Source organism: Pan troglodytes, chromosome 1 (assembly GCF_028858775.2).
Source record: "Pan troglodytes isolate AG18354 chromosome 1, NHGRI_mPanTro3-v2.0_pri, whole genome shotgun sequence".
NCBI lineage: Eukaryota > Metazoa > Chordata > Mammalia > Primates > Hominidae > Pan > Pan troglodytes.
In genome coordinates, this window is record NC_072398.2 from 52206936 (window position 1) to 52310998 (window position 104063).

A 104063-nucleotide genomic window follows, 5' to 3' on the forward strand; every position below is an offset into this window, starting at 1 on the left:
CCAAACCATTTTAGAAATATATGTCTCATAGCAGAATTGTGCAGTTTACTAAAAATGCTCTCAGATGTTTTATATCATGTTTGGTGCCCTGAAAGTAATTTATGAATGGTTGCTAATGGAAAACACCTTCATTTCCTTCTACAGCCTTTTTTCAACTCAATCAGGATAACTTTTTGTTCCCAAAACAGTCAAGCTTTACACTTCAGTATCTTTCTTGTTTGTCTGTCAACCACTCTCAAGGATTTTCTATTTTCTTGCATATTTGTGGATAGTTTTAAAATCATTTAAGAACAGTATAGAGATTTTACATTTCATATTTAAAACCATTAATATGATTTTGTTTATTTTAATGTAAGCTTAAATATTTACAACTCCTGTCATATAATTTAATATTTCTTTTTGGGTAATAAGAGAGCTCTCAGTTTTTCTGGTTATAGTGAAGTTGCAGAAAAATTGCTTGTAAATAATATTTTAAAAAGTTATTTACATAAATTTTGAGTAGTGGGAAGGAAAAGACAAAATATTGGTGCATTTTTTAGGTTCTGGTTAAACCCTAGCATGTTGTTTATAAACCTACACATATCTGTTTATGCTGACTCAAACTATGTATATGTAAACTGTTTCTACCATAACTGTATAGGCTTAAATATTTAATCTTACTAATTTTATAATAAAACATTCTACTGTTTTTTACAAAAGTATTTACATTTTTTGAACACTTTCCATTTACTTGTTTACTATTTTGCTTTAACTGTATGAATTATTTATGCCTGTACCTTTCTACTGGAACATCACTGATTTTCTCAGTAAATTGAATCAGTTTTGAATATTATAATTTTTTATTGTACATGATTTGCATGGAATTTCCAATTAATTTTCTTCTTGAATTTGATGTTTATTGGGGCTACAAATGCCCATTTTTGTATTCTCAAATATTTTAGTATTTCACCTTTATGAAGTAAGAAACCTGATACTTAAAAAAAGTATTTCTTATGTCTCAATAAATGTCAAATTCATTTTGCATAGATATTGTACTGGATATTACAAATCACACACGGTAGAAACTGATGTCTCAAATAGTGCTGCTCCTATCTCAACATTCTATATTGTTAACTCCTGACTTCCTGACTGTAATTCAGTCTCCACGCTCATGAAACCGTGGTCCGTCTGTCTATGCATCTCACTTGCTTAAAATCCATCAATGGCTCCCTGATCACTCTCTGAGTAAAGTTCAGTCTCCTTGTCAGGTCTATAAAATCTTAAAATCTTTTCTGATTCCATACCTCACATCACTCATCACAGTGAATACCCTGAGTTTTAGTCATGCTAACTTTCTGAAACTTCCCAATTATGCTTTTTCTTTATCTTGTTGTTGGTCTTTCACATTCTGTTTCTCCTAAGTATTGATTTTCTCCGCATCTACCTACCAAAATTATATGCAAGTTTGAACCTCACATGAAATATCATCTCCTTTCAGATCTATTTCCTGGCCTCCAAGAGGGTGTTTATTTTTTGTCTAAATTCTTGTAGTGTCTTTCATCTTTTTCTATTAATGTGCTTATTATATTGTTATAGTTTTTATATGTGGGATTTTGTATCTGTTTTATCTATAAGCTGCCTTTAACTCACTGCTGCTGACCTGTTTGATCAAGTTGCAGGAGAAAAAATTTCTTGTTACATACGCTGATGCAAAAAGAAAAAGTAGGTTTCTACTGACCAACTCTGTTTTCCTTTGAGTAATATAAATGATAACAGTAGCTTCGATTTATTGAATACTTACTATATGGTTATAAGTATTGTTAAATGCCCAGTATACTGAAACCTATTTACATACATTTGTGAATTAAATTCTGATTTCAAAAATGTCATCTCCATTTTGCAGATGAAACTCAGAGATGCAGATGTACTCCTACAAATATACATTATTTAATGACTGAAGCAGTATTTAATGAAAGACATAGACATTTATTGGGTTAGTTTTCATGTAAAAGTATTTTATTTGCTTTTATATATATTAAGTTGTTTAGTCTTACCAGGTGGTAAGAATGTTGGTGTTGGATTGCTGAAGGAATTCACAGGACTCAAACAGCTTATGCTCACAAACAGGCTGTATCACACGCAAAGGGCACAGCAGCAGTAGGAGAGGGTTGTTCGTTGAGGGATCCATCCATAGAACTCACAAACGCAGACTTCTTTGTCCTACCACCACTGGGTCATACAGGATGCATTTTGTCTACAGATACAAACCACATCAGCATGTGTGTGTGAGAAACCTGAATTTCCTTTGTTTCACTGAAGTATATGCTATGCATCACTCCAGTAATGATGTTGCTCAAGCCTGCTGCTTCCCAGATCCATGGCATTTTGTTTTGATAATGGTAGTGTGTCTGGAATTAGTGGGTTCTTGGTCTCACTGACTTCAAGAATGAAGCCGCGGACCCTCGCGGTGAGTGTTACAGTTCTTAAAGGTGATGCGTCTGGAGTTTGTTCCTTCTGATGTTCACACGTTTGGAGCTTCTTCCTTCTGGTGGGTTCGTGGTCTCACTGGCTTCAGGAGTGAAGCTGCAGACCTTCACAGTGAGTGTCACAGCTCTTAAGGTGGGATGTCTGGTGTTGTTCGTTCCTCCCATCTGAAGTTGTTCGTTCCTCCCATCTGGAGTTGTTCATTCCTCTCAGTGGGTTCGTGGTCTCACTAGCTGGCCTCAAGAGTGAAGCTGCAGACCTTTGCAGTGAGTGTTACAGCTCATAAATGCAGTGTGGAACCAAAGAGTGAGCAGCAGCAAGATTTATTGCAAAGAGGGAAAGAACAGTGTAGAATGGGACCCCAGAGGGTTGCCACTGCTGGCTGGGGCAGCCTGCGTTTATTCCTTATCTGGCCCCATGCACATCCTGCTGATTGGTCCATTTTACAGAAAGCTGATTGGTCTGTTTTACAGAGAGCTGATTGGTCTGTTTTGACAGGGTGCTGATTGGTGCGTTTACAAACCTTGAGCTAGACACAGAGTGCTGATTGGTGTATTTACAATCCCTTAGCTAGACATAAAGGTTCTCCAAGTCCCCACCAGATTAGCCACATACAGAGTGCTGATTGGTGCATTCACAAATCTGGAGCCAGACACAGAGTGCTGCTTGGTGCATTTACAAACCTTGAGCTGGACACACAGTGCTGATTGGTGTATCTACAATCCCTTAGCCAGAAATAAAGGTTCGCCAAGTCCCCACTAGACTCAGGAGCCCAGCTGGCTTCACCTAGTGGATCCCACACCTGGCTGCAGGCGGAGCTGCCTGCCAGTCCTGCACCCTGCACCCGCACTCCTCAGCCCTTGGGCGGTTAATGGGAATGGGCGCTGCGGAGCAGGGGGCGGTGCTCGTCAGGGAGGCTCTGGCTGCACAGGAGCCCACGGCAGCGGGGTGGCTCAGGCATGGCTGGCTGCAGGTCCCAAGCCCTGCCCCACAGGGAGGCAGCTGAGGCCTGGCGAGAGTTCGAGCTCTGCACTGGCCTGCTGGCACTGCTGGGGGACCCGGAACACCCTCTGCAGCTGCTGGCCCGAGTGCTAAGCCCCTCACTGCCCGGGCTGGCTGTGCTGGCCGGCCATTCCAAGTGTGGTCCTGCAGATCCCACGCCCACCTGGAAGTCCTCCTGGCCCACAAGCTCTGCGGGCAGCCCGGGTTCCCGCCCACGTCTCTCCCTCCGGGCCTGTCACTCCACACCTCCCTGCAAGCTGAGGGAGCCAGCTCCGGCCTCAGACAGCCCAGAAAGGGGCTCCCACAGTGCAGCAGGCTGAAGGGCTCCTCAATAGCGGCCAGAGTGGGCGCCGAGGCCGAGGAGGCGCCAAAAGCGAGCGAGGGCTGCGAGGGCTGCCAGCACACTGTCGCCTCTCAGTAGGGTCTTTGTGAGACAAGGTATTTCACTCTAACAGACATCAGACTAAAAGGTAAGAGAGAAAATTATTTTTTTGCTCTAAGACTGTCTAGAAGCAAAGTTATGTTTGATTTTTCCCTTTAAATAGTATATTTGTTAGATCTCTTATTTAGGCAATTATGTCACCTTCTTTTTATCTATCACTTATTTTAACCCAAACTTTCCTCTCCAAAAAGAAATATCAGGTTTGACCATGGAGTTAACCTATTCACTGGAAATAACAATCTTGCTAAGGCTTCTTTCTTGGTTTATTTTCATTCACATGGGATAGGATTAGAAATGTACAAACTTACTGGCCTGTTTCCTCTACTTGGTAACAAAGCATTTCCACCTGAAGGCCCAGTTAGGCCAGGTGAGAGGACGGGACATTCTAGCTTCCGTGATCTCTGTTGCAACTACTCTGTTGGCCCTGATAGTGTAAAAACAGCCATGGGGAATACGTAAACTAGTGAACATGGTTGTGTTCCAATAAAACTTTAAGGACACAAATATGTAAATTTCATATAAGTTTTATGAATATTTTAATTATCAAATGATTTTTCTTACTTTAATTTTAAAAAGATGTCAAAATGTAAAAACCATTGTAGTCAGAGCCCTACAAAAATAGGCAGCAGGCCACAGTTCCCCATGACTGTCATTTGCCAGTCCTTCATCTGGCCCACCAATCCCTTCTGAATTCATTTAAATTAAAAACTATAGGCAGTAACTCCTGTTCAAATATGAGTGATGCGTCAAGAACTGTTCATTTTAAACTGGACTCAGAAATTATGGGGTAAGGCAGAAAAGAAGAAAATTGTGCTGTGTTTGAAAAGACTTGTAGATAAGTGCCGGTTTCATCCCCAAATCGTTCTTACTTCTACCACTCTATCTAGGAAATTTATCTAATAGTAAATCATCTTTGGTTTCTCCCATGTTTAACTTTTTATTTTAATTTTATGTTTTACTTTTATTTTAGATTCGGGAGCACATGTGCAGGTTTGCTACATAGGTAAATGGCATGTCAGAGGGGTTTGGTGTGCAAATTATTTTGTCACTTAGGTAATAAGCATAGTACTCAAAAGGTGGCTTGTTAAATCTTCACTCTCCTCCCATCCTCCACCCTCAAGTATCTGTTGTTCTCTTCTTTGTATCCATATGTACCCAGTGTTTAGCTTTCACTTATAAGTGACAACATACGGTATTTGGTTTTGTGTTCCTGTTTTAGTTTGCTTAGATAACGGCCTCCAGCTCCATCTCTGTTCATGCAAAGGACATTATCTCACTATATTTTACGGCTGCACAGTATTCCATGGTAAATGTGTACCACATTTTAAAAATCCAATCTACCATTGATGGACATTTAGATTCAATCTCCAAGCCAAGCAAAAATGAGTTCCAAAATTGAATCAGTAATTAAAAGCCTACCAACCAGCAAAAGCCCAGGACCAGACGGATTCACAGGCAAATTCTACCAGATATGAAAGGAAGAGCTGGTATCATTCCTACTGAAACTATTCCAAAAAATTGAGGAGGAGGGACTCCTTCCTAAATCATTCTATGAGGCCAGCATCACCTAATGCCAAAACCTGGCAGAGACACAGCTGAAAAGGAAAACTTCTGGTCAATATCCTTGATGAACACAGATGCAAAAATAGTCAACAAAATCTGATCAAACTGAATCTGGCAGCATATCAAAATGCTAATACACCACAATCAAGTAGGCTTTATTCCTGTGGTGCAAGGTTGGCTCAACAAACATGAATCAATAAATGTTATTCATCACATAAACCAGAACTAAAAACAAAACCACATGATTATCTCATGTTTAATTTTAATGCACAACTTGAAAACAAGTAAACCAGCTCTTTCATCCTTTATTACTGACCTATCTACCCCAGTCTTTTTTTTTTTGGCAGGTATTTCAATTAATGATTTCAAATATTTCCACTACCCTGCAGAAGATAAAGGATATGATATATATATTCGATGTGGTGTTTATTTGCCCATTGTTGTATATCACGTGCTGTAAAATAGCTTCCTTGATCAGAAGAATGTAACTTGGTGGGCAAAAACAATTCAGATTATTTAATTTCCGTACGTTAGATTTAACTTCCATGAAAAAAACCAAGTCTCAAATACGTTTCAGTGGCCTTCAAAGCTTGCTTAAATCTTCCTGGTGTTAAGAACGAACATCAAATATAATCTATTTACTAGCTGTATGCTGGGCCATTACCCCAGTGGATATGTCCTAATGAATTTTTAAATCTTACCTATCTTGCTAAGAAACTGGACCATTATGGTAAACAATTTATACCTTTTCTGGTGCTTCTGTTGGTTTAGGTCCTTCTGTGACCATTCCTTTCATGTATATAAGTAGTTACTTCTAGGTAAGGAACCGAAATACCTATTTGTTGACTCCAGTCGCTTTCCAATCCTGGTAGAGTTTTTATTTTGGTGGACATCAGCTTGTCCCAGTTTGATTTGTCTTTTTAATTCCCATAAAGGTAGTATCTCAGGCAACAAGTACTTGAATCAACTATTTTTGCATTAATTAATCACTGGTCATGAATTGGTATCAACTCATGTGATCTGGCCTTTTATGTCCTCAATGTCTTCCATAATAGCTGAGAAAACACATTGAAGTTTACCCTATTGAATTCCTTTAGTCTTATATTTTCCCATGAGGATCTGCCACAACTTTCCAGGTAGAGTAGTAACCATTCATTTATGAACTGCCATCAGAAAGACAGGATAATCATCTAGCCTCTGGCAGCAGGTGTTCTAATGGAGAATCCCTTTAAACTCTTCCTTCAGTAGCCTAAGACAGAGCTTCAGCAGTCTCTAGAGTGAGTCCCAGAAAAAGAGGAGGTATTTACTCATGAATATGACCAAGGCCATTGCTGTACCTTCTTGTAGAATTTTCCTTCATATAAAATTTCCATTTAATAATGGAACTCTTTTGGGTATTCTCTTTTTTTTTGGTGTGTTTTTCAGAAAAAACCCTGACACTTTGGACATTTCAAAAGTTAAAATAATTGTATACCCTTCAATTATTGGAACCATTTCAATCAATGCCCTATACTATGCCAAATGACAGGTAATTTGTTTCTTCTTTTTTTCTTCATTGTTCTTGCTAGAAATATATCATTTATTCTTCTCTAAGAACTAATTTTGATTGGTTTTATTCATTCTTTGAGAAGATTAAGAAAACAGTTTTTTCTATATTGCACTTGCTTCATTGATTTATACACTAATATTCATGATTTCCTACCTTCTTAAGTTGGAAGTTAGGTTAGTGTTTTGAGATATTTCTTCTTTTCTAATATACCATTTAATGACATCTCACAATTCTATGGGGCATAGAATTTTTGTGGGGTTCAAATGGATAAATCTTTTGTTTTCTGTGTATTAATGGAGACATTCATTGTTATTCATCTGGTTAATATTCTGCGGCGGAGGGTTCAATATGTCTTCAGTCACATATTTGGTGCTTTGCCAGCAACAAGTGAAATTTGGGGTTCAGGTGACTCCTGTCACTCTCAGGGCCTCTCTACAGGGTACCCAGAATTCTCTCATGCTGATTAGAAGCTACAAGACACCAAGGCAGAAGCTGCTATTTTTTTAAAGCTTATATCCATAGCTGGCGTAGAGATACTTATACCATACCCTATTGGTCAGAAAAGTCATGGGTTAGCACAAGTTCAAGATGATGGGGAAATAGGTCACTTAATCAGAGGATCTTCAAATTATTTGTGGACATCTTTAATCTGCAAAACATAGTAACTATGATACATTACATACTAATATTTTAATTTATCTCCACTCTTAGGTACGTATGTGTCATAAAAATAATTGCATTTAAGAATGTACTCCATTATGATTACTTACCTAGTTCATCTTTATTGATGTCATCAAATGTAACCAAGTCTTAACTATTTTAGAAATTATATTTAAATTTAAGTTTTCAAAGTTTAATTGTATTTCTAATGAAAGAGTAATGTTTTATTTCTCTACCTAGGTAGCGCTCACCCATGTTTTTGACAGTTTTCTGCATGTTTCTGTAAGAAAAGTTTTAAAAACAAGTCTGTGATATTTTCTGTAATTTCATAGAAGACTGATAATTTGACCCTTGTTAAAATTCTTGCAAGAGAATCTTTAGGTGTACACCAGATTGAAGATAAATAAGAATCTGAGTTAAGTGCTCAAATCACATTTTTTAGGTTGTTCATCTAAAATAAGCATAATAAATAACTGGATTTCATAAGATGCAGCTGAGGGAGCTCATCAACTAATAAAGGAAAGGAGATGGAAGAACTTCAGAGGTCACAGACACTCATTGAGTCATCTCCCTTAAACATATGAATTCAAGGTGAAGATTAGGATAATCACACACTACACATGAGTCACAATTCTTACTATGCTGTTGACATTAATGCTGTGTTAAATAATTTTCAACAGTTAACATAATGATAGGTAAAAATGTGAATTGCTAGTTCTGAAAGCAAGATCACTGCTGTTAGCTTAGCAGTGTAGGAGTGGCAGAGTGGTATCAGAAGTGGACACTGAGCTTCTTTCCTTCTTCATGATATGGCAAAGGCACCATGAAATTTAAGGAGGATAGGATGAAGGGTCTGACAAACGTTTATTGCCAGGGTGTTACCAATCCACTCTTTGTCTGAAGGGAAAATCCTCAGAGGAAGATTATCTGGAATGAATCGTAGGAGTGTAGTTTGGAGTATATGACTTTGACTCAAGAGTTTGTAATATATATATATATAAATATATATATTTAGAATATGATACAAAATGATGGAGAAATTACTGGAAATACATTTTCTTGGTTGCTGCTAGCAAGTTCGGTGATATTAAAACATCTCATGGTGGAAAGTAAAGCAAATGAACAATCAACCGCAGCAATATTGAGATAAATATCTGAACCAAATATAATTGGCTTCATGTGTGACAAAGGTTTTGATGGAGACTTGGGGAGATACAGGTTAAATCATGGCACTCCTTCACTCTGACCCTTCATCAACAGATCCTACCTTCCAAGCGCCAGGATTTAAAGACCAGATGACCATCAATACTAGAGAAATAACATTAAATATGTGGTCTGTTTTGCAAAACAGAAAAGTATTGGTGCCTGCCGGGTTAATCTTTCCACAGAGTCCTTGAAATAAATGGTTTGTAATTTGGTAGTGAATTCAATTACCGGCTTATAGTCAGACTTTGGAAAAGGGCTCTCTTCACCTGGTCTTAGTGGTTCTTGTTAAATGGGAATTTTATAATCAGTCAAACCAGCCTCTCTAGTGAATATTAAGTAATACCAAATCCTGGGAAGATAGTGAGAGATTTTAATTGCTTAAAAATGTGAAGTGGTAAGATGATGTATTAGTGTTTTCCAGAGAAACAGAATGTATAGTGTGAGGTGTGTATAGATAGATGAGATAGAGAGAGATTTGTTTTATGCAATTGGTTTACTTGATTTGTGAGTATAAGCAAGTCCAAAATTCATAGGGCAGGTTAATAGAGGAGAAACTCAGACAAGGGTTGATGTTACAGTCTTGTGGTAGAATTTCTTCTTTGGGAAGCTGAAATTTTGACTCTTACTGCTTCAATTGATTGAATGTGACCCACCCATATTATCAAGGGTAATATTTACTTAAAGGCAACTTATTGTAGATGTTATTAACTCCATCTATAAAATACCTTGTTCACAGCAACACTTAGATTAATATTTGATTAAATAACTTGGATTGATAGCCTAGCTAAGCTGACACATAAAACTCACCATTGCAGATGCTAATTCTCACCAAAACACTAATGATTTTGATTAATTATGTGGATATGCATAGTTGCAAGAAGGCTAACTAACATGAACTCTCAGGCTATGACTGTTAGGAGTTGGCATTTCAAGATACCTGGGGTTAACACTTAGATGTAATTTTTTTTCAGTTACCAAGAATATACTATATAGTACGAAATAGCTGGAAGCAGAATATTCAGTGTTCCCAACAGAAAGAAATGATCAATGTTTGAGATAATGGAGATGCTAATTACTCTGACTACTATACATTATATATATATATGTCTATATATATATGTATATATATGTGTGTGTATATATGTGTGTGTGTGTATATATATATATACACTCACACACACACACATTACTATGCACCCCATAAATATATATGGTTATTATTTGTGAATTTTTTAAAGGGGGATTAAAAGACAATTCCTTGTTCATTACTGAGCTTTGATGAAGATAGCCCTCACCATTGTGGTTAATAACTCTAAAATTCAAAATGCCTATTATTTCATAGGTAATATCAGACAGACATTCCAATTAGCATGGAACAGTTTAGAAAAACTAATAATATGGAAATGACACATGCAGCAGCCCTCCACTGGTGGTGGTTCTTGGTGTATGTTACATTCAGAAGCAGTTGGCAGCCAGCATTTTTGACCAATGATATAATCCACAAAAGAACTTCTAGCTCCTTTTTTGAAATGGTCTAAACTCTGTGATTCTTTTTCTCCTTGTGCAAAGCAATCTGCCCATTTTTCTGATAGCACGTCCCAATTTGAGTGAAGCAATCACCTTGTAGATAATAAAATCTAGATTACAAGGCAAGATTCGTGGTAAATAAGATTGAAAGCAATATATCTGGAAGTTCTGAAAGAATTGAGTGGTTATCCCAAAGGCAATGCATAGATATGTACAGACACATGGATTATGGCAAATGCCATGAATGGTCAGATCGTACATATTTCCAACCCCGTAAACTGTTTCTGTTTTGCCAGATCCATTTTTACCAATTTAGAATTACAGCTGTAGATTTTACCACAAGAAGTCATTGCAGCTGAAAACATTACTTCAAGTCCTCTGAATTTAAGTGTACATTACTAAAGGGACAATGGGCTGAGGAATGAGTATTTCTCTCACTAATCTAAGACTGCCTAGATGCTGCCCCCTGACTAGTGGTAGAGATACACCTGCCATATTTTATATTTGTGAGTCTACTTTTTCTTATTGGGAATGTTCATAGAGGGAAGTTCTGGAAAGGCTATTGATGCAAGGGGCTATTGCTGCACTCTATGGATGGGTATTATAGCTCACCTGTGGACTTCCATCCACAGATGATAAGCTTGGTTAAGATAGATAGTAAACAGAAAATGGCAAAAAGTGTGACCAATGATGAGGGAATGCATGTATGTGAGAGAACATCCCAGAGAAACAGAATAATGCTCTAGGCTCCTTCTTTCTGATATGGTACTGAGGTATGGCAGATGCTGGGGTAATATATGGGGCCAGTATTACCCTGATGCCAAAATTAGACAAAGACACACCCAAAAAAGAGAAAGAAAATTACAGGTTAAAATCTCTAATAAATATCGATACAAAAATCCTCAACAAAATACTAGCAAACTGAATTCAGCAATACATTCATCATGACCAAATGGGGTTTACCTGTGGGATGCAAGGATGGTGCAATATACACAAGTCAATCAATGTGATACATCATATTAACAGAATGAAGGATAAAAACCATACGATCATTTCAGTTGATGCTGTTAAAGCATTCGATAAAATTCAATATCCTTCATGATGAAAACCCTCAAATACTGGGGATGGAAGGAACACACCTCAAAGTAACAAAAGCTGTATTCAACAGATACACAGTATCATACTGAATGGAGAAAAACTGAAATCCTTTCCTCAAAGGACTGGAACATGACAAGGATGCCCACTGTTACATAGTTATTCAACATAATACAGGAAGTCCTAGCTACAGCAATCAGGCAAGAGAAGAATACAAAGGGCATCCAAGTTGGGAAGGAAGAAACCAAGTTATCCTTGTTTGCAGATGATATGATCTTATATTTGGAAAAACCTAAAGACTCAACCAGAAAACTATTAGAACTGATAAATTTGATAAATTTTCTGGGTATGAAATCAACATACAGAAATCAGTAGCATTTCTATACGTCAACAGTGAACAATGTGAAAAAGAAATCAAGAAAGTAGTCCCATTTACAGTAGCCACACATAAAGTGAAATACTTAGGAATTAAATAAAGAAGTTAAAGAGCTCTGTAATGAAAACTATAAAAGACTGATGAAAGAAATTGAAAAGGATACAAAAAGATGGAAAGATATTTTATGTTTATGGATTGGAAGAATAAACATTGTTAAAATGTCCATACTACCTAAAGCAATCTACAGATTCAGTGCAATCACTGTCAAAATACCGATAACATTCTTCACAGACGTAGGAAAAAACAATTCTAAAATGTATATGGAACCACAAAAGACCCAGAATAGCCAAAGCTATCCCAAGCAATAAGAACAAAACTAGAGGAATCTTATTACCTGACTTCAAATTATACTACACAACTATAGTAATCAAAACAGCATAATAGTGGCATAAAAACAGACACATAGACCAATGGAACAGAATAGAGAACACAGAAGTAAATCCACACACCTACAGTGAACTCATTTCTGACAAGAGTGCCAAGAATGTACAGTGGGGAAAAGACTGTCTTTCAATAAATGGTGCTGGGAAAACAGGATGTTCATAAGCAGAAGAATGTAACCAGACCCCTATGGCTCACCATATAAAAAAAAAATCAAAGTGGATTACAGACTTAAATCTAAGACCTCAAACTATGAAACTACTATAAGAAAACATTGCAGAGAATCTCCAGGATATAGATCTGTTCAAAAATTTTGGGGGCAATATCCCATAAGCACAGGAAACCTAAACAAAAATGAACAAATGGGATTACATAAAGTTAAAAATCTTCTTCTGCACAGTAAAAGAAACAACAAAGAGAAGCGACAACCCACAGAACGGGAGAAAATATTTGTGAAGTACCCATCTGACAGGGCATGAATAAACCGCAATATATAAGGAGCTCAAACAACTCTATAGGAAAGATTCTAATAATCCAATTAAAAACGTGCAAAAGATTTGAATAGACATTTCTTAAAGAAAGACATGTAAATGGCAAACAAGCATATGAAAAGGTACTCAACATCATTGATTATCAGAGAAATGCAAATCAAAACTACAAGGTGATGTCATCTAACTCCAATTAATATGGCTTATATCCAAAAATCAGTAATAAATGCTTAGGAGGATGTGGAGAAAACAGAACACTTGCACACTGTTGGTGGACATGCAAGTTAGCATAACCACTATGGAGAACAGTTTGGAGGTTCCTCAGAAAACTAAACATTGAGCTACCGTATGATCCAGCAATCCCACTGCAGGGCATATACCCAAAAGAAAGGAAATCAGTATATGGAAGAGACATCTGCATCCCTATGTTTGTTGCTGCACTGTTTACAATAGCTAAGGTTTGTAAGCAGCCTAAGTGTCCATCAACAGATGAATGGATCAAGAAAATGTGGTATGTATATACAATGGAGTAGTATTCTGCCATAAAAAAGAATGAGATCTAGTTATTTATAACAACATGGATGGAACTGGAGATCATTATGTTAAGTGAAATAAGCAAGGCACAGAAAGAAAAACATCACATATTCTCACATATTTGTGGGATCTAAAAATAAGAACAATTGAACTCATGGACATAGACAGTAGATGAATGGTTACCAGACACAAGGGGCTAGTGGTGGGAGGCAGTGGTTGGGAGTGTCAGGGAGGAGGTGGGTACCTATTTTCAATAGGTACAAATAAATAATTAGAAGAATGAATAAGACCTACTAATTGATAGCACAATAAGGCTACTATAGTCAACAATAATTTAATAGTATACCTTAAATATAACTTAAATAGTGTAATTGGGTTGTTTGTAACTCAAAGGATAAATGCTTGAGGGGATGGATACCCTATTCTCCATGATGTGCTTATCTCACATTGCATGCCTGTATCAAAATATCTCATACACCCCATAAATATATATACCTACTGTGTACCCACAAAATTAAAAATAAATAAATAAATAAAATAACTGTAAAATAGAAGAAACCTCAAAGTGATAAAGTCGAAATGTCTTGTTTTTCCTGCCAATCTCCCCGCTGTATTTTCTTCCCTCATTGTTAACAACATACTGTCTACATATTTTTGTATTCTGAATTTTGTGTTTGCATTGTATCTTCAAAGAAGTTATAATTAACTTGATATCAAGCAATAGTATTTTCAAATTCAAAATGTGCTTCCTATCTAGATAAAAGGCTTGGCATATAATGATTCTTAATGGGTGTGTTAAAACAATTGATTTCTAGGCACAAATTAATGAACTAATAAATGGGGGGGGTTGTTTTATTTTCTTTTTGAGACAGGGACTGGCTCTGCCGCTGGGTTGGAGTGCAGTGGCACAATTGTCCCACCTCATCCTCCTCTAGTAGCTGGGACTACAGGCATGCACCACCACACCCAGCTAATTAGTTTTCTTTGTTTTTATAAACAGGATCTTGCTATGATTCCCAGGCTGATCACAAACTCCTGACCTCAAGCAACCCTTTCACCTCAGCATCCCAAAGTGCTGGGATTACAGGATGATCCACTATGTCTGGCCCATAAATAGGTATTTTGCTTGATAAATATCACACCAATATATTTACATTTTAATATAACAACGATTCTATTTTCCCTAAGATTTCATTTTCAGTCATTTTTATTTTCCTGCCTAAAGATTTGTAAGATTTGTTAGTCTTATAATTAAAAAACAATTGGCTAGATTATGTTTCTAGTGATCTTATCTAGTGATTTATTCTAGAGATTTTATCTCTCACTTTGCCTGGAACCACATTAAGCTATACACTAGGAATAATTGTTTAGAAAGAAATGTAAGAACATTTTGATGATTGTACTTATTGCAATTGTTCTGGTTTCTTCCCTAGACTTAGATTTCTGTGGTTTATTCTCCAGATTAATAATCTCTGTAATCATTCATTTCTCTATGGTTTCCCTTTGAAAACCCACTACACCAAATTTCTTATCTATCACACCAATTCACTTTGCTAGGTGCATACTCTACTCTTTAATAACCCCACTGATGCTTTTATATCACATTTTATTTTCCTCTTCCTGATCATATTGCTTGTTGCTCCTACAGTTGTGGTTTCCTGCCATTTATTTTTGTACCATTTTAGGAAACTAAGGCAATCATATTAGTCTGTTCTCATGCTGCTAATAAAGACATACCTGAGACTAGGTAATTTATTAAAACAAGAGGTTTAATTGACTCACAGTTCCACATGGCTGGGGAGGCCTCACAATCATGGTGGAAGGTAAATGAGGAGCAAAGTCACATCTTACATGGTGACATGCAAGAGGGCTTGTGCAGGGGAACTCCCATTTATAAAACCATCAGATCTTGTGAGACTTACTCACTACCATGAGAGCAATATGGGGAAATAGTCCCCATGATTCAATTATCTCCACATGGCCCTGCCCTTAACATGGGGTAAGATTTGAGCAGAGACACAGAGTCAAACTATATCATTCCACCCTGGCCCCTCCCAAATATCATGTCCTCACATTTCAGAACCAATTATGCCTTCCCAAAAGCCTCTCAAAGTCTTAACTCATTTCAGCATTAACTCAAAAGTCCACAGTCTCAAGTCTCATCTGAGACAAGGCAAGTCCCTTTGTAAAATCAAAAGCAAATTAGTTATTTCCTAGATACAATGGTACAGACAATGGTGCAGACAATGGGTAAGTAAACCTGTTCCAAATGGGAGAAATTGGCCAAAACAAAGGGGCTACAGGTCTCATGCAAGTACAAAATCCAGCAGGGCAGTCAAATCTTAAAGCTCAAAAATGATCTCATTTGACTCCATGTCTCACATCCAGGTCACGCTGATGCAACAGGTGGGTTCCCATGGTCTTAGGCAACTCCACCCCTGTGGCTTTGCAGGGTACAACTTCCCTCCTGACTGCTTCCATGGGATGGCATTGAGTGTCTGCATCTTTTCCAGGTGCACGATGCTAACTGTCGGTGGAACTACCATTCTGGGGTCTGGAGTACAGTGGGCCTCTTCTCACAGCTCCGCTAAGCAGTGCCCCAGTGGGGACTCTGTGTGGGGGCTCCCACCCCACATTTTCCTTCTGCACTGCCATAGCAGAGGTTCTCCATGAGGATCCCACCCCTGCAGCAAACATTTGCTGGACATCCAGGCATTTCCATACATCTTCTGAAATCTAAGCAGAGGTTCCCAAACCTTAATTCTTGACTTCTGTGCACCACAATCTCAACATCACATGGGAGCTACCAAGGCTTGGGGCTTGCACCATCCAAAGCAATGGTCTGAGCTCTATGTTGACCCCTTTTAGCCCCTGCTGGGATGCAGGGCACCAACTCCTGAAACTGCAAAAAGCAGCATGGTCCTGGGCCCTACTCACAAAACCATTTTTTTCTCCTAGGCCTCTGGGCCTGTGATGGGTGGGGTTGCCCTGAAGACCTCTGACATGCCCTGGAGACCTCTGACATGCCCTGGAGACATTTTCCCCATTGTCTTGGTGATTAACATTTGGCTTCTCATTACTTGTGCAAATTTCTGCAGCCAGCTTAAATTGCTCCCCAGAAAATGGGTTTTTCTTTTCTATCAAATCATCAGGCTGCAAATTTTCTGAACTTTTATGCTCTGCTTCCCTTTGAACATAATTTCCAATTCCAAACCATATATTTGTGAATATATAAAATTGAATGCTTTTAACAGCACCCAAGTCATCTCTTGAACGCTTTGCTGCTCAGAAATTTTTTCCGCCAGATGCCTTAAATCATCTCTCTCAAGTTCAAAGTTCCGCATCTCTAGGGAAGTGGCAAAATGCCACCAGTCTCTGAGCTATACCATAGTGACAATCACCTTGTTCCTGTTCCCAACAAGTTTCTCATCTCTAGCTGAGACCACCTCAGCCTAGATTGCATTTTCCAAATCACTATCAGCATTTTGGTCAAAGCCATTTCACAAGTCTCTCTAAGAAGTTCCAAACTTCCCCACATCTTCCTGCCTTCTTCTGAGTCCTCCAAACTGTTCCAACCTCTGTCTGTTCCCCAGTTCCAAAGTCACTCTACATTTTGGGTTATCTTTACAGCAGCACCCCACTCTACTGTGTAATACCAATTTACTGTATTAGTTGATTCTCACACTGCTAATAAAAACATACTTGAGACTAGGTAATTTATAAAGGAAAGAGGTTTAATGGACTCACAGTTCCACATTGCTGGGAAGGCCTCACCATCATGGCAGAAGGTGAATGAGTAGCAAAGGTACATCTTACATGGTGGCAGGCAAGAGAACTTGTCCAGGGGAACTTACATTTATAAAACCATTAGATCTCATGAGACGTATTTACTACCATGAGTGGGGTATGGGGAAACTGCTCCCATGATTCCATTATCTCCACCTGGCTTGCACCTTTGATGCATGGGGATTATATAATTCAAGGTGAGAATTGGGTGGGGACGCAGTCAAACCATATCAGCAATTATTTTTGAAATTTTATTTATGATATATGTTGATGAAGTAGAATTAGTCACTGGAATTAATAAAACAATTTTTTACTTTTTATTCTCCAGTCTCTGCAAACCTGTTATTTGAAAACTGAGTTAGATTTGATAGCTTATATCATTCTTCAGTCTTAAAAAGTTATTCCTAGCTTTAGTCACCAAAACATTCTCAGTCTAGCAATTAATATTTCTCATTCTGTACAGGACTAGATCATTATACAAGTTCATGCTTTTTTCTCTATAATCAGGAAAAGTGTTGGGAAAGGGAACATTGTTTTCTTCTTACCCTGCAACTTCTCACTAACCATATGCTAACTGGGGGTAAAAATCTATTAAAGTGAATAGGGATTTCAATTTGTTAACAGGGATATACAATCTTTTCAAAAACTCCTTATATACAAAGAAAAGTACAGAACAGAGAGTGAAGGCAATTAACAGGAGAAAAGACCAAAAAAAATCTGAAGCAAAACTTAATAAGAAATGCAAAAACCATATATGAAGAAACTTTCAAAATATTTGTATTAAGAAAATACAAATGTAGCCTTAAACAAATCAGAAAAAGAATTATTTCCTTAAATAGGAATTTTCAGCATCCTATTTATTTCTTTTTAAGACAGAGTCTCAGTCTGTTGCCCAGGCTGGAGTGCAGTGGCACTATCTTGGCTCAGTTCAACCTCTGCCCCACTGGTTAAAGTGATTCTCCCACCTCAGCCTCCTGAGTGGCTGGGACTACAGGTGCATGCCATCATGCCCAGCTAGTTTTTCTGTTTTTAGTAGAGACAGGGTTTCACCGTGTTGACCAGGCTGGTCTTGAACTTTTGACCTCTGATGATTCCCAGCTTGGCCTCTCAAAGTGCTGGGATTACAGGCGTGTGCCACTGCACCTGGCTTCAGCATCCTAAAGTGTCAACATTGCCCAAGTTAATATATACATTTAATGCACTTCTGGCTGTGTTCCCAATGCTCTGAAAGGGTTAGCAAAACCTCTTTTCTTTTTTCACAGGAAAATGATAATAATTCACCTTCTTTAGTACTATTTCCTTTAAATCATGATAATGATGTAATGTCAGTGTTTGGCAGGAAACACTACTTTTAATAAAAATGACCCTATTTGGTTAACTGCATCTAGAGGACCATGGCTACAATAAGGGAATACTATAGTGTGTTTATTTTCACTTATAATTTTAATATCTAATTTTATGGTATTATTACTTCCCCAAATAAAATCTAAAGTCATTTTGTTTCTATGTCTAGGTATACTATACAATATGCAGAAAGCCATTCAGCTGTCTGTCTCTATACTTACTAATTCATTGATAAGAAGTCCAATATAAGAGTAGTTTTTATTATTTTAGTACAAGCATAAGCAATAATTTAGTTTGTTTTAATATATTTTTGAGAACATATTAAGTTGCAAATTGAAACTCTTATATTAATTTTCTTTGAAATAAAGTAGAAATTACAACAATATCAGAAGCTATCTTTGCAAGCTTTGAGACCATAAGACTGAGAAGTGGAAGAAGTGGAAGTTGGACATACATTTAGGGTACCAATGTTGCCTTATTCGCATCTGGGGTATTCCACTATCCCTTCCCGACACACTGCTTGAAATGATAGAATTGATGTATTTGCATTATATCCCAATTTACACATAAATTCAATGGTATCCCCTGTTTTTGCATAATATTTTCTGTCATTTCTTCCTTTTAACTTTATGTTATTTTTATTCATGTTTTTTTCAGTTATTATACATGGATCTGAAAGCAGAAAAAAACAATTAACAATCATAATCTTCTCTTTCATGAGCAAATAAAATGCATCCTAATGAGTAGTTTAGGATAAAATAAAATTATAAAATAATCCAAATAGTTAATAGTTATTAACTTGTGCTACATACTGACTTTAGCATTTCACAAATATAATAAGTTCAGTTGCACTTCCCCAACGTCACAGCAGAGATCATCAGGTGAGGTGATAAACGTGAACCCTGGCAGTCTTTCTCTAGAGGCTGAACTCTTCTTCCCTAAAACATGTTGTGTCCACCCTAGTGACTTCATATCAAAAAGGATTATGCTAACATGTTCCATTGGAGTCATGGTTACCTATCCTCCTTTCCCCCATTCGACAAGCCGTGACTACAAGCACTCCAAATGTACTCACATTTTGCTAATTTAATTCTATGTTTATATTTTTCTCTTATGCCCACAATGTAGAAACAGAACTGTAGAAAGGTATAATCTTTCTAATAGTCATCTATTAAAATGAAACTATATATACATACATACATACATACATAAATATACCTCAATATCTATCAGTTATCTCTCTCTCTATCACCATCATCTATCCCTGTCATCTTCATTTTCTATTTTAAAGAGAGGCAAGGATAAGCACACAGAGTAAATATGAATCCCTACATGATTATGGACAAATTACTCTATCTCACTATGCCTTCATCTGTAAAATCAGTAAGATAATGTTACTTCCACATATGGGTTTTCTTTTATAAAATTCTTTTGTAAAAAAATTTATAATTTTTTTTTAAGTTCCAGGGTACATGTGCGGGATATGCAGGTTTGTTCCATAGGTAAATGTGTGCCATGGTGGTTTGCTGTACCTATCAACCCATACCCTAGGTATTAAGCCTAATTCTTACATGATAAAAGTGTCAGTTCTTACATAGCAAGCTTTTCATTTTTGATGATATCATTCACTCACCTATCTCTTCTTTTGACTCAAGTATTCTGCATTCTCGTTTAGCCCTTATTAGCATTAGCATTTCTTTAGAAATTTCCCCAATCATATTTTAATACATCTTTCAAGTACTTACTTAAATAAATTTCTTAACATAGTACATATCACTTTTGAAATCCAAAAATTTTTAAGAGCTCTTCAATACATTCAGGGGCTGTTTACAATTCAAAAATAAATATTATTTGAACTCTAAATACTTCTCCAAACATATTTTCCAAAACTTTCTAAAGTTTCCTGCTGCCTGGGAAAGTTTTCCTCATTGCTTTAATATGCCATATGTATATGTAATCTTTTCCATAAGGTTGCCTTTTTCCCTAGAATTCTGTGCTTGAATGCTCTTTGCTTCTTTAGTTTTGAAGACTGAAAGTCTTGCTTGTATCATGGAACTGATCTTGTATCTTCAGATAATTATAATCCTTTCCTGTTCTTGATTGTGAGAAGAGGTAATGCTTTTGCTGTGAAACCCATCTTAGGAGTGTCCATCTCCTCAGTCAATCAAATTTGAGACTCAGAATTTATCTCTGAAACCTAACACTTTTCTATGAAATCAAGTTTGAAGATACTTGTAAACTATTTTGATTTGAGGATACTAATTTCTTCTTCAGTCTTGCCACTTGCATAGTTTGGAGCTCAAACTTGGACATGATCATCTACAGAAGTGGATACTTAAGTAGGGGACAGTAATTAAGGTTTAGCCCATTGTAAGATCAGCCAAAATATCAGCGTCATCAGTCAATATGAAAGGTAAAAGGTAGCATAGCATCAAAATAAAGGAAATGAGTCACATCACAGAAAAGAACGGCTTGTATCATCCTTTACTTAGGAACTTGAGCACTTGAAAAACTCATGAACTTATAGTTTAAGAACTGTGATAGGAATAGGTTATCTGACATGCAAGGCCTGATGGGTATCCCAGGGCTCTACCTCATAGGCTAGTAGAAACTTGTGGCAAGTTTTCTTTTAGGTTTTCTTGTTGTTGCTATAATTATTGTGGCTTATATTTTTTTGAATTGTGTTGCTTCAAGTTCATAGTACTTGGGGGACAAAATTCTAGAAGTATACCTATATTACTGGCTTGAGGGGTTTTTAGGGTATTCATTTTGATTCTGGTATAAGGGAAGAGGAGAATAAGGTAAAAATGGAAAAGCAATGGGTTGTGGAAATGGCTGAAGTTTCGTTAATTTCTTTGTTGCTTGCTAGGAATACTGATAAAATATAAGTAAGAATAATAATCAGAGAAAGAACTTCTCAGTGTTAACCAGCTTTGCATTCTATCAGGAAAAATTTCATGTTTTCAAGGAGGATTTAATAGTTCGTGGTTTTTTGAAACAGTGTTTTCATAACTGTTTGAAAACTCTACCTCAGTGTTAATAATGTGAAAATGATTACTGGTGTTAAGCTGAGATGCCATATTTCATATGTGCGCAATAAATGGATGTCATTCTAGAAGACTCATTGTATCCATTAACAAATTGAAGACTCTGAACATTCTTGGTTTTTTCTTTTTCTCTTTTTCTTTTCTTCTTCTTCTGTTTTATTTATTTATTTTTTATTTTTTATTTTTTTATTTTTGGAGACGGAGTCTCCCTCTGTCGCCCAGGCTGGAGGGCAATGGTGCAATCTCCGCTCACTGCAACCTCTGCCTCCCGGGTTCAGATGATTCTCCTGCCTCACCCTCCTGAGTAGCTAGGATTACAGGCATATGCCAGCATGCCTGGCTAATTTTTGTATTTTTTGTAGAGACAGGGTTCACCATGTTGGTCAGGCTGATCTCGAACTCCTGACCTCGTGATCTGCCTGCCTCGGCCTTCCAAAGTGCTGGGGCTACAGGCATGAGCCACCACCCCAGGCCGACATTCCTGTTTTAAAAAAGAAACTTGGTCATTGTTTAGATGGAATTTTCCAAGCTTATACACTTATATATTAAGATCTGAAAGGCAAATATTCAGCAGAATAGCTGTTTGTTAACACAGTTCTAGGGTAATAACCCATAAAAATTCTAGTATAAAAAAGCAAATATCAAACTTATTACTCTGATTTTCTCAGGATCTAGAATTTTAAGAACTTACGTATGCATCTTGGTGGTTCTGACCACTCTCCATTACTACATGTTACATAATTAGAACCCTGAAGTTCATAGTAGGGCTGGCATTGGTACTCGACTCTTGACTGTGGCACATACAATTTTAGTAGAAAGGAGGTGGTACCTCCATTGCTAATAGGTGGAGGAGGCCCACACTTTTCTGAAGAATCTGAAAAAATATATATATATGTGGGGAAAAATCAACAGTTTTATTGGAAACTTTCTAAATAAAGCTTTTTATATACTCTTAACTGTATCTTATTTGATTTCTTAGGAAGACATTTGCATTTTCGATCTTGTTTTTTTTTAAAGTCTCAAGATAATTCACACTCATAGGAGGACTACATATATATACATATATGTACACACATATATGTGAACATATACATATGTAGGTGTCTATTATTTTATTTAATTCTAATAAAAAATACTTGAATAAAATACTTACTATAACATGTTGGCAAATGGGACCACCCATCTTCACCACACACTATGGAACCTGTGGTGTTTCCATAACTGATTTCATATCCATCGTAACATTCGTAGTCCAATGTGTCATGGAGCTTAAACAGCACGCCATTACTCTTGGCTCTGGAATTCTCAAAAACAGGCATATCACAAAATTCTGAAACAAAATAAAATTGAGGATTGCTTTTCTATGCCATACGATGCACAACTCAACTAAGAAAGTCCCATTGTAGGGATAAAATTTACCAATCAGTGTGTGCTAATAAATTGAGTACTATTAAAAACAGTCTGACAATCAGTGCTTTTTGTGCTATAATAATTACAATAGCTAAATATATTTCTCTCTGTATATTCTTTCTTATCATTCAAATCCTGTGAAAATATATTAGAAACATTTGGTAAGACCTATTTTTATTTGTGAAAAATCTCATTGGCTGTTATTAAATTCTGCTACTATGATGTTACAATATATTATTTTAAAGACGATAAAATTTTGTGAATTTAAAAGTTAATGTAACCATTTATGTAGTTATGTAACGATTTACTAACAGTAAGGGTGTATATATTAGATAAAAATTATATTAATTGGATATAAGTTCTATAAAATTTATGAAGCATCCTGTCTTTTATTTCACAAGTTTTAAAGTAGATCATTTATCAAAGCTGAGTAAAATTGAAGTATACACCTTTTTATTTACACAGAGCCCGTGATAAGTATAGAAATTGAAAACAGTATTCTAGAAATGTAGGAATTCATATAAACCCCAAAACTCATGATAACATTGAGATAATCACTTTGTAAGTGTATCTTTTTTCTCACTTAGCTTAATATTTTTGAGAGTCTTCCATGTTGTATTATGTATCAAGGTTCCATATTATCTCATGACTAAAAATAGTTGAATTGTACCCTTGAAAATGAAGTGGATTTGGGAGTATGTAAATTATACAACAGTATCTGGGTTAAAAATACATTCAGCAATTTATCTTTAAAATTCTTTGTGAATATATAAAGAGGAAAGAAAAAAAATCAACTTTTGCCACTGAAAGATTTCCTTTGTTCATTATGCATTCTCTTTATCATACTAAGTAAAGGTCGAGCATGTTCAGAGAACTTTACATGTAAAGAATCCATTGGCAGGTAGGAGGTTTGTAAACATTCAGCCCACCCACCTACCCTTTTCCTTTACTTGTTTTCTCTGTAGTAAACAATAGGGTGGAGATAATTTTTTGATTGGATATCCTCAGTAGCATCATTGATACAAATTATTAAGGTCTGATTCTCCTGATGCTAGCAGAAATTCAGAATTAAGCACTCATTTCTCCCCCGACATGTACAACTTTTCTGAGTATGAGCAAGGAATGCAATACAAGCAGTTGATAATTTTGAAATACAAAGAAAGGGAAAACAACGAAGTTTTTAATGGCAACTAACACATTTTGCTGTTATTCTCATGCAGCTCCCAAACTAGTCTGTACATGATAAGATTGCTTTTATGTAAAGGCAGATTGAGTTGTAAGAGATGAAATGATCATCTTCCCAAGTAGCCATTACTCTAAACATGCAAAAGACTTAATTTGGCACAGAGTGTTGAATGGTTTTAGAAGTATTTGTATCTCTTTACTCCTAAAATTGTTTTCTATATTTTTAAGTAAAACACTATCATCTCAAAGAGAGGAACGAAGTTGACAGAAACTGAGTGGGAATATGTAAATCACTTACTAATGCAAATTGGTTGTGTTGACCATCCATTTTGCAAACATGTAATTGATCCTGAAGAATTTCCATCTGCTGTTGCATATCCTGGTTTACATTTATATTGTATTTCTTTATTTAAAATATAAATAGAGGAATATTCAGAAATGAATCCATTTTCAATTTCTATATCTGATTTTGAGCATGTTCCTAAAATAGAAAAAGTAGAGAAAAAAGTAAATATTTGTTGAGTAGTTCTTTTATAGGAGGGAACAAGTAAAAACATGGCAATATGGCAAAACAATGAAACATTTGTTAATGAGTTGAAAACAGCAAAACTGGAAGTTTCCTAGACATCTGTGTTCTTAAAGGAAACCACGAATTTCTGAAGGAAATGTTGAACACAGGGAAGGGCAAAATGAAAGCAAAGAATCCTTGAGACTGTCAACAGAGCTCTGGCAGGCCTTGAGGAATGCAGATCTAGGAGACTCTCAAGTCCCTAATGAAATTTTGGAAGTTTCTGGCTACTTTGCAACAACCTGAGTATTTTTGGTACTATTAAGGGGTCTTAAACCTCCTTAGGTCAAATGCCATTTCCCAGGCAAAAGATACGGTACACACTGCTACCACAGGCAAGAAAGTAATTTTGTAAATCTTTTGTCTCCAAGAATTTAAAGTGGTTGTCATCTTAAGTGGGTGCTTAAACCCATATAGACGTGGTGTTTGAGAGGCATGTGGAAATGTAAGCAGAAAAAAGAAAGCAAACAAGATAGCAAAAATAAGTTCTAATATATTAGCAATGTATTTGTTCTTTATTATTAGTAATGTATGTGTTCTATACATTACTAATGGGTATATGTATAAGGTAGTAATTATTTTAGTAATGTATATGTTTTAAGATATTAGTAATGTATACGTTCTTTTCTAATTAGTAATTAGAAAACAAATGTAAATGGACTAATTTTACTATCTGAAAGAAAAATCATGTTTAAAGATGATGCATATTTATAATATAGCATTTGTCATAATCATGAGTTTTCTGATCTATTCTTGCCTACTTTCCTATTAATCTCCTCCAGCCTCTAAACTACAGTGTTCAGTTTCTATTGTAAACAGTTTTATTTTCAATACCTATAAAGTGCTTGACACACAACAATATTTATTAGGTGGATTAATGATAGAGTTGGTGCTTATGGCAGGAGAAAAAGGGACTTTTCTTTCAGGGGCCTAGGCTATTGTTGAAGACAGTTGCTCCTATAATGTTGTAGGAAGATTCCCATTATCTTACGTCTCAATTATTCCATAATTATCATGCGGTTTCTATAATGGAATGTTTGGTAAATTGCAAGCAATACACACAAACAACTTTCAGAGTCCCCTTTACTTAAAAAGTGAAAGTCAGCTGTAACTGAAGATCAGTCTTAATTTAAAGCAACAGAGCATTAACTATAAAAATAGATATGATATAATTGTGAGAGATGTAGCAGTGACCTGTGGGCAAGCGTTATATTTATTTTTTAATTAATGCTATAATTTTATAATCTACTTAAATCAATGCATTTAGCATGATTTCAATATAAATACCGAAGCAATGTTACTTTAATCCGTAGTCTATTTATTTTGTGCTATTCATGATTTATATTTCTATTGTTACTTGACTATTAAGTGACAGAATCCACTCATTATCCAGAAATTATAAATGTATTCAGACACATTTGGAACTGAAAACTAGCTAGGCTTCTATTTAAAAATAAAAAAGACATATATTCAGCTTGAGAGTTGATATACAAAATTTTCCAGTTAAAGGTGTAGATCTTAGACAGTTAAGGACATACTGGGGTCTCAAACAAGTGGACTAACTGCCACGAATGCATCTGGGAGGAGGAGACCATTCATCCTCTGTACATGGAACTGTGGTCTGCACATTTGAAAGACTGTAGCCAGGATATCCTCAACTTTTACAGATTGACTCTGTAAAGATATTCCTTCATATTTTGTGTTATATCCATTCTCCAAATAACTGAGAATACATTGTCCTAAAGACCATAAAATGATTAAAAGGTAAATTAGAAACATGAATTTGATCAAAATAGTATATTAAAATAATTTTTTGAATATTTAAATAAGACTGCATCAGTACACAAAAATGACGTATCACTGAAGGAAAACTAAAGCTACTACTAAATGTTTGTACAAAAAGGTCAGTATTCAATGTTACTTATCTTTAGTTTTTATGATAAAATATGTTTAAATTATATAGGTATTCTCATAAGGTTCCTATATTTATTTCTCATGTGATTTTCATGAAGGTCTCATAACAGAAAAGATCTAGTTTGGTTTTTTTGCATGAACAACTCTTCCTTTGGTACCATTTCTGTCATATAAGACAATGTAATCATTTGTTTGCTCTTCTCTCTCCATTCTTTGCAAGTTTTATGCACATATTGTTGTAAAGAGGTTTGCTTACTGAGGCATGGGACTGTTGGCGACCACCCATCTTGTGTGCAGTGAATGTAATCCCAGTAACTTCCTGAAGGAGTCACAAAATTTTTGTCACAGTAATAGGAGTAAGATTGTCCTGTAGCTACTGGAAAGTATAGTCTACGCATATTCTCATAATATAGATGTCCATGTTGAATTTCTGGAAACTCACAAGGTTTCATTGCTTGTAACAAAAAACAAAAATAGTATAAATAATGTTTCACTGTAACAGACAATGATATAAGAGATGACTGTTTTGATTATGTTACCTTCCACATAATGTTTTTTTTTTTTTCTTTCCTTTTTTTTTTTTTTTTTAGACGAAATTTCACTCTGTCTCCCAGGCTGGAGTGCAGTGGTGCAATCACTGCTCACTGTGACCTCCGTCTCCCAGGTTCAAGTGATTCTCCTGCCTCAGTCTCCTGAGTGGCCAGCACTATGGGCACACACCACCACGCCCATCTAATTTTTGTAATTTTAGTAGACACAGAGTTTTACCATATTGGTCAGGCTGGTCTCAAACTCCTGACCTCAGGTGATCCACCTGCTTTGGCTTCCCAAAGTCCTGGGATTACAGGTGTGAGCCACCACGCCTGGCTGGTTTTCTTTTAGATTTTTTTTTAAATTTTATAATTATTTTTTAAGTTCCCTGGATACATGTGTAGGATGTGAAGGTTTGTTACATAGGTAAATGTGTGCCATGGTGGTTAGCTCCACCTATCAACCCATACCCTAGGTATTAAACCCAATTCTTCCATGGTAAGCTTTTCATTTTTGATGATATCATTCACTCCTCTTCTCTCCTTTTGATGCAAGTATTCTGCACTCAAGTCTAGCCCTTATTAACATTAGTATTTCTTTAGAAATTTCCCCAAATCATATTTTAATCCATCTTTCAAGCACTTACTTAAATAAATTCCTTAACATAGTACATATCACTTTTGAAATCCAAAAATTTTTAAGATCTCTTCAATACATTCAGGGGCTGTTTACAATTCAAAAATAAATATTATTTGAGCACTACATACTTCTCCAAACATATTTTTCAAAAGTTTCTAAAGTTTCCTGCTGTTCTGGAATGTTTTCCTTATTACTTTAATATGCCATATGTATATGTAATATTTTTCATAAGGTTGCCTTTTTCCCTAGAATTCCCACTTGAATGCTCTTTGCTTCTTTAGATTTTAAGACTGAAAGTCTTGCTTGTATCATGGAACTGATCTTATGTCCTCAGATAATTATAATCCTTTCCTGTTCTTGATTATGAGAAGACGTAATGATTTTGCTGTGAAATCCATCTTAGGAGTGTCCATCTCCTCAGTCAGTCAAATTTAAGACTCAGAATTTATCTCTGAAACCTAATACTTAATTTTTCCTATGAAATCATGTTCAAAGATACTTGTAAACTATTTTGATTTGAGGATACGAATTTTCCTCTGCAGTCTTGCCACTTGCATGGTTTGGAGCCCAGACTTACACATGATCATCTACAGAAGTGGATACATAAATAGGGACAATAATTAAGGTTTAACCCATCATAGGATCAGCCAAAATATCAGCATCATCCGTCACTATAAAAGGTAAAAGGTAGCATAGCATCAAAATAAAAGAAATGAGTCATATCACAGAAAAGAACTGCTTGTATCATCCTGTACTTAGGAACTTGAGCATTTGGAAAACTTGTGAGTTTACAGTTTAAGAGCTGTGACAGGAATAAGTTATCTGATATGCAAGGCCTGATGGGTATCTCAGTTCTGTACCTCATAGGCTAGTAGAAATTTGCGGCAAATTTTCTTTTAGGTTTTCTTTTTGCTGCCATAATTATTTTGACTCATATTTTTTGAATTGTGTTGCTTCAAGTTCATAGGATTTGTGGGACAAAATTCTAAGAGTATACCTATATTACAGACTTGAGGGCTTTTTAGTGTATTCATTTTCATTCTGGGACGAGGGGAGAGGAGATGAAGGTGAAAACAGAAAGCATTGGGATTTGGAAATGGCTGAGCTTTCTGTTAATTTCTTTCTTGCTTGCTAGAAATACTGGTAAAGTGTAAGAAAAAAACAATAATCAGAGAAAGAACTTCTCAGTGTTAACTAGCTATGTGCTCTATCAGGAAGCATTTCAGGTTTTCAAGTAGGATTTTGGTTAATAGTGCATGGTTTTTATTATACTTTAAGTTCGGGGTACATGTGCAGGACATGCAGTTTTTTACATAGGAATACATGTGCCATGGTGGTTTGCTGCACCCATCAACCCATCACCTACATTAGGTGTTTCTCTTAATGCTATCCCTCCCCTAGCTCCCCATCCTGTGACAGACCCTGGTGTGTGATGTTCCCCTCCCTGAGTCCACCTGTTCTCCTTGTTCAGTTCCCACATCTGAGTGAGAACATGTGGTGCTAGGTTTTCTGTTCTTGTGATAGTTTGCTGAGAAGGATGGTTTCCAGCTTCCTCCATGTCACTTTTGACATGGACATGAACGTATCCATTTTTATGGCTGCATAGTATTCCATGGTGTACATGTGCCACATTTTCTTTATCTAGTCTATCATTTGGGTCTGGACATTTGGGTTGGTTCCACATCCATGGTTTTTAAAACAGTGTTTTCAAAACTCTTTGAAAACTGTTTACCTAAGTATTAATAATGTGAAAATGGTTATTGATGTTAAGGTGAGATGCTATATTTCATATGTGTGCAATAAATGGATATCATTCTTGAAGACTCATTGTGTCCATTAACAAATTGAGGTCTCTGAACATTCCTGTTTTTAAAAGGAAGCTTTGTCATTGTTTACATAAAATTTTCCAAGCTTATACACTTATATATTAAGATCTGAAAGGCAAATATTCAGCAGAATAGCTGTTTGTGAACACAGTTCTAGGGTAATAACCCATAAAAATTTTAGTATAAATAAACAAGGATCAAAGTTATTACTCTAATTTTCTCAGATCCAGAATATTAAGAACTTACATATGCATCTTGGTGGTTCTGACCACTCTCCATTACTACATGTTACATATTTAGAACCCTGAAGTTCATAGTAGGACTGGCACTGGTACTCGACTCTTGACCATGGCAGATACACTTTTTGCGGGAAGGACGTGGTATCTCCATTGCTAATAGGTGGAGGAGGCCCACAGTTTTCTGAAGAATCTGAAAAAAAATACTTTACATTAGGGAAAAATCAACAGTTTTATTGGAAACTTTCTGAATAAAGCTTTTTATATACTCTTAAATGTATCTTATTTGATTTCTTAGGAAGACATTTGTATTTTCAACCTTTTTTTTTTAAGTTTCAAGGTAATTCACACTCAAATGAGGACAACATGTATATGTACACATATGTATTCATACACATATGTGTACATATACATATGTATGTTTCTATTTGTTTAATTCTAGTAAAAAGAAATACTTGAATAAAATACTTACTATAGCATGTTGGCAAATGGGACCAGCCATCTTCACCACACACTATGGAATCTGTGGTGTTTCCATAACTGCTTTCATATCCATCATAGCATTCATAGTCCAATGTGTCATGGAGCTTAAACCACATGCCATTACTCTTGGCTCTGGAATTCTCAAAAACAGGCATATCACAAAATTCTGAAACAAAATAAAATTGAGGATTGCTTTTCTATGCCATATGATGTACAACTCGACTAAGAAAGTCCCATTGTAGGAATAAAATTTACCAATCAGTGTGTGCTAATAAATTGAGTACTATTAAAAATAGTCCGACAATCAGTGTTTTTTTTGTGCTATAACAGTTAATTACAAGAGAAAAATACATTTCCCTATAATGATCCTTCTCATTATTCAAACCCTATGAAAAACATATTAAGACTATTTAGTCAGATCTATTTTTATTTGTGAACACCTCATTGACTGTTATTACAGTCTACCTTTATCACTATAATGTATTATTTTAAAGAAGATAAAATTTTGTGAATTTAAAAGTTAATGTACATATTTATGTACTCAGTTTACTGACAGTAAGGGTTTATAAATTGGATTAAAATTATATTCATTGGATATACATTCTATAAAAATTTTAAAGCATCCTCTTTTATTTTACAAATCTTAGATCATTTATCAAAACTGGTCAAATCAGATTGAAGTGTACAGCTTTGTCTTTTGCAGAGCCCATGATACGCATAGAAATTGAAAACAGTATTCTAGAAATGTACGAATTGATATTTTATAGCTCCCAAATCTCAGAGTAACTTTGAGATAATCACTTTCTAAGTGTAGCATTTTCTTTTTTCTCACTTAGATTAATATTTTTGAGATTCATCCATGTTCAATTACATATCAGTAGTCCTTTCCATTTCGTCTCATGGCTAAAGATAGTTGAATTGTACCCTTGAAAATGAAGTGGATTTTGCAGTATGTAAATTATATATCAATATGTGTGTTAAAAATACATCAAATGATTTATCTTTACAAATCTTGGTGAATGCCTAAAGAGGAAAGACAAAAAAGATAAACTTTTGCCACTGCAAGGTTTCCATTGTTCATTATGCAATCTCTTTATTAATAAGTAATTACAAGTTGGGAATGTTTTAGAGAACTTTAGTTGTAAGGAATCCATTGCCAAGTATGAGGTTTGTAAACATTCAGCCCACCCACTTACCCTTTTTCTTTACTTGTTTTCTCTGTACTAGACAATAAGCTGGAAATAATTTTTTGAGTTGGTTCTCCTCAGTTGCATCATTGATACAAATTATTGAAGTCTCATTTTCCTGATGCTAGCAGAAACTCAGAATTAAGCACTCATCCCTTCCCTGACATGTACATCTTTTCTGAGTGTGAGCAAGGAATACAATACAAGCAGTTGATAATTTTGAAATACAAAGAAAAGGAAAAGAACAAAGTTTTTATTGACAAGTAATCCATTGTGCTGATATTCCCATGCAGCTCCCTAACTAGTCTGTACCTGATGGGATTGCTTTTACGTAAAGGCAAATTGAATTGAGAGAGATGGAATGATCATCTTCCCAAGTAGCCATTACTCTAAAAAGGCAAAAAAGACTTAGTTTGGCACAGAATGTTAGATGATGTTAGAAGTATTTATATCTCTTTACTCCTAAAAGTGTTTTCTATCTTTTTCTGTAAAACACTATCACCTCAAAGAGAGGAAAGAAGTTGACAGAAACTGAGTGGGAATATGTAAATCACTTACTAATGCAAATTGGTTGTGTTGACCATCCATTTTGCAAACATGTAATTGATCCTGAAGAATTTCCATCTGCTGTTGCATATCCTGGTTTACAATTATATTGTGTTTCTTCATTTAAAATATAAATAGAGGAAGATTCAGAAATGAATCCATTTTCAATTTCTACATCTGATTTTGAGCATGTTCCTAAAATAGAAAAAGTAGAGAAAAAAGTAAATATTTGTTGAATACTTCTTTTATAGAAGGGAACAAGTAAAAACATGGCAGTATGGTGAAACAATGAAACATCTGTTAATGAATTGAAAACAGCAAAACTGGAAGTTTCCTAGACATCCATGAATTTTGAAAGAAAATAGTGAAAACACAGGGAAGGGCAGAATAAAAGCAAAGAATCCTTGAGACTGTCAACAGAGCTCTGGCGGGCCTTAAGGAATGCAGATCTAGCAGACTCTCAAGTCCCTAATGATATTTTGGAAGAGTTTCTGGCTACTTTGCAACAACCTGAGTATTTTTGGTACTATTAAGGGGTCTTAAACCTCCTTAAGTCAAATGCCATTTCCCAGGCAAAAGATACGGTACACACTGCTACCACAGGCAAGAAAGTAATTTTGTAAATCTTTTGTCTCCAAGAATTTAAAGTGGTTGTCATCTTAAGTGGGTGCTTAAACCCATATAGACGTGGTGTTTGAGAGGCATGTGGAAATGTAAGCAGAAAAAAGAAAGCAAACAAGATAGCAAAAATAAGTTCTAATATATTAGCAATGTATTTGTTCTTTATTATTAGTAATGTATGTGTTCTATACATTACTAATGGGTATATGTATAAGGTAGTAATTATTTTAGTAATGTATATGTTTTAAGATATTAGTAATGTATACGTTCTTTTCTAATTAGTAATTAGAAAACAAATGTAAATGGACTAATTTTACTATCTGAAAGAAAAATCATGTTTAAAGATGATGCATATTTATAATATAGCATTTGTCATAATCATGAGTTTTCTGATCTATTCTTGCCTACTTTCCTATTAATCTTCTCCAGCCTCTAAACTACAGTGTTCAGTTTCTATTGTAAACAGTTTTATTTTCAATACCTATAAAGTGCTTGACACACAACAATATTTATTAGGTGGATTAATGATAGAGTTGGTGCTTATGGCAGGAGAAAAAGGGACTTTTCTTTCAGGGGCCTAGGCTATTGTTGAAGACAGTTGCTCCTATAATGTTGTAGGAAGATTCCCATTATCTTACGTCTCAATTATTCCATAATTATCATGCGGTTTCTATAATGGAATGTTTGGTAAATTGCAAGCAATACACACAAACAACTTTCAGAGTCCCCTTTACTTAAAAAGTGAAAGTCAGCTGTAACTGAAGATCAGTCTTAATTTAAAGCAACAGAGCATTAACTATAAAAATAGATATGATATAATTGTGAGAGATGTAGCAGTGACCTGTGGGCAAGCGTTATATTTATTTTTTAATTAATGCTATAATTTTATAATCTACTTAAATCAATGCATTTAGCATGATTTCAATATAAATACCGAAGCAATGTTACTTTAATCCGTAGTCTATTTATTTTGTGCTATTCATGATTTATATTTCTATTGTTACTTGACTATTAAGTGACAGAATCCACTCATTATCCAGAAATTATAAATGTATTCAGACACATTTGGAACTGAAAACTAGCTAGGCTTCTATTTAAAAATAAAAAAGACATATATTCAGCTTGAGAGTTGATATACAAAATTTTCCAGTTAAAGGTGTAGATCTTAGACAGTTAAGGACATACTGGGGTCTCAAACAAGTGGACTAACTGCCACGAATGCATCTGGGAGGAGGAGACCATTCATCCTCTGTACATGGAACTGTGGTCTGCACATTTGAAAGACTGTAGCCAGGATATCCTCAACTTTTACAGATTGACTCTGTAAAGATATTCCTTCATATTTTGTGTTATATCCATTCTCCAAATAACTGAGAATACATTGTCCTAAAGACCATAAAATGATTAAAAGGTAAATTAGAAACATGAATTTGATCAAAATAGTATATTAAAATAATTTTTTGAATATTTAAATAAGACTGCATCAGTACACAAAAATGACGTATCACTGAAGGAAAACTAAAGCTACTACTAAATGTTTGTACAAAAAGGTCAGTATTCAATGTTACTTATCTTTAGTTTTTATGATAAAATATGTTTAAATTATATAGGTATTCTCATAAGGTTCCTATATTTATTTCTCATGTGATTTTCATGAAGGTCTCATAACAGAAAAGATCTAGTTTGGTTTTTTTGCATGAACAACTCTTCCTTTGGTACCATTTCTGTCATATAAGACAATGTAATCATTTGTTTGCTCTTCTCTCTCCATTCTTTGCAAGTTTTATGCACATATTGTTGTAAAGAGGTTTGCTTACTGAGGCATGGGACTGTTGGCGACCACCCATCTTGTGTGCAGTGAATGTAATCCCAGTAACTTCCTGAAGGAGTCACAAAATTTTTGTCACAGTAATAGGAGTAAGATTGTCCTGTAGCTACTGGAAAGTATAGTCTACGCATATTCTCATAATATAGATGTCCATGTTGAATTTCTGGAAACTCACAAGGTTTCATTGCTTGTAACAAAAAACAAAAATAGTATAAATAATGTTTCACTGTAACAGACAATGATATAAGAGATGACTGTTTTGATTATGTTACCTACCACATAATGTTTTTTTTTTTCTTTCCTTTTTTTTTTTTTTTTTTTAGACGAAATTTCACTCTGTCTCCCAGGCTGGAGTGCAGTGGTGCAATCACTGCTCACTGTGACCTCCGTCTCCCAGGTTCAAGTGATTCTCCTGCCTCAGTCTCCTGAGTGGCCAGCACTATGGGCACACACCACCACGCCCATCTAATTTTTGTAATTTTAGTAGACACAGAGTTTTACCATATTGGTCAGGCTGGTCTCAAACTCCTGACCTCAGGTGATCCACCTGCTTTGGCTTCCCAAAGTCCTGGGATTACAGGTGTGAGCCACCACGCCTGGCTGGTTTTCTTTTAGATTTTTTTTTAAATTTTATAATTATTTTTTAAGTTCCCTGGATACATGTGTAGGATGTGAAGGTTTGTTACATAGGTAAATGTGTGCCATGGTGGTTAGCTCCACCTATCAACCCATACCCTAGGTATTAAACCCAATTCTTCCATGGTAAGCTTTTCATTTTTGATGATATCATTCACTCCTCTTCTCTCCTTTTGATGCAAGTATTCTGCACTCAAGTCTAGCCCTTATTAACATTAGTATTTCTTTAGAAATTTCCCCAAATCATATTTTAATCCATCTTTCAAGCACTTACTTAAATAAATTCCTTAACATAGTACATATCACTTTTGAAATCCAAAAATTTTTAAGATCTCTTCAATACATTCAGGGGCTGTTTACAATTCAAAAATAAATATTATTTGAGCACTACATACTTCTCCAAACATATTTTTCAAAAGTTTCTAAAGTTTCCTGCTGTTCTGGAATGTTTTCCTTATTACTTTAATATGCCATATGTATATGTAATATTTTTCATAAGGTTGCCTTTTTCCCTAGAATTCCCACTTGAATGCTCTTTGCTTCTTTAGATTTTAAGACTGAAAGTCTTGCTTGTATCATGGAACTGATCTTATGTCCTCAGATAATTATAATCCTTTCCTGTTCTTGATTATGAGAAGACGTAATGATTTTGCTGTGAAATCCATCTTAGGAGTGTCCATCTCCTCAGTCAGTCAAATTTAAGACTCAGAATTTATCTCTGAAACCTAATACTTAATTTTTCCTATGAAATCATGTTCAAAGATACTTGTAAACTATTTTGATTTGAGGATACGAATTTTCCTCTGCAGTCTTGCCACTTGCATGGTTTGGAGCCCAGACTTACACATGATCATCTACAGAAGTGGATACATAAATAGGGACAATAATTAAGGTTTAACCCATCATAGGATCAGCCAAAATATCAGCATCATCCGTCACTATAAAAGGTAAAAGGTAGCATAGCATCAAAATAAAAGAAATGAGTCATATCACAGAAAAGAACTGCTTGTATCATCCTGTACTTAGGAACTTGAGCATTTGGAAAACTTGTGAGTTTACAGTTTAAGAGCTGTGACAGGAATAAGTTATCTGATATGCAAGGCCTGATGGGTATCTCAGTTCTGTACCTCATAGGCTAGTAGAAATTTGCGGCAAATTTTCTTTTAGGTTTTCTTTTTGCTGCCATAATTATTTTGACTCATATTTTTTGAATTGTGTTGCCTCAAGTTCATAGGATTTGTGGGACAAAATTCTAAGAGTATACCTATATTACAGACTTGAGGGCTTTTTAGTGTATTCATTTTCATTCTGGGACGAGGGGAGAGGAGATGAAGGTGAAAACAGAAAGCATTGGGATTTGGAAATGGCTGAGCTTTCTGTTAATTTCTTTCTTGCTTGCTAGAAATACTGGTAAAGTGTAAGAAAAAAACAATAATCAGAGAAAGAACTTCTCAGTGTTAACTAGCTATGTGCTCTATCAGGAAGCATTTCAGGTTTTCAAGTAGGATTTTGGTTAATAGTGCATGGTTTTTATTATACTTTAAGTTCGGGGTACATGTGCAGGACATGCAGTTTTTTACATAGGAATACATGTGCCATGGTGGTTTGCTGCACCCATCAACCCATCACCTACATTAGGTGTTTCTCTTAATGCTATCCCTCCCCTAGCTCCGCATCCTGTGACAGACCCTGGTGTGTGATGTTCCCCTCCCTGAGTCCACCTGTTCTCCTTGTTCAGTTCCCACATCTGAGTGAGAACATGTGGTGCTAGGTTTTCTGTTCTTGTGATAGTTTGCTGAGAAGGATGGTTTCCAGCTTCCTCCATGTCACTTTTGACATGGACATGAACGTATCCATTTTTATGGCTGCATAGTATTCCATGGTGTACATGTGCCACATTTTCTTTATCTAGTCTATCATTTGGGTCTGGACATTTGGGTTGGTTCCACATCCGTGGTTTTTAAAACAGTGTTTTCAAAACTCTTTGAAAACTGTTTACCTAAGTATTAATAATGTGAAAATGGTTATTGATGTTAAGGTGAGATGCTATATTTCATATGTGTGCAATAAATGGATATCATTCTTGAAGACTCATTGTGTCCATTAACAAATTGAGGTCTCTGAACATTCCTGTTTTTAAAAGGAAGCTTTGTCATTGTTTACATAAAATTTTCCAAGCTTATACACTTATATATTAAGATCTGAAAGGCAAATATTCAGCAGAATAGCTGTTTGTGAACACAGTTCTAGGGTAATAACCCATAAAAATTTTAGTATAAATAAACAAGGATCAAAGTTATTACTCTAATTTTCTCAGATCCAGAATATTAAGAACTTACATATGCATCTTGGTGGTTCTGACCACTCTCCATTACTACATGTTACATATTTAGAACCCTGAAGTTCATAGTAGGACTGGCACTGGTACTCGACTCTTGACCATGGCAGATACACTTTTTGCGGGAAGGACGTGGTATCTCCATTGCTAATAGGTGGAGGAGGCCCACAGTTTTCTGAAGAATCTGAAAAAAAATACTTTACATTAGGGAAAAATCAACAGTTTTATTGGAAACTTTCTGAATAAAGCTTTTTATATACTCTTAAATGTATCTTATTTGATTTCTTAGGAAGACATTTGTATTTTCAACCTTTTTTTTTTAAGTTTCAAGGTAATTCACACTCAAATGAGGACAACATGTATATGTACACATATGTATTCATACACATATGTGTACATATACATATGTATGTTTCTATTTGTTTAATTCTAGTAAAAAGAAATACTTGAATAAAATACTTACTATAGCATGTTGGCAAATGGGACCAGCCATCTTCACCACACACTATGGAATCTGTGGTGTTTCCATAACTGCTTTCATATCCATCATAGCATTCATAGTCCAATGTGTCATGGAGCTTAAACCACATGCCATTACTCTTGGCTCTGGAATTCTCAAAAACAGGCATATCACAAAATTCTGAAACAAAATAAAATTGAGGATTGCTTTTCTATGCCATATGATGTACAACTCGACTAAGAAAGTCCCATTGTAGGAATAAAATTTACCAATCAGTGTGTGCTAATAAATTGAGTACTATTAAAAATAGTCCGACAATCGTGTTTTTTTTGTGCTATAACAGTTAATTACAAGAGAAAAATACATTTCCCTATAATGATCCTTCTCATTATTCAAACCCTATGAAAAACATATTAAGACTATTTAGTCAGATCTATTTTTATTTGTGAACACCTCATTGACTGTTATTACAGTCTACCTTTATCACTATAATGTATTATTTTAAAGAAGATAAAATTTTGTGAATTTAAAAGTTAATGTACATATTTATGTACTCAGTTTACTGACAGTAAGGGTTTATAAATTGGATTAAAATTATATTCATTGGATATACATTCTATAAAAATTTTAAAGCATCCTCTTTTATTTTACAAATCTTAGATCATTTATCAAAACTGGTCAAATCAGATTGAAGTGTACAGCTTTGTCTTTTGCAGAGCCCATGATACGCATAGAAATTGAAAACAGTATTCTAGAAATGTACGAATTGATATTTTATAGCTCCCAAATCTCAGAGTAACTTTGAGATAATCACTTTCTAAGTGTAGCATTTTCTTTTTTCTCACTTAGATTAATATTTTTGAGATTCATCCATGTTCAATTACATATCAGTAGTCCTTTCCATTTCGTCTCATGGCTAAAAATAGTTGAATTGTACCCTTGAAAATGAAGTGGATTTTGCAGTATGTAAATTATATATCAATATGTGTGTTAAAAATACATCAAATGATTTATCTTTACAAATCTTGGTGAATGCCTAAAGAGGAAAGACAAAAAAGATAAACTTTTGCCACTGCAAGGTTTCCATTGTTCATTATGCAATCTCTTTATTAATAAGTAATTACAAGTTGGGAATGTTTTAGAGAACTTTAGTTGTAAGGAATCCATTGCCAAGTATGAGGTTTGTAAACATTCAGCCCACCCACTTACCCTTTTTCTTTACTTGTTTTCTCTGTACTAGACAATAAGCTGGAAATAATTTTTTGAGTTGGTTCTCCTCAGTTGCATCATTGATACAAATTATTGAAGTCTCATTTTCCTGATGCTAGCAGAAACTCAGAATTGAGCACTCATCCCTTCCCTGACATGTACATCTTTTCTGAGTGTGAGCAAGGAATACAATACAAGCAGTTGATAATTTTGAAATACAAAGAAAGGGAAAAGAACAAAGTTTTTATTGACAAGTAATCCATTGTGCTGATATTCCCATGCAGCTCCCTAACTAGTCTGTACCTGATGGGATTGCTTTTACGTAAAGGCAAATTGAATTGAGAGAGATGGAATGATCATCTTCCCAAGTAGCCATTACTCTAAAAAGGCAAAAAAGACTTAGTTTGGCACAGAATGTTAGATGATGTTAGAAGTATTTATATCTCTTTACTCCTAAAAGTGTTTTCTATCTTTTTCTGTAAAACACTATCACCTCAAAGAGAGGAAAGAAGTTGACAGAAACTGAGTGGGAATATGTAAATCACTTACTAATGCAAATTGGTTGTGTTGACCATCCATTTTGCAAACATGTAATTGATCCTGAAGAATTTCCATCTGCTGTTGCATATCCTGGTTTACAATTATATTGTGTTTCTTCATTTAAAATATAAATAGAGGAAGATTCAGAAATGAATCCATTTTCAATTTCTACATCTGATTTTGAGCATGTTCCTAAAATAGAAAAAGTAGAGAAAAAAGTAAATATTTGTTGAATACTTCTTTTATAGAAGGGAACAAGTAAAAACATGGCAGTATGGTGAAACAATGAAACATCTGTTAATGAATTGAAAACAGCAAAACTGGAAGTTTCCTAGACATCCATGAATTTTGAAAGAAAATAGTGAAAACACAGGGAAGGGCAGAATAAAAGCAAAGAATCTTTGAGACTGTCAACAGAGCTCTGGCGGGCCTTAAGGAATGCAGATCTAGCAGACTCTCAATTCCCTATAATTATTTGGAAGAGTTTCTGGCTACTTTGCAATAACCTGAACCTTTCTGGTTCTATTAAGAGGTCTTAGACTTCATTTAGTCAAATGCCATTTCCCAGGCAAAGATACAGTACACACTGCTACCACAGGCAAGGAAATAAATTTGTAAATCTTTTGTCTCCAGGAATTTAAAATAGTTGTCATCTTAAGTGGATGCTTAAACCCATATAGCCATGGTGTTTGAGAGAAATGTGGAAATGTAAGCAGGAAAAAACAAACAAGATAGCAAAAATAAGTTCTAATATATTAGTAATGTATATGTTCTTTATATATTATCAATGTATATGTTCTATACATTACTAATGGGTATATGTATAAGGTAGTAATTATTTTAGTAATGCATATGTTCTAACTTATTAATAATGTGTATGTTCTTTTTTGGTTAGTAATTACAAAAAAATGTAAATGGACCAATTTTACTATCTGAAAGGAAAATAAATCATGTTAAAGATGATACATGTTTATAATAAAGCATTTGTCATAATCATGAGTTTTCTGATCTATTCTTGTCAACTTTTCGATTAATCTCCTCCAGTCTCTAAACTACAGTATTCAGTTTCTCTCGTAAACAATTTTATTTTCGTTACCTATAAAGGCACTTGACACACAACAATATTTGTTAAGTGGATTAATGACAGAGTTGGTGCCTATGGCAGGAGCAAAAGGGACTTCCATTCCAGAGGCTTAGGCTGTTGTTGAGGGCAGTGCTCCTATGAATGTGTAAGAAGATTCCCATTGTCCTTCATCTCTATTGTATCCTAATTATCATATAGTTTCTATAATGGAATGTTTTGTAAATTGCAAACAATACACACAAACAACTTTCAGAGACCCCTTTACCTAAAAAGTGAAAGTCAGCTATAACTGAATGTGTCTTCATTTAAAGCAGCAGAGCATGAGCATTAGCTATAAGAATAGATGTCATATAATTGTGAGAGATGTACAAGTGACCTTTGGGCAAGCATTGTTAATTAATGCTATAATTTTATAATCTACTTAAATCAATGCATTCACTTTGATATAAATACTGAAGCAGTGTTACTTTAATGTGTATTTAGTGTATTTTGTGATCTTCATGACATATATGTGTGTGTGTGTATATATATACATATATATATATGTGTTTTTTTCTTTTCTTGAGACGGAGTCTTGCTCTATCACCGAGTCCGGAGTGCAATGGGCTAATCTCAGCTCACTGCAACCTCCGCCTCCCTGGTTCAAGCCATTCTCCAGCCTCAGCCTCCTGGGTAGCTGGGATTACAGGCATGTGCCACTGCACACGGCTAATTTTTGTATTTTTAGTAGAGACGGGGTTTCACCATGTTGACCAGGCTGGTCTTGAACTCCTCACCTAAAGTGATCTGCCCGTCTCGGTCTCCCACAGTGCAGGGATTACAGGACTGAGCCACTGCGCCTGGCCCCTGACTTATATTTCTATTGCTACTTGGCCCTATTAAGTGACAGAATCCACTAATTATCCAGAAATTTTAAATGTATTCAGACACATTTGGAACTGGAAACTAGATAGGCTTCTGTTTTAAAATAAAAAGACATAAATTCGGCTTCAGAGTTGATGTACAAAATTTTCCAGTTAAATATCTAGATCTTAGACAGTTACGGACATACTGGGATCTCAAATGAGTGCACTAACTGACACGAATGCATCTGGGAGGAGGAGACCAGCTGTAAATATGTTCTTCCATATTTTTTATTATATCCATTCTCCAAATAATTGAAAATACATTGTCCTAAGGACCATAAAATGATTTAAAGGTAAATTAGATACATGAATTTGATCAAAATAGTATATTAAAATAATTTTTGGAACATTTAAATAAGACTGCATCAATACTGAAAATGATGTATGACTCAAGAAAAACTAAAGCTACTACTAAATGTTTGTAAAAAAAAGTCAGTATTCAATGTTACTTAACCTTAGTTTTTATGATAAAATATGTTTAAATTATATCGGTATTCTCATAAAGTTGCCACATTTATTTCTCATGTAATTTTCACGAAGATCTCATAACAAAAAAGATCCATTTTGGTCTTTTTGCTTGAACAACTCTTCCTTTGGTCCTATTTCTGTTATATAAGACAATATAATCATTTATTTGCTGTTCTCTCACTCTTTTCAAGTTTTATGCACATATTCTTGTAAAGAGGTTTACTTACTGAGGCATGGGACTGTTGGCGACCAACCATCTTGTGTGCAATGAATGTAATCCCAGTAACTTCCTGAAGGAGTCACAAAATTTTGATCACAGTAATAGGAATAAGATTGTCCTGCAGCTGCTGGAAAGTATAGTCTACGCAAACTCTTATAATATAGACCTCCATGTTGAATTTCTGGAAAATCACAAGGTTTCACTTCTTGTAATAAAAAACAAAAAACAGTATAAATAATGTTTTTCTATAACAGATAATCATATAACATGACATTTTCGATCAATAAATTATATTCTCTTCTTAGTGTAATGAGTTAGGGGTTTTAGGGCAAGAAAAGTTACAGAAATCCAATGACCTAGATATGTGAAGAGCTGTTTGCTAATGAAGATTGAAGAAAACTGTGCAGACCTATTTAATGTACCCTCCATGAGTACATATATCGTTGCCCTGGTTGATTAGTGAGCTTCCTGGTTGAGAGATGAAGGCGCTTATTTTACCATTCAGCTCATCTGTCTTCTTTTTCTTTCTGTTCCATCCCATCAGAAATCAGAGCCCTGCCTGTTCTTCTCAGACCAACTCTAGAGTGGGAGATAGTAGTTTTTTGAGGATTTTAAAAAATTGACTGGAAGGAATGTAAAAACTACAGAGAAACAGGAATTTCTCATTGATCACATCACACAACAAAATAATATTGCTAATTCATGTCTCAAACCAGTTATTAAGACAAGATTTCTATTCTTTATTTAACCAGGAAAATGAACTAGGAATATTGCTTAATATCTAAATATCTAAGAGTGTAATAAGCATTTTTATTGATTTTTAATTTTGATTAGAAAATAAGATGTTTTTAATGTTTTATATACAATATTTTTTACAGTATATTTACAGTTTATTGAGGAATTTGTGTATATTGAATATTTGACATATATGTTTAAGCACTATGTTATTATAAGGCTTATACTTGATATTTCCAAAAAAAGTTTCCATTTCCATGGGATGATTCAGAGATAATTTACTACTTGTAATACCAGAAGAATATTCATTTTTTCTATGAAATATGACCATTGTTCAAGAAACCTTATACTACACATTATAAAAAATTCCAACATATGCACCACACACACACGCACAATATTGTTTATTATCTGCATTATTCTTTAGTCCACTGGTTTATTGTCTTTCTTTCTTATTTTTTCATTAGCGAGATTTTCAGGCAGTTTCTACGTCTTGTTATGTGGATTATAAATGTTGAATTCTTGCATCTCTTAAGTATCTTCATTTAAAAGATATGTGAGTAAATTCTCTAGGTATAGATTCTTGGCCTACAGTCCATATTTCTCTTCACCATTTTTTTTTGCCACATTTTTGAAACTTCCAATGTGGAAGTTCAAATATTCATTCAGTTTCATTGCTTATAAATAGCATTTTAATTACTCTGATTTTAGGGTATAAATCCTCAGCTGTGCTGTTTTTGAAGCTTAGCTCAAGACTTCTTTCCCCTATTGCAATAGTCAAATAAAATCTGTCTTGTCATATTTAACAAGTGTCAGATGAATAATTTGTCTTTAACACATCTGGTGTTCATCAATCTATTTCTTTTTGTTTGATTAGAAAAATTTTTCAACCGGTTTCTACAGATTAGTTATGCCGATTATAACTTTGAATCCTTGCATGTTGTAAATGTCTTTAACAAAGACCTGGGAACAATAACTTGTCTTTGTATAGTTTCTTGGCCTATATCCATATCTCTCATTGTTGATAGATTTTTCCCCCCATTTTTTGAACTTCCAAAGTTGAGCTTAAAATGCCTCATTTAGTTTCATTCCTTCTATGTTACATTCTGTTGTTTCCCCCCAACCACTGTTTGGATATTTGTATTATTTTCTCTTTACCTTTGAACTTTGCAAATTTCATCATGATACATTATGATACTTCAACATAGATCATTTAACACTAATTCCACCTTGGACAAGCTTGAGTCTTTGGATTTGCAGGAAGTGAGCCTTAAAAAACTCAATTAAAATTTCCATTAAATGGTAGAGCAGAGATTTAAACTTTAGTTTTCTGATTTCAGAACAAGTATAGTTATCTATCTCATGATGGTGTTTCATAGAATGTAAATAACATATCTGCTGAGATTTCTTTTCAAAAAATCAAAAAGGAAGTATAATTAAAAGTAGCTATCATTATCATTAATACCACAAGCTTGAGCCACTTCATGACTTTTCTTTTTTACTGAGAAAATTTAAACCATTTTTATCTTTCTCACATGGTAGTTCTCTAAAGCAAAAAAAAAAAAAAAAAAAAAAAAAAAAAAAAAAAAAAAAAAAAAAAAAAATTCCACCTATGATCTGATTGGCACTGAAGTCAGCAGAACTTAGAGCAGCCTCATTCTATTTCTTAGTCTTCTACCATGTGAATTGTAGACTCACAAGCAGTTATGATGGTTCTATCACAATGTTAACTCAAACTGACCTTAACGTTGATTAAAATACTCACTAATTTTTATAGTGGTTGCTAATCTGTTTGTACTAGTACTGCTGATTCCTTTGACCCAAGACCAGGATCTTACAGTTACCACTACTAAATTTAATTTTTTTAGATTTAGCTTTGCACATAGGATTCTTCTGGAATTATGAATCTATACTAATGCAGATTCACTATCACCATCTTCTGTAGCATTTCATTTGTGAATTTATACTGCATTTCTCCTAAACCATTAAACTATGGACAGACACAAAAGAGTAATGAAGCCTGAGAATAAAATGCTGTATCTGATAATCAGGTAAAACATATTTAATAAAACTGCAAACTACTTGATAAATCATCAAACCAGTCAATTTCTCCATCTTTTCCACACAAATTTCAGAAGGTCACTTGCGAAATACTTTTGCAGAAAACCAGATATAGCTGGGATTCAGTTGGTCCAGAAGCGTTTGGGTTGATCTAGCATTTTCATAAGCCAACTATAGAATAATTATTTATTTACCTTATAGTTTTTATGCACAGTGAAATTGGTTTCACAGTTACAATAGCTACCTCTCTTAAGAACTCATGCCTTTGACAGTTCATCTGGGTTTGGGCACGATAATCCGAACACCTTGGGAGGCCAAGGTGGGAGGACTGCTTGAGGCCGAGTTTGAGATCAGCCTAGGCATCACAGCAAGACCTTGTGTCTACAGAATAAAAATAAAAAATTAACTGGGCATGGTGGCACATGCCTATATTCCCAACTGCTTAGGAGGTTGCAGTGGGAAGATCATTTGAGCCAAGGAGGTCAAGATTGCAGCGACGTATACTGCGCTGCTGCACTCCAGCCTGGGCAACAGAGGAAGACCTTGTTTTAAAAAGAAGAGGAAAGAACATTTTTCTGTCCTGGACTATCCACTTTAAGTATGGTTCACCTTTACAATGCACTGCAAGATAGAAAAAAAAAGAATATGTTTGTAGAGACAGAAAAAATCTTGAAAAAGGCAAAGGAACCATCATAGAAATAAAACACCCTATTGACGCGAGAGACATTTTGCTACATTTGATGATTTGTGGAAATTCCACAAATTCTTCAATACTCCTTCCTCAAAATAGTGGAGCCTAATTCTCCTCCACTTGTTGTGTGCTGGACTTAGTGACTCATTTCTGAAGAATAAATATGGCTCAGGTGAGAGTGTGTGACTAGGTGATAAATGACATGAAGGCTTCCTCCTACTCCTCACTCTCTCTCTCGAATCTTTAGCTCTGGAGAAATGTAGTTGCCATTCAAGCAACCTGTGGAGGGGACAATGTGGTAAGGTACTGGGGCCTCCTACCAAAATCTGTGTGAGTGAGCCATGTTGGAAGCAGATCCTGCAGCCCAGCCAAGTTGTCAGGTCACTGCAGCCCAGGCCAACATCCTTGACAACGACACAGGAGAGCATCTGACACAGAACTAAACAGTAAAGTCACTCCCAAATGCCTGACCCACAAAATCTGTGAGAAAATAAAGGTTTATTGTTTTAAGCAAATACGTTTTCAGCAAAATATGTTTCATAACCATACATAACTAATATACTAGGCTTTAGAGGGTGCTAGTCTCACCCAGTGTATTATTTTGGACATTGGAAGAATAGAGAAATATCTATTCATATACACACATCCATCTGTATAATTCTGAGTAGCAAACATTAAAGAGAATTTTAGTTTACAATAATTGTTTTAAATTCTACTTAGAATTATCTACTTTGGAAAGCAAAGACTTCTCAAAACTCCATATACTAAAATATTGAAATTTATTTTCTCCCCTTTTTTTGTGTTTAAGAGAAAGTAATTTCAGATTTTAAATGTAAGTCAGTATATGGACTGGAACTTACTGCTACATCCTGGAGCAGGTAGGTACCCACCCACTACTAGTGCATTTGCCCTGTTTCCCTGGGTTGTAGGATAAAAGCCATCTATAAACTCACATATGATTAAATCTTCAATTCTGTGTTTTGTCTTTTCAGGTGTGTAGACATCATTTTGAATATAAGGAGGATTACTTTTTTTTTTTTTTCTGAAAAGAAAACGGCTGTGTGGACTATGTAGAAATCACTACCCATTAAAATAAAGTACATTCTTGCTAGAAACACAGTAAAAATGCAAATAAGGAAGGCCTGAGTAAGGACTTACCAGTGTTAACCATCCATGTATTCCACACAGAAGTCTTTCAGCTTTTCTCCTTAAGTACACATATCTTAGCTCTGGTTGATTTAGTGAGAGTCTTTGATACGGAAAGGAGACAGGCAAATACTGGGTAGAAGAGGGCGATTCCCTGTCAAAGGCCCCACCCCAACCCTAAATGAGGACAGGCATGTCTGTTTTCCTGTCCAAAATGTTGCCTTTTGGCCCTCCATGCTCCTCATCCAGCCCCCATATAAACCCAACACCTTAGCGGGCACACATACGCGGCTGAACAATCACAGCGGAACAAGGCAGCAGAGAAAGAGAGAAGAGCAGGGATGTCTGGATGCCGAGGGAAATGAGTTCCGCTAGGGGAGGTCGGAGAAAAATCTGGCCGCTGGGTGGCCTAACTCCAGGGGAAGACCACCTTCCCACTCCATCCCCCACTTCGGGCTCCCTATCCAACTTGCTGAGAACCACCTCCATCACTCAATAAAACCTTGCAGTCATCCTTTGAGCCCGCATGTGATCCAATTCTTTAGGACCACTGGGCAGGAGCTCAGGATACAGAAGTCTGTCACACTGGCCCCAGGCTCTTGAGATAAGGCAGAGGGTCCATTGAGCGGATTAACACACAAGCCGTCTGCAGACAGCAAATCTGAGTTTTGTAACACGCGTCCACTTGGGCGTCTGTACTCACAGACGCCTACCCTAGACGCTGCCGTGGGGCCAGAGCTCAAAAGCACTCATGCCGGCCTCTGCACCTGCCCGTCTGCAAGCTGCCCCTAGGGGTTTGAGCTGCGGGGCGACAAAGCAGATAACACCCCTCTCGCACGTCCTGAGAGGGGAATCAGGGAACTCTCCCATTTCATCTTGATTGAAAGACAAAGGTGCTTTCACCAGTTCAGTCCTTTTCTTTTTTTCTTTCTGTTCCCTTCCATCGGAATTCAGAGCCCTGCCTTTTCTTCTCAGAACGACTCAATGGAGGGAGCTAGTAGTGTTTTTGTTTGATACCTAATGTAAATGATGAGTGCAGCAAACCAACACAGCGTATTTATACATATGTAACAAACCTGCACGTTGTGCACATGTACCCTAGAACTTGAAGTATAATAATAATAATAATAAAGATTAAATTCATTAGCTTGTTATTCTATTTACTGAAAGCAATCTAAGAAATATAGAAAAAGAAATCTGGGAAGATGGCGGAGGAGGAAACACCTGGAATCTGACTCCTCACCTTTACAGTTGCATGGCCAGAATTTGTCTGATTGTACTATTTTTGGAGTCTATTGAAGCCCTACAACTTCTAGGGATGACTTGGATCGTAAGTTGCACTCACATTCAGTCAATTTTAGCTCCTAGCACAGTGTCATATGTTCATACCACGCTCCTTAGCCACATGGCAGGCAGCTGTATGTGTATTTATGGAGCAACCTGCACATAGCAGCAGGGAGCCAGAGTGTCGAAAACAACTCGATTCTTCAAATATTTGAGATTTGTGCTCTGATTGCTGGGTTTTTTGATCACAGAGATGCAGACAGAAAGATAGGCGGCCATTGTTTTTCAGCTTTCTCCAGTGTTGCAAGCCCCTCCCCTTGGCTGATGTGAATTTGTCCAAGGGGAGATACACTAGGATATTCCAAAGCAACCGCATGAATGGGGAAAATTAGAGAATGACTATGAACACTTAGCAAAAAGTGCAGGCTTGGAAAACACTGGAGACAACCTAAAGTCTATGCTACAGGTTAATTCTTGACACAGACATAGCCTACTATATTCAGACAAAAACAATAAATGAAAACAATGCAGGAAGCCCCTTAACAAACATGTAGAAGGAGGAGAATCTGATTCCCATTGTTACCCATTATTAGATTAAAAAGTTCAGTTTTCCACAAAAAGAATATTTTGGCAGCCAGACACTAAACACTAGGATGTTCCAAAGCAACTGCATGAATGGGGAAAATTAGAAAATGACTATGAACACTTAGCAAAAAGTGCAGGCTTGGAAAACACTGGAGACAACCTAAAGTCTATACTACAGGCTAATTTGTGACACAGACATAGCCTACAACATTCAGACAAAAACAATAAATGAAAACAATGCAGGAAGCCCCTCAACAAACATGTAGAAGGAGGAGAATCTGATTCCAGTTGTTACCCATTATTAGACTAAAATGTTCAGTTTTCAACAAAAAAAATTATGTCATACAAAGAAATAGGAAAGTATGGCCTATTAAAAGAAAAAAAATAAACTGAAAGTTTCCCTGAAAAAGCTCTGATGGTAGGTCTATTAGAAACTTTAAAATAACTGTATTAAAGATACTGAAAGAAGTAAAGAAAGATGTGAAGAAAGAAAATGATGTATGATCAAAATGGAAATATGAATAAAGGGATAGAAAGCCTGAAAAGGAAACAAAAAGAAATTCTGAAGGCACAAAGTACAATAATTAAAAGGAAAAAAATCAAAAAAGAGATTCAGAGGCATAGTAGAGCAGGCAGATGAAAGAATTAACAATTTTAGAAAAACCAAAATTATTGAATCTGAATAACAGAAAAAGAAATTAAAGTATAAAGTGAAAAGAATCTAAGGAACATGGGACACCAGGAAGCAGACCAACACACACAAAGTGGATTTCGGAAGGAGAAGAGAAAGATGAATAGAGAATGTTTGAAGAAATAATGGCATTAATAGAGACCCTCAATAAGCTTAATGAACTTAATGAGATTAACTCAAAGAGATAGATATCAAGATGAATTATAATCAAACTTTAATTTAATTAAGTTTTTTAATTTGTAGTGATAGGGTCTTGCTCTGTCACCCAGGGAGGAGTGCAGTGGTATGATCATAGCTCACTGCAATCTCAAATTCCTAGTCTAAAGCAATCCTCCTGCCTCAGTCTCTTGAATTGTAAGGACTACAGGCATGCTCTACTCTATCAGGCTAACTTTTTTCTTTAATACAATTTTTTTTTGACAGGGTCATGCTCTGGCACCCAGGCCAGAATGCAATGATGTGATCACACCTTACTGTAGCCTCGACCTCCTGGGCTCAAGTGATCCTTCCACTTCAGCCTCTTGAGTAGCTGGGACTACAGGTGCATTTCACCATACCTGAATAATTTGCTGTTGTTGTTGTTGTTGTTGTTGTTTTTAGAGACAGGGTTTTGCCATGCTTGCCAGGCTGACCTCAAACTTCTGGCCTCAAGCAACTCTCCCCATTCAGTCTTCCAAAGTGCTGGCGTTACAGGAATGAGCCACTATACTTGGTCATAATCAAATTTTTAAATAGCAAAGACACAGAGAGAGTCTTGTATGCAGCAAGAGAGAAGCAATTTCTCACAGGTAAGTATTTCTTAGTCAGATTATTAGCAGATTTCTCATCAGAAGTTTATAGGCCAGAAGGCATTGGGCCAATATGTTCAAAATGCTAAAAGAAAAAAAACGTCTTTCAACTAAGAATCCCATATCTGTCAAAAGTGTCCTTCAAAAGTGAAGGAGAAATTAATTCATTCCCAGATAAACAAAAGCTGAGGGAGTTTGAGACCACTAGACTTGCCTTTCAAGAAATGTCTAATAGAGTCCTGAAGGGTAAAGTGGAATAATACTAGACAGTAACTGGACATTGCAGGAAGAAATAATGACCTCAATAAAGGTAAATACATGGGCAATTTAAAAAGGCTAGCATTATGGTAACAATGGTTTTTGTCTCCATTTTTTGTTTTTCTATATTATTTAAGAGACCAGTGAAGTTTAGAAAAATAATTATTAACCTAAAAGCTTTTATTGTTGTAACTTTGGTTTATAACTCCATATTTCATTTTCTACATAATTTAGGAAACCAATGCATTTCAGTGAATTATTAAGTTTTGGGCACATGATGTGTAAAGATGAAATTCTGTGACATTAACAATGGAAAAGGGGGGATAGAGCAGTTTTTCTATATTAGCGAAATTAAGCAGGTGCAATTTAACTGAGAGTGTTGTAATATATAATAGGTGTAAATGAGAGTTAATATTCAGCTTCGGAGGAATTTTAAGAAACCATTGGAGAAATTTTTGTGTTATCTTCCCAGCTGTTAAGAGTTATCATGGAAGCACATAGAGAGATTAGGTCTGTGTCACCTGAGTCTTAGAATTCATGTAATAAACAAAATTCCCTTCTAAGCTACATTGAAAACAAAGTGTGAACAAGACATAAACTTTGGTTTATTAAGCTACTGAGATTTGGGAATACAGTTATTCCCAAATAACAAGCAAATCTGCTTCTTGTGTTGGTAAACCTTTTACATCTGAAGACAAACAATGGTATTACACATACCATCAGCCAAACATAAATCTAATGTGGGTTATCATTTTCTTGTGTTCATTAACCTCTTTCTAACATATTTTCTTAACAGTGCTTATAAGTGAAGATCGCTCAATTGTGTAGTGAAATATATTTTCCAAGGAACTGCTTGTGAGCTTAAGTCAAAAATTAAAAGAAAAATAAATTATAAAATCAACTCAAAAGATAATTGCAGTTTTTAAAATAGAGTATAATTAAAACAAAGTTTGTATGTGTAATTTTGAATCATACCACTTAAAATGTGGAGGGCTCAGAAGAGATCAACTCTTCTACCACCAACCCCCATCCCAGCAACATATCGCAATATCTGTAAAGGTCACCCTTTTAGAAAGTCACTCGACCTCTGATTCGATGTTGGATAATACTGTTACCTGCTTCACTGACTGTGACAGTCCTCATCAAAAGCTAACTTGCTCCCCTTCGTAAGTGTTTTGAAATATCTCAAGACAGTCATTATAACGCTATAACTCTATCTTTTTGCATGCTTCTTATGCTACAATTTCTTTAACTCTTCAACTATCTATATATTGTCTTCTACGCTGTGATAGTTTGAAACCAATCATTTTAAAACGTGGTAGACTAAGTACAATATATTATTACAGATATGCTATTTGGTGGGTGAACCACGCAGTGGAGATTAATTTGTTGACACTGAAAAACACCATTTCCTTATGAAGCCTAAAAGAGATAGATGTTCCTCTCAGTACCACCATTGTCCATTAATATTAGGGTTATTAATGAAACTCTTCATTTTCTTCCACTTAACTGCATTGTTAGTTGAATGTTTCCTCATCTGATATTAATGGAATTTTCTTTTTAAAGCTAAATACACATGTTGTTTCCACTAGGTAAATCTGCCAACAAAAAAATAAAAATTCTTTTTGACTTGAATGCTTCATGAATGATTTATCTGTTCTTAACAGATAAATAATAAAGGCATTTTTGAAAGAAGTTAAAATTTTAATTAAAAATATGTTGCTGATTTTATTTCCTTTGAAGATTAGTTCTTTTGAGATAAATGGTATAGAATAATATTCTTTAAATGTATATATGAATTTCAATATAGACATAGGTTTGCTGTGATAGCTGTTTTCTCTGAGTCAGCTGCAAAAATAACCCATGCCCTATTTATTCATAATATGGTAATTATTGACAGAACTTTTTTGGGGGGAAATTCATGTTAATCATTCTCATTACCTCTCTCAAAATTAACTGAACTTCTGCATTTGTGGTGTTCCCTTTCACTCAATTTTTCTATCAAAACAAAGAAACAAACACAACAGGCACAAAAAAACCCTACCAATAATCTTTGATATCATCTTCTCTCAACCATTTTCTTCTGGGATTACAGCAACCATAACTAGTTTCCTGATCCTGACCTCTCATCTTTATAATCTATTTTCCTGTGTATAAATTAGTGATCCTTCATCTGGTCATTTTATTGCTCCACTTAAAATCCTTAGTGGCTCCCAAATCAGCTAACAAGACAAGAAGAACCTCATTCCACTTTATCCACTTCTCCTACGTAGTATGGTCTCTTCGGCAATTCTGGAAATTTTATCAGCGTTAATTTAAACTCAGCTTATCTAAAACTATACCAAGTTATGCTAAAGCTGTCAGTTCAGGGTGCACACATTAGCAATAATTGTTTTTTGGAAAATAGAGAAAAGAAATATTACTATAACATAAGAAAAAATCTGAAATGTAGCAAATTATCTCCAGAAATAAAACTATTTTGTTGAGTTTTGTGGCATTTTGTTTGTATTAGATGGCATACATTCTTACCATAGTTAGAATTCATGTATCAGGTGAGACATATTATTGATATAAAAATATAGGTCCACACACGAATATACATATATATTCATACATTCTATATGTATATTTATATATGCATATGTATATACAAAGAGAACTTTGAACACTACCACAATTTAAATAGCAAATAATTTATGTTTCTTTATAATTTTGAAACAAGTTTCTTTATATCAAGTTCTTTATAATTCTGAAACATGATAGAAATTAATATTTACGTTCTATTTGTTATGAAATCTTAAGAATATAACTAAAGAAAAATTAAGTTTGAATCATCATAAATCAGAGAGAACTGGAAGGAGGCTAGTGACACAACAGCTTTAGTGTGTAGATGAGAAGACTAAGTTCAGAGAAGTGACATCTTTACTTTCTGGGAGGCGTTTGCTAGTTACGGAACTGGCTCCAGAGGCTTGTTGGGTGACGCATGACAGCTTCTCTGACCCAGTCCGTCAAGCACGGATGCACAGTTTTTTGCTGAGTGTCTCCTCCGTATTGGAAAATCTAACCATCCCTGCTCTGTGTAACATCCTGAGATACTCTTACATTTTCTTATGATTGCAGGATATTTAGTCCAAGGAAGAAAGAGACGTGAACTAAAGGAAATCATTTTATTTACTTATTTATTTATTGAGACAGTCTTGCTCTTTTGCCAAGGCTGGAGTTCAGTAGAGTGATCTTGGCTCACTGCAACCTCCACCTCCCGGGTTCAAGTGATTCTCCTGCCTCAGGCTCCTGAGTAGCTGAAATTACACGTGTTTGCCACCACACCTGGCTAATTTTTTGAATTTTTAGTAGAGACAGTGTTTCACCATGTTGGCCAGGCTGGTCTCAAACTCCTGGCCTCAAGTGATCTCCCCGACTTGGCCTCCAAATTGCTGGGAGTACAGCCACCATGTCTGGCCAAAAATTCTTTATCTTAATAAATGATATTTTCGAACCTGAAGTGAGGTTTTCATAGTTTAGGTTCATTTCTAAAAATCGTTTCTCCCACTAGAAGGCACTGAAGTTTCATAGAGAAATTATTAGAACTGGGTGTGTAGTAGGAAAAGTCAAGGAAAGCCTGGAACCTTTTGTTATGCGAAAGCTTAATGGGGGCACGTGAAATACACACAGAAACCAGCTTCTTAGTGAGATTTGAAACTAATTTGAGCATCCCAAAGAAGTACAATGGCAACTGAGTGTAATGCACTGGGTATTGAAAATGATCTAGTTTGAAAGAGATTTAGAAGCAATCCTGCTCTAAAATACTAATTGTCACCTTTGATACTTTGTTATGGCAACTCTAATAGATGAATGCAATATCTATACAATTTTAAAAGGATATTCATAATTAAAATAATTTTCCTGACAACCTATTTTAAATTAAATGTATAAAACTTACAAGTTGATGGAAGAAATAATGCTCAATACAAATTCAATGAACATTATAATAGGTTACAATTACTAATTTTCTGTCAAGTTTCTCTTTCAAATAGCGTGGCTTCCAAAAGAATTATTATTCAGAACTGAAACATCAGCTACCATTAAAAACAAAGTTTCTTAGCATAGGCAACTCACGAAGTATGTCCTTCATTAATCATATGAAAAATATTTCTCAGGTTTGCTTTGCCAGATTCTGAATAGATATGAATACAGGTATATATAAACATAAAGTATTCAACTAGACAAAACTCAGCGAAGACAATACAGCCAAGATATAATTATCAAATTCTGATAAATACCCTCTAAAATATGTATGGTGGGTATATACATATCCATGAGTAAAGAGTAAAAAATTATTTTAAGTTAATAATATTCTTTTAATAAATTGTGTAAATATCATTGTATTTATCTTCTAGTGCTACCATAAGAAAGTACCACAGATTTCATAGAAATTTATTTTCTTACAGTTCTGGAAGCTAATACTTTGAGATATGGCTGCATTCTTCTGAGGCCTCTTCCTTTGCCTTGTAAATGGTTGTATTCTCTCTATGCCTTACGTGGTCTTTATATGGTGTGTCCTTATTTTCTCTTCTTATTGACACCAGTTATATTGGAGTAGGGCCCACCTGAATCATTGACCTTTAACTTAATTACATCTTTAAGCTCTCCTTCTTCAAATGCAGTCACATTCTCAGGTATTGGGAATTTGGACTTTTGCAAATAAATTTTGGAGGGATGCAGTTGAGCCAATGCTACTGAATTCACAAAGATGTTTCTTTCTACCTAAGATGTTATTCCACTAAATGAGTTACTTTCTCCTCTGAGAAATATAGGTGTGACCCAAATTTACAAGACATTTCGCTCAAGTTTACTCTTACTAAGAGTTCATTGGAGGAGAAAAGTTTTCAACTGGAATATCAAATAAGAAAGAATTTGTCAGCATTCTTTTCTTATACTGCTTTTGAGAAAGTAACTAAGAAAGTAGAGCTTATTCTAATCTAATTTCAGTCATTTCAAAATAGTACTGTTTTTCTCTATTTTTCTGCTTTGCATTCTACTTTAATCTATGTAATCCTTATTTTAAAAAATGTGCCTGTAGCAGTTTAGTTAACAAAGGGAATAACAAGAGAAATTCCTTTTTTTTCATTTTGGCACAAATCAAGGTTGATTTTGCACAGCAATTAAAACTAGTGAATCATGTGATAGATAATACTGTAAAACCTAAAGCTGTTTACTTAGAATCAAATAAAGTGGCATAGCTTTGAGAGGAGAGGCTGAGGGAAAAGATACTCTCAATAATTGATAGTGGGATTTCCAATATTATCCTCCATTACATTTGTTGGAATATTATAAAGTTTTGGATAATTACAAAATTTGTTTTCTTCATTAATGGTGACACACCTTTGATTGTCCATGATTTTTGACCCATGTGGTTCCACTGCTAATGTTACAATATAGTTCTTTAATATGCAAGGCCTGCATTCAAAGAGATAGTTAATATAGAAAATACATGACTATCGAGGAGAAAACATATCAGAGAACAATGACATAAAGCTATGAAAATTATTTATGTATTTATTTATTGAACATTTGCTAGTGAACTCAGAAATGCAAATTAAAATTTACTGTCATTCCAATGTAAGTTAAGTATATATTCTGCTTTTTGATTACATATATGTTGTGATTTACATATTGCTAATCTTGTTGAAATATTAAATTCATATTAATGTTAATTAGATGTAGCAGCTTTCTTAAGGTATAATAGAAATATAAGAAATGGCATAATTTAAAATATTTTATTTGCTGTTTTGATATATGAATCAATAAAAAATCACTGTATGTGAGATTATGAAAGTATCAATCACTCCCAAAGTTTCCCTTGTATTATGAATAAGAAAATTCTGAACATTTTAAGGTTAGAATCTATCTAACGACATGTTTCCTACTTAAAGTTTTATGAGTATATTCATATATCTCCATAATGAATATTAACTGCTTTTTACACTGTAGAATTTGTAAAACAAAGAAAATATTATTCATTTTTTCTTTAAATTATGGAGATATTTTTTCATAAAATTAATTTCTGTTATACTCTCACAAAATATGCTACTTCTGCTAGCATAGTGAATATATCCTATCAGATTTATAAAAAAATTATAGACATATGAAGTTAGATATTACACAAAGTTACATTTAAGAGGGAAGCTGAGTGTTTAGATCTCTTTCAACTTACCTTGTCCATTAGCACAGGAAACCCACAAGGTCAGAATGACGTTGATTAGTAACAACATGTTAGATATTCTCAGTAGTATAGTAATGCAAAAGTTTCAGTTGCACTGTTTGGGGTTTGAAATCTTTCATTATTAGTTACCAAGTGTGATTCTGAATTTAAGTGCACTACCACAAAGCTAGGGCTTTAAGGTCACTTAGTAAATATCAAAGTTCAGAGAGTTTTGCAAAATGCTTCAATGATTCTTGTTAGTGGTTTCACAATCATCTCTGGAATTGATTCCCTGGTATGTACATGTACAGCTTTATTTAGTGACAGTAATGGACCAACTCCAAAAGTAACATAAAACATTAATTCATTTTTATTTCTTATTTTTTAAGTAAAGAGAGTTTTAATACAGGGAATGAAAGGCTTCTGCAACTATTGGAAGCATTGAGGGACAAAGGTCAGAAATGCTATTTCCAGAAAATTCTGAAGTTCAGGAATCTTAGTGATGCCCTCACTAATTATCCATGGTGCTGCAGTGGATGTTTCTCAGGAAAACTTCCAGAAGCAAGGAAAGCTACTGTTGGTGATCTCAGCTGCTACCAGCAGCTGCTGACAGATAATGCCTTGTCTTTCTCTTCTTCCAAGTCTTCTTTAAGTACATCTCATGGGGGAATCTAAGGAAGAAGCAAGTTATGGAGAAACAGGCTTCAGAAACCGTAGTTTCAGACTTATCTTCTGCAATGGAGAAGAAAATGAAGATAGGAGCCGTGTTGACATCACATTGAAAATAAACATCTGGCACACTATTCTACTTCTGAAAATCCTGCTGTTTGAGCATGGTAGGTTGTTTTTTTTCCACAAATGGTCATAATACTATCTCCTATCACACACATACTCTTCTTACAATGAGAACACTAATTTTAAAATTAAAGACTGGAAAATTGTTTGAAGTTCTTCCACAAGCAGATGAATCATAAATGAATATCTCTCAGGGTCCATGTTACTTTAATATTCTATTGTCCTTTGCTTCCCAATACCCAACTTAATTATTTAAGGATCGTATGAAAACAAACCAGTATGTCTGGACCCCATTCCACTGTCTGTATTTTCATGTGTTTAGAGTAGCATACTGATTTTGATAACTCACAATGGATCATACTGAGTACAAAAGTTTCAGCATATTCTTGATATCTCAATCTTTTTAAACTTGTGTTTTGGGGTATGTATTATTTTAAGGTACAATAAGGAACAATGGAGATAACCATTAGGTCTGGCTGCCTGAGATCTGGGAAGAACAGAGCCACATCTCTCTTCTTACAAAAGCAAATAGGAGAAATATCGCTGAATTCTTTCTCTCAGCAAGGAACAGCCCTGAGAAAGAGAATGCATTCCTAGGGGGAGATCTCTGAAATGGCTGCTCTGGGAATGTCTGTCTTATACGGTTGTAGACAAGGGATGAAATAAGCCCTGGTTTTGGGTAGCGCTCCCAGGCTTATTAGGACGAGGAAATCCCGCCCAGTAAATTTTAGACAGGTTGTCTGCTCTCAAACCCTGCCTCCTGATAAGATGTTATCAATGACAATGCATGCCTGAAAATTCATTAGCAATTTAAATTTTGTCCTGGTGCTCTGCCCCCATTTGCCTTGCGTTATTTTATTGGCTTGTGAAGCATGTGATCTCTGTGACCCACACCCTATTCGTACATTCCCTCCCCTTTGAAAATCACTAATAAAAACTTGCTGGTTTTGCAGCTTGGGGGGCATCACGGAACCTGCCAATATGTGATGTCTCCCCTGGACACCCAGCTTTAAAATTTCTCTCTTTTGTACTCTTTCCCTTTATTTCTCAGACCAGCTGACACTTAGGGAAATAGAAAAGAACCTACATTGAATTGCCAGGGGCTGGATTCCCCCGATAAGCCCCAAAATCTATTTTAAGAGCATTTTTCTTAATTCATTTATACTAAAGCATTTATGACAATGCTAGTAATAAAACAGGTCACTACAGGTGTATATTACATTTTAAAGAAAATCATACAAGAATTTTGTACATTAAGAGTCCAGGCTAATTTGTAGTTGAGACATATGTAAAAAGGGAAAAAAAGGATTAAAAAGATGAATTCCTTTGTTATACAAGACATTTTCTCTTTCATAATAAGAAAATCTTAAAAGAATAATTAATAAAAATTTACTAAGATTTTTTTATGATGAGTAACATTTTTGTAAACTAGACCTCATATTAAGCATAGACATTTAAAAAAGAAATGAAAACAGTATGCATGAATATCCTAAATATAAACTCCACTTAATGTGAGCAAATTAAACATTACTTCACAAATATTACTGAGAGGCAGGCAGATCACTGGAGGTCAGGAGTTCAAGACCAGCCTGGCTAACATGGCAAAACCCTGTCTCTACTAAAAATACAAAAATTAGGTGGGTGTAAGATGGCAGGTGCCTGTAATCCCAGCTATTCAGGAGGTTGAGGCAGGAGAATTGCTTGAACACAGAAGGCGGAAGTTGAAGTGAGCCAAGATCATGCCACTGTGCTCCATCCTGAACGATGACAGAGCAAGACTCTCTCTCTCTCTCTCCCTCTCTCTCTCTCTCTCTCTACATATATATTATATATATATCTTTATATATATTATATATATAAATATATAATATATATCTTTATATATATTATATATATATAAATATATAATATATATCTTTATATATATTATATATATATATAAATACACATATATTACCGAGTGGCTTTGCAAAAATAGCACAAACTGAGCCAACTGTTCCTAGAAAATCTTCATAAATATTTAGATAGTAAGGTAGGGAAATCTTTCAATAGAGCAGAAATTGGTACCATCTAGAAATATTTTGTCTCTCTACTACCTATATATTTGCAAAAAATTTCTAAGGGGGAAGATATTCAGAATTGGACATATCCTACAGTGCCAAATCTACAAATTATAGAGTTTAAATTATTTTGATATTATGCACTATGCCTCCATATCTTCATTAAAAACATTACTTTTATATCTAAGAGAAAGACTTTGATATAGAAGGCTAATCACATAAAACAGGTATATACAACAGTTATAAAGGTCTCAGCTAAAAAGAAATAAGTTTAAACCAGAATACACATAAAGCTCCCTAACTCGTCTCTGTAACACAGAATGCTTTAGAGTGGGAAAAGCCTGAATGGAAAAGCACACTAATATTTGAGTAATTAATGTGAAAAGGAAAAAAAAATTGATGTCTGCTTTGTTCCTCAAAGTTTTTTTCTTATGTTTTCAAATGAAATTATATCAGCCCCCATAAAAAGACTAAAGTTAGTAAACTTTTGTGTATCATCTGGATAATCAATACAAACATAATAAATTACTAACGCATGTGGGTTGAGCTGACCATCCATTTTTCTGACATGTAATTGATCCTGATGTTTCACCATCTGCTGTTATATATCCTAGTTTGCATTGATATTTTGCTTGTTTATGTAAGTCATATATATACTGAGATTCAGAAATAAACCCATTCTCAATATCGATACTTGATTTGGAACATGTTTCTAAAAAGGAAGAGAATAAGAAAAAGACAAGCATATGTTCAGTAACATTTTATAAGAATGTAAATAATATGCAAATTTAAAAAATAATGAGTCATTTGTATGTGAAAACTTGGATAATCATAAGCATTCAGATACTTAAGTCAAAGAAAATAAGTTCTGAGTTGCCAAAGACATTACATCAAGACTCTCCATCATTTTCTAAAACAAGGCATTATTTAAGACTCTTAAAATTATTTCTAAGAAATTATTGGAAATCTGTTGGTCTAATGGATTTGGAATTCTACAGCATGTCAGAACTCAATAGACAATGAGTATTATTTCTTAAGACTTTTTAATCTTGCCTATTTTAGATCTTTTAGGCAAATCCAAAACTCATTTAACCAATTGGAGTATCTGAGATCCCGTGATGATCTTAGAAAATCTGCCAAAATAATTGTCATAGCCTTTGGCTCCAAGAATTTGAAATGCCATTCTTACTGTGTGCTTCAAAGTAAATGGACATGTGGAGTTCAAAGAAGATGAGAGACAGTAACAGATTTATTTATCTTGAAAGGCCAAAATGATGATTCCTCAAATTATGTAGAACTTAATTTGAAAGAGTGGACGTTACTGTCTCTGTAAACTGATGATAGAAATTACTGTTGGTTCCTAGGTTGCCTCCCAGAAATCAGCTTCATTTATAAATAACTCATGGATAAGGAGAAAATCAGAAGAGGAAACATCAAATATTTTGAACTGAATGATAATAAAAACATATTAAATAAAACTTGGTGAGATGACACTCAAATAGTGCTTAGAGGGAAATTTATCATTACATAGCTATAAAAGAAAAGAGTAAAACTGAAAATAAATTATTATTTATAATAAATTATAACAAAGAAAGCAAACAAAATACAGCATGAGTATAATTTTTGAAACAAATTCAAATATAAGTAGAAATCAAATAGAAAACAAACAGTAGAGACAATTTAAAAAGGTAAAAGCTCAGGCAAGAATAATCAAGTAAAACAGAGTTCCAGCCACAAATAAGAAAATGGAACCGAATAGATGAAAATAACATTTTCAGACATTGGAAAGCAGGAAGCACCTAATTCCAGATAAAAAGTGACAATGAGGTGAATTCCACCATCAAAGTGACTTTATGCTGGGAGAAAATTTCCAAACAGCCGCAAGGAGAAGGAGAATTCAAGCAGAAAATGGCAGACTTGCTGAGTAGAAGAAACAAAACTCAATGTTCCCAAAGAAGATGAGGTCACTAGAATCTGCAGGAAAGAGAGTTGGAAAAGAAGAAACTATGGAGTGAAAGGGCTCTACAAATTTCCACAGCAACTCCCTAGATTATTTGGATGAATATTGACACTCTGGAGAGTAGAGTAAAACTCCCCAAGAATGGACCAAGGATACCTATCAGATGAAGAACACTACCAGAGAACAAAAAGGTAAAGGATTCGCAGAGCACACACAACACAGGGAGACATTTAAATGGAATCAATCGGAGTAGAAAGACTCGTTTGAACATCTAGGTCATTTAGTAGAGACATCAGAAGCAGCTTAATATTCTGAACAAACTATCTCTGCGGTTTACCCAGAGGCTACAACTGGGACACGGTTCTAGCCTCCCTAAACCAGCTTTTTAAAAGCTTAAAAATAAGCCTTGAAAGAACTAAGTTGACCCATAACAAACTTAGACTTAAAAAAAAAATTAAAACAAGTAATCCTTGGGGTCTTACAGATGTACAGACTTGAGAAGTTCCAAAGCTGCTTCTCTTAGCCAAAATACAGAGTGTAGTTAAAAAAAAAAAATCCACATTTTGGCAATAATACCCTCTTCACACCTTTGGGTATATACCCAATAATGGGATGGCTAGGTCAAATGGTATTTCTAGTTCTAGATCCCTGAGGAATCACCACACTGTCCTCCACAATTGTTGAACTAGTTTACAGTCCCACCAACAGTGTAAAAGTGTTTCTATTTCTCCACATCCTCTCCAGCACTTGTTATTTCCTGACTTTTTAAAGATCCCCATTCTAACTGGTGTGAGATGATATCTCATTGTGGTTTTGATTTGCATTTCTCTTATGGCTAGTGATGATGAGCACTTTTTCATGTGTCTGTTGGCTGCATAAATGTCTTCTTTTGAGAAGTGTCTGTTCATATCCTTTGCCCACTTTTTGATGGGGTAGTTTTTCTCTTGTAAATTTGTTTGAGTTCTTTGTAGATTCTGGATATTAGCCCTTTGTCAGATGAGTAGATTGCAAAATTTTTTTCCCATTCTGTAGGTTGCCTGTTCACTCTGATGGTAGTTTCTTTGGCAGTGCAGAAGCTCTTTAGTTTAATTAGATCCCATTTGCCAATTTTGGCTTTTGTTGCCATTGCTTTTGGTGTTTTAGACATGAAGTCCTTGCCCATGCCTATGTCCTGAATGGTATCGCCTAGGTTTTCTTCTAGGGTTTTTATGGTTTTTAGGTCTAACATTTAAGTCTTTAATCCATCTTGAATTAATTTTTGTATAAGGTGTAAGGAAGGGATCCAGTTTCAGCTTTCTACATATGGCTAGCCAGTTTTCCCAGCACCATTTATTAAATAGGGAATCCTTCCCCCATTTCTTGTTTTTGTCAGGTTTGTCAAAGATCAGATAGTTGTAGATGTGTGGTATTATTTCTGAGGCCTCTGTTCTGTTCCATTGGTCTGTATCTCTGTTTTGGTACCAGTACCATGCTGTTTTGGTTACTGTAGCATTGTAGTATAGTTTAAAGTCAGGTAGCGTGATGCCTCCAGCTTTGTTCTTTTGTCTTAGGATTGACTAGGAAATGCGGGATTTTTTTTGGTTCCATGTGAACTTTAAAGTAATTTTTTCCAATTCTGTGAAGAAAGTCATTGGTAGCTTGATGGGGATGGCATTGAATCTATAATTTACCTTGGGCATTATGGCCAAAATCAACAGAATATACATTCTCCTCAGCACCACACTGCACCTATTCCAAAATTGACCACATAGTTGGAAGTAAAGCACTCCTCAGCAAATGTAAAAGAACTGAAATTACAACAAACTGTCTCTCAGACCACAGTGCAATCAAACTAGAACTCAGGATTAAGAAACTCACTCAAAACTGCTCAACTACATGGAAACTGAACAACCTGCTCCTGAATGACTACTGGGTACATAATGAAATGAAGGCAGAAATAAAGACGTTCTTTGAAACCAATGAGAACAAAGACACAATGTAGCAGAATCTCTGGGAGACATTTAAAGCAGTGGAGAGGGAAATTTATAGCACTAAATGCCCACAAGAGAAAGCAGGAAAGATCTAAAATTGACACCCTAACATCACAATTAAAAGAATTAGAGAAGCAATAGCAAACACATTCAAAAGCTAGGAGAAGGCAAGAAATAACTAAGATCAGAGCAGAACTGAAGGAGATAGAGACACAAAAAAACCCTTCAAAAAATCAATGAATCCAGGAGCTGGTTTTTTGAAAAGATCAACAAAATTGATAGACCGCTAGCAAGACTAATAAAGAAGAAAAGAGAGAAGAATCAAATAGATGCAATAAAAAATGATAAAGGGGATATCACCACCAATCCCACAGAAATAGAAACTACCATCAGAGAATACTATAAACACCTCTATGCAAATAAACTAGAAAATCTAGAAGAAATGGATAAATTCCTCGACACATACACCCTCCCAAGACTAAACCAGGAAGAAATTGAGTGTCTTAATAGGCCAATAACAGGCTCTGAAATTGAGGCAATAATTAATGGCTTACCAACCAAAAAAAGTCCAGGACCAGACGGATTCACAGCCGAATTCTACCAGAGGTACAAGGAGGAGCTGGTACCATTCCTTCTGAAACTATTCCAATCAATAGAAAAAGAGGGAATCCTCCCTCACTCATTTTTTGAGGCCCGCATCATCCTGGTACCAAAGCCTGGCAGAGACACAACAAAAAAAGAGAATTTTAGACCAATATCCCTGATGAACATCCATGCAAAAATCCTCAATAAAATACTGGCAAACCGAATCCAGCAGTACATCAAAAAGCTTATCCACCATGATCAAGTGGGCTTCATCCCTGGGATGCAAGGCTGTTTCAACATACGCAAATCAATAAACGTAATCCATCATATAAACAGAACCAAAGACAAAAACCACATGATTATCTCATAGATGCAGAAAAGGCCTTTGACAAAATTCAACAACCCTTCATGCTAAAAACTCTCAATAAATTAGGTATTGATAGGACGTATCTAAAAATAGTAAGAGCTATTCATGACAAACCCACAGCCAATATCATACTGAATGGGCAAAAACTGGAAGCATTCCCTTTGAAAACTGGCACAAGACAGGAATGCCCTCTTTCACCACTTCTATTCAGCATAGTGTTGGAAGTTCTGGCCAGGGCAATCAGGCAGGAGAAAGAAATCAAGGGTATTCAATTAGGAAAAGAGGAAGTCAAATTGTCCCTGTTTGCAGATGATATGATTGTATATCTAGAAAACCCCATCGTCTCAGCCCAAAATCTCCTTAGGTTGATAAACAACTTCAGCAAAGTCTCAGGATACAAAATCAATGTGCAAAAATCACAAGTATTCTTATACACCAATAACAGACAAACAGAGAGCCAAATCATGAGTGAACTCCCATTCACAATTGCTTCAAAGAGAATAAAATACCTAGGAATCCAACTTACAAGGGACGTGAAGGACCTCTTCAAGGAGAACTACAAACCACTGCTCAACAAAATAAAAGAGGACACAAACAAATGAAAGAACATTCCATGCTCTTGGATAGGAAGAATCAATATATTTTTATTTTTTTAACATCCTGGAAAATGTTTATTGCATATAGTTAATTTAAAACACATTATGTATATTTAATTTCAACCACGTCAAAATAAACATATTCATAGGAGAAAGAATGTAACAGCATAAGCCTAAATTCACAGTGTTGTATTTGGATGGTGTGATTTCTTTTTAAAATATCTCTCTACTGAAGCCTTCATTTCTGGTGATAGAGGCTGTTGTGGCAAGAGACAAGGGACACGTAAGAGTCCTCAATGAGTGCAAAGGACTGGATTCACTGCAATAGCCAACACACACGGGCACTCAGGAGCTCCTACTCATGCCCACTGAGCACAAGCATTCTGAAAACCATGGTATCTTTTAAACATAATTATCAATATAAATCACAATTTATGATACTTGGATCAGGTGATCCAAGTTCTAGCTCAGTTTACTTTATACACTCTAAAACCACCCATTTTCAAGGTATAGTTTGATGTGTTTTAGGAAATGTATACAGCTGCGCCTCCAACACCCCAATCCAACTTCAGAACCCTTCCTTCACTTCACAGAGTTCCCTCATGTTGTTCTGCAGTCAATTCCAACTCCTATCCCAGCCCCCAAGCAATACTGATCTGCTTTGTATCTTTATCCATAGTCTTGCCTTTGCTATCTGGTTCAATTAAAGAAAATCATACAACTTATAGTCTCTTATGTCTGGATTGTATGTTGCTGCGTATACCAGAAATTCATTCCTTTCTAGTGTTGAGCAATATTCTATGAAGACACCACATTTTGTTTATCCATTCACCAGCTCATGGATATCTGGGTTGATACTGCATTTTGGCTATTATGTATAAGGCTGCTACATCCATTTGCATACAGATCTTCGCATGGACAAATGTCTTAATTTCTTGGGTACATACCAAGAAAAGCAGAATGGGTACATTCCACTCCAAGACCACTCCAAGACCTGGAGTGGAACTGCCAGGTCACACGGTAACTCCTTACGTAACTTGTGGAGAGGCTGTCAAACTGTTTTCCAAGGCAGCTGCACTACTTTACATTCCCATCAACAATGTAAGAGGGCTCCGGTCTCTCTACATCGTCACTAACACTTATTATCTGTTTTTTGATATTAGCCATCTGATGCTGTACTGGTAGCTCATCGTGATTTTAATTGGCATTTCCCTAAATGTCCAATGATGTAGAGACTCTTTTAATTCCAGCTCATTCAGAAGGCAAAAACAGTAGTTGCCATACATGGAATGCCTGTAATCCACTAGGTGCTTTTCATATGAAATCTCACTTAACATCATAAGAACCCTGGGAGTTAGGTGGTTTATAAATGAGCAAACTTAAGTCTCAGAGAGGTGAATTAACTTACAAAGGTGACACAGGAGCAAGCTGAAAGTCGACATTTGACTTCAGGTCTGCTGGTTTCCAAAGTCTGTGTGCTTTCTGTGGCAATGTCTGGAAGATGCAGTTTCCTATGTCATCAGAATCCACAATCCTCCCATTGGAAAGTCTGCCACGTCGTGCACATGCAACTCCAAGAGCAGCCGGAGCAGCAGCACCGCCACCTTCGCAGGCTAGCGCCTCATGGGTCCTCCCATCCTCTACGGCGTGCCCCGGACAATCGGATCGCAGGTGCGGTTCGCTACTTGGCCCCTAGCGCTGGGCGGGCGGGCTGACTCGAGCGGGGAGCCAGCGAGCACTGGGGGACCCGGAGCGGAGCCGGCTGGAACCTGGGCGCGCCGCGCAGCTCTCGCAGCGCTCCGCTCCAGGCAGCCGCTAAACCAGCCTTTTAAAAGCTTAAAAATAAGCCTTGAAAGAATCAAGTTGACCCATGATAAACTTAGACTATTAAAACAAAATTTAAAACAAGTAATCCTTGGGGGCCACAGAGATGTACAGACTTCAGAAGTTCCAAAGCTGCTTCTCTTAGCTAAAATACAGAGTGGAGTTAAAAAAATAAATACATAAAATAACCCACCTTTTGGCAATAATTCCCTCTCCCCACCTGCCTCCAAAAAACACAGTAAATCTTTTATGGTATACTCACCCTACTCCAGCCAAACACCCTACTCCAGCCAAACTCCCTACTCCAGCCAAACTACATATCAAAAGTTGTGGAATGACACTAGAGCAGTATGAAATAAATTGGTGTCACTAAATACCTGGGACAGAAAATGGCAGTGTTCCACTTCAGTAACCTTAGCCTCTACCATTAGATATTAGAAAAAGTAGAAAAAATTAATCTCAAAGTAAGCAGAAGAAATAATACAATAAAGATCAGAGATGAAATAATAAGTAAATATGTATATAAACAAGGAAACCAAAAGCTTGTTATTTTAGATCTCTATAATTGAGAAACCTTAGACAGACTGAATCAGAAAAAAAGATGACACAAATTGCTTATAACAGCAATGACAGAAATGACATCATTATGGTTTTTACATATATTAAAAGAAAAATAAAGAAATATTCTGAATAATGCCATGTCAATAAATTCAATAACTTGAATGAACTAGAAACTTACTAAAGCCACAAACTGTCACAGCTCACTGAAGAAGGATTAGGTAGCATTAATAAATTATATCTATTAAACAAATTGAATTTGTAGTTGAAGCATGAAAAACAAAATATTTAGTGATAAATCTAATAAAATACAGGATCTGTATGCTGAAAATCACACAAAAAAAACTAGTGTAAGAATGTATGATCTTACTAAATCAAAGGATATATAATGTTCATGGACTGATTTTTTTTTTTTTTTTTGAGGCGGAGTCTCGCTCTGTTGCCCAGGGTGGAGTGCAGTGGCGCAATCTCGGCTCACTGCAAGCTCCGCGTCTCGGGTTCACGCCATTCTCCTGCCTCAGCCTCCCGAGTAGCTGGGACTACAGGCGCCCGCCACTACCCCTGGCTAATTTTTTGTATTTTTAGTAGAGACGGGGTTTCACCGTGTTAGCCAGAATGGTCTCGATCGATCTCCTGACCTCGTGATCGACCCGACTCGGCCTCCCAAAGTGCTAGGATTACAGGCGTGAGCCACCGCGGCCGGCCTGGACTGAACAATTTAATACTGTTACATGTCAGTTCTCCCCAGATTCATCTATGAGTGTGTCCCAGTTCTAGTGAATAACCAAGCACAACGTTTTGCACATATGGACATGCTGATTCTAAAGTCATACAGAAAGGCAAAGGGACTAAAATAGCTAAACAATTCTTCAAAAGATAAGAGAAGTTGAAAAGCTCACATTACCAAATTTTAAGACTTAGAAAAAGCTACAGTGAGTAAAAGGATCTCCTGACACTGGCGAAAGGATAAACACACAGAAGAATAGAAGAGAAAATGGTGTCCAGAAATAGACTCACATGCATGGATCGATTTTATAAATAGCTTCTATTCTATTTTGTTATAACACTATCAGGTTCACATGCCCACTTTTTAGCAATAGACCAATACACTGAGACAGTAGAGTTTGCAGCAAAGAAAAACTTTAATCAATGCAAGGGCACCAAACAAGGAAATGGGAGGATTCTCAAGCCCCATATCTGTTCTGTGAAGGGGTTCTGGGCAAGGGACTTTAAGGGGATCATGGAGGGTGAGGGGCTAGAAAATTTGGGTTGTCAATTGGTCAGGGTAAGGGGGATGAAATCACCGGGATGTAGGATGTGGAACCTGCATTATTTCATGAGTCAGCTTTTTGCTGGGCTCTTTAGACCAGCTGATTTGTGTGTGTGTGTGTGTGGGTGTGTGTGTGTGTGTATGTGTGTGTATGTATATTTGTTTTTTGTTTTTGAGACATGGTCTTGCTCTGTTGCCCAACTGGATTTCAGTAGCGTGACCTCACTGCAGTAGCGTGACCTCAGCTCACTGCAACTTCTGCCTCCCAGGCTCAAGTGGTCCTCCCACCTCAGATCTCCTGAGCAGCTGGTACTACAGACCTGTGCCATGATGCCTGGCCTAATTTCTTTAATTTTTTGTGAAAATGTGGTTTTGCCTTGTTGACGAGTATGTTGATAGGTTTTTTGGTATGCCGAACCTAAAGGAGAAACTCATGCAGAAAGATTATAGTCTCACAATGTCTTGGATTTTATCTGTAGAAAAGAAAAGGACCAAAAGGTCTTGTGACAAGGGCTACATTATCCTGGGGTGGTAGTAATCCATGACCAGCTACAAAGACGTAGGACAAAGGGAAAGCTGGCCTAATGATTACTGCTGCTTGTCCTGAAAGCGTAGATGAATTTTCCCCCCTTAATCAATTTTATGTAATTTTCTTAGGGACAGTTTCAGTTCCTCCCAGGCTTGATCCCTTCTTAATCTTGAGGTGTAACAGCTAATATGGTGGGAAACAGGCAATGACGACTCTAGCTTCTTTTTGCTGACAAGGGGCACAGTCAGAGAATGAGTCGGGATTAGAGGAATGAAACCGTATTGTAACAACCTGCAAGTCGTTACACCCAGCTGAAGGTGCTGCATGAACATGTTAGTACTTCAGTCTACGGTTTTATTGTAATATTTAATTGAATAGCAGCCTATGATGTAAACTGTAAGCCCTATAAACAGAATTGTGAGCTTGAACTTTAAGAGCCCTTGGAAAATGGACTGGAAAACGTGGAGTATCGAGGGGAAAAGCTCAAAAAACTAGTCAGACTTAGGGTCTGTGGTATAGACATACGGTCTCCAGCGAGACTGCTGAAATATTTTCTTTAGCTTGGTTTTTATTTTACCAGAAGCATTGATATAAGTATAACAGGTGGTATTGATCACTGTACAGACTCCCCTGGGTAAAGCCAAGAGAAAATCAAGTGTAGCTCCATTGTTAAGAACTATCTGGGTAAGTAAATTTAAAGAGTTTTCTCAGCCTTAATGTTCTTAGCAGCCTCTTTTGCAATTATTTCTAAAGTTGCCGGTAAGTTTCTGATCATGGCCCAGTTAGTGTATACTTCATAGCTAGGAATTGTGATGCCCAAGAAGGCCCTGTCACCGGATATATTGATATATGCCTGGCAGTGGCTTTTGGAGTCCGTGGGAAAATGGGCAGAATCTTTAGTCATTAGGATGGACTGACCAGTGTCCCAATAAGTAAGAGCCCTCAATATACAGGTTATTGAGACACCAGTGAGCTTGTCCTAACAGAGGAGGTTCTGATCCTGTGTCACAAATAAACATTTGCCAAGGGAACACACAAGTGAAGCCCTCAAAGATGCACGTATTGATGGTTTTTTTCATGGGGAATATAGACAAATGGAATTGAACTGTGGATCTTTTTCTACAGGCTCCCCAAAATTTGTGTGATATTCCCCACTGTAAATATTTTTGGCACAGCAAAGAGAAACTTTTAATTTTATTTCCCTTCTCCTGGCTGCATTTGTCTACCCATTATGCCATGGGCCATGGAGGGCCTATGTTATGGAATGACTTTCCATTTATGATATAGAGAGAGAGATTGAGATGTGGGGTGGTGATTTATTGGTGTACTACCAGTTGGACCTGGAAATTAGCCATGGAAAGAAGCTGTTGCAGATAGGTAGTCGTACTTGGGACAGAAAGTCAGTGACAAGTATGACTAACAGAAAATGCTTATTTTGAATCGTTTGAGGGAGTTACTGACAGATCCATCATTCTGGTAGATTTCTTCAGTGGCAATACCTTGAAGCAGTTTAACTACAGTGTTGTTATCCCTGTCTAGGCATTGCAGTAAAAGGAAATTTATTAGAAGTTTTAAAACAAGAGTGACCATTTCTAAATTTTAGAATGTCCAAATAATGGGAGGCAGGAGACTAAGTCAGCATGGTATAGGATGTCTGGAAAATCTGTAAGTCTAGCAATTGTAATGACCAAGGCAATTGTGAAGTAAAATCTATAAGTGTAGCAATTGTAATGACCAAGGCAATTATAATGACCAGGTAAATCTATGGGTTAAGCATTCAGTAAGGCACGGAATAGACAGGAAGGTATCTCACCTTTTTATGTAAAATAATTATAACAAAAATTCCTATTATGCTCAAAGTAACTATTGTAGCTGTCAAGAGGACATGTGTTTTGTCTAATTTTCTTTAAGTTAGTTATTTATATGATATTTTTCTTCAAAAGATATTTGAGGCCCATCAAAGATGTACTTATCCATTCAGATAGGGTTGGCCTTTCTACATTTCTTGATAGCACTAGAGTCTGGTGGGGTGGGTTTTTTATGGCTGTGGTGAATCCAGGGTCTAAGTCCTTCACCCGAACAGAGGAATGAGTCAACAGTCATGCATTGTATGGCCTCTTTCACTGTGTTTTCAAGTGGTCCTCAGGATGGTGACTTTTCCTGGTCTTGAGCAGAATCCAGTCTCTTGGTTGGATGCGACGCAAGAGAATGTCAGTTGGATACCACAATCTGCTGGAACCACAAACTCATGAATAGTAATTAAAGTGTGACCTAAAGATTGTATATATTTGATAATATCTAATTTCTTTATGTGTATATTATTGGCATTCCTTAGTCTGAGAAGAGAACAGAAGAATAATCTCCCATATAAAATTTATAAAGGGCTTATTTAAGCCCACTTTTAGGGACCACCCTTACTCTGAGCAGGGAGAATTTTATTCCAGGTTGTTAGTTTCTTGGCAAATCTTAGCGAAAGTTTGTTTTGTTTTTTATAGTATGATTTAACTTTTCAGTTTTCTCAGTAGACTTCAGTCTCCAGGCTGTATGAAGATTCCAGATTATGCTGAGGGCCTGGAATATATGGTGTCCTAGGCTACAAAAGTTGCACTATAGTCACACTGGATGAAGACAGGCCATCTAAACCTGAGGGTAATCTTCTCTAACAAGTCTTTTATAACCTCATACATTCTCTTGGTCTTGCAGGGGAATGCTTTCATTTATCTTGAAAATGTATCTACAAATATCAGCAAGTATTTAAAATTTCCTGCTACCCTTGGCATCACGTTAAAATCAATTTGCCAGTCCTCTATTTGCCCTGCACCTCTTGCTTGAATCCCTGGAACTGGGGGTGGAGGACCAGTCTTAAGTTTGTTCTGGGCACAAAGTAGGTATTTTAGAATTATTTGTTGGATAGCCTTCTTTAAGTGTGTCCCAAAGACGTAGTCCTGGATCAATTGAAGGATGGCATGCCTGTCATACTGCGTGGTATCATGTATGTGTTTGATGATATCTGTCGTAAGATACTTGGGTACAAGAACCTTTTCTTCTGTGTTACATATCTACTCATTTTGGGTTCTTTGGAGTCAAAGCCTCAATCAAGTGCTTTTAGATCTTCTTCCAAATAGGTATAGATTTTAGGCTGAAGTTTATTTCAGGGATTAATGGCATTAGCAAGGCTTTGGATATTTTTTCTCTGGTCATCCCTTTAGTGGCCTGGTCTGCCTAGTGATTTTTTTTTCTTGCTACCAAATTGTCCATCCACTGATGTCCAGGGTGGTGTAGTATAGCTACTTTCTTGGGTACCAAGACTGTCTTTAGTCAGGCTAAGATTCTTTAGCATGCTTAATCATTTTTTTTAATCACCAAAAGTTAAGAATCCCCTTTCTTTCCAGTAGCCCCATAAGCATGGACAACAATAAAAGCATACCTGGAATAAGAGTAAATGGTGACTCAGGAGTCTTTACATAGTTGGGATGCCCTGTTTAGGACTCTAAGTTCTGCCTTTTGTGCTGATGAACCCAGAGTGAGTGTCTCTGCATCTAGGATCTGTCACAGGGTTACCATAGCATACTCAGCCTTCTGTTGTCTGTGGTTCATAAAGCTGCTTTCCTCAGTGAATATTTCTAAGTCCAGGTTTTTAAAGGGAATTTTGGTCAAGTCTGGTTGAATATAATAAACTTGCTCAATACTTTATAAGCAATCATGTATAGATTTAGTTAGCAGGATTTAGAGTAGAAACAGCTCTCAGAGTAACACTGGGATTATGCAGGAAGATGGCCTGATATCTATTCAGTCTTCTAGAATTAAGTCAGTAGCTCCACTTCTGCTCTGACAAAGAGCATACATAGTGTGGGGTGTGTACTGTGCTAGGTTAACCCAAAGTGAACTCTTCTGCCTCCTGGAGAAGATCACAAGTGGTACCAATGGCTCAGAGGCAAGAAGTCCAACCCAGTTTTGGACAATGTCCAGCTGTTTTGAAAAGTAGGCTACAGGCCTCATGATATTCCCCAAGTCTTGGGTTAGTACTCCTAAACTCACCCCTTCTCTCTCATATATGAACAAATTAAATGGCTTTCTTAGTTCAGGGGGTACCAGTAGCCAGAGCCATTAACAATTTTTATTTAATGGTTAGAAAGGCCTTTTGACATTCCTTGGTCCATTCCAGAAGTCAACTGTCTGGTCTTAGGGCTTTATAGAGAGATTTTGCTATAAGCCCAAAATAAGAAAATCAAATAAGGCAACATCCAGCCATACCTAAAAACCCCTCACAGCTGCTGCCATGTCCTGAGTCTGGCCACCCTGACAAGAGCTTCTCTGCAGTCCAAAAGCAGATTGCTCTGCTCCTGAGAAAGTTCAAATCCAAGATATATAACCGAGGGTTTCAAGATTTGTGCCTTTTTCTTGGATACCTTGGATCCCAATTCAGACAAGAAATGTAAAGTCAGTATAGTATTCTGGTCAGTTTGCCTTAGTTTTGGGGGCTATGGATATGTCATCAACATAAATAAACAAAGTCCCACTTTTCAATCGAAGGTCCCAAACTCCTTAGCACGTATTTCCTCCCAACCAATTAGTGAGTTTTTGAAGCCTTGAGGAAGCATTGTCCAGCAATACTGTTGGTTTGCTTTAGTGTCAGTGTCTTCGTATTCAAAGGCAAACACTTCACGGGACTCTGGACTCAGAGGAATACAGATGAAGGCATCTTTCAAATCCAAGACTGAACACCAGTACAACTCACTGGTTAAAGTCATGAATAATGTATAAGCATCGGGTACCACCAGATAAATGACTTTGAAAATTTGGCTAGTAGCCCTCAAATCCTGTACGAATCAATATTCCTGAGTAGATATGTAACACAGAAGAAAAGGTTCTGGTACCCAAGTATCTCACGACAGATATCATCAAACACGTACATGATACCACACAGTATGGCAGGCATGCCACCCTTCAATTGACCCAGGACTCTGTCTTTAGGACATTACATGGGGAATGATGAAGTCTTCCTGTATTGCAGGAAGGCCATTAGCAGAGGCTAAATGCATTGCTGTGCCTTTTCTCTCAAAGGATACTGTTTTAGATTTGGCAGCGCTACTCCTGCACAAAACTTGACTTGTACTGGAGATGCAGTTTTTGTTTTCCCTGGCCTTCCATTTCCCATGCTCCCGGACTAACATTTTGGAGTATCTCTTCAGGGATTAGGGCACTTTCAAGGACTTCCAGTTGTAATAATGTGGCCTGCAGAGCACATGCTTGGTCTGAAGGCACCTGGATGTCCAATCATCTCAGAGAAAAAGTAATCTTAGCATTTAGTTTTGTTAAGAGGACTTGCCCCAACAAAGGGATGGGACATTCACACATGTATAGAAAAACTGCTTTAAATTACCTTGCTCTAGCTGAGAATCCAAAATTGGGAGGAATGATCTCATCAGTATTTTTCCTGAGATTTCAGTCACCTTCATAGTTTCTGAGGAAAGTTTAGACAACCAGATATTTAACACCAAATAGGTGGCACCATGTCTACTAGAAAGTCCAGAAGCTGATTTCTCACCATCATCAGGATCTCAAGCCCCATGTGGGAAATATGGAGGGTGTTGTTTGAGTCAGGATAAGCCCCTGGGTGCCATCATTTCTGGTCTTTTTCTTCAGTATCTCTCTCAAGCTCCCCAGCTATCCCAGGCATTTGGTGGGCAGAAGACTGACTGTGTTTAACATCAGGCTTTGTAAGGCATGGGCAATTTTCCTTTCAGTGTCCCCCCTGTTGCAGTAAGCACACTGCTTGGGACCTGCAATGGGATGTCCCTTTTTTTTGGCTTTTGGGGGCCCAGGTGGTCCTACCTTAGATGGAGCATCTGATGAGGGCCCTTGTTGTGGTCCAGGGACTACTAGGGTCAGAGCCACAGCTAACAAGTCAGCTTTTCTCTTCATTATTCCTTGTGTTTTTATTTTTCACTTTTTAAAATTGTGATCAGTAAATACATTAAAAACAAACTTCACTAATTGAGACATAAACATGTCCAAAGCCTCATCTACATTTTGTAACTTTCCCTGCATAGCTGGGGCACTTTGTTGGATAAACATCGTATTAGCTAACTTTAAATTTTCTGAGGCTTCTGAGTCAATATCCATTTATTGTCTGAAAGCTTCAAAGACTTGTTCTAAAAATTCCAAAGGCACACTCATTAGGCTTCTGCTTGATCTCCTGGACCTTACTGAGGCCGCTTTCCTTGGGCACTCCCTTGCAGAGGCTGGCCAAAATGCAGTTTTGATAGTGTTCGAGGTTAGATCTATCTCCAGTGTTTATATTCCATCCCAGGACAGAGGTGGGAACTGCAATCTGAGCAGCTGCTCTTACTGGATTACTGGGAGAGTCAGTGTGAATAAGATCAGCCTTTTCCTTAGCTTTTTCTAAAACCATTCTTTGCTTCTCTGAACTCAACAAAATATTGAGCAAATTTTAGGTATCTGCTCAGGTAGGATTGTGGGTGGCAAATACAGAGGAGAATAGATTCTCCATATGCTTTGGATCTTTTTTTTTTATCCTTTTTCTTCCATAAACTTTAGGTCTTCTCAATAAATAGGCATATTATTTTTCTAATTAAATAGGTGGGAAGTGGAGAACAGAGAATAAACCCACATAAATCCTATAGGCTGGGCTGTGGCAGCATCACCTCCTATAGGTAGTTGTTATAGGGGAAACTGCCTTTCAGAGCCAGAGTGAAATCCTGGCTAAATTGAGTCCCCTGTTAGGTATAAGTGATACTCTAGCTAAAAGGAGTCACCTGTTGGGTAGAAGAAGCAGAGATAAAGGCCGGGCACGGTGGCTCACGCTTGTAATCCCAGCACTTTGGGAGGCCAAGGGGGGGGTGGTTCACCTGAGGTCAGGAGTTCGAGACCAGGCTCGCCAATATGGTGAAACCCCATCTCTACTAAAAATACAAAAATGAGCTGGACTTGGCGGCATGTGTCTGTAGTCCCAGCTGCTCGGGAAGCTGAGGTAGGAGAATCTCTTGAACACAGGCGGTTGAGGTTGTAGTGAGCAAGATCATGCCACTGCACTCCAGCTTGGGCGACAGAGCAAGACTCCATCAAAAAAAAAAAAAAAAATTCCTGTTGCTCTGGGTTTGTGACTTTTTGGTGGTGGGGACTCTGGCTTAGGTGCCAGTAGTGCTGCTGCAGCTCCCCCATAAGTTCTTTCTCTTGTAAATCAATCCAAACAGGTTTTAATTTCTTGCTAGTTCATAATTTTTCCGTTTTTTCTACATTGATCTACTTTACCAAAGCAACATAAAACATTATACATAAGAGATTTTGTCCCATTTCTCTTCCTTCATACATAACAAATCTAGCTACAGGATGGTACTGTAAGTATGAGAACCATGCAGTGGCCACTGTTCTCCCAAACCCCGTGGATATTGAGGTCAAGCCATGTTAAAAAATAAGATAATCTTGTTTTGCTTTATGGAATGATAGACAAAGGCTTTTCAATTTTGGAAGATGCAGCCCATCAAAATTACAGTGTGGGTTACGTGGGGAGAACTAAAGGACAGCCATTAGTTCATCAGAACTACTAAGCAGCTGCTAGTGCTTGTCTCTGGGTCTGCTCCAGTGGCAAGGGGGCACTAGGCTGTGAGTAAATGCCCTCAAGGAGAGTAACCTCGACCTGGCTTGCCACAAATAGTTACAAGACTGTCAGATTTGTATGCCTGCAGCACAGCAACAGAACAATACACTGAGACAGTGGGATTTGCAGCAGAGAAAGAGTAATAATCTCAAAGCCACCAGCCCACACTGGGCTGCAGGGAGGAACTGAATTAACATTTCCCATTCTGGCTGGAATTATATACATGTAACCAAACATAGATACTAGTCACCGTACTCAGAACCCAAGTATTGACCTGGCAAGGCTCAAACTTGGTTCCATTAGCCCTCATCATATTTGATCTACTCAAGCTGGAGAGGGATGACCTTCAGTCAGGAGTTCAGTGGGTGGACTCTGGGAAGGATTGAAGAGCAGACGGTTACCCTGAGTTAGACTTGCTGAGATTCCACTAGCAACTCCTTCAGGACTAAGTGAATATAAATGACCAGACAAACAAGAAGAGTTTCCTGAGTTAGTAATTTCTTCCAGTAGTAATTTCTTCAGAGAACGCCTCCACAAACATAAATACCTATAACAAGACAAACACAAACAAAAGACCTTTAAATATAAAGTTTCAGATTCCAAAATCCAAGAGCATTTCTCCCAAGCAATGCCCTCTAGTCTCCTTCCATCTGAGGGGAGGTCTCCTCAAATAAGGCCCTACCTATGACTTAGGGAGGATCAACAAGACCTCAAAATAGGTCACAAGGCCTCTAAGATGAAAAAACAAAAACAAAAACAAACAACAACAACAACAACAAAAAAAACAGAAGGAAATGGGGTGCCAGCTGCTCTGAGAAAACTCACCTGAGACTTCTTCTTAGACCACAAATGGTTTCTCTGCTGCAGACAAGTTTATGTGCTGAAAGTCAGCACTGCCCTGCCAACACAGAAGGCCCCAGCAAAGGCCCTTAGTTCATCATAGCTAAGCAGCTGCCTGGGCTTGTCTCTGGGTCAGCCCCAGTGGCATGGGGGGCACTGGACTGTAGATAAATAACCACAAGGAGAGTGACTTGCCATGATTTTTATTTATTTATTTATTTTTTGAGCCGGAGTCTCACTCTGTCTCCCTGGCTGGAGTGCAGTGGCACGACCTCAACTCACTGCAACCTCCGCCTCCCAGGTTCAAGTAATTCTCCAGCCTCAGCCTCCTGAGAAGCTGGGATTACAGGCATATGCCATCATGCATAGATACATTTTTGTATTTCTAGTAGAGACAGGGTTTCGCCATGTTAGCCAGGCTGGTCATAAATTCCTGACCTCAAGTGATCCGCCCACCTTGGCCTCCCACAGTGCTGGGATTATAGGTGTGAGCCACCATACCTGGCCACTTGCCATGAATTTTTACAAGACAGTCAGGTTTCTATGCCGGCTGCGCAGCTACAGAACAATACACCGAGACTGTGGGGTTTGCAACAGAGAAAGAACTTACTAATTGCAAGGTCACCAAGCAAGGACTTGGGAAGAATTCTCAAAACTCAAACCCATTTCATTAAGGGTTTCTGGGCAAGAGTCTTTGAAGGGTGAGGGGCTGGAAATTGAGGTCATCAATTGATTCAGGTCAGGGACTGAAATCATCAGGATATGGAAACTACAGTCCTCCCTAAGTGAGTTTCTTGCCGAGACTTTCAGAATGGCTGGCATCAGTAGTTTTGTTAGTATGCAGAACCTAAAGGAGAAACTCAAATGGAAAGATTGTCATCGCGTAGTGTCTTACATTTTATCTAAAGAACAGAAAAGGAACAAAGATTCTAGTGACAAAGATTATGTTATCCTGTACTAGTAATCAGTGACAAGCTATAAGGAAATGGGCCAGTGGGAAAGCTAGCCTAATGACTACCATGGATTGTCCAACAAGCCTAATTGAATTTCACTTTTTCCTCTTTAACTGTTTTTACAAGATTTTCTTGAAGATGTTTCCAATTTAATAGTGGAGCAAAGGCAATTCAATAAAGAAAACACAATCCTTTAAACAAGGGATACTAGAATAGTAAGGCATCCAAATGCAAAATAAAAACCCTCAACATATTTCTCATACCTCATACAAAAATTAACTCAAAACTGATCATATAACTATGTGTAAAATGTTAACTTCTAGAACTGTACATGGCCTTGGTTTAGGCCAAGGAAATTTTAGATGGTACAAAGAGCATAATCCATAAATGAAATATTTGATATACTGGATAACATCAAAATTAAATACATTTGCTCATTGAAAGAGACTGCTAAGAGAAATAAAAGTAAAGCTAGAGATGCAAGAAAAATATTTCTAAAATATTTACTCAGTGAAGGACTTGTAGCCACAATATATTAAGTTGTCTCAAAATTCAGTAAAGAATCAAACAACCCAATGAAAAATGGGCAAAAAATTTGGACTAAAGGAGGTACCTCACTAAAGGAGGTACATAGATGGTAAATAAGTACAAAGAAAATGCTCAGCAGCATTAGTCACTAGGGAATGTGATACCATTACACGCATATTAGAATGGATAACTTAATGGAAAAACAACCACTATCTCAAAGGCTGGTGAGGTTGTAGAACAATTGGAACTCGCATACACTGAGTATGTGAAGGTAGAATATATGATCACTCAGGAAAACAGTTTGTCTATTTCTTATAAAAATAAACACACACATTCAGTATGATATTGTCTATGGGTTTGTCATAAATAGCTCTTACTATTTTGAGATATGTTTCATCCATACCTAGTTTATTGAGTGTTTTTAGCATGAAGTGGTGTTGAATTTTATCGAAAGCCTTTTCTGTATCTATTGAGATAATCATGTGGTTTTGTCATGGGTTTGATTTATGCGGTGGATTACATTTATTGATTTGCATGTTGAACCAGTTTTCATCCCAGGGATAAAGCCAGTTTGCATCCCAAGGATGATCGTGGTGGACAAGCTTTTTGATGTGCTGCTGGATTCAGTTTGCCAGTATTTTATTGAGGATTTTCGCATCGATGTTCATCAGGGATATTGGCCTAAAAGTTTCTTTTTCTGTTGTGTCTCTGTCAGGTTTTGGTATCAGGATGATGGTGGCCTCATAAAATAAGGAGGAATCCTTCTTTTTCTATTGTTTGGATTAGTTTCAGAAGGAATGGTACCAGCTCCTCTTTGTACCTCTGATAGAATTTGTCTGTGAATCCATCTGGACCTGGGCTATTGTCGGTTGGTAGGCTATTAATTACTGCTTCAGATTTAGAACTTGTTGTTGGGCTATTCAAGGATTCGACTTCCTCCTGGTTTAGTCTTGGGAGGGTGTACGTGTCCAGGAACTTATCCATTTCTTCCAGATTTTCTAGTTTATTTGTGTAGAGGTGTTTATAATATTCTCTGATGGTAGTTTGTATTTCTGTGGAATCAGTGGTGATATCCTCTTTATCATTTTTTATTGTGTCTATTTGATTCTTCTCTCTTTTTTTCTTTTTTGGTATGGCTAGTTGTCTATCTATTGTGTTAATCTTCAAAAAACCAGCTCCTGGATGCATTGATTTTTGAAGGGTTTTTCGTGTCTCTATCTCCTTCAGGTCTGCACTGTTCTTAGTTACTTCTTATCTTCTGCTAGCTTTTGAATTTGTTTGCTCTTGCTTCTCTAGTTCTTTTAATTGTGATGTTAGGGGTCGATTTTCGAACGTTCCAACTTTCTGATGTGGCATTTAGTGCTGTAAATTGCTCTCTAAACACTGCTTTTGCTGTGTCCCAGAGATTCAGGTATGTTGTGTCTTCCTTCTCACTGGTTTCAAGGAACTTATTTACTTCTGCCTTAATTTTGTTATTTACCCAGTAGTTATTCAGGAGCAGGTTGTTCAGTTTCCATGTAGTTGTGTGGTTTTGAGTAAGTTTCTTAATCCTGAGTTCTAATTTTATTGCACTGTGGTCTGAGAGAAGGTTTGTTATTATTTCCATTCTTTTGCATTTGCTGAGGAGTTTTTTACTTCCAATTAGGAGGTTGAATTTAGAATAAGTGCTATGTGGTGCTGAGAAGAATGTATATTCTGTTGATTTGGGGTGGAGAGTTCTCTAGATATCTATTAGGTCCACCTGGTCCAGAGCTGAGTCCAAGTCCTGAATATCCTTGATAATTTTCTGTCTTGTCAATCTGTCTAGTATTGATATAGTATTGGAAATTCTGGCCTGGGCAATCAGGCAAAAGAAAGAAATAAAACGTATTCAAATAGGAAGAAAGGAAGTCAAATTGTCTCTGTTTGCAGATGACATGATTCTACATTTAGAAAACCTGATCGTCTCAGCCCCAAAATTCCTTAAGTTCTTAAGCAACTTCAGCAAAGTCTCAGGACACAAAATCAATGTGCAAAAATCACGAGCATTCCTATACACCAATAATAGACAAACAGAGAGTCAAATCATGAGTGAATTTCCATTCACAATTGTTACAAAGAAAATAAAATACCAAGGGATACATCTTACACAGGATGTGAAGGACCTCTCCAAGGGGGACTACAAACCACTGATCAAGGAAAATAGAGAGGACACAAACAAATGAGAAAACATTCCATCCTCATGGATAGCAAAAATCAATATCGTGAAAATGGCTATACTGCCCAAAGTAATTTATAAATTCAAAGCTATTCCCATCAAGGTATCATTAACTTTCTTCACAGAACTAGAAGGAACTACTTTAAATTTCATATGGAACCAAAAAAGATCCCATATAGCCAAGACAATCCTAAGCAAAAAGCACAAAGCTGAAAACATCATGCTACCTGGCTTCAAACTATACTACAAGGCTACAGTAACTAAAACAGCATGGTACTGGTACCAAAACAAATGTATAGACCAATGGAACAGAACAGAGGCCTCAGAAATAACACCACACATCTACAACGATCTGAACTTTGACAAACCTGACAAAAACAAGCCATGTTGAAGGGATTCCCTGTTGGATAAATGGTGTTAGGAAAATTGGCTAGCCATATGCAGAAAATTGAAACTGGGCCCCTTCCTTACACCTAATACAAAAATTAACACAAGGTGGTTTTAAGACCTAAAACCATAAAACCCCTAGAAGAAAACCTAGGCAGTACCATTCAGGACATAGGCACAGGCAAAGACTTCATGACTAAAACACCAAAAGCAATTGCTGCACAAGCCAAAATTGACAAATAGGATCTAATTAAACTAAAGAACTTCTGCACAGCACACACACACACAAAAAAAAAACAAAAAACCATCATCAGAGTGAATGGGCAATCTACAGGATGGGAGAAAATTTTTGCAATCTATCCATCTGACAAAGGGCTAATATCCAGAATCTACAAGGACCTTAAACAGATTTATAAGAAAAAAACAACCCCATCAAAAAGTAGTCAAGGATATGAACAGATAGTTCTCAAAAGAAGACATTTATGCAGCCAACAAATACATGAAAAAGAGCTCATCATCACTGGTCATTAGAGAAATGCAAATCAAAACCACAATGAGATACCATCTCACACTAGTTAGAATGGTGATTGTAAAAACGTCTGTAAACAACACATGCTGTCAAGGGTGTGGAGAGATAGGAATACTTTTACACTGTCTGTGGGAGTGCAAATTAGTTCAACCATTGTGGAAGACAGAGTGGCAATTCCTCAAGCATCCAGAACCAGAAATACCATTTGACCCACCAATCCCGTTACTGAATATATACACAAAGTGTTATAAATCATTCTACTATAAAGATACATGCACGCATGTTTATTGCAGCACTATTTACAACAGCAAAGACTTGGAACCAACCTAAATGCCCATCAATGATAGACTGGATAAAGAAAATGTGGCAAATATACACCATAGAATACCATGCAGCCATAAAAAAGAATGAGTTCACGTCCCTTGCAGGGCATGGATGAAGCTGGAAACCATCATCTTCAGCACACTAACACAGGAACAGAAAGCCAAACGCTGCATGTTCTCACTCATAAGGGGGAGTTGAACAATGAGAACACATGGACACAGGGAGAAGAACATCACACACTGGGGCCTGTTGGGACATGGGAGGCAAGGGGAGAGATAACATTAGGACAAATAGCTAATGCATGCGGAGCTTACAACCTAGATTACGGGTTGATGGGTGCAGCAAACCACTATGGCACATGTATATATACCTATGTAACAAATCTGCAGATTCTGCACATATAAACCAGAACTTAAAGTATAGTAATAAAAAAAGCACACACAGAGACATACCATCTATCCAACAAAGCCACTCCTAGATATGAAGCCATGAGGAATAAATTTGTGTTTATATAAAAACTGTAGGTGAATATTTTTCTTACCAGCATGATTCACAAATGCCAAAAACTATGCAAATGCCTTTCAACAAGTGAATGGGTTAACAGTCTGTGACCTATGATACAATGGAATAATACTTAGCAATAAAAAAAAATATTCTGGGTAGTGTGATGAAATCCTTTGCCATTCAACTCTATCCTGCCCAGAGCATGAATCCTCCCTTTGTCTAGTGTAGACACAGTTTATACTTCCCACCTGTTAGTCACTTAGTAGTCTTCACAGTTATCAGATGGAAAAATGTAGCTTACTTGGGTTTTATAGTATTAACTATTTCAGGCATCTACTGGGGGGCTTGGAACATACCCCACGTGGATAAGAGAGACTAATGCAGCTTTTGTCTCCCACAGATAAGGACAGACTACTCTAACTTCAGAAGAATCATTCAGAAGGCACCAGTATTTCAAGTTTTACAAGTCCAGAAAAATTGATATTCTGTGATGTATTTGGCAAATGTTTTCTTTAAATGACTATTTTAAAGGAAACCACAGCCAGTTTGCACTCATGCAGGACACACTCCAATATATGTCTACTGTACTCGCTCAAGTATATTTAAATTTTTCTGCTTATTTTCACAACATGGTTATGAGGAATTTAGATTTTATTAAGTTGAAAAGTACTGTGATTCACTGACAATTGACTGTACATTGAAAATACAATGTTGATATCGCAATCTGAAGATGAAGCTAAGACTTGTTAATTATATGACCACCATAAAGTAGCTAAATAACTTGACTAAAGTACAGGGTCTAGCATGAAGAGTAAAACAGTAACATTCTCAAGAATAACTTGAGCCAGGCACACTTGGGATAGTGAAAGAAATAAAGAAAGGAAAGGAAGGAAGAAAGGAAGAGAATGGAAAGAAAAGAAAGAAAGGAATGAAGGAAGGAAGGAAAGACAGAAAGAAAGACAGAAAGAAAGAAAAGAAAGGAAAGAAAGGAAAAGAAAGAAAGAAAGAAAGAAAGAAAGAAAGAAAGAAAGAAAGAAAGAAAATAAGTAGTTGATTCTTCAAACAACTCCAAATCCAAAACAAGAGGCATAAACCTTGATTGAGTTGTTTGATATCAGGAGAAATTGCATATTCAATCAAAGCATATTATTAGCCAGAAGAAAGAAAAAAGAAAGGAAGGAAGGAGAAAGAAAGAAAGAAAGGAAAGAAAGAAAGAAAGAAGAAAGAGAAAGAAAGAAAAGAATGGAAAGGAAAGGAAAGGGGAAAAAAGTAGTTCACTCTTAAAAGCAGAAAGAAAGAAAGAGAAAAAACGAAAGAAAGAAAGGAAAGAAAGGAAGAGAAAAAAGAGAACAAAAAGGAAGAAAGAAAAAAAGAAAGAGAGAGGAAGAGAGAGAAAGAAAGAAAAAGAAGGAAAGAAAGAGAGAAGGAAGGAAAGAAGGAAGGAAGGAAAGAAAGGAAGGAAGGAAAGAAATAAAAAAGAAAGAAAGAAAAAGAAGAGGGAAGGGGAGGGGAGGGGACACACTGTGAAAGAGAAAAAGAAGATAGGAGGGGAGGGGAGGGGACAAAATATACAATATAGCATATACTGTATGAGAAAGGTACTATAAAAATTGTTAGGGAAATGTTGAGTTTGCCATATTTTATTTAAAAATAAAATATAGCTATTATCATGAATAAAATCAACACACAGTTTTAAAATATGAAAAAAGGTAACGTAACTTTTTACAATAAAGAATAGTATAATGGCTCTGTGTTTTTGAAGTATTCCTTTAAATAGAAACAAAAAATATTCATCATAAGAAAAGATTGATGATTATTTAGTAAAACGAGCAACTTATATTCATAATACACAAAAAAGGAAAGAAAAATACTAGCCACAAAAAAGAATGCATTTGGATTACATATAATTAAAAGAGATTTTATATTCAGAATTAGTAAGATGATTCCAACTAATAAATACCAAAACTCCCAAAAAGGTAAGTCAAAAAACCTGCATTTTCAAAGATTAGAACAATCAAATACCAATTAAACTGTGAATATATATTCCAAACCCAATTAGTAATAAAGGAAATGCAAATTTACACTACAATGGTAAAACATTTTATAGCCACTCAATTTGTAAATATTAAAATGTGACATCACCAATCATTAACATGTAAAACACCTAAGTAAGAAGGAACTGTTGATATAAATGTGTATTGGAATAAATAATATAGGAAACCTTCTAGAGTCGAATATGCACAATATCCCAGAAAATCCATTTGTACTTACATATAATAGAGAAAGTTAGATAACTTTATTGTAAAAGTGACCTATGACTGTTTGAATGTATGAATGACATTATTGGCTATCATTGTGCTCACTTTCTATTTTAAACTATAAATGTATAATTATTTTGAGTCAAATGATTGATTCCAAAGAACATATTAATATTGATACACGAGTTAAGAAGAAATTATTTAGGCAGATAATGAGGGTACAGGAGTCGTTGTTAAAGTTTTCCTTTTAATAATAGGAGCCCCCAAATCATTTCTTTTTCTAACAAAGTGGAACCTGTAAAACAGAGATGTAAACATAGACAAGCAAGTTGGAAGCTTGCAAGGTGAATGGCAGCAGTTGTGCCAATAGGAAAAGGCTACCTGGGACTAGGCATGTTCATATGGCAACTCCATCTTCCCTTCTCTTTGCCAGCCACGTGTACAGTAAGGAAAAGGCAACATGGCGCTGGCCAGGCAAAGATCCCATTTGCATAATAAGATTAGGGTGGGGAGGCCAGCTTCCTAGCACATTATATAAATGTCACACCTGGTCCAATCAATCTTTGGGCCCTATGTAAATCAGACACTGCTTCCTCAAGCCTGTTTATAAAATCCAGTGCACCCCAGCCGGGGCCAGAATTCACTTTTGGGTGCCCCTCTCTCTCACAAGAGACAGAGCTGTTCTCCTTTCTCTTTCTTTTGCCTATTAAACCTGCGATCCTACGCTCACTCCTTGTGTGTGTCCATGTCCTTAATCTTCTCAGTGCCAGATGAGAAACCTCGGGTATTTACTCCAGACAATGATGCCATTTCAATATGTCTTAATTTAACCAACAAGTATTGTTTTCAAACTCTTTTACTGTATTCTTGACTAATGCCCAATAATAGGAGCATTTATTTTACTATGAACTTATCAAGAAATGTGTATATTTGTTTATACAGAATTGAAAAAATAAAACTAAATAGGTCTGATGGCGAAACAAGTTGACATAAATATTTTGCCGCAGTTAATATAGATGAGTCTTAGCATGTCATCTGTGTTACTTAGAAAGACATGAACTTGCTGGGATCTCAGAGTAGTGTACTTAGTGACACGGATGCATCTGCAAGGAGGAGACCAGCCATTCTCCATACACGTAACTGTGGTCTGATCATTTGGAAGACCATAGCCAGGAAGGAAGACAACTTCTATAGAGTTACCCTGTACAAACTTTCTTCCGTAATTTTCATCATGTCCATTTTCCAAATAAGGAAAATAACGTTTTCCTAAGGACGATAACAATGATAAATGAATAAAGTAAATGAGACACAAAAATGTGCTCAAAATAGTATATTACAATTATTTTTAAAATATTTAAATAAGATTGCATAAACATCCAAAAACAATGTATAACTGAATGTGAACTAAAATTACTAACAAAGGTTTGTACAAAAAGAAATATCAATATTTAATACTACTTAAGTTTTTATAATTAAAATATGTATCAATTATGTAGATATTCTCATAAAGTCTCTATATTTATTTCTCGTGATTTTCAAGAACTCATAATAGAAAAGATCTATTTTGGTCATTTTGCTTGAACAACTCTTTTCTTGGCCCTATTTCTGTTATATAAGTCAAGTGTAATCACTTATGTGCTCTCCTCTCTTCAATCTTTGAAAGTTTTATACATATATGGCTGTCCAGAGGTTTACTTACTGAGACATGGTACTGCTGGCGACCATCCATCTTGTGTGCAATAAATGTAATCCTAGTAACTTCCTGAAGGAGTCTCAAAAGATTCATCACAGTAATAGGAGTAAGATTTTTCTACAGCTACTGGAAAGTATGGTCTACACATACTTTCATAACATAGACCTCCATGTTTAATGTCTGGAAAATCACAAGATTTCACTTGCAATAAAAAACAAAAAAAAGTATGAATACTTTTTACTGTAATAAATAATCATATTAGAGATAAATTTTTTTATCACTGAATTATATTCTCTTCTTAGAATAATTACACATTCCATTAAGGTTTCTAGGTCAAAACAAATGATAGAACTCAGATGACTAAGATATGTGATGAGAAGGTCTTTGCTAATGAAGATGAGATTATGTCTTGTGGATCACGTGATGCATAAATTTGTAGGAAGGCTCTCTAGAAGGAAAAATGTACAAACCTATTTAATGTATTCCCCTTGAGTACATATACCCTACCTCTGGCTAATTAAATGAGCTTTTTGGTTGAGAAATATGCCAATTTTATCACTTAGCTCAGGTATTCCTTTTTTTTTTCTTTTCTACTGTCATCAGTAAACAGAGCCCTGTATTTTCTTCTCAGAAAAATTCAATGTAAGGAGGTAGTATTTTGAGAGATTTAAGGTTTTTATTGTTTTGGATTAAATTCATGGGCTGTGCACGGTGGCTCATGCCTATAATCTCAGCACTTTGGGAGGTTGAGGCAGGCAGATCACTTGAGGTCAGGACTTCGAGACCAGCCTGGCCAACATGATGAAACCCGTTTCTACTAAAAATACAAAAAAAATTAGCTGGGCCTGGTGGTGCGCCCTGGTAATTCCAGCTACTTAGGAGGCAGAGGCAGGAGAATCGCTTGAACCCAGGAGGCAGAGTTTGCAGTGAATTGAGATTGCGCCATTCCACTCCAGTCTGGGTGACAGAGCGAGACTCCATCTCAAAAAATAAAAATAAAAATAAAAAACAAATAAATTCACTAGGCTCTTTTCTAATTACTGGACAATATAAACATATTGAGGAACACAAAAATTTTTCTTTGATAATACTGCACAGAAAAATAACACAGCTAATTCACGCCTCAAAGAAGTCACTGAGCCAAGATTTCCAGTGTTTATTAAACCACAGAAATAGACTAGGAATATTTCTTAATATCCAAATAGTTAAGATTATGATAAACTTTTTTTGTTGATTCGTAATTTTGTTCATTCCACTTTCCTGTGTGCAAGAGAAACCTGCTTGTGGGCTGAAAGTGACTAGACCACTTTCAGCAGGCACACAGGCACCGTGCTTGCCTTGCAAGGGAGTATAGATCCATCCTAGGAGACAAGTGGCCCCAGTGCTTGGGCACAGATGTAGAGAGGGGGACATCTCCCCTGCACCCAATTCTGTGGACATAGCTGTGGTCACTCGCAAAGGAGACTGGTGCAGACACACCAGAGGACAGACATTCTAGGGGGATTAGGGGTGGCTGCAACCCCAGTGGTGAGGTGCCCAATTGAGCCAGGCTTGCGTGAAAGACAAGGCCCTACCTCCTCTTTACACAGAACAGCAGTGTTCCTGTAGGAGAGAGCAGGAGAGCTGAAATGTGTGTTTTGAGCTGAGGGAGGCGGCTCCACATGGAAGAAATTTGACAGGGAACTGCAAGGCAAACGCATTTCATAGATGTCATCTACACAGCCTGGAGAAAGAAAGTGGTGACTCTTTAACCTCATTAACTTCTGTCTAACATATTTTTCTTAACAGTGCTTACAAGTGAAGATATCTGAATTGTGTAGTGAAATATATTTTCCAAGGAACTGCTTCTGAGCTCATCAGCAATTAAAACAAAAATAAATTATAAAATCAACTCAAAAGATAACTGCAGTTTTTAAAATAGAGTGTAATAAAAACAAGGTTTGTATGTATAATTTTGAATCATACAACTTAAAACGTGGAGGGCTCAGAAGAGATCAACTCTTCTACCCCCACCCCCGACATATGGCAATATCCGTATAGGTCACACTTTTAGAAAATCACTTGACCTCTGATTCGATGTTGGATAATACTGTTACCTGTTTCACTGACTGTGACAGTCCTCATCAAAAGCTAACTTAATCCCCCTCATAAATGTTTTGAAATATCTCAAGACAGTCATTGTAATGCTATAACTCTATCTTTTTGCATGCTTCTTATGCTATAATTTCTTTAACTCTTCAACTATCTATATATTCTCTTCTATGACATGATAGTTGGAAACCAATCATTTTAAAACGTGGTAGGCTAAGTACGGTATATTATTACAGACATGATATTTGGTGGGCAAACCACACAGTTGAGAATACTTTGTTGACACTGAAAAACATCATTTCCTCATGAAGCCTAAAAGAGATAGATGTTCTCCTCAGTACCACCATTGTCTATTAATATTAAGGTTATTAATGAAAATCTTCATTTTCCTCCACTTAATTTACTTTAGAAGCTAAATACAAATGTTGTTTCCACTAGGTAAATCTGCCAACAAAAAAAAATTCTTTTTTGACTTGAATGCTGCATGAATGATTTATCTGTTCTTAACAGATAAATAAAAAAGACTTTTTTTTTTTTTTTTTTTTTTTTTTTTGAGACAGAGTCTTGCTCAGTCGCCCAGGCTGGAGTGCAGTGGCTCGATCTCCGCTCACTGCAAGCTCTGCCTCCTGGATTCACGCAATTCTCCAGCCTTAGCCTCTCGAGTAGCTGGGACTACAGGCACCCGCCACCATGCCCAGCTAATTTTTTTTGTATATTTTTTAGTAGAGACGGGGTTTCACCACGTTAGCCAGGATCGTCTCAATCTCCTGACCTCGTGATCCGCCCTCCTCAGCCTCCCAAAGTGTTGGGATTACAGGCGTGAGCCACCGTGCCTGGCCCAAAAGACATTTTTGAAGGAAGTTAAAATTTTAATTAAAAACAAGTTGCTGATTTCTTTTGCTTTGAAGATTAGTTATCTTGAGATAAATGGTATAGAGTAATATTCTTTGAATGTATATATGAATTTCAATATAGACATAGGTTTGCTGTAATAGCTATTTTCTCTGAGTCAGCTGTAAAAATATTCCATGCTCTATTTATTCGTAATATAGTAATTATTGACAGAACATTTTTTGGGGGAAATTCATGTCAATCATTCTCATTACCTCTCTCAATAATAACTGAACTTCTGCAATTGTGGTGTTCCCTTTCACTCAATTTTTTTCTATCAAAACAAACAAACAAATAAACACAACAGGCACAAAAAAACCCTGGCAATAACCTTTGATATCATCGTCTCTCAACCAAATTCTTCTGGGATTACAGCAACCGTAACTAGTTTCCTGATCCTGACCTGTCATCTTTATAATCTATTTTCCTGTGTATAAGTTAATGACCTTTCATCTGGTCATTTTATTTCTCCACTTAAAATCTTTAATGGAACTCAAGTCAGCTAACAGGACAAGAAGCTCATCTCACTTTCTCTACTTCTACTAACATAGTATGGTCTCTTCAGCAATTCTGGAGGTTTTATCAGCATTAATTTAAACTGAACTTATCTACAACTATACCAAGTTAAGCTCAAGCTGTCAGTTTAGGGTGCACACATCAGCAATGATTGTATTTTGGAAAAGAGAGACAAGAAATATGACTGTAGCATAAAAAAATCTGAAATGTAGCAAATTATCTCCAGATATAAAACATTTTGTTTAGTTTTCTGGCATTTTGTTTGTATGCGATGGCATGCATTCTAACCATAGTTAGAATTCATGTATCAGATGAGACATATTATTGACATAAAAAATAGGTGCATAGACGAATGTACAAATATATATATATATTCTTATATTCTATAGGTATATATACCTATAGAATGTTGAACAACACCACAATTTAAATAGCATATAATTTATGTTTCTTCTATAATTATGGAACAAGTGATAGAAAATAGTATTTACATTCTATTTGTTATGAGAACTTAAGAATATAACTAAAGAAAAATATTTAAGTTTAAATCATCATAAATCAGAGAGAACGGGAAGGAAGCTAGTGGCACAACAGCTTTAGTGTGCAGATGAGAAGACTAAGTTCAGAGATGTGACATCTTTACTTTGAGGGAAGCGTTTGCTGGTTACAGAACTGGCCCTAGAGGCTTGCTAGGTGACGCATGACAGTTTGTCTGACCCAGCCCCTCAAGCATGGCTGCACAGTTTTCTGCTGTCTCCTCCGTATTGGAAAATTGAAACTTCCGTGCCCTGTGTAACCTCCTGAGATATTCTTACATTTTCTTATGATTGCAGGATATTTAGTCCGAGGAAGAAAGGGACATTAATTAAAGGAAATCATTTAAATCTTTCTTTATTTTTATTTTTAACAGTCTTGCTCTGTCGCCAAGGCTAGAGTGCAGTGGCGCGATCTCAGCTCACTTCAACCTCTGCTTCCCGGGTTCAAGTGATACTCCTGCCTCAGTCTCCTGAGAAGCTGGAATTACAGGTGTGTGCCACTACATCCGGCTAATTTTTTGAATTTTTAGTGGAGAAAGCATTTCATCATGTTGGCCAGGTTGGTCTCCAACTCCTGGTCTCAAGTGATCTGCGCACCTTGGCCCTCCAAAGTGCTGGGATGAAGGTGTGAGCCACCCCACCCGGCCAAAAATTATTTTTCTTAGTCAACGATAATTTCAAACCTGAAGTGAGTTTTTCATAGTTTAGGTTTGTTTCTAAAAATCGTTTTTCCCACTAAAAGGCACTGGAATTTCATACAGAAATTATTGAAAGTTAGTCTGTAGTAGGAAAAGTCAAGGAAAGCATGGGACTTTTTGTTATGCCAAAGCTTAATGGGGGCACATGAAATATACACAAAAGCCAGCTTCTTAGTGAGATTTGAAACACATTTGAGCATCCCAAAGAAGTACAATGGCAATTAATTGTAATGCATTGGGTACTGAAAATGATCAGTTTAAAAGGGATTTAGAAGCAACCCTGCTCTACATTACTAATTGTCACCCTTGACACTTTGTTACGGCAACTCTAGTAGATGAATATAAAATTTATACAATTCTGAAAGGATATTCATAATTAAAAATAACGTTCTTGACAACCTATCTTTAAATAAGTATAAATAACTTATGACTTAATGGAAGAAATAATGGCCAATACAAATTCAATGAACATTATAATAGGTTACAATTACAAATTTTCTGTCGAGTTTGTCTTTCAAATAGTGTGGTTTCCAAAAGAATTGGTGTGCCGATTTTATTGTTCAGAACTGAAATATCAACTACCATTAAAAAAATTTTATTAGCATAAGCAATTCACAAAGTATGTCCTTCATTAATGATATGAAAAATATTTCTTAGATTTGATTTACTAGATTCTGAATATAGATGAATACAGATATATATACACATAAAGTATTCAAGAAGACAAAAATCAGCAGGAAAATACACCCAAGATGTAATTACCAAATTCTGATGAATAGCCTCTAAAATCTGTGTGGTGGCTACATATATATATATACTCTTGAGTAAAAAGTAAAAAGTTATTTTTAGTTATTAATGTTCTTTTAATAAATTGTGTAAATATCGTGGTATTCATCTGCTAGAGCTACCATAACAAAGTACCACTGATTTCATAGAAATTTATTTTCTCACAGTTCTGGAGGCTAATAGTTTGAGATAGAGCTGTCAACAGGATTGGATTCTTCTGAGACCTCTTCCTTTGCCTTGTAAATGGTTGTATTCTTTCTATGCCTTGCATGATCTTTCTCTATATGGTGTGTTCTTATTTTCTCTTCTTATATAGACACCAGTTATATTGGAGTAGGACCCACCTGAATCATTGACCTTTAACTTAATTACATCTTTAAGCACTCCTTCTCCAAATGCAGTCACATTCTCAGGTATTGGGAATTTGGACTTTAACAAATGAATTTTGGCGGGATGCAGTTGAGCCAATGCTACTGAATACACAAAGATGTTTCTCTCTAACCAAGACGTTGAAAGTAACCCAATGAGTTACTTTCTCCTTTGAGAAATATAGGAGCGACCCAAATTTACAAGACATTTTGCTCAAGTTTACTCTTACAAAAAGTTCATTGGAGGAGACAAGTTTTCAACTGGAATATCAGATAAGGAAGAATTTGTCATCATTCATTTTTTATAGTGCTTTTAAGAAAGTAAGTAAGAAATTATAGTGCATATGCTTCTCTAATTCCAGTCATTTCAAAATGGTACTACTTTTCTTCTTTTCATTCTACTTTAATCTATTTAATCTTTATTTGAAAAAAATGTACCTGTATCAGTTCAGTTAACAAAGGAAATAACAGGAGAATTTCCTTTTCTTTCCATTTTGGCACAGATCAAGTTTGATTTTGCACAAGAAATAAAACTAGCAAATCATGTGATAGATAACACTGTAAAACCTAAAGCTCTTTACCTAGAATCAAATAAAGTGGCATAGCTTTGAGAAGAGAGGCTGAGGGAAAAGATACTCTCATAAATTGATAATTGGATTTCCAGTATTACCCTCCACTACATTTGTTGAAATATTATGAAGTTTTGGATAATTACAAAATTTATATTCTTCATTAATGGCCACAAACCCTTGATTGTCCATGATTTTTGACCCATGTGGTTCCACTGCTAATGTTACGATATAGTTCTTTAATATGCAAGGCCTGCATTCAAAAAGATAGTTAATATAGAAAATATATGACTGTTGAGGAGAAAACAAATCAGTGAACAATAACATAAAGCTATAAAAAATAATTATTTATGTATTTATTTATTGAACAATTTGCTAGTGAGCTCAGAAATGCAAAATTTACTGTCATTTAAAAGTAAGTTAAGTATATAGTCTACTTTTTGATTACATTCATGTTGTGATTTACATGTTGTGATTTACATGTTGCTAATCTTGTTGAAATATTAAGTTCATATTAATGTTAATTCATTTTAGCAGCTTTCTTAAGATATTATAGAAATAAAAGAAACTGCAGAATTTAAAATGTACTATTTGATGTTTTGATATATGAATCTATAAAAAATCACCATCTGTAAGATTATGAAAATATCAGTCACTCCCCTTGCATTACAAATAAGAAACTTCTGAACATTTTAAGGTTAGAATCTGTCTAGTGACATGTTTCCTACTTAAAGTTTCATGAGTATATTCACATATCTCCATAATCAATATTAAATGTCTTTTACACTGTAGAACTTATAAAACAAAGAAAATATTATTCATTGTTGAAGTTAAAATGAGATAATTTTTCATAAAATTAATTTCTGTTATAGTCTTACAAAATATGCTATTTCTACTAGCATAGTGAATAAATCCTCTTTAGTTCATAAAAAATTGTAGACATGGAGACAGGAAGCTAGATATTACATGAAGTTACATTTAAGATGGGAGCTGAGTGTTTAGATCTCTTTCAATTTACCTTGTCCATTAGCATAGGAAACCCACAAGGTGAAAATGACATTAATTAGTAACAACATGTTAGATATTCTCAGTAGTATAGTAATGCAAAAGTTTCAGTTGTACTGTTTGGAGTTTGAAATCTTTCATTATTAGTTACCAAGGGTGATTCCGAATTTGAGGAAACTACCACGAAGCTAGGCATTTGAGGTCACTTAGTAAATATCAAAGTTCAGAGAGTTTTGCAAAATGCTTCAATAATTCCAGTTAGTGGTTTCACAACCATCTGTGGAATTGATTCCCTGAAATGTACTTGTAAAATATTATTTAGGGACAGTAATGGACTGAATCCAAAAGTAATATAAAACATTAATTTATTTTATTTCTCATTTTTTGAGTAAAGAGAGTATCAATAAAGGGAACGAAAGGCTTCCGCAACTATTGGAAGAACTGAGGGAACAAAGGTCAAAAATGCTATTTCCAGAAAATTCCAAAGTTCAGGAATCTTAGTGATGCCCCACTAATTATCCATTGTACTGCAGTGGATGTTTTTTAGGAAAACTTCCAGAAGCAAGGAAAGCTACTGTTGGTGATCTCAGCTGCTACCAGCAGCTGCTACCAGATAATGCCTTGTCTTTCACTTGGTCCAAGTTTTCTTTAGGTACATCTCATGGGGGAATCTAAGGGAGAAGCAAGCTAAAATACAAATACAGCTACAAATACAAATACAAGCTAAAAATAAAATAGCTTGTAAAATACAAATACAAGCTAAAATAAAAATTCCTAATACAGATCGTATTAGGAATAAATAGAAAATCAAAACAAACAAATAATGAGTAAGTTGATTAAATCAGTAATAAAATTCACCTATCAAAAAAGCCCAACACCTGTTATCTTCACTGCTGAATTCAACCAAACAGTATAAAAAACTGGTAGTATTGTTTTTCAAACTATGCATAAAATAAAGATGGGTAGACATACACAAACCAATAGATGTAACATATCACAATAACAGAATGAACAAAACTATATGATCATTTTCATAGAAGTACTAAAAACATTTGAGAAACTTTGACATTTCTTCATGATAAAGAGTCTCCACAAATTAGGCAGAGCAGAGCCAGATGGTGGAATAGGAGACACCAACCATTCCACTTCAAAGATACCAAGTTAACAACTATGTACACAGAAAAAAAAAAAAAAAACACCTTCATAAAATGAAAACATTATCAGATTAGCACTCATAGTACATGGTTTTAACTTCATATCCCTGAAAGAGGCACGTAAGAGATAGGTAAGACAATCTTGAGTCACTGACACTACCCTTTCCCCTCTCCCCACACTTGCAGCTGTGCCATGGTGTACAGAGCCTTGCTCTAGGCACTGAGGGAGGGAGAACATAGCAATTGTGAGGCATTGAACAAAATGCTGTGCTGTTAGAGCAGAAAGGAAAACCAAACCAAACTGAGCTAACCCCTTCCCATGGAGGGAGTATTTAAACCAATGCTAGCCATGACAGTATTGCTGACCGCAGGGGTCTGAAAACAAGTTCCCACAAATCTTGCCACCTAGGGCTACCTACCATGCATTGTGTCTCTAAATAAACTAGAAAGATAGTCTAGGACATAAGGACTGCACACGTATGTGAGTCCTAGTGCTGAACTAGGCTCAGAGACTATGGATTGGGGGAAGACACAGAATATTCAGAGACACCAACTGCAGCAGCTGAGGCAGCCAAGATCATGCTAGCATCACCCAACCCCTAACCACAGGCTTCACATTTCACAGCTCCAAAAGAAACCCCTTCCCTCTGCTTGAGGAGAGGAGAGGGAAGAACGGGGAAGACTTTGTCTTACATCTTGGATATCAGTTCAGACAAAGCAGGATAGGGCAACTGTCAAAGGAATGAGGCCCCTGCTTTAAGCCCTAGCTCCCAGATGACATTTCTTGACATACCCTGAACCAAAAGGGAACCCAATGCCCTGAAGGAAATGATGCCGTCCTGGCAGCATTCACCCAGCCTAACTGAAGAGCCCTTGGCCTTCAATAACCTGCAGTGATACCCAGATACTATGTTGAGGGCCTTAGGTGAGCCTCTGAGACCTGCTGGCTTCAGGTACCAGCATGGCCACAGGGGGTAGAGAACCACCTGGGCTCCCAGGGTCCCCAGTTCCTGGACTTGACTGGTGGGTGGCATTTTTGGACATACCGTGGACCAGATGGGAGCCCAGTTCCCAGAAGGGTGAATCCTAGGCTAGCCAGCATTCACCACAAACTGACTTAGGAGCACCTAAACCTTAAGGGAACATCAGCAGTTGTCTGGCAGTACTCCTCATGGCCTGGAGTGGTGTTAGACCATAGGGTGAGGCTCATCTGACTTTGGAAAGGGGAGGGAACAGTGAGGAGGATTTTTTTTTATTATTATACTTTAAGGTTTAGGGTACATGTGCACAACGTGCAGGTTAGTTACATATGTATACATGTGCCATGTTGGTGTGCTGAACCCAGTAACTTGTCATTTAACATTAGGTATATCTCCAAATGCTATCCCTCCCCCCTCCCCCCCCACCACCCCACAACATTTTAACTTGCAATATGACTGCCACCCCGATACAGTACCACATAACATCAAGCAGACATCTAAGGTTTTTGAAACTGGTCCCCTGGAAACTACCCTGGTCCAGGGGCCCTCATCACCCTGAATTCTCTCAGATCATGTGCAAGAGCATCAATACAGTACCCCTAGAAGTCTGCAAGAACCACTGAATTGCTGGGATTTTGACACCCTGTAAAGAAGAAACAGCTTAGGTCACAACACCCAAGTCCTTTCAAACATGTGGAACATCTTGCCAAGAAGGATGGTTACAATTAAGCCCAGACAGTGAAGAAAACAATAAATACCTAACTCTTCAGTGCCCAGACACAGAAGAATATCTGCTAGCATTAACACCATCCAGGAAAACCCGACCTCACCAAATGAACTAAACAAAGCACCAGGGAACAATCCTAGAGAAACTGAGATATGTCACCTTTCAAACAACGAATTCAAAATAGTTTTGTTGAAGAAACTCAAAGCAAATCAAGATAACACAGAGAAGGAATTCTGAACTCTATCAGATAAATTGAACAAAGAGATTGAAATAATTTTAAAAAATCAAGCGGAGATTCTGGAGCCGAAACATGCAATTGACATACTGAAGAAGATATTACACGTGCTATTCTTTAATAGCAGAATAGATCAAGCAGAAGAAAGAATTGTTGAGCTTGAAGACAAGCTATGTGAAAATACACAGTCAGAGGAGACAAAAAAATAAAGAATTAAAAACAATGAAGTATGCCTACAGTATCTAAAAAATAACCTCCAAAAAGCAAATCTAAGAGTATTCACCTTAAGGAAGAAGTAGAGAACGAGATAGGAGTAGAAAGTTTATTCAAATGGATAATCACAAAGAACTTCCCAAACCTAGAGAATGATATCTATATCAGGTACTAAATGGTTATAGGATGCCAAGCAGATTTAACCCAAAGAAGACTACCTCAACTCATTTAATAATCAAATTCTCTAAGGTCAAGGATAAAGAGACTATTCTAAAATCAGTAAGAACAAAGAAATAAATGACATATAATGGAGCACCAATACATCTGGTAGCAGGCTTTTTAAAGGAAACCTTACAGGAGTGATATGACACATGCTGACAGAAAAATAACGTTTATCCTAGAGTAGAATATCTGGTGAAAATATCCCTTAAACATAAAGAAGAAATAAAGACATTCTCAGATAAGGAAAAGGTGAGGAATTTTATTATGCCAGACCTGTCCTACAAGAAATGCTAAAGGGAATATTTCCATCAAAAAATGAAATTCATGAACAATAAATAATCACCTGAAGACACAAATCTCACTGGTAATAGTAAGTACATAGAAAAATACAGAATATTAAAACACTGCAACTGGGTTGTGTAAGCTAATATCCTAAGTAGAAAGACTAAATAATGAACTAATGAAACATAATAACTACAGATTTTCAAGACATAGTCTGTACAATAAGATAAAAATAGAAACAACAAAAAGTTTGAAAGCAGAAGGGAAAATTAAGGTGGAGAGTATTTATGAGTTTTCTTTGGCTTGTTTGTTTATGCAAACAGTGTTAAGTTGTTTTCTGGTTATAAGATAGTATTTGCAATCCTTATGGTAAGTTGAAACAAAAAATTAAAGAATCTGGAAATTAAAGAATATGCCCCTGAATGCACAGTGGATCAATGAAGAAATTAAAATATTTTGTGAAACAAATGATAATGGAAACACAAAACCTATGGGATATAGCAGTTTTAGTACCAAGAGAAAAATTTATAGCTATAAGTGACTACATAAAAAACAAAGGAAAAACTTCAAATAAACAATTTGGTGATTTATGTTAAAGAATTAGAAAAGGAAGGGCAATCCAAATCCAAAATTATTAGAAGAAAATAAATAATAAATATCACAGCAGATAAACTTGAAATTGAAATGAATAAAATACAAAGATCAATGAAACATAAGTTGTTATTTTAAAATATTAAAGATGCTGATAAACCTTTATCCAGACTAAGAGAAAAAGAGTGAGAATTCAAATAAATAAAATCAGAAATGAAAAGGAAACATTACATCTGATCCTGGAGAAATTCAAAGAATCATTATTAGCCACTATGTGGAATGATATTCCAATAAATTGGAAAATCTAGAAGAAATGGACAAATTCCTAGACACATAAAACCTACTAAGATTGAAGCAGAAAGAAATCCAAAACCTGAACAGATCAATTATTAATACAAGTAATGAGATCAAAGCCAGAATAAAAAGTTTCATAGTAAAGCAAAGCTCAGGACATATTGGCTTCACTGTTGAATTCTCCCTAACATTTAAAGAAGAACTAGTACCAATTCTACTCTAACTATTTTGAAAAATAGAGGAGGAGGAGGAGCAAATACTTCCAATGTGAGGCTAATATTACCCTGAAAAGAAAATAAGACAAAGACACATGAAAAAAAGAATACTACAGGTCAATATCTCCAACAAATGTAATTGTAAAAATTCTCAACAAAAGAATAGCAAACAAATTTAACAGCATACTAGAAAGATCATTCAACATGACCAAATGGGATTTATCCTTGAGATGCAAAGATGGCTCAACATACACAACTCAATCAATGTAATACATCATACCAACACAATGAAGGATATAAACCACATGATTATTTCAATTGATTCCAAAAAGGCATTTGATAAAATTCAAAATCCTTCATGATAAAACACTAAAGAAAACTGAAGATAGAAGGAACACACCCAAACATAATCAAAGCTGCATTTGACAGACACACAGCTACTCTCATACTGAATGGAGAAAGTCTGAAATCATTTCCTCAAAGTACTGGAACATGACGAGGATACCCACTTCACCACTGTTGTTCAATATAATACTGGAAGTCCTGGCTACAGCAGTTAGACAAGAGAGGGATATAAAGGTATCCAAACTGAAAAGAAAGAAGCCAAATTATCTTTGTTTGCAGATGGTATAACTTTTTTTCAATAAACGTAAGGTAATCACCAGAAAACTATTAGAACTGATAAACAAATCCAGTAAAGGTGCAAGATATAATATCAACATAAAAAACCAGTAGCATTTGTATATGTTGAGAGCAAACAATCTGAAAAAAATCCTAAAGGTAATCCCATTTACAGTAACCACAGATAAAAATAAATAATTAGATATTAACCAAAGAAGTCAAAGATCTCTATAAGAAAAACAGTAAAACACTAAAAATAGAAGTTGAAGAGGACACCAAAAAAAAAAAAGATATTTCATGATCATGGACTGAAAGGATCAATATTGTTATAATGTCCATACTACCCAAGGCAATCTACAGATTCAAGAAATCACTATGAAAATACCAGGGACATTCTTCACAGTAATAGAGAAAAACAATCCTAAAATTTTTATGGTACCACAAAAGCTAAAGGTACCCAAAATAGCTAAAGCTATCCTAAGCAATAAAAACAAAACGGAAGGAATAACATTACCTGACTTCAAATTATACTACAGAGTTGTAGTCACTAAAACAGCATAGTACTGGCATAAAAACAGACATACAGTCTAATGGAACAGAATAGAGAACACAGAAACAAATGTACACATCTACAGTGAATGCATTTTTGACAAAGGGACACTGTGGAAAAGACAGTCTCTTCAATGAACACTTCTAGGAAAACTGGATTTTCATATGCAGAAGAATGAAACTAGACCTCTATGTTTCACCATATCCAAAAATCAAATCAAATAGTTAAAGGCTTAAGTCTAAGACCTCAAACTATGAAACTTCTACCAGAAAACACTGGGGAAAATCTCAAGGACTTTGTTCTGGGCAAAAATTTCTTCAGCAATAACTCACAAGCACAGGCAAGCAAAGCAGAAATGGACAAATGAGATCACATCAAGTTAAAAATGTTCTGCACAGCAAAGGACACAATGAACAAAGTGAAGAAATAACACTGAGTGGGACAAAATATTGCAAACTACCCATCTGACAAGGGATTAATAACCAGAATAATTAAAGAGCTCAAACAACTCTATCAGAAATCATCTAATAATCAGATCAAAAAAGGGCAAAAGATCTGAATATAGATTTCTTAAAAGGATACATTCAAATGGAAAACAGACATGTGAAAAGATGATCAACATAACTGATCATCAGAGAAATGTAAATCAAAACTACAGTGAGATATCATCTCACTCCAGTAAAAATGGCTTATATGGAAAAGAGAGAAAATAACAGATGCTAATGAGGATGTGGAGAATAGGGAAATCTTGTACACTGTTGGTGGGAATGTAAATTAATACAACCACTATGGAGAACAGTTTGGAGGTTTCTTAGAAAACTAAAAATTGAGCTACCTTATGATCCAGCCATCCTAATGCTGTGTATACACCAGCAGTGTACGGAAATCAGTGTATGGAAGCGATATCTGCACACCTATGTTTGTTGCCTCACTGTATACAATAGCTACGATTTGGAAGCCACCAAAGTGTCCATCAACAGATGAATGAATAAATAAAATGTGGCACACATACACAATGGAGTACTACTTTGCCATAATAAAGAATGAGATCCAATCATTTGCAACAACATGGATGGAACTGGAGATCATTATTTTAAGTGAAATTAGCCAGGCACAGAAATACACACCTCATATGTTCTCACTTATCTGTGGCATCTAAAAATCAAAACAATTGAACTCTTGGACATAGAAAGTTGAAGGGTGGTTACTAGAGACTGTGAAGGGTGGTATAGGGCTAGAGGGGAGATGGGGATGGTCAATGTGTACGAAAAAAAAATAGAAAAAATAAATAAGTCCATCTATTTGACAGCACAATCGGTTGGCTATAGTCAATGATAACTTACTTATACATTTTAAAATAACTTATACAGTATTATTGGATGGTTGGAACTCAAAGGATAGATACTTGAGGGCATGTATACCCCATTCTCCACGATGTGCTTATTTCACATTGTATGCCTGTATCAAAACATTCTAGTACTCCATCAATACATACACCTACTGTACACCTATGATGTGCACATGAAAATTTAAAAACATAGATATAGAAGAAATGTACCCCAATACCATAAATAGCATATATGACCCATAGGTAACTTTTATATTCCATGGCTGTCATCACAATGTGTTATTGGCATTGACCAGAGTAGAATAAAACACTACTAGATATGTAAAGAAGCAGAAAATTTGGCCCATATTTAGAAGAAAAAGATCTATCAATAATGCTAAAGACAAACCATATAATAAATATAGTAAAATAAGCAAAACCTCCTCCATAACTTTAAAATAACTGCAAAACATAAGACAAAAATCTTCAGGAAAATATATACGTAAATGTTGAAGAGAGGTGGAATTTCAGTTGAATAATGACATTTAGCCAAGTATAACAGGTTACTGAAAACATTTTCAGTTATAATGAAATTTTACTCTATCTGTAAGTAGTGTTTGTAAAAACTTTATAAAAGTATTATAATTTTTTAAACTATTGTTAGTATTTTAAAGATGGTTGTTTTTGAAATTCTATAAAAAAATAATCTTTTTGAAAATAATTTTATCTTTCCAAGTGTCCCAACCTTTTGCAACATCTGTGATTGGTCAGAAATATGGATAATAATAAACTTTAAAATACAGCACAAGGTGTTTTCAAAGTTCTTTGCATAAAATATAATCAGAAATTACTGACCAAGGACCTTAGTGAAGAACACCAGGAATCCACTAACATTGCTAAATGTGCTATTAACAGAAAAAGAGTCAGCCCCTTCATTAATTACTTTTTAAAGTATAGCATAGCAAAAAACCTTGACTATCCAAAATGACATCCAAAATATCATCTCACACCAGTTAGAATGGCAATCATTCAAAAGTCAGGAAACAACAGGTGCTGGAGAGGATGTGGAGAAATAGGAACACTTTTACACTGTTGGTGGGACTGTAAACTAGTTCAACCATTGTGGAAGTCAGTGTGGCGATTCCTCAGGGATCTAGAACTAGAAATACCATTTGACCCAGCCATCCCATTACTGGATATATACCCAAATGACTATAAATCATGCTGCTATAAAGACACATGCACACGTATGTTTATTGCGGCATTATTCACAATAGCAAAGACTTGGAACCAACCCAAATGTCCAACAATGATAGACTGGATTAAGAAAATGTGGCACATATACACCATGGAATACTATGCAGCCATAAAAAATGATGAGTTCATATCCTTTGTAGGGACATGGATGAAATTGGAAACCATCATTCTCAGTAAACTATCGCAAGAACAAAAAACCAAACACCGCATATTCTCACTCATAGGTGGGAATTGAACAATGAGATCACATGGACACAGGAAGGGGAATATCATACTCTGGGGACTGTGGTGGGGAGGGGGGAGGGGGGAGAGATAGCATTGGGAGATATACCTAATGCTAGATGACGAGTTAGTGGGTGCAGCGCACCAGCATGGCACATGTATACATATGTAACTAACCTGCACAATGTGCACATGTACCCTAAAACTTAAAGTATAATAAAAAAAAATAAAAAAAAAATAAAGTATAGCATAGCAAAAAACCTTGACTATTCAAAATGACACACAAAAGTAAGTAGGTTCCTCAGCGGATATTTAGGAGGCTATATGACTTTATGTGTTAGTTGATAGTATTTTAATTTTTTCAATATTCAGTGAATACAAAGTGAAATACCCAAACTGAAACATGCTTCATACTTTTATCTTTTTTTACATAAAATTTCTCCTATGGAATAATTTTAGATTTACATAAAAGTTGTAAAGAGTATTTAGATAAGGTATTTGTTAATCTGAAAATCAGTAAAACAAAGATTAGATTTATTGCATGAATATCAAATGAACTTATTTTTT

General features: G+C 36.0%; 2 protein-coding genes across 15 annotated transcripts; both read right to left on the reverse strand.

Annotated features, from left to right (window-relative positions):
• Nucleotides 1–17059: 17059 nt before the first annotated feature.
• LOC457604 (complement factor H-related protein 4) lies at nucleotides 17060–56964 on the reverse strand. Of its 14 annotated transcripts, XM_054656950.2 has the most exons (15): nucleotides 56811–56960; nucleotides 42365–42562; nucleotides 39690–39872; nucleotides 37935–38111; nucleotides 37473–37655; nucleotides 34487–34684; nucleotides 32061–32243; nucleotides 30305–30481; nucleotides 29843–30025; nucleotides 26857–27054; nucleotides 24417–24599; nucleotides 22677–22853; nucleotides 22215–22397; nucleotides 18931–19148; nucleotides 17060–18289 (listed from the first exon to the last, which is right to left on the reverse strand). In XM_054656950.2, the coding sequence occupies exons 1-14, from the start codon at nucleotides 56866–56868 to the stop codon at nucleotides 18952–18954; spliced, it is 2478 nt and encodes an 825-aa protein (XP_054512925.1). In that variant the 5' UTR covers nucleotides 56869–56960; the 3' UTR covers nucleotides 17060–18289; nucleotides 18931–18951. The 14 variants fall into 14 exon arrangements, with proteins under 14 accessions (XP_054512925.1, XP_054512940.1, XP_054512926.1 ...); XM_054656965.1 differs by lacking the exon at nucleotides 18931–19148 and having other exon boundaries at nucleotides 56811–56964; XM_054656951.2 differs by having other exon boundaries at nucleotides 17060–19148; nucleotides 42365–42538.
• Nucleotides 56965–59893: 2929 nt separating this feature from the next.
• Nucleotides 59894–94677, reverse strand: LOC112208336 (complement factor H-related protein 3-like). The gene is given in 6 exon segments (XM_063807469.1): nucleotides 59894–59908; nucleotides 60187–60365; nucleotides 77755–77758; nucleotides 86547–86719; nucleotides 87153–87347; nucleotides 94620–94677. Coding segments are annotated over 6 exon segments (624 nt in total).
• Nucleotides 94678–104063: the final 9386 nt, after the last annotated feature.

Excerpts from the sequence above, each read along its gene's own strand:
- LOC457604 (XM_054656950.2), bottom strand. The coding sequence starts at position 56,868 with ATGTTGTTACTAATCAACGTCATTCTGACCTTGTGGGTTTCCTGTGCT. Across the intron at positions 38,112-39,689 it reads AACACAACCAATTTGCATTA|AATTTTGTGATATGCCTGTT; the intron begins GTAAGTGATTTA and ends ATTTTGTTTCAG. Across the intron at positions 30,482-32,060 it reads AACACAACCAATTTGCATTA|AATTTTGTGATATGCCTGTT; the intron begins GTAAGTGATTTA and ends ATTTTGTTTCAG.